The sequence below is a fragment of the Xenopus laevis genome, chromosome 5L, assembly GCF_017654675.1.
Source record: "Xenopus laevis strain J_2021 chromosome 5L, Xenopus_laevis_v10.1, whole genome shotgun sequence".
Taxonomy (NCBI): Eukaryota; Metazoa; Chordata; class Amphibia; order Anura; family Pipidae; genus Xenopus; species Xenopus laevis.
This window is the reverse complement of record NC_054379.1, coordinates 5,946,546-6,090,724: the sequence shown is the minus strand read 5'-3', so window position 1 is coordinate 6,090,724 and position 144,179 is coordinate 5,946,546. Positions and strand designations below refer to the sequence as shown.

Below are 144,179 nucleotides of genomic sequence, written 5' to 3'. Positions count from 1 at the left end.
TAAATATATTAACGCCATTTGTAGAAGACAGCCTGACAATGACATACTCTCCAAGGCCTTTGAATGTATAGTCCAGACCATCAAAGGTAGCTAAATGCATAGCCCCATATATTTGCCCTGGAGAGAAAACATAGAGAAATGCAGTGACTGAACCCAGCGTTACAGAGTTTATGGGAACTTAACTCACAGGAGCATATTTACTACAAGAGGAAAAAGGTCGAGTACTTCACTATGGTCTATTTTTATTGGCCCATAATGCAGCGTCTTTCACCAGAATATTGGTGATGTTGCAATTTAGTGCCTGGGATAGAACATACATGTTGTATCTGTCCCACCTCTATAGGTCTCGCCCCATGACAGGTACAAACATAAACCTTGTCGACTTCAATACAAGAAATATCTGATTGATTTTCTTGCTGTATCAGTATTTTCTTAAAGGAGAACTAAAGCCTAACTAAAGAAGTAGGTAGAAATGTTGTACATGATGTTTTGTGCTTCTGTACCAGCCCAAGGCAACCACAGCCCTTTAGCAGTAAAGATCTGTATCTCCAAAGATGCCCCAGTAGCTCCCCATCTTCTTTTCTGCTGATTCACTGATTCACATGCTCTGTGCTGCTGTCACTTACTGAGCTTAGGGAGCCACTCACAATATACAGTACACATAGAATAGAAATGTCACAATATAAGGCTGATTAGTAATTAATACACATAATTACTACATGGCAGCACAGAAACCAGTGCAATTAGCATCAGAATTGAATAATCAGCAAACCTGTAGCATCAGCTTATATTACAGCCAGGGAAGCTCATTTTCTGCTGGATAATTAGTGACGAGCCCTAAGCTTAGCTTCTCAACAGCCAATCAGAGCCCACTGAGCATGTGAGTGTCACAGACACTTTCCAAGATGGTGACCCCCTGTGACAAGTTTGAAGTCCTGGATCATTGCTGCTATTGACAAGCTCAAACTTTAGCCTCGTGCAATAAGTTCACTATATAAAATATGACATTTTGGGCCATATTGCTTTTTAAGGTTCTGTTCTCCTTTAAGGAATTCCCATTGGAAAGAGTTCCCAACCTGTTTCTAATTCCCTTTCCACTGGTGGATAAACACATGGACATGTCCAATGGAAACCAGTTTAAAGGGCATGTAAAGTCTAAAATAGAATAAGGCTAGAAATGCTGTATTTTGTATACTAAATATAAACATAAACTTTACTGCACCACAAGCCTAATCAAACAAATGATTTATGCTTTCAAAGTTGGCTACAGGGGGTCACCATCTTGTAACTTTGTTAAACATCTTTGCAAGACCAAGACTGTGCACATGCTCAGTGTGGTCTGGGCTGCTTAGGGATCATCATAAACAAAGCTGCTTGAGTTCTGCATGGCTGGGAAGTAAGGCGGGGGCTCCCCCTGCTGTTCATAAGTATGATTGTTTCCCTGCAGAGCAGTTAGGGACAGGGCCGGCCTTAGGCCTATTCGACCAATTGGGCCCAATAGGGCCCCGCAACTCTGGGGGCCCCGCACCACAGGGCAGCACAGATATTATTTCCCTCAGCACATGATGCTGCCTGGCCTGCCCCCAACTTTGAGAGTCCAGCCCATCCCCAAATCCATAGGTCCAGCCCACCCCCAACTCTGATAAGCCAGCCTATCCCCCAACTCCATAGGTCTAGCCTGCCCCCAACTCTCATAGGCCCAGCTTTCCTCCAACCTTGATAGGCCCTGCCTGCCCCCAATCCAACCAAGCCTGCTCCCAAGCTGAATCGGCCCAGCCTGCCCCAAACTAATTGGCCCAGTCCACTCTCCTATTTCCTCCCTCTCTCTCTCTTACCCTGTGTGCCCCTATTATGTGCCCCTATTTCATCCCTCTCACTCTCTTACCTTGTCTACCCCTTTCCTTTGTATTTTGTGCCTGTATGCCCTTATTTTCCTAAATACTTGGTGTGTCAGTAGCCAGCAACACTTTGTCTAGGGGCCCGCCAACATGGTCCCAATTGGGCCCCACATTTGATAGGATCAGCTCTGGTTAGGGACTGTCTGACAATTCCTATCCACAGCAGTAAATGAAGGGAGAATTTCACTGCATACAGTCAGGTTTCTTATAAAAATGGTACACATTTTTTAATTGAAGTATATTGGAGATAGGTTTCTTTTTCATTAAAGAAAGTAAAAATGGGATTTTATTTTTTTGCCTTTACATGCCCTTTAAGAGGGTTTACTGTTCATCCACTGAGTTAAAGGACAGGGGCAAGGCAGTAACATTTAGTCCCAGTCCCCTGGGAATTAAACATTTTTTTGTTTAAGAAAAGTGATGAGCAAATCTATCCCATTGTGACATTTATTGATTGTCGAAAGGGCATTTTTTCACTGTGTTCTCATTTTCCTCTCTGAAGATGTTAAATACATACCGAGGCCTGGAGAAGAATAACCAGCGCATGTGTCTGAGGGTCTTTTCTCATTGTATAAATGACACAAAGGAGCACTAATACAGCACCATTGATACGGCAGCAAGTCTTTATCTGCAAGAGAGATAATCAGATATAAATATATATATATAAATAGTACAGGTATGGGACCTGTTATCCAGAATGCACAGGAACTGGGGTATTCCGGATAATGAATCTTTCCATAATTTAGATCTTCATATTTTGAGTCTAATAGAAAATCAGATAAACATTAAATAACCCAATAGGCTGTTTTTGCTTCCAACAAGGATTACTTTAATTAATTGCTTAATTAATTAATTAATTAATTAATTAAAATGGAGTCTATAGGAGACAGCCTTTTCTGTAATTTTGAGCTTTCTGGATAACGGCTTTCCGGGTAACGGATCCCATACCTGTTCAAACTACTAGAAAATCATTTAAACATTAAATAAACCCAATAGGCTGTTTTTTTGCCTCCAATAAGGATTAATTATATCTTAGTTGGGATCAAGTACAAGCGACTGTTTATTATTACAGAGAAAATATTTTTGGATTATTTGATTATAATGGAGTCTATGGGAGACAGCCCTTCCATAGTTTAAAACTTTCTGGATAACGGCTTTCTGAATAAAGTATTCCATTCCTGTAGGACATTAAAATGGATGAAAAGAGCCCCTACATGTCCTACAATGTAGATCTCAGAGGCACAGTGCAACAGAGACTACCCGGGCTGGTGAATTTAAAGGCTAAGCGTAAATCCTGAAGCACGTTCATATAGCACTATGCATTAAAGGGGTGCTGGTTTTGATACCTAACCTCAGGTGTAATCCACAGCACTGCCAGGCATGGTAGAGCCCTGTTCGGTCTGCATTTGTCCCTTCTGAATGACACTCAGAGTAGTAGTGGTTTCAGTAGATGCCCATGTAGCACCCACATGCGTTGTACCCTGAGGAACTCAAAGAGATGCACTGTGCCCCTGAGATCTACATTGTATGAAATATAGGTGCAAATTCACGCCGAAGCGCCTAACGCTAGCGTCAATTCGCCAGCATTGGGCATTTTCGTTAATTTGCCGATTCACTAAGGGACGCTGGCATAAATTCACTAGTGTTACTTCACACCCTTACGCCTGGCGAATTTGCGCAACGGACGTAACTATGCAAATTCACTAATGAGCGCAGTGTACTGAACGCTACCTTTTACGCCAGACTTCCTTCGCCACCTCAGACCAGGCAAAGCGCAATAGAGTAGATAGGGATTGCTTCAAAAAAAGTTGAAAAATTTTCTAAGTCCCATAAAACGTTGGCGTTTTTTCTTTCTTATGGGTGATAGGCTGAAAAAGATCGAAAGATTTTTTGGGGCTCCCCTCCTTCCCCCCTTACATTTCCTAACTCATGGCACCTTAACTATACAGTGGGCACATGTGTAGGGCAAAAGAAACATTTTATTTGATGTTTTGAAGGTTTCCCAAGCTTGTGTAGTGCTGCTACGAATACTTCCATTGTAAATTGAATTTGGCGCCGTATGCAAATTAAGCATCGCTAGCGTAGTAGGCGAATTAACGCTAGCGCAACTTCCCAACCTTACGCTACCCCTGAGCGCAACTTCGAATTTTAGTGAATTTGGGGAGCGCTGGCGAAAATACGCCTGGCGAAGTGCGGCGAAGCGGACGTCGGCGCAACTACGAATCTTAGTGAATGTCCCACATAGGGTTTCAAAGAGTTCCTCAGGGTGCCACACTCCAATTACATTTGGACAAGGTTCAAGGTAAAAGAAACAGGGCCCATTTTTTTGCCGTTCACCCATTTTTTTAATGACACCCTCCCATCTCAGCTATCTGAAGTACAGATTAGATCAAAATTCCAAATCACGGTGCATGAGATGCATTAGACGGGAGTCAACGAAAGGATCGTTAGAGTCTCCCTTTTCCTTTGTTGTTTACCTACCTATATGATCTTTAATTCCATTTACACTGGAGTCATAGACAAAGTAGCGGTCACTGAAGCCATTTATCAGATAACCATCGGCATCATATACACATCGGCGCCCAGCGAGATACTGATTGGCCAGCGTAGACTGAAACGTTGTCCCATTGCACTGCTGGCCCCGTAAGTTCTTGATTAGATCTGCAGTTGAGGAAGGCAGGGTCTCTGAGATAAAAGTTCTGTCTTTGGCAGCCTGAGACTTGAGGCATGGACATGGCGGCAGAGCAACACTCCACGTTAAATGGTCTGGTTCTGAAGAGTACCAGCTCCAGCATTGCCTGTGGTAGTTTGTTCTGTTTATGCTGGTTACATTATCCAAACGGTAAGCCCAAAACCCAATTGCATTTGTATTCCCTTTTACCGCGTGGGGTCTGTATCTTCCTTCTGCTCCATATGTATTGTCCTTCTGAGACTGAGGATCATTGTAGAACACGCCTGCTCCATTGGTAAATCCAATCAAAGCTCTGTGATAAACCCGCTGTCCGGGGCTCCACAGCATCTTCTCATACTTCATCAATGCAAATGAGACATTCCCATCCGTAGTTAGAATGCACTGGAATGTGTTCGTCTGCAGGAAGGGAATGTTTGATAAAATTACAACATACACCGGGACTTTTAGATGCTCATTGTACAACGTCAATACTTTGTTTTTCTTGCACTAGCGACATCAGGACCGTATTTTAAATCTCAATAACGTATTTTTGCCATTTAACTTTCTTTGGCTCTATGAGCAAGTAGACAAGCCCAGGGCTTTCTTGCAATCTGGTGAGGTGGACTCCATGTTGCCAATACATTATAGCTTATAGTTCTTCCGACTTTTTGGGAAATCAGACACTGCAACTAATCCAATTGCTACATAAATTTGTATAAAAATGCAGATAACAGTGAAGGCTGCAGGCGCCCCTAGATCTAATAGTAATGATGAAATTGGTTGAAGCCTGGTTGTTGGCTATAGTAAGTAGGTAAGGCCTTGTGTAGAGAAAGATTGAGTTCATGAACAAACAAATGTAGCCCCCCCACCCCGGCACTCTAGGAAATCCACAGTGTCACATATATAAAAGTAAAAGCAACTTTTATTGGAAAAAATTTAAATATAGACATCTTAAGAGGCCGTGGCATTTCATGCACAGCAAGCATTTATTCATGGGCTCAGAGAAAAGATTGAGACCTATCTGATAAAAGGTAGTGAGAGAGAATAAAATTCAATTCTGTGTATACAGATTCCCAGTGATCCCCCCCCCCCCCTTACTTGGATGGATTTTGTTCTGAAGTAACCTTGGTCACTGGTACACTGGCCTTGAGGCAGAGCCACCTGTATGGCTGTAAGAGCAGTTCTTTGTTTTTCTGTGCTGTGGAGCTACAGTATAACTCTATGCTCTCTCATCAGTAACTCCCTTTGTATAAAGTCTATAAAAACTCAGTCAGATTCCTTTCTTTAGAATCCACAGAGCTTGTGTCAAATAATGTCTTTCACCTCAAGTGACCTCTAGTAACTGAATTTCCCCGACAGTTGCAAGTAGAAACCAGACAAAAAGGAAGAAGGAAAGAAAAAAGGAGCATGATTTCAAACAGAAAATACACCACCAAACATTTGTGTAGCTATATGTTACAATGAGATTTAATGCTAAGTATTTAGTTCCATTTAGTTCCACATTCAGGGACTGGAACAAAGAAGCAGTGAGGCATGCTGGGTATCTTAGAGATGCCAAAATGCAGTATGAAACCTACAGCATATTATATAATAAATGATATATATATAGCCGACACAAAGTTTTCAGTTGAGAACATTCTATTGTTTCAGATGATAAACATCCAACATGATAAATGAATTCTGTATGTGCTGAATGTGTCCATAAATATCAGATGGAGCAAGAGAAAAAAAAATGGCTTCTTTACCTCATTTTCCAAGATTCTCTGAAATGATACAGGTAAGATACTGTCCCATGTTATTTTTAGGATCCATCTTGGTGTGAAGACCATATTAAGGCTTTTGGAGAAGTATTTATTGACATCATCAGAAGTTCTGTTAAATATTATTTGCGAGTAGAAATCCTTCTGATTGGGGGCTGAATACGTCTGAGAAACAGAAAATAATTGCCTACAATATTCGATATTGATATATAGATATACTGAATATATACAAGTTCAGAAATGCCAAGCATTCCAATGCAACAGATGATAAAGGTCCTAGATGTGGACCAAACATTGGCCTGTCTTCTTTTAAACAATGGATAATAATTATTGAGTTTTAATCCAGGGACATTTCCCAGTCTACTTTTTAAGATTAGATAGATAGATGGTAGATAGATAGTTAGTTAGTTAGATAGATAATAGATAGATAGATAGATAGATAATAGATAGATAATAGATAGATAGATAGATAGATAGATAGATAGATAGATAGATAGATGATAGATAGATCGATAGATAGATAGAGATAGTTAGATAGATAGATAGATAGATAGATAGACGATAGATAGATCGATAGATAGATAGATAGATAGATAGATAGAGAGATAGTAGATAGAGAGATAGATAGATAGATAGATAGATAGATAATAGATAGATAGATAGATAGATAGATGATAGATAGATAGATAGATAGATCGATAGATAGATAGATATAGATAGATTGATAGTTAGAGAGATAGTAGATATAGATAGATAGATAGATAGATAGATAGATAGATAGATAGATAGATAGATAGATAGGGAGATAGTAGATAGATAGATAGATAGATAGATAGATAGATAGATAGATAGATAGATAGATAGATAGAGAGATAGATAGATAGATAGATAGATAGATAGATAGATAGATAGAGATAGATAGTTAGAGAGATAGTAGATAGATAGATAGATGATAGATAGATAGATAGATAGATAGATAGATAGAGAGATAGTAGATAGAGAGATAGATAGATAGATAGATAGATAGATAGATAGATAGATAGATAGATAGATAGATATAGATAGATAGATTGATAGTTAGAGAGATAGATAGAGATAGTAGATAGAGATATAGATAGATAGATAGATAGATAGAGAGATAGTAGATATAGATAGATAGATAGATAGATAGATAGATAGATAGATAGATAGATAGATAGATAGATAGATGATAGATAGAGAGATAGTAGATAGAGAGATAGATAGATAGATAGATAGATAGATAGATAGATAGATAGATAGATAGATAGATAGATAGATAGATAGATATAGATAGATAGATTGATAGTTAGAGAGATAGATAGAGATAGTAGATAGAGATATAGATAGATAGATAGATAGATAGAGAGATAGTAGATATAGATAGATAGATAGATAGATAGATAGATAGATGATAGATAGAGAGATAGTAGATAGAGAGATAGATAGATAGATAGATAGATAGATAGATAGAGAGATAGTAGATAGAGATATAGATAGATAGATAGATAGAGAGATAGTAGATAGATAGATAGATAGATAGATAGATAGATAGATAGATAGATAATAGATAGATAGATAGATAGATAGATAGATAGATAGAGAGATAATAGATAGATAGATAGATAGATAGAGAGAGAGAGAGAGAGATAGATAGATAGATAGATAGATAGATAGATAGATAGATAGATAGATAGATAATAGATAGATAGATAATAGATAGATAGATAGATAGATAGATAGATAGATAGATAGATGATAGATAGATGATAGATAGATAGATAGATAGATAGATAGATAATAGATATATATATAGATAGATAATAGATATATAGAAAGGTCGATAGATAGATAGATATTTTTTATAACATAACCAACATCATCCCTTAAGAGTTTGGGGGGTTCAGGGAAAAGTAGGACAAATTAGTGATTGCAAACCTGGTAATAAAGTGCCCCGTTTCCCAGCGTCAGGTCGGCATCATCCCAGAACACCGCCAGCATGGATTCGATTTCATCTCCTTTAAAGCCTTTATCAAAGGGGTTTGGAAAAAAGTATTTCTCATTGACTTTCAACGGCTGGAAATGAACGAGTCCATTATCTGAAAACTGTAGCACAGAGAAAGTGATGATCAACTGGGGGGCTTTTAGCAAATCCCTATAGAAGGAAATGCTGACGTTCTCAATAGGGAAACTGAGAATATAATCAATATCAACTCCTTCCTTTACAACCTATATGTGTAAAAATCAGTAGTCTGAAGATTTTACAGTTAATGGATTTTCATTAAAGAGGAGGAATATTTCTGCTTCTAGATTCAGTACGGAAACTGAAAATTATCAAAAAGAGTATTTTAAAATGCTGCTCATCTAACCTGTGGCCCTTAGTGCTGAATGAGGGCCCCAGTAGATGGTGCACAACCCCCTCTTCTGAGCAATAATTTATATTTTCATAGAGATGCCTGATAGTAAATGAATTAATATCAAGTATTATGGACATTTTTTTAGGTCCCTCAACTGTTGTGTACTTCTTGCCATAGAAAGGCAATTCTGCTTCTTCACTAAGAGAACCATGAGAGAGAGAGAATGAGGGAGAACTGACCTGGTTCCTATCTGGGAGCAGAAGGATAATTATACATCGTTTTTTAGGTCCCTCACCTGTTGGGTTCTTCTTATTTCAATGCCATAGAAAGGCAATTATGCGTCTTCACTAAGAGAACCACCCGATAGGGAGAATGAGGGAGAACTGACCTGGTTTCTTTCTGGGAGTAGAAGGATAATGATCCATATCTTGTTTGTGCCCTGAGTTCTGAGTAGGTAAGGAGGCCCTCTGCCCACTAATCAATGTCTCTCTATTGAAACCATCTTTTAATAGACTCATCAGTATATGGTAGATCCAGTGTAAGGCAACTCAGGAGCTGTTGGACCACATACTTGGTTGTGTTGCAAACTACAAGAGTAGGGTTAAGGCGCTAGAGGCCAAACCCCTATATAGATAAGCCTACAGAGAAGTACAGCATCGGATACCCCAGAAGATATGGTTCAGGATCAGACCATTACCAAATACCTAGTCATATCACAGGCACAGTTTTGATAGAAGCTACTTGTAGTTCAATGAGAAATGCTGTAGGTGACCCAGTACCTGCTGCTAGGGCTCCAAAACATGTTGATGTGGTGCCACAAGTAGCAGCAATTAAATCACTGCATATGCCATGACCCTTATGAGTTGCGAAATAGCTGGTCACCCACGATAGAAAAAAAATGCATGTGACCCGCCCATGCAACTGCGGAGTCTATTTCCTCTGTAGTTCTTCCATTGAGCAAAAAGAAGAGCATAGAGCAGTATTGGGTCCCTCTGATATTCTTATACAAGGTTATAAAGAGAGATTATACAAATAAGCCATGTGCTCAATTAAGTAACATACTGTATTTCTGTATCTACAGATAAGAGATTGTGTAAAAAGAAACTACCAACAGATCAACAGTTTTATCTCGTGTGTCACACAATGGGAAAGAGTTTAGAGGAACAGTGACCATGATAGTGAAGACATCTTAGATTGTTCCTTGAGCCCAGTGCAAGCCAGTTATATGGAACTGAAATACAAACAATGATAGTTTCTTTTTTTATATTGAGTGTAGAAAGAGTACTTACGTATATATTATCATAGGTCTGACCAAGAAAGGGGAACCCTGTGGGAGGCTTGATGTACGGCGAGTTCACATCCTTGGCTACGGCTGGAAGTTTCATGTCACCAACATTTATGCCGTATGGATAAAGCAAGTTTTCTAGATGGAAAAAATGGTTTTCAAACAATTATTTATTGCTTCATCCAGTAAGACTGGAACAAAGAAAATTGACCCACGTCAACGGAGGACTACTATGTGTTCATAAAACAAAAAGACCATTATCACTTTGTACCAATGCCTGTAGTAGTAATAATAATAATAATGATAATAATAATAATAATAATAATAATAATGTTAGGGATGCATCGAATCCTGGATTAGGTTCTGGATTTAGCCAAATCCAAGCCATTTTTATCAGGATTCAGTCAAATCCAAGAGCCTTGGTGAACTGAATCCAAACCCTACATAACTTTAATATATTGACGCGTTTAGTATTTAGTGCTTTTACGCGCAGATGAAGAGTTTGAATTCCGATATTCAGCCAAAACCATAACCCTAGATTAGGTTGAACCCTAAAAAACAGGGTTTGTTGCATCCATAATTAATATACCAGAATTAATTGAGATGAGAAGAGGGGTTGCTGGCACTAATGCCCATTATTATTAAGTGACGCTTACCAATTAACTGTCCATTTATTGGCGCTTGATAAAGTTTAGCACCAGAACCATAACAAACATATCAAGTCCACCTTATCCTCTATTTATCTTTTACTATTTTCTTTTCTTTACATAGAGCTGAAACTGAACCTCATTAAATTTGGTCTGTCATTCCAAGATGTCCTTCCTTGCCCAAACTCTTTCCCCTTACTTTTCCCAAGTTTCTGACTTCTTGAATTTTGTGGTTTCCTACACCGACCTGATGACCCAATAAATAAAACAATTTTTATTAACTAGCTTTGATGGTTTAATAGCAATGACAATGATGATATAACTATAACAATGACAAACATATCTTAAAGGCACTGCCGCAGACTCCAGTTCCTCTATTTCTGGGCAAACAAAAGACAGGACAAGGGAAAAATGTGCCCTTTTATAAGCACGGGTTATATTTCCCTCTTAAATGAGGGCAAAGCTTAGTCATCACATATCAGCATGTTCCACTCAGTGTACAGGTATAGGAATCGTTATCCAGAAAACCCGTTTCCTGGAAAGCTTCGAATTACGGAAAGTATATCTCCCATAGACTCCATTTTATCCAAATAATCCAATTTTTTTAAAATTATTTGGTTTTGATCTATAACAATAAAATAGTACTTGTACTTAAAGGAGAAGGAAAACTCCAAGACAGTTTATTGGCAACAGATTAGCCACAATAGTGCAAGCTAGAATGCTATATTTATTCTGCAGAATGCTTCACCATACCTGAGTAAACAGCTGTAGACACTGTCTCTGTTTGTTTATGATAGAAGCTGCCATATAAACTTGGTGTGACATCACTTCCTGCCTGATTTTCTCCCTCCTTACTTTCAGCTCTGAGCTCAGATTACAGCAGGGATGGCAGGAGGGAGGGGGAGAGGAACAAACTGAGCATGCTCAAGCCCTGCCCTGGAGGTTTAAGCTGAAAACAGGAAGTCTGATACAGAAGCCCATGAGTACACAATAGAAGGAAAGAAATGTGCTGTTTCTTTTGACAGAGGACTCAGAGCAGCATTACTTTGAGGATTTACTGGTGTATTTATATAGACCTTTCTGATAAATCTTACTTAATTTTATCCTTTCCTTCTCCTTTAATCCCAACTAAGATATAATTAATCCTTATTGGAGGTAAAACCAGCCTATTGGGTTTATTTAAGGTTTATATGATTTTCTAGTAGATTTAAGGAATGACGATCTAAATTATGGAAATATCCGTATCTGTAAAACCCCAGGTCCAGAACATTCTGGATAACAGGTCCCATACTTGTATTTGTATGTAAACATCTGCATCCATTCTCTATGGTCATTAAAGGAGAAGGAAAGGAAAAGGATAGCTCTGTGATGCTCATTGGTATAACCCTGGGCTGGTGTAGTTTTCTGCTGATAGGAGCACCGGCCTGGGGTTTCAGGTAAAGGTGGGCTTATACGGAGAGATCCGCTCGTTTGGTATTATCGCCAAACGAGCGGATCTCTCCCCGATATGCCCCAAGGGCCCAACGATCGGATCCTAACGAATGGTAACGGGCGGTCGGATTGCGGGGCCGCATCAACGAACAGATGCGGCCGCGATCCGACGAGATTTTTAGTCCCGTCCAATCGACATCTGCCCAACTTTCGGCCAGATATCGATCGGGAAAGCCCATCGGAGGGCCCCATACACGGGCCAATAAGCTGCCGACTCGGTCTGTCGGCAGCTTTTATCAGCCCGTGTATGGCCACCTAAAGTCAGTACATCATTTGGGGTACCTAACATTTGGCACCCCCAAGTGCACAAGGCCTTTCCTTCTCCTTTAAAGAAACATCACTCAAATGAGTTGTTGCTATGGTGCTTCTATAGCAATAATAAGAACATTGGCAATCACACTAATAAGTTTACATGCAAATGAGAAGCAAAGTTTTATGTGTACACATAGGCCCTTTTTTCCCTGTACTTAGAATAAATAGAATATTTAGAATCTCCCTTTGAATGTGATGTCAGTGAAGAATGCTTTATGACCATGAAACAGCAAGATGATTAATTATAAAGAAACTTAAATAAGTATAAGGACAAACCATTGGCAGTATTGAGGAGACAGCTACTTTTTGGATCACAAATGCACTTGAAAGACCCAGGAAGGTTGAGGCACTTGGTTTTTGGTTGGCAAGAATCAGAGGAGGAACACTCATCAACATCATTACACGCGTATCCGTCCCCCAGAAATCCAGATTTGCACACGCAATAGTAACCTCCCAATGTGTTGATGCACTTGGCTTGAGAATGGCAGTCGTTATTTCCATTCAAACATTCATCAATATCTGTGCAGATGCCTGTATATGATAAATAACCCTCTCTACAGAGGCAGGAATATGAACCAGGAGTGTTCAGACACTGAGCTTGCTGATGACAATATTTCGTTGGGTTTGAGCACTCATCTATGTCATAGCAAGTGTTGCCTTTCTGAATATATCCCAGAGGGCACATACATGAATAGGATCCTGGCACATTTAGGCATGTCCCTGCTGAGCCACAATAGAAGGTTTTGTTCATACATTCATCTATATCAATGCAGTTGTTAGCTTGTAGGTAGTATCCCTTATCACAAGAACAATGGAAAAAGCCGGGTGTGTTGGTGCACACCATGTTCTCTGCGCAGGCCACACCACTAAGACACTCATCAACGTCTTTGCACATGACCCCATTTCCAGAAAATCCAGACTGGCAAGAACACAAATATGACCCTAAAGTATTGAAACAAGATGCTTTTTCATGACAGTCAGTGTGATTGAGAAAACATTCATTGACGTCCGTGCAGTTGTCATCATCTTGGATGAAACCTTCTTTGCACTTGCACATATAGGAGCCAATGGTGTTAATGCAGTTGTGTAAGCTGCTACAGTTGGACAAGTCCATGGCACACTCATCTATGTCTGAGCACAGGCTTCCATTACTTTGAAAGCCCACGTCACACCGACAGATAAATGATCCGATTGTGTTAATGCACTGGGAGCCATTGTGGCACCTGTGTGTAACATTTTCCTGTTCACATTCATTTATGTCGTCGCAAAATGAGCCATTTCCAATGAAACCTTCTGAACAGATACAATCATAAGAGCCTGGACTGTTAATACACACACTATGGTGGTGGCACATGGAAGGGTAGGAACACTCGTCTTCATCAAGGCAAAATGAAGCATTCTTTTCATAGCCTTCCCAGCATTCACAATAAAAAGATCCAACTTCATCAATACAATTGGAATTAGAAGGGCAAACAGAAGGCTCAAAACTACATTCGTTGAGGTCCTCACAAGTGGTCCCATTTCCAGAGAAGCCGCTTTTACATTCACAGAGAAAAGAACCATTTGTATTGATGCAGATGGCTTGCTCATCGCAAATAAAAGGGATGGAGCACTCATTGATATCCAAGCAGGAGCCATTGATCATTGTAAATCCTGAATTGCACGAGCAAGAAAAAGAACCAAACAAGTTTTCACACTGCGAATTCTCACCACAAGCATCATCGACGGAACATTCATCCACATCAGTGCAGTTTAATCCATCCCCGTTGAATCCTTCATTACAGAAGCAACTGTAAGAACCTGGTGTGTTTATACAATCTGAGACGTTGCTGCACATGCTTTTGTTGTCTTGGCATTCATTAATATCCCAGCATTCAACACCATCCCCAGAGAAACCTTGGAAGCACGTGCAGTAGAACTGTCCAGGTGTGTTTGTACAGGTAGCCGACTCATGGCATCCTCCATTATGTTTCTGGCATTCATCAATGTCTATAATTGGTCACCAAAATAAAAAGGATATGATGCCAATAAATCTCATATTCATTATTTATTTAAAAAAACAACTCAGAAAGCAAACGACACTAAAGAAATCCACAGCTAAGAACAATTCCTTCATAGATAGAACATTTAGTCAACATCCATCATTTTCCAAGGCACTTTCAATGAGTTATGTGCACTGAACATAACTGTCAGTCTTATGGGTCAGATTGGGAATCACAGCTGTAAGTAACAAAGAAATATGGACAATCTGGTCTTTACAGAATGCCATTCTTGTCAACTGACAGTTGATAAGTGTTAGAGTGTTCATGTCTGCCCGAGCACAAGCTTTTTAGAGATTCTGTTTTCAAAGTGACAGTTTACTCTAAACCAGTGATCAACATGTTGCTCACCAACCCCTTGGATGTTGACTCCAAACCAGGAATTTTTGAATTCCAGGCTTGAAGGCAAGTTTTGGCTGCATAGAAACCAGCTGTACTGCCAAACAGAGTCTCCTGTAGGCTGCCAATTCTCATAGGGGCTACCAAATGGCCAATCATAGCACTTGTTTTGCACCACCAATGAAAATTTTTCATGGTTGCTTTGCTCCCCAACACTTTGAACATCTGAATGTTGCTCACAGGTTAAAATGTTTGGGAACCCCCGCTATAAGCCAAAGTATAAGTGTAGATCTTCTATAACATTAAATATTGTCATGAAGTAGCTAATACAGGGGTTTATGATATCTCACTAGAAATGTGATCAGATATAGAATCAAAAAATACAGCAGTGCTTCCTATTGACCAGAATGTAAATGATGTAAGTAGTTACATGTGGCTAATTGTAACAATAACCAGCTGCATATGAGCCAATGTATATGATGTGTAGTGTATAGAATAAGAAATTGGCAGTGGATACGAAGGGAAGTACTAGGTCAAGAGATTGTTAAAAGAGATCAAGTTAAGGTTGGTGGGTCTAGTGAAGGGAAGAAAGTAGTGCAGAAGTTTGGACAGGAAAGGAGAGGAGTGTAAGAAACTTACCCTGATGGTCTAGTGGGCATTGGGGTCCACGCCGCGTCCTTGGCGTGGACGCCCGCTGCGCTGCTCCTATCCTGCCCTTGCCGGCACCATCTTTGATTACTAGGGCATGCGCGGCGCGTCTGCGCGCCTCTTAAAGGCGCAGGCGCGCTGGTGTGATTGCGCCAGCGCGCAACCGCGCGAAATTGCGCACGTTTCGGTGCCAATTGGATCCCTATTTAAGGCCCATTGAGACCTGTAGCCAGTGCCCGTTATAGGATCATATCCTGTGGTTTCCTGAGCTTTTGCTACCTGTTTCTGAATTTGTTATCCTGACTGATTATCCGTGTTTGACCCTGCCTGTTCCTGACTACTCTGCATTCTGTATCCTGACCCTTGCCTGCCTACAACAACTCTTCCTGCTTAACCCCTTGCTTGATCACCCGGTTTGACCCCTTGCCTGTCAACGATTCTGATATCCGCCTGCCTCGACCCAGCCTGTCTGACCATCCTTCTGCCTTATCCAGTCTGTCTGATTATCTGGTTTTGACCCCTTGCCTGCCTGACGATTCTATTATCTGCCTGTCCTGATCCGGTCTGTTCCGTTTCCACCTGACGCCTTGTCCTTGACCTTCTGCCCAAAGACTCTTGCTATCCGGTCATGCCCCTTTGCCAGCCAGAACTCCTTGCCTTGTACCCCTCGTTAAGTCCAGGTGGCACCCAATTAAGCTGAGGGCTCCTCCCGAAGCCCAAAGGTGGTCACACTACTGGTGAAGCCGAGCCGAGACCAGGGTCCTTGGCATTTGTTCTGGTATTGGGTGCCGGCCGTGACAAGGAGAACATGGACTGGCCAAGAACATGTATGGAGCCAGGGTTGGGAGCAGAAAAGATATTGTGAAATTGAGGGTAAGGGTGGTTCAGAAAAGAAAAGAATTGGTAAACAATGGCAAGCAGTGCCATAGCAAGTTCTTTTTTTAACAATAAATATGTGAAATATTAATACCAGTAACAAAATAATCTCCTGCACTGGATTCCAAAGCAATCACAACAGACCAGGATTTCATGAAATCCTTTGCTAGAAAACAGGTGAGACATCCATATTGACTGTTCCCCGCAAGAGCAGTTGAAGGATCAGTGGTATCAATGGTGTTTTTCTCCATTCAAATGAACAGGTCAACTTTACATTCTTATACAGGATTGGCATAAGCACTTGGAATATTTCTTTACAAAGGCTTCCTTCACCTTACATGTTATACTGCCACTGGACTAATATTTATTTGACAGTATTTCTCAAGGTTGTTGCGTTTAATTACAATTGTTTTACCAACCAACAACCCAAATAAAATCACTCAGCCAAAATAAAAATATGTAACATTTCTTAATACTCAACAAACTCGATGGACCTTACATACAAAGTTGCTACAATTTTTAGTCATTATGAGCCAGTTCAGATATTTCCAACAACATTTTCTGACTGTCCTACAATGTGTGACCACCTTTAGTCTTCCCATAGCATAATGAATTTTTTTATGCAGAAGGATTTCCAGTTGGGAACTTGACTTATCCCTTCAAGATTTAAGCGTAAAAGTGTGTTACCTTTAAATCAAACAGTTGCACAACATACCTGTACAATTCAGTCCATTGCCATGAAATCCAGTCTGGCATCTGCATTCATAGCTGCCTATGGTATTAAAACATTCAGCCAGTGGGTGGCAATTCTGAACTCCTGTGGCACATTCGTCAACATCTATGGTATGAGGAAAGTCCATATTACAATGTGTAACTTGTATACACAACTCTTATTCATGTTTATGCATTCTTACAATTCTACCCTGTAGTGGGAATACATATGCAAAGGATATCCCCTAACTAGAGGCATAGAGAGTACAACAATTCACCTACTATCTTTGTTTGCTATGTGTTTCCATCCAAAAATAGCTGGAATCCTGCAAGTCGGACATCCAGGAATCAGGCTCGGACTGGGCCAGCAGGATTCCAGGCAAAAAACCCAGTGGGCCTTGGGACACTTGGGCCTCGCTGGCATAGACCCACTCCTTGCCTAAGACTATTGGTGCTCACCCCGGCCTCAGCTGATCAAAGAAGAATGTGGGGGGCCTGGTAGGTGTTTGAGAGACCCTGAGATGGCAACCCAGGTGGGGTTGTCCCTGCAGCTGGAGCTGGAAACAGTAAAGGGGATGTAAAGGCAAAAATAAAATCCAATACAAATCTCTACACAGTCGCCGACTGCTCTACAGGGAAACAAACAAAGCTGCTTGAGTTCTGCATGGCTGGGAAGTAAGGCGGGGGCTCCCCCTGCTGTTCATAAGTATGATTGTTTCCCTGCAGAGCAATTAGGGACCGTCTGACAATTCCTATTCACAGCAGTAAATGAAGGGAGAATTTCACTGCATACAGTCAGGTTTCTCATAAAAAAAAACGGCACATATTTTTTAATTAAAGTATATTGGAGACAGGTTTCTTTTTCATTAAAGAAAGTAAAAATGGGATTTTATTATTTTGCCTTTACATGCCCTTTAATGGTTGATAGACTCAGGAGAACATTTAAAAGAGTCTAGAACATGTAAAAGTAAAAAGGTTCAGGACTGGATGGTATTCATACCAGTGTACTAAAGAGCTCAGCTCTGTGTCTTCTGTAAGAAACACCCTTGCACTATGGGAGGGGAGGCAGAATGGGTATTGGGACCACCTGGCCTAGAGGTGCACAATTTAGGAATCTGGGCCTGAATATAATCACAAGTACAGAAAATGGAAACGCAATATAATTAATTCTACTGTTGACTTGAAAGGGCACAGGAGTAAGTTATAACAAACTTGTGTCTGTAGCTGCAAGAACATGGCAGTTATAATCATTGGTGCAATTATAGTCTGACTAAATGCAAACAGTATATATCATTATTCTTTCTTTGCTCAAGGGCCCTATAAATACCATAAAATCTTTATGATGTTCACAAAAGAGATGCTATACTTCCCTTCCCTTAACCAATTAAGCTGCACGTTTCTGCGTCTTGAGTTCAGATATGCCATTCTTATGAAGAGGGCCCCAAACTGCCTAATTAGCCATTGCCATTTCATTCATTAACAAATCTTACCTGTGCAACGAGAGTCATTGAGGGTGAAGCCATTCTTGCAGATGCAACGATAGGATCCCGGAGTGTTGATGCAAAATGTTGTGTTATCTTTGCATACATCTCTTGTACATTCATCAGTGTCTACACAAGTGACTCCATCCCCCTCGAATCCAAGATCACAAACACATCTGTAGTCCATGGAAGTTTTATGACAAAGGCCTTTGGAATGGCAAGCAGGTCTGCAGGCGGAACTGGGCATCATGCAACTGGCGTTCACTGCTATGGTCCCATTTAAACAAGAGCAAACATAAAAGCCCTCTGAATTAATACAGACTGTGCCATTGATGCATATTTCATTATTAAGCGTGCACTCATCCATGTCTTCACAAAAGGAGCCATTCCCTGAGAATCCCTGAAAGCATTCACATTTGTATCCGCCATCTAAATTCCAGCAGCTCGCCTTAGGGTGGCAGGACAAAGGGTCTTTACATTCGTCAATGTCGGTGCAGTTGAAACCATTTCCAACAAACCCATCTTTGCAGCTGCACTCAAATGATCCGAATGTGTTTTTACAAGTGGCCCGAGCATGGCACGGGTTACTCTGACATTCGTCTATGTCACTACAGCTGCTGATGCCAATGAATCCAAGTTTGCACTGGCATGAATAGGACCCCATTGAATTCTGGCAAAGAGCATTGAGTGGGCAAATGCCATTTATAGTCTTACACTCATCAATGTCTTGGCAAGAGGTATTGTTAAGAGTCTGAAATCCGCTGGCACATTGGCACCGAAAGGATCCAGGGGTATTTAAGCACAAGCCATCATACTGGCAAATGCCATTGTTTTCACTGCACTCATCGATATCTTTACATTGTATTATGCCATCCCCCAAAAACCCACCTTTACAGTTGCAGCTATAGGAGCCCTGAGTATTGTTACAAATAGCATTTCCGTGGCAGCCTCCGTTATTTTGCAGGCACTCATTAATATCTAAGCAGGATATTCCGTTTCCAGAAAAGCCACTCCTGCAGGAACAAGCGAAACTTCCCAGCGAATTCTGGCAATTGGCAAACGGGCTGCAGATTCCATTTTTGCATTCATCAATATCAATGCATTTAGAGTCAGCCGGTGTAAAGCCTGAAGGGCACTCACAGCGGAATGAGCCTTCTGTGTTGATACAAGTGGCCTCTGCTGGGCAGATATTTGCCTGGGCACATTCGTCGATATCAGTGCACACAACTCCATTCCCGGTGAAGCCAGCTTGGCACACACAGTTATAGCTCCCCGGGACATTAAAGCAATTGGCTTTAGCGTGGCACTTATTATTAGTTTCACACTCGTTAATGTCCACGCAGACCAAACCATTGCCGTTAAATCCTTGCCTGCAGACACAGCTGTATGAACCAGGGGAGTTGGTACAGTTGGAAAAGATGTGGCAGACCTTGTTGGCGCATTCGTCAACATCCACACACTTGTTGTCAGTAAACTGGTAGCCCGAGGCACACGTGCACTGATAGGAGCCTGGTAGGTTTTTACACCCATGAAACCCAAATGCTGATGAGCAAAGTCCTGGGGATTCTGTGCACTCATTTATATCCAAGCATAAATAATACCCATTTCCCTTAAATCCAGACTTGCATGAGCAAAAGTAAGACCCAGGCGTATTTATGCATGAGGCATTCCAGTGGCAGACGTTAGAGGCGGTGCATTCATCGTTATCCATGCAAGTGATGCCATTTCCAGTAAATCCAGAGTTACACGTGCAAATCCTATCCCCAGGGGTATTAGTACACGTTGCATCCTTGTGGCAACCTCCGTTGGCCGTCAAGCATTCATTTATATCCGTGCAAGTAAAGCCATCACCCGTATAGCCAGACTTACAGACACAGGTGTAGCTTCCGAATGTGTTCACACAAGAACTATCCTTGTGGCACTTGTTCAAGGAGGCCGTGCATTCATTTATATCAGTACACACCGTTCCATCTCCATCATATCCAGCTTTGCAAACACAGAAGTAGTCTCCTGCGCCGGTGGCCATGCATTCTGCATCTTTGTGGCACACCAAGCCCTGGCTTTGGCAATTGTCAATGGCTGCAATACAAAAGCAGTGGAGGTTTTATTAGAGATAGATACATGTTTAGTCTTCTGTATTATTGTATTAGTGGTTAGCACAGTTAAATAAAACATCTTCATGTTTATAGGTTTAATGTAGCTTGGTCCTCACAAGCAGGAACACGGTACAATATAAGAACATTATAAATATCGAGACATCCCTGCTTATTACTGGAATCGGCTGACTAGGACCATACAGGATGGGTTTGCAGAGTGGAAGAACTTGCCAGAACCTTGGCCTCAACCCAGTTGAACTCCTGTTGGATGATGCACCAATATTGCCCAATATTGGTGCCCAAAATTTTGCTGTATGAAAGCAAATCCCACCAACAGTGTTCCAAGGAAAGCCTTCTGAGAAGAGTAGAGGCTATTATAGCAGCAATGAGAGGAGCAAATTCATGGGACCTGTTATCCAGATAATGGACCTTTCTGTAATTTGGAACCCCAACCAGTAGCTCGTGAGCAACATGTTGCTCCCCAACCCCTTGGATGTTGCTCTCAGTGGCCTCAAAGCAGGAGCTTATTTTTGAATTCCAGACTTGGAGGCAAGTTTCAGTTGCATAAAAACGAGATGTACTGCCAAACAGAGTCTCCTGTAGGCTGTCAGTCCACATAGGGGCTACCAATAGCCAATCACAACCCTTATTTGGAACCACCCAGGAACATTTTTCGTGCTTGTGTTGCTCCCCAACTCTTTTTACATCTGAATGTTGCTCACGGGTGAAAAAGGTTGGGGACCCCTGCCTTAAAGGAACAGTAACATCAAAAAATGAGAGTGGTTTAAAGTAATGAATACAAAATGTACTGATGCTCTGCACTGGTAAAAGTGATCTGTTCCATTCAAGCACAGGATGCACAGTGGATAGCAGTTAAGTACTACTATAGTTCATATAAACAAGCTGCTGTGTAGCAATTGTGGAAATGGAAATATGGCTGTGTGGCACAGGTTAACTAATGTATAACAGATAACACAATTATGTTCTACAAAGCTTATCTGCTATAGCTGTGAGCCTTATCTCCTTTGAATGGCTGCCCCCATGGCTACACAGCAGCTTGTTTATATAAACTATAGTAGTACTTATCTGTTATCTACTGTGTATCCTGTGCTTGAATGGCTGCCCCCATGGCTACACAGCAGCTTGTTTATATAAACTATAGTAGTACTTATCTGTTATCTACTGTGTATCCTGTGCTTGAATGGCTGCCCCCATGGCTACACAGCAGCTTGTTTATATAAACTATAGTAGTACTTATCTGTTATCTACTGTGTATCCTGTGCTTGAATGGCTGCCCCCATGGCTACACAGCAGCTTGTTTATATAAACTATAGTAGTACTTATCTGTTATCTACTGTGTATCCTGTGCTTGAATGGCTGCCCCATGGCTACACTGCAGCTTGTTTATATAAACTATAGTAGTACTTATCTGTTATCTACTGTGTATCCTGTGCTTGAATGGCTGCCCCCATGGATACACAGCAGCTTGTTTATATAAACTATAGTAGTACGTATCTGTTATCTACTGTGTATCCTGTGCTTGAATGGCTGCCCCCATGGCTACACAGCAGCTTGTTTATATAAACTATAGTAGTACTTATCTGTTATCTACTGTGTATCCTGTGCTTGAATGGCTGCCCCATGGCTACACAGCAGCTTGTTTATATAAACTATAGTAGTACTTATCTATTATCTACTGTGTATCCTGTGCTTGAATGGCTGCCCCCATGGCTACACAGCAACTTGTTTATATAAACTATAGTAGTACTTATCTATTATCTACTGTGTATCCTGTGCTTGAATGGCTGCCCCCATGGCTACACAGCAGCTTTTTTATATAAACTACAGTAGTACTTATCTGTTATCTACTGTGTATCCTTTGTTTGAATGGCTGCCCCCATGGCTACACAGCAGCTTGTTTATATAAACTATAGTAGTACTTATCTGTTATCTACTGTGTATCCTGCGCTTGAATGGCTGTCCCCATGGCTACACGGCAGTTTATTTATATAAACAATAGTAGTGATTCTGAAGCAAACACAGCAGTTTTACCACTGCAGTGTTACTGTTCCTTTAAATCTACTAGAAAATCATATAAACATGAAATAAACCCAATAGGCTGGTTTTGCTTCCAATAAGGATTATTTATATCTTAGTTGGGATCAAGTACAAGTTACTGTTTTATTATTACAGAGAAAAGGGATATCACTATAAAGATTTAGATAAAATTGTGTCCATGGGAGACAGCCTTTCTGTAATTCTGAGCTTTCTGGATAACTGGTTTCCGGATAACGGATCCCATACCTACACCCTTGGTTTGGGAATGAGATGTTGGGCAGGCAGGGGTCCAAACACTTTGTGTTCTTCACATTGTTGAGTTAAAGATTTCGTACAAAGAGGTCTATGTGGCCAGTTGTTAGGCTAGGGGGTTCTAAAATATTTCGGAGGGCCTTGTCTGGCCCACAGGGTATCCAACTAGCACCTAACATCTAAAAACAAGGATCTCCTAAATGCATTTACACATAATGTGTGCATTTTAGTCCCAGTAAAAATTTTGTATAATTTCTACAAAGTACAAAACCTTTCTTTTTGTCTCAGACCATGAAACTACACTGAAGTCAAGGAGACCTCATATAGAATGACCGGCTCTGTAAACAAACTTATATTATTAATAAAAATACAAATGCATCTGTCTTTAGCAAATATGTGTAAGATGTGTATATCTACAAAACATGAATATAATGTAAAGCACATACCTGCAGAAACACAGCATAGCGCTAAACATACGCAGAAAGCCGATATTAACCTAAAGAAACACAATATTAATTAGACAGGGACAGTCACATGAAGCTACTTTCATAAACTAATATTTCCAGACATAAAGACAAAGGGAGCTTTTCATTTTGTCCTGATTTTCACAAATTAAACACAGCAAATGGACTAAATATCTAATCTTTAAAGGACAAGTCAAGTTAGTGGGAGTTAGGGAGTGGGCCGATGCTCCAGTCCGACCCTGCAGGGCTGGATAAATGCAATACCAGCTTAAAGGACATGTAAAGTCTAAAATAGAATAAGGCTAGAAATGCTGTATTTTGTATACTAAACATAAATATGAACTTACTGCACCACAAGCCTAATCAAACAAATGATTTACTGTATGCTTTCAAAGTTTGCTACAGGGGGTCATCATCTTGTAACTTTGTTATACATCTTTGCAAGACCAAGACTGTGCACATGCTCAGTGTGGTCTGGGCTGCTTAGGGATCATCATAAACAAAGCTGCTTGAGTTCTGCATGGCTGGAAAGTAAGGCGGGGGCTCCCCCTGCTGTTCATAAATATGATTGTTTCCCTGCAGAGCAGTTAGGGACCATCTGACAATTCCTATCCACAGCAGTAAATGAAGGGAGAATTTCACTGCATACAGTCAGGTTTCTTATAAAAACGGTACACATTTTTTAATTAAAGTATATTGGAGATAGGTTTCTTTTTCATTAAAGAAAGTAAAAATGGGATTTTATTTTTTTGCATTTACATGCCCTTTAATGTATAATACCTCCGTCCTGTTTGTTGTAGGAAATGTTTGGGGAAGCTTAATGTTTCCAAGCCTTCATTATAATCCAGCCATGAGTTAAAGGAAATGTAAACGCTCAGAATAAATACATTTAAAATTGCTTTTCCATTCTGCTATGGAAAGGCCAGTGAAAGGTCATCTGACATTTCTCTGGCCTTTCCTAAGAAGAGCAACATCAGAAGAGTCTCTGGAAAATGTCTATCAGGCAAGTTGGCAGAACTGGCCACCAGGTGGTGCTGTTGTTCCAACTTCATTATATTGGCAGTTTAGAAATTGCTAAATCTAAAGTCTAAAGTCTAAATCCAGGAGTGAGAGTTTCCATTTTCAAGAGCCGATAATATTAAAAATACTTACCACCTCATTGTTCAGCCGCCTTAGATTGCTTTGTTGTAGCAGCAAATATTTGTATTTTACATACAGATACTTGTATGGTGGCTCCGCATATTTTTTACACTTTTCTGAACCTTGATCTAGATCAATGCCTTTTGGAAAGAAAACCTGCAAAAGCAAAAAAACATAGTAGATGAGGCTGAAAAAGGACACTTGGCCATCAAATCCAACCTTTTTGTTCAAGTGAAGCCTTTCTAATTTCTGCTGATCCAGAAGATGTTCCTTCCTGACTCCAAGTTGGCCAACAGAACAGTTCTTGGATCATCTATGAGTTAAGTATTAGATCATCTAAGTAAACCTGTAACTTATCACTTACTAAAATGGCATCCAGTCTTTCTAGTAACCAAGACCTTGTATCAGAATCCCTGTCATAATTTATCTATGTTCATGTTTATTCATTACAACATCTGTTGGCTTTTCAGGAGGAGACGACGAGGAAGTTCTGAGAAATGAAGCAGTTCTGCAATGTCACAATGTGAAGAAGCAGCCTCTTTTCTAACATGGGTAGGTTTTCCCCGGCTCTGTTACCCTAACAACTGACAAGCTGTAATGGAGAGTGTCGGACTGGGACACCAGGGGTCCACCTAAAAACCTTTGGCCAGGGGCCCACCAATTAACCTTAGACCAGGGGCCCACTCTTAGTACTATTTTTCTTCCACTCCTCACTTAACCTCTATTCTCCTAGTCTCTTTTCTTTACATACTATACTCTATTTTTCCATCTATTTAGCCTCTTTGTTCTCCTAGAAATAGGGAACGGCCATGAAATAGGCCAAATGTTTAGCAGCATGATGGCCCACTGGGAGTTTTCGTGGTATCCCAGTGGGTCAGTCCGACACTGGTAATGGATGTCGTCCTGTAAAGCCCACCACAGAGGTCACAAAGCAAACAGGTATTATCCAAGTTCCACCATGCAGGTGGTGGCCCAAACTGGGCTGATCAAACTATTTGACTCTCTGGTACTAAGATCAGATCACAAATGGTGCCCATGCAGGAGAGGACTGCAAGCATAACCTGATGCGCCCCTCACCCAATTACATTTTTCAGACTTTCCCACTGATCACCAAATCCAAACAGATATTGGTCAGAGAATGAATTTTGGCCACACATGGACAGAAAGTTTGTTTTCATGAATTAATACTATAATTATGCAATAATAATCAACTCAAGCTTTGCAGGCATCTCTCGTTCCATTACGTATTTTAGTAGAATTTGAAGTTGCTAATAGCCATACTATTGTCCACCCTCTGAATGAACACCCTCTTTGATAAACAACTAGGGATGCACCAAATCCAGGATTCAGTTAGGGATTTGGCCAGGATTCTGCCTTTTTCAGCAGGATTCGGATTCGGCCGAATCCTTCTGCCCTGCCAAACCGAATCCGAACCCTAATTTGTATATGCAAATTAGGGGTGAGGTGGGAAATTGAGTGACTTTTTGTGACAAAACAAGGAAGTAAAAAATGTTTTCCCCTTTCCACCCCTAATTTGCATATGCAAATTAGAATTCGGATTCAGTTCGGTATTCAAACAAATCTTTCGCAAAGGATTCGGTGCATCCCTATAAACAACATTATTTTGGGGGGCTTTGTTCCAGATTGGTCTTGTTACAGCAACTATCTCCAATAAGGATACGCAATTGTTTTGCCGTATGTCTTCTAGAGTTATTGACACTCACGTCTCTTCTGTCATTTTAAGGGGCCAAATAGTCAACATTTGGGGGACTTACTTCAGAGATGGCAATGTAATTTATGTGAACTCCTGCTTCCCTGGCCAGTTTATACTGAAAGTGGTCACTTGGGCAATGATTACAGCAGTTGTGTGTTTAAAATGCATCTTGCCTATTATATTGAACAAAAATCAATTATTGGGTGTTGGAATTATGTCTGATTTCTACAGATACACTGGCGCCCGCCAAAAAATTGTTAAAGAAGGCATGACTGAGCTTTTCATGACTTATAGTTGCATCTCATCTGTTTGAAAGCTTTCTATAGACTAATGGTATTAAATAGGAGCAGGTTCGGACTGGACCAGTCATACACTGGGAAAAAACCCAATGGGCCCCGGCTTTCATGGGCTACCTTGGTAGAGACCCGATCCCTGCACAAACCTGTCACCGCTGCCCCCAACCTCCCTCTCATGCCCCGTTGCCGAAAAAAAAAAAGTACAAGAATGGGGGTATACTGGATACTGGAGGGGGGTTGCGGCAGGGGGGGGAGGTTGAAGGCCAAGAGACAGCAGCCCCAGTGGGCTCCCCAGTCCAACCCTGAATAGGAGGACCACCCAGATACTGTTTTTGGGTAATGAAAGATAATATAAATCCAAAAAACTTTCTAACATACCTTAACTCAACTGTTCAGTGGTATGAAAGGTATCTGTACTCCTGCCCGCAACTGAAAACAATATTTATTTATCCCTTTGTGCTCTCTGGTTCTGAATACTAGTTCTCCTCCATGTCTGTTTATCAGCTGCCACCTTCTGCAACATGGTTTTAGGAGCCAGAACTTACAACCAGACAGATACTGATTTCAACAGCAATTACATTTACTAAAAAACACTTTCACCACTGCCATCAAAGGGCACCCCATTTTTAATAAAGAGTTTGCAGCCAAGGGAAAAAATAATCACTTACCTCTCGTACCAGCCATTCGTCTAATTGGGGAATCGGGTTTTGCTGTAAAAAAAGGTAAAAACATCCTTGGAAAGAACCGTTGCCTTCTGACCTTCTAGCGTTTCTTCCCTTAAACAACATATCATTTGCTTCAAAAATAACACCCATATTTGTTAAAATTGTCATTTTACCTTTTCCCTAAGGGGGTGGTAACACCCTGTTCCTTTGTCTTTTCAGGTGACAAAATATGTTCTCACTTTGGTAATCCAACCTACTAATCCAAGTTTCTCAGATCTGAGAGGTAACTAGATAATGAGAATGCTTTGTATTCAAAGCAAAGGTGAGTGCTTAACATTTGCAAAATGTATGGCCTTTTGTTATCATTTACATTCAGACAACCGCGGAAATCCCAAGTCCAATAGCCTTATTTTATTGGCATTAAATTTCATTAAATCATTAATAATAAAGTTATTAAGGGATTCTTTACTTTGGTTAACATTGAAGAAGAAGAACTCAATGGCAACTCAGTGGTAGAGTATTTGGTTACAGATCAAGAGGTTCTCTTTTGTACTTGGCAGATTCCAGAAGGTTAGAATTATCTTCGGATTATTTTTTAATTTGATTTTAAGATGCAGCACTTTGTTGTCCCGATGAAAACAAAAATATCAATATTGTGGCTACAGACAGACAGATATAAAAACAAATGGTCTGTAAGGCTACAAATATATTGTTATTGCAACTTGTTATTTATAATCTTTATACTCAGGCCTCTCCTATTCATATTCTTGTGTCTTAGTCAAGTCAATGAATGGTTGCTAGGGGAATTTGGACCATATCAACTAGAATGCTAAAATTGCAAAATGGAGAGCTGCTGAATATGAAGCATGGTAGGAGGGCGATAGGCAATCTCAGTCCCGCAGTCACACAGCAGCAAACATAACCTTTATAAGCGTTTGCCCAGCTGCTGATTGACTCCTGGCCATTAGCAAATACTTTGCTTTTGGGCATAGGCTTTTTCAACCATTACTGAGGAGCCAAATGTTATCACTGAGCTAGGCCTGTCCTGTCTTCCATGTAGCAGAAGGGATTCACCCTCTTGAGCTCATTGCCATGTTTCAGTGCAGGAAAGGACACCAATGTAAAGTATGACTTGGCCTTGTTCTTTTATTTCCCTCCAACAAAAGTCTATTGATTTAATGTAAAGCTGAGAAGGGGGCACCTGGATTTGAACCAGAGACCTCTTGATCTGCAGTCAAATGCTCTACCCCTGAGCTATACCCCCTACATTGAAGCAGAGTTGTTTATCAACACAGGTGAGGTGTAAACTAACAATAGAAAGGTGACTGTAAGGCTTTGTTTACCCATTCTTACAATATTTACTCCAAGCTCTGTGTGAGTTTTTTAGTAGAGTTATTACTCCCTATTTAGTTGGTATTGGCAGCAGTGGGATGCAGGGGCTACAAGTACTGAGTCCTCAGGCCATTGTCTATCTATCAAACAAGCTGACCAATCACGTGCTCCTTATCTCCTCCCCCTTTTAACGTGCTTCTGGCAGGATCCCTTAGAACACGCCCACCCCTCATCTGAACCACAGACAGGCACCCTAGCGGATCTGAGGTGGAGCTCCAATAAAGGGGCCATTTTTAAAGATAAGGATCATTTGTAGCCCAACATAAAACCAGCACATATATGATTCATTGCTGACTAAAAGGTTAAGGAGGTTTTCACTTCTCCTTGAAGGAATTCCCATCGTCAGCTAACAGTGCAGATTCCAGGCTCCGTCTTTTCATACTGCAGAATTTTTCACCGAGACAACAAGGTGCTCTACCATAATGTCGATTTTCTGTCTAAAGCAATGTAGCTGTTTTATCACAATCAGAGGATAGTTTTGATTAACTGGGACAATTAGCACTTTTGGACAGATTAGCAGTTTTAATCTCTGACATCTGAACAGTACGACCCCCCCTGAAGTAAACCTTACACAGGATTTACTTGCAGGAAGGGGGCACCCGGATTTGAACCAGGGACCTCTTGATCTGCAGTCAAATGCATTACCCCTGAGCTATACCCCTCTCAAATCCACCTTCTCTTTTCTACAAAGTTAGGGTTTGTTTAGTTTTGGGTGGGTTTTTTTTTTTTGGACTCCCCCCTCTTTGGCTAACCAACTCATGGCATTTGCAAAAACAAAATATTAAATGAGTCATTTTGCATGAACAGTAAAAATGAGCTGGTGCATTGTTCTTGTTTTAATACAGAAGGAACGTTCTTTAAAAAGTAGTATTTAAAGGAGAAGGAAAGCCCCAGGGCGCAAAACCCCTCCCCCCCTCCCGTGTATTGCCCCCCTCCCTCCTCCCCCCTGGCCTACCCCTCCCGCTGGGCAAATGCCCCTAACTTTTTACTCACCCCTCTGCGCAGGTCCTGTCCACGGAGTTCGCAGTCGCCATCTTCTCCCACGCGCGTCTTCTTCCTGCTCTGATCGGCGTTTTCTGGCGCATGCGCAGTAGGAACAGGTACCGGTACGGCTCTACTGCGCATGCGCCGAATGTCACGAAGTGAAATCGGAAAACTTAGAGCCGTACCGGTACCTGTTCCTACTGCGCATGCGCCAGAAAACGCCGATCAGAGCAGGAAGAAGACGCGCGTGGGAGAAGATGGCGACTGCGAACTCCGTGGACAGGACCTGCGCAGAGGGTGAGTAAAAAGTTAGGGGCATTTGCCCAGCGGGAGGGGTAGGCCAGGGGGGAGGAGGGAGGGGGGGCAATACACGGGAGGGGGGAGGGGTTTTGCGCCCTGGGGCTTTCCTTCTCCTTTAAGGTTGATTTATTGAAAACGTATCCATAAACCCTACTAGTCCCGCCCATCTCTTCCACTTCCTGCTGCTCCATTCCCAGGCTGTGCAGGGAAGCCGGCGGCACTCAGCGCACTGTGTGGTAGGGTAGGAACCAGCAGGTGGATGGACCTGATAGGGAACCGAAGGCTATCGTTGCTTCTGTGTGACTGCGAGGCTGAGGCTGCCTATTCCCCTCCTACTGTACTTCTGGCAGGAAGCGTCAGAATTCACCCACCCCTCATCTGAACCACAGCCGGGGATCATAGCAGATGTAACGGGAGCTCCGATAAAGGGGTGGTTTTCAATAATATCGATCATTTTTATCCCAAAGTAACAACAGCGCCATGTATTATTCATGACTGCCTACAAGGTTTGGGAGGTTTTTGCTTATCCTCTATGTCTCCTGTAAGGAAACTCTATTATTAATTAACAGTGCACATTCTAGGCTCCATCATTTGATAGCGCTGATTTTTTCACAGAGGCAACAAGGTGCTCTACCATGACATATATTTTCTGACCCTTAAGAAAAAACTTCTGTTATAGTTTTTACACTAACTTCTACTGCTTTTGGGCATAGGCTTCTTCAGCCATTACTGGGTAGTCAAACATTATCACTGAGCTAGGCCTGTCCTGACTTCCATGTAGCAGAAGGGATTCACCCTCTTGAGCTCATTGCCATGTTTCAGTGCAGGAAAGGCCACCAATTGAAAGTATGACTTGGCCTTGTTCTTTTATCTCCCCCCAACAGTCTAAGTCTATAAGCTGAGAAAGGGGCACCGCGATTTGAACCAGGGACCTCTTGATCTGCAGTTAAATGCTCTACCACTGAGCTATACCCCCTACATTAAGTGGCACCTATTAATCAACACACCCTAGCGGATCTGAGGTGGAGCTCCAATAAATGGGCCATTTTAAAATATAACTATTAGCCCAACGTAAAACCAGCACCCATTGCTTCCATGTAGTAGAAGGGATTCACCCTCTTGAGCTCATTGCCATGTTTCAGTGCAGGAAAGGAAACCAATGGAAAGTATAAGTTGGGTTTGTTCTTTGATTTCCCCAAACACAAGTCTATTGATTTAACATAAAGCTGAGAAGGGGGCACCTGGATTTGAACCAGGGACCTCTTGATCTGCAGTCAAATGCTCTACCCCTGAGCTATACCCCCTAAACTGATGAGCTGCTGCTAATCTACACAGGTGAGGTGTTGTCTATCTCTCAAGCAAGCTGGCCAGCCACACCTTCAAATGAGAATACAGTCATTACTTGTAGCAGATTTGAACTGGAGACCGTTATCTGCAGAAGACTTGGATATTGGTTGGCTCATCAATCTGCCCAGGCGGAAAATTTTTAACTGGAGCCTTTGAAGGCACTCAAACCTCACCCATTGTTAGTGCTGAATCATCAGATACAGGTAGAATTCTGTTGTTTCTATATCAGTTTATCTGATAATTCAGCTCTACACGTGTGTATTGAAACAAACGATCTTTCCTGGAAAGATCGTAATTGTAACGTCTATGACCACCTCAACAATGGCCGATGTTCAGGTGCCATTTTGTCGCGATCGCGTCGGATCAACGCTGCAACACCATGCGACAAACGCCCAGTGTGGCCTCACCCTAAATGTAACCAGTTGTATCTTCTTGCTGTATCTTCTAGATCTGCCCCTAAATCACATAATCTGGTAAAAATACGAATAAAAAAACAAACAAATACAAAAAGTATTGAAGAATTGATATCTATGCATCGGAAATCCACTTTTGTAGGTTTTGGCTGAATTCCGACCTGAATCCGAACCCTAATTTGCATATGTAAACTAGGGGAAAAGGGGGAAAGGAGAAGTCCACAAGAAACTCGAGGTTAAAGGAACAGTAACACCAACAAATGAAAGTGTATTCAATTCATTAAAATATAATGCACTGTTGGACTGTACTGGTAAAACTGGTTTGTATGCTTCAGTGACTCTAATATAATTTATATAAACAAGTTGCTGTGTAACCACGGGGGCAGCCATTCAAGCACAGGATACACAGCAGATAACAGATAAGTACTACTATAGTTTATATAAACAAGCTGCTGTGTAGCCATGGGGGCAGCCATTCAAGCACAGGATACACAGTAGATAACAGATAAGTACTACTATAGTTTATATAAACAAGCTGCTGTGTAGCCATGGGGGCAGCCATTCAAGCACAGGATACACAGTAGATAACAGATAAGTACTACTATAGTTTATATAAACAAGCTGCTGTGTAGCCTTGGGGGCAGCCATTCAAGCACAGGATACACAGTAGATAACAGATAAGTACTACTATAGTTTATATAAACAAGCTGCTGTGTAGCCATGGGGGCAGCCATTGAAAGCTGAAAAAGGAGAAAAGGCGCAGGATATGCAGCTGATAACAGATAAACCCTGTAGTATACAATGTGATTCTACACAGCTTATCTGTTATTTACTATTTGTCTTGTGCTTGAATGGCTGCCCCCATGGCTACACAGCAGCTTGTTTATATAAACTATAGTAGTACTTATCTGTTATCTACTGTGTATCCTGTGCTTGAATGGCTGCCCCCATGGCTACACAGCAGCTTGTTTATATAAACTATAGTAGTACTTATCTGTTATCTACTGTGTATCCTGTGCTTGAATGGCTGCCCCCATGGCTACACAGCAGCTTGTTTATATAAACTATAATATTCTTTCTGAAGCTCCCCGGTTTTACCAGTGCAGGGCAACACTACATTATTCATTCATTAATTAAAATGTAATTTTTTTGATGTTTCTGTTCTTTTAAGACATTTTTGAATTCCTTGTTTGCACAATGAAAAGTCCCGTGATTTGTTTGGAGTCGGATTCGGTTCGGCCAGGCGCTCGTATACTGAATCCTGTTGAAAAAGTCCCGGCCGAATCCTGGATTTGGTGCCTCGCTACTGAAACCCTCCTGTTTATAAGGAATAAAGGTCAGATGCAGAATGTCTAATATTAGGATTAGCTATTAATGTTTATTTTTTAGTTGAACTTCCTTTTGAAAAGACTAGTAGCAGAAGAGAAATGCTTCCCTTGAAACATTCCTTATCATCAATATACCTGCAGCCTATGGCATGTCTTTATATGTGTGTAATTGTGCTCTTTAATCCTCGGGTGGGACAACTATTGATAGAGTTTCAGCTCCCTGCCCAGGCTCCAGGCACCTTCCCTGTCCACACTCTGCCCTCCCAAACTCCACAGGGGTTCAGGTTCCCTTTAGTCAATGCCCCCAAGTGCATCTTTATCCAGATCCAGTGTAGAAGAATCAGCAAATACAATAGGTATCAGTGTTACACTGCAACTCCACATTCTGCACTGAGATCTGCACTGGATTGGGTTACACTGTGATATTACATTGATATAATGCTGCTTTTATTGGCCTTCTAATGGCTTTCCTTCATGACAGAAACAGACTAACCCTGTATTTTATAAAATAACCTGACAGCATCACCCACAAATGCCTTATGATACAGCTATTATTACCCATAATGTAGTGAATAAAGTACCCCCTCTTGTAAACTATAAGGATATTAGAAGTTACCGAGGAGTTTCATGGAACTCCGAAGTAACCTCTAATATCCTCATATTTTGCAACAGGGGGTACTTTATTTATTATAATACACAAGTGAGTCATGTGACAGAAATGACATCACTACTCACCGTTTATAACTGATGACATCACAAGATACAATTTACAAGATATTCGTGGCTTTTGTGTATCGTATCCATATTGCACCAGCAGGTGGAGACATTTCCCCAGGGAAGTCATAGCGAAGGCAACACTGTAGTATTAATGTATTAATGTATATTATATAGTGCCACAGGCTATTCAGAGTTTTCCCACAGAGAAGCAGATTTGTGCAATGAATATATATCAATCCCTATTATAAAGCATTTATTCCCAAAAAGGGTAAGATTTGCCGTGAAAACATTTTGCTCCTCTTGGAATTATCATAAAATGATTTATTTGATATTTTTCTATATATTTAACCTTCTTAGGAGCAGCGACCTCAGCAAATGTTGGATCTTAAAAAGGGCTGGAAACTAAAACTAAAGGGTAACTTCCCCCTGATGTTAAATTGAAGGCCTTTTTCGTAAAGGATTCAAATCCAGATCTGTTCTCCTAAATGTTATTATCTAGACCATAATGATCATATCATACAGTGGGGAGTATAAAGGCCTGTGGGATGAGGGGCAAAGCAATGCACCAATGGCAGCTGGAGGGCCACATGCAGAAGCCAAGAAGTTGCCTACTGACTCTGCAGAGACTAAAGGTGGCCATACATGGGTAGATCCGATCGTGGGCCCTGGGCCCCAATGATTGGATCCCTATGCCAGGAATACAGGTGATTGGTGCCTCTGTAAACCAATTAAAGGGATACTGTCATGGGTAAAAAAAAAATTTTTCAAAATGAATCAGTTAATAGTGCTGCTCCAGCAGAATTCTGCGCTGAAATCCATTTCTCAAAAGAGCAAACAAATTTTTTTATATTCAATTTTGAAATCTGACATGGGGCTAGACATTTTGGGGCAAATTCACTAAGCGCCGAACGCTAGCGTCAATTCGCTAGTGTTGGGCATTTTCGTTACTTCGCAAATTCACTAACGAACGCTGGCATAAATTCGCTAGTGTTACTTCGCACCCTTACGCCTGGCGAATTTTCGCTACGGACGTAACTATGCAAATTCACTAACGCGCACAGTGTACTGAACGCTACCTTTTACGCTAGACTTCCTTCGCCACCTCAGACCAGGCGAAGCGCAATAGAGTAGATAGGGATTGTTTCAAAAAAAGTTCACATTTTTTCTAAGTCCCAAAAAACGCTGGCGTTTTTTCTATATTATGGGTGATAGGCTGAAAAAGATCGAAAAAATTTTTGGGGCTCCCCTCCTTCCCCCCTACATTTCCTAACTCATGGCAACTGAACTATACAGTGGGCACATGTGTAGGGCAAAAAAAAAAATTTATTTGATGTTTTGAAGGTTTCCCAGGCATTTGTAGTGATTCTACGTATTCCTCCATTGAAATTTGAATTTGGCGCCGTATGCAAATTAACCATCGCTAGCGTAACTTCGCTTCGCTTAGCGAATCAACGCTAGCGCAACTTCGCAACCTTACACTACTCCTGTGCGCAACTTCGGATTTTAGTGAATTTGCGGAATGCTGGTGAAACTATGCGAAGTGTGGCGAAGTGCGGCGAAGTGTGGCGAAGTTACGCCTGGCGCAACTAAAAATCTGTGTGAATTTGCCCCTTTGTCAATTTCCCAGCTGCCCCTAGTCATGTGACTTGTGCCTGCACTTTAGGAGAGAAATGCTTTCTGGCAGGCTGCTGTTTTTCCTTCTCAGTGTAACTGAATGTGTCTCAGTGGGACATGGGTTTTACTACTGAGTGTTGTTCTTAGATCTACCAGGCAGCTGTTATCTTGTGTTAGGGAGCTGCTATCTGGTTACCTTCCCATTGTTCTTTTGTTTGGCTGCTGTGGGGGGGGAGGGAGGTGATATTACTCCAACTTGCAGTACAGCAGTAAAGAGTGATTGAAGTTTATCAGAGCACAAGTCACATGACTTGGGGCAGCTGGGAAATTGACAATATGTCTAGCCCCATGTCAGATTTCAAAATTGAATATAAAAAAATCTGTTTGCTCTTTTGAGAAATGGATTTCAGTGCAGAATTCTGCTGGAGCAGCACTATTAACTGATTCATTTTGAAAAAATTTTTTTTTTCCCATGACAGTATCCCTTTAAGTTCTCAATCCAACAGGATTTTTAAAACTGCCCAATCGACATGTGGCCAATTTTGAGCCAAATATCAGTCTGGAACTGATATACACCATATACTGGCCAGTAAGCTGCTGACTTGATATGTCGGCAGCTTTTTACTTTTGGCCTGTGTATATGTTTAAAGAGACAGTAACACAAAAAATGAGAGGAGTTGGTATGCCTTTAAATATAAACAGAACTATCTATTGTCTTTTAAAATTACACGTTTGCTTTAGTGACTCTGATACTATATTTATATATATAATTAAGTAGGAGAGGCAGCCAGGTCATACAACAGATGACAGTCATTTAGAGTACAAAGGGTACAGAAGGGGTTCATTATAGGGGGGCAGATGCCAGTCATGGTATGAAAACCTTCCATATACAGAAAGGACTGGTGCCGCCATGAAATGATTTATTTGCAGCTGCTGGACACACAGATATTAGAGTCATTTACAAATGCAGCCATAACAACAGTTGCGATAAAATGTAATTCCTACTGATGCTGCACAAACCTGATGCAACTGTCACCGTGAACATGAAGGTAATTCCTGAGTTCCAGCAAAAACAAATATTTAAACCAGTGTCGGACTGGGGTGTCTGGGGCCCCCCGTTTTAGTTATGGCCCTCTTCACCTCAGTCGTGAGCTCCTGTGTACCTTTTGCAGCTGTGACAAGAGGGATGAGGGGAACCCACATTTCCCACCGAGGATCAGGCCTGGGTCGGCAGACCCACTGGGTTTTTTCAAGGTGTTCCACTAGCCCAGTCCAACCCTGATGTTAGCCACAACTTGCGTCCAATTTGCTACCAAGCACCTGCACAGTGGCAATTATTTTGATCCATCGGGTGCCATTGCAGTGTGCAAAAAAATGCCAATTTATATCTGAAATTGCACGTTGCATACTTCACGTGCATCTATACATGAGCCCTATAATCAATGCAGATATGTATATTTCTATAGTTACTGGCCCATTTATTTAGAACTAAGATTTCATGAAATCATGGCCAACGTTTCTACTGCAATTACAGGGCTGCTGTAGCTAAAAGGCACAATCCCGGTTGGCTGAAGATGAAAGTTGATTCTGTCAAGGCTAAGTAAATAGCACGGGGTATGGAAAATGATCTGTAGTTATGGGCGAATTTATTCGCCAGGCACAAATTTGCGGCAAATTTGCGCGATTCGCCGCCAGCAAATAAATTCGCAAGGCGTCAAAAAATGTTTTCGTCAAAAACGAGACGCCATAGCCGTTTCCTGAATTATTCGCCGTTTCGCGAAATTTGCCGGCATCAAAAACGAGACGCCAGCTATCACTATCACGCAAATTCGCCCCCATCACTATATATCAGCAATATTTCTCATATTAAGGGGCAGATTTACTAAGCTCGAGTGAAAAGTTTCGAAGTAAAAGTTGTTCGACTATTCGATAATCGAAGTACTGTCTCTTTAAAAAAACTTCGACTTCATACTTCGCCAAATTAAAGCTACCGAAGTCCAATGTTAGCCTATGGGGACCTTCCCCAGCACTTTTCTAAGTTTTTTTTTGGTCGAATTTCATCGTTCGACCAAACAATTTTTATTCAATCGTTCGATCGAAGCTTTTGCGCTAAAGTGCTTCGAATTCGATATTCGAAGGATTATACTTTGAGGGTCGAATTCGAGGGTTTTTTAACCCCTCGAAATTCGACCCATGATAAATCTGCCCCTAACTGTTAATGGGTGTGATGTATCAACAGATATAAAAGTTCAGTGTAGCACTTTGTGTGACTGTTATCCTCTGATTATCCCACTCCTACAATTTGAGCTTATTAATGCAAATAAAATAATAAATATGAACACTGGCTAAATACATGTCACAGAGATCATCCCTTATTAACACTGATTTATCGTCCGGGTGTAGAATCACAAGACATGAACACAGAGGGGCAAGAGACTAAAATCATGCTTATTTAAAGGGGCTCTCGCCTTCATATTAAAGGGGAACTATCATGACAATCAAATTCTCTAAATAGTTATGCTATACACTCCCCCAGGCCCTGTGCCCCAGTTATTACTATACAAGAGACCTGGATGGAAGAGAATAAGAAAAATTCTGACTCAGTAGAAAATGTAGCACAAGGAACCTGCCAGTAACTTTGTTTCGTCTCACATCCCTATTCCTGGGAGTAGGAAACAATTAGCAGAAACCTGTATAAGTTCAGTGTCCTCTCAGTCTACATGAATCAGTTACAGGTTGTGAATCATTTACCTGATTCCTTTCTCTGCATTTTGGCTCCGTCTCCTGGTCCTTGTGGAAATAACAAACCCTTACCTGGCAGACCTTTTTTTCTCCCATAAGAAGTATTATTATAAAAGCTTAAAGGGATTGTGTTATGATATTTATGATTTTAATGTCGTTTTTATTCCTTAATTACACTGTTTGCAAATAATTCACTGTACAATATAAAATGTCATTCCTGAAGCAGCAAGTGTATTTAGTTGTAATATTGGTGTGTAGGTGCATCTCAGGTCATTTTGCCTGGTCATGTGATTTCAGAAAGAGCCAGCACTTTAGGTTAGAACTGCTTTCTGGCAGGCTGTTGTTTCTCCTACTCAATGGAACTGAATGTGTCTCAGTGGGACCTGGATTTTACTATTGAGTGTTGTTCTTAGATCTACCAGGCAGCTGTTATCTTGTGTTAGGGAGCTGCTATCTGGTTACCTTCCCATTGTTCTGTTGTTTGGCTGCTGGGGGGGAAAAAGGGAGGGGGTGATATCACTCCAACTTGCAGTACAGCAGTAAAGAGTGATTGAAGTTTATCAGAGCACAAGTCACATGACTGGGGGCAGCTGAGAAACTGACAATATGTCTATCCTCATGTCAGATTTCAAAATTAAATATAAAAAAATCTGTTTGCTCTTTTGAGAAATGGATCTTGGTGCAGAATTCTGCCGGAGCAGCACTATTAACTGATGCATTTTGGACAAAAAAAAATGTCTTCCCATGACCATATCCCTTTAAAGGACAAGCAAGTCATCTGGTTGGCTGTCGAATTGCTAGGCACCCCCAGAGAATAAATCCCTTACTTTATCTCCATAGACCCTGACCCCTCCAACAAATCTTTTTTTGGTCCCCTCTCCTACATATGCTGAATGCATGCGCTTATAATGTGCATGTGGGCCCTTCCTAGGTCCCCTGCAGTCGCAGGATCTGACCCCCTATAGGATGCAACCCCAAAATCATGAGCTTCGTGTCCTAATAGAATTCTCCACTGTTTGTACAACCTGCAGACGTAGCCATTGTTATCCCAAAGTGCAGTGTAAATTGTCTCCGCAGCCATTTCCTAAGCCACATTCTTAGGAGCAATTAGAGTGAGATGGAGTAAGATAACCTGAATTCCTTTGGGGATAAGAGAGGCTGCGGCTGCTGCTATAGTTCTGTATGTACAAGTCTACATTTGTTCAGCAGCCAATAGATATTGTGATGATGACACAATGTGCATTCCTGGCACACAGACAGATCTACGCTGTATATATATAGATACAAATATATTTATAATTCCCAGACACATGGAAGGGTGTGCCAGTAGAGATGATGTTAAATACTGCCAGCAATAATACTATCAATTGCAACCCTTTTTTTCTAGTCTTTTATCTGGAAATTGTTTGCCTGTCAGAAACATTTTGGGTAGGGTAGAATGAATTAATGTGATCAGGGGCCCATCTAGCTTTTTTTCAATTATTATTTCTATTTAATATATATATATATATATATATATATATATATATATATATATATATATATATATTTGTGCTGCTTGGAGATGAATAAAGGCAAGGTGCGTAGGTGCTTGCGCCCAGATCCAGCGGCGTCACTCGCATGCACTTAACCTGACCCGGCGTAGAGAGTTTGGGGTGCACATGTGCCTGGATGTAGCTTAGGGGCCCCACTTGTCATTAATCTTCTACTGGGTAGAATGGGAATCTGCCCCAGGCCTCCAGTTCACATACTCATGGGGGTAGATGTAGATAAAAGTGCAAACGTTTTTTTTATGTTATGCAAATGTTATTGGATAAAATCAGAATAAACATCAGGGATAAACAAAGAATTCCCAACATTTACCCCCCCCCCCACACACACACACTTGATCTCCATGTGATCCTGACATGAAAGTGAAGGCTGCAGCTCTGGACTCAAAACGGGCCCTGGCACATTAAAGGGCACTTGTTGGGTAAAAATGTTATCCCCAACCAAAGGTGTAAATGTCAGGAAAAAAAGGAGAAAATCACTGCTGAGAATCCTTCTGGATTCCCTTGTTTGAGATTTCAGAAATCTGCCTAAATACAAGTTGTGGCTTCACCCCCATAAACACAGAAAAGGCATTACAGGGGTTAAGTGCAGTTTCAGCATTTATGTTGAGAGAATGATCAACAGAATGATGTGAAGTTGCTGAGAAATGGGATCAAGTTGAAACTTAGCAGCGACTGTCACTCTCTCAACTCAATAACTAACTGCTGGGATAATGACTAATCCTCAGCTGCCGCCCTACTCACTACAAAACCATGGCCATAAGCATTCAGAACGAAGAGAGAGGCTGTGCTAAATATATCCCTTCTTGTTTACTGTAAACCATTGATCGGTAGAACGAGGGCTGCCATCAACTGTCCTGCAAAGTGGAGGAAGCTGCAAGAGTTAAAATATAGATTATCATCCAGAACTAATGTGTAATGCAAGTGTTACAGTCAGGGCCACCATCAGGGGTGCACAGGGGGTAGTGTTGTACTTTTGCCCGGCTATGCTCCACTTTTCCAATTAGCTGGGCCCCCCTTGACAGTGCCAAAGTCATTCTGAACCATTGAAGTCCCGAATCGCTGAAGTCCCGAATTGCTGAAGTCCTGAAGAACTGAAATCCTGAAGAACCAAAGTCCCAAAGAGCAGAAGTCCTAAAGAGCTGAAGTCCCGAAGAGACGAAGAGCTGAAGTCCAAAGAGCAGAAGTCCCAAAAAGCTGAAGTCCCAAAGAGCTGAAGCCCGAAAGAGCTGAAGTCAAAAGAGCTAAAGTCCCGAACAGCCAAAGACCCAAAGTCCCGAAGTGCTGAAGTTGCCAAGAGCCAAAGACCCAAAGCTGCAAACATAGCCAAAGCCGCAAACAGCCCCGAAGTTGAAGTCCTGAAGCCGCGAAAAGACCCAAAGCCACGAAAGTAGTTGAAGCCCTGCAGCCGTAAAAAGACCCAAAGCCACGAAAGAAGCCGAAGTTAAAGACCAAAGCCACAAATTCAGTTCTACTGAACACCATTGTGTTTTTTTAATTTTATTAAACCCCTGGCCACCAATGTATTATTTTAATACTCTATAGACCCCTGGCCACCAATATTTTTAAAAAAAATATTCTCTGGGGCCCCAATGTTTTTTTTTAAAAACTTTTATGCGGGCCCCTGGCACCAATTTTTTTTATAAGTTATAGGGGGGCCCTGACCACCAATGATTTTTTAAATATTTTTATGGGGAGTCCTGGTGCCAATGTTTTTTTTGGCCCTGACCATCAATGGCTTATTATAACTGTGTGGGGGGAGTTACCGTTTTTAGCGCTGATGTCTGTGTGGCCTTTTTCCTGGGGTGTGGGTGGGGTCGGGGTGGGGCTTGGGGGGATCGGGTGGGCGGGGCCCAGAAAATGTTGTTGTACTTGGCTCGTGATTTCTAATGGCGGCCTTGGTTACAGTTATGCAATGGGCACCAGTATCCAACAGTTCTGTCCAGCTTCATGCCTATATCTGAGCTACGTGGCATGTCAGGCTAACGGCCACTCATTTTAGCTTTAATAGACAGAACAGTAAAGCCCATAAGTTATTGGGCACACAGAATATCCCCTTTCCTCATATAAGTGGGAGCAACTAGTTAAGACATGCTTGATAGGACTCGTGATCATAAATATAGAATGGTGATTGGTCCTCCAAACCTTCAAACACCCATCCACTTGTTTAAAGAAACCCTTTCTTTAATGCACCAAATTATCACCAGTTCTTTTCAAAGACCTTCTCTGTAAATTTTCTCCCATCCCCTTAGATTGTAGGCTCTTGTGAGAAGGGACTCCTACTGGATCATTCCATAACCCTTGCGTATCATTATGTTATTGTTATTTACTGATGATAAAAGAAACAGGTTCTAAGATAAACAGGTTATTGTTATTATTTGACTGATAATTCAACAAATGCAATTGTAGGGTTTAAAGCAGATATGGGTCTGATGGCTCCATGGCATTCAGGTGAACCATAAAACATATCACTGGCTGACAGGGTAATAACAAATTAGGATGTTTGTAGATTCCTTTTATGTTTTCATAGTTATTTCAGTTTAGTTTATTTGATTGATTCCGAAGAGCCACTACAGATACCTTTGTTATTTTCCCTATGGGTTTGTCTACTGGAATATCAACTTCTAATTTTGCTTTGTCTCCTATTATAATCAAATACAAGAAGCCAGAGGAGGTATGAACTCTTCCTAGCAGGGATATCTCCATTGTTTCTCTAATAACCTCTCCAGAGAGCAACTTTCATATCTAATCCAGCTTAGATATTTCCCTGTAGTAAATCAGTTATGTAATATGTGCCAGTAAAGTGTCTCAATCAATGTACAACTGGGGGTTCAGTAAAGCTGTGGCAAAGCATAGTGTTGCTGTGCCCCCCTGGAAAATGAGACCTGAATTTCAGTAGTCCAAGAACCAAAGAGGGAAGTTTGGAAGATATAAGGGATCATTCACAACAATCTGACAGTTTTTTGCACTCTTCCCACTGCATGGGCCATTGTGTAGTCACAGGCATCTTCTATCCATTTCATAACACAGAGATCTGAGGACTGTGCTTAGTATCGAGTGCATTCTGCATTTGGCCACAATTGATTCTAAAGGGACAGGGGGGAGCACATAGGCATTCAACCCTCCCACCCCCTGCCTTGAATGTCATTCTGAGGTGCAAGTTGGAGCAGCAGGACGGTAAGGCAGGTAGTAGGGACAGGGGTAGTTGTACGTCCTGATACTGCGCTCTTCACATGAGGGGCAGTGTAGAATGTAGTGTAGAAGGGGGCACAAGTGGCCAATAGCACACTACAGGTCATGCTCTTGTGCCCCTTACTGCTATTGCACTCTTTTATGGTCAGACTGGACCAGTGAGGCACCTGGAAATAACCCAGTGGGCCCCAGCCCTCATAGGCTCCACCGACCCAGGACCACTTCCCTCCCAGTTGGCCTGGACCATCAGGCCCAACAACCCCCTTACGGCCAGGATCTGTGGGTCCACCCCCACTGCTGGCTGAAATTGACGGGTCCCAAGAAGAAAGAGGAGGTACACGATGGGGCATTGGGGGTTGGAGTTCATGTAGGGCATGTGGATGGTGCGACTTTAAGGTGGCAGCCCAGATGAGTCCTGAACCCCCAGTCCGACATTGGACTCCTCAGTTCTCTTGCACCCCCTGGAGTCATAAATGACTCATATAGTCCTAATACAAGCCACTTGCAATCACTGCCTGTAATTAGCATCTAAAGTTGTGGTTCCCAAGATGGAAGATTGTCCTCCAAGCTGAAGCTGTAGTAGGAGCTGGAGGAGCCAGCCTAAAGGCCAGTTAAAGTGATATTTAGAGAGTATGGCCACTAGGTCATCTAGATACTAACATTTATTTGGTTAATATGTTTGAAATTACAATATGGGCCTGATACAGTTGAGTTTTGAAAATTAGAAAATGAGATCATTTGTGCACATGGATGACATAAGCCCATCCAATTCAAAGGATATGCCATTGCAAACAATGAATATGTCATCAATATATCTCAATTATAGAAATGCTGCCTTGAATTCCCAGCCAGTGTTGGACTCGAGGGTCAGATATCCACTGGGGTTTCTGCCACAGGGACCCCCACTTCCTTGGCTCCCCTGCCTCTGCCGCAACCCTCATAGAAAGGTGCAGGTCTGGGTCAGCAGGGCCAACTGGGTCTTTACCCAGTGTCCCTCTGGCCCAGTCTGATCCTGCTCCGGGTGCTCCCAAATGCTGAAACCGAAACGGCTATAATGAAAGTGTAAACTATGGACTCATTTATGAAGGGCTAGGCCAGAGTACTAATGACCATAAAAACAGACCTTACATCACCATACAGTGCCCTGGGGGTAAATCCTATCAGCTCTTGTCAGGTGATAGCACCCTAAGATGTGTCCAAATGCATTTCCATGTTACTACATCCTAACAAGCTCTGACACAAATTGGCTTCAGGCTGTTCTAATTAAGTGCCATGTTTTAATAAAACATGGCACTTATAGCTCCAAAGTATCCCTGCATGCCATTGCCCCAAAGACCCTAAGGGCCTTTGGGGCGACTTATCTCCTCATTTGTCATTCGTAAACGAAATAAAAGAATGGGTGCGTTACTGTTACAACAAATTACAAGATCACAATATGATTGTGCAGCAGTGCAGAAAACTGAGATTATGAAATCCTTGCACAGAGTATCATTTGTTTTTAACAAGGTTTACAAATGTCAGAATTCATGCAATTAGGCTGCTCGTTGGTTTTATAAACTTAATGAGCACAAGGTGAAAGGAAAGTGAACCAAAAAGATTAATTTCCGTCTCTGCCCCTTGGTCTCGCCATCAGTTTGTCAGCATGTTTCATGATTATACTTAGAAATTATTAGGATCTTTCCTTCACTACTCACCTCCATATAACTGAAATAAATAGAGATTTAGAAAGCTTGTTAAATGGGTTGTTCACCTTCCAGCACTTCTATTTTCTATTTGTGACAGTTTTTTTCTATATTTGAAATGTAAAGTTTCATTTTTCACCTTCTTATGTCTTCTGAAGCAACTCTGGGAGGGTGGTCGCATACCTATGCTCCCTGTGTGTGTCATATTCTACCTGCCATATGCTCCCTGTGTGTGCCATACTCTGCCTGTCCTATGTTCCCTGTTGTGCCATACTGTGCCTGCCCTATGTTTCCTGTTTGTCAAACTCTGCCTGTCCTATGCTCCCTGTGTGTGCCATACTCTGCCTGCCCTATGCTCCCTGTGTGTGACATACTTTACCTGCCTTGTGCTCCCTGTGTGTGCCATACTCTGCCTGTTCTATGTTTCCTGTTTGTGCCATACTTTGTCTGTCCTATGTTTCCTGTGTGTGCCATATTCTGCCTGCCCTATGCTCCCTGTGTGTGCCATACTCTGCCTGTCCTATGTTCCCTGTGTGTGCCATACTCTGCCTGCCATATGCTCCCTGTGTGTGACATACTCTACCTGCCTTGTGCTCCCTGTGTGTGCCATACTCTGCCTGTTCTATGTTTCCTGTGTGTGCCATACTTTGTCTGTCCTATGTTTCCTGTGTGTGCCATACTCTGCCTGTCCTATACTCCCTGTGTGTGTCATACTCTGCCTGTCCTATGCTCCCTGTGTGTGTCATACTATGCCTGCCCTTTGTTCCCTGTGTGTGTGTCATACTATGCCTGCCATATGCTCCCTGTGTGTGCCATACTCTGTCTGTCCTATGTTTCCTGTGTGTGCCATACTTTGCCTGCCATATGCTCCCTGTGTGTGTCATACTCTGCCTGCCCTATGCTCTGTGTGTGTCATACTATTACCTGCCTAATGCTCCCTGTGTGTGCCATACTCTTCCTGCCCTATGCTCCCTGTGTGTGTCATACTCTGCCTGCCCTATGCTCCCTGTGTGTCATACTCTGCCTGCCCTATGCTCCCTGTGTGTATCATACTCTGCCTGTCCTATGTTTCCTGTGTGTGTTATACTCTACCTGCCTTGTGCTCCCTGTGTATGTGCCATACTCTGCCTGCCCTATGTTTACTGTGTGTTCCATACTCTGCCTGTCCTATGTTTACTGTGTGTTCCATACTCTGCCTGCCCTACTCTGCCTGTGTGTCATACTCTGCTTGTGGTAGATGACCCAGCACACCTGCATTGCTCTTATATTAGCTTCATAGCGCTAAATATATCACTGTTACATGGTACAGTTTCATTCAATATTTTTACTTATATAAAGGCCAACATATCTTTTAATGAAATCATTTTAAACACTTTGCTTGCGAATCAAGCTGCCTATATTTGCAAGCTGCAGCACAAGACTTAGTCGGTCATTTGTTTACCTACTGACTCCCAATTCCTCCTGGCACACTGAGAATTCACTATGGTGATATTTAATAACAGCCTTTACTAAAGAGACTTTTCTCTGAGTCACGGGCAGGGCCCAAGGGTTTTAAGCTGCAAAGTATTTATCTAGCACTAAATCAAATATAAAAGATCTAATTAGTATTATACTTGTTTAGACCTTTTTGCTCTGTATAATGATACTCCTATTGCAGAGTTTCTATATATTAAAGGGGTGGTTCATCTTTAATTTAACTTTTAGTATATTATAAAATGGTTTTCAATTGGTCTTCATTATTTATTTTAATACTTAATTTTAATTATTTGTCTTCTTCTTCTGACTTTTTCCAGCTTTCAAATGGGGGTCATTTATTTATTTATTTATTATTATTGCTGCTTTTTATTACTCTTCTTTCTTTTCAGGCCTCTCCTATTCATATTCTAGTCTCTTATTCAAATTGGTGCATGGTTGCTCGGTTGCTTGGGTAATATGGACCCCAGCAACTAGATTTTGCCCCTAATGTGAATGATATTGGACTTTAATCTGATGGTTGGCCCTAGTGGGTATTTGAGCCATAGGAGGGAGGACCACATCAATTATACCATGCATCCCCTGATGCAACAGGAAAATGAAAGCAGCTTGATTGACATCCTGCTAATTTTCGGCAAGATATTGCAGCGCCCGTACTTACCTCCCGCACCTTTCCTTTTACCACTATGAAAGGAATTTGCATCTATATATTGAGATTTTTTATTATTACATAGGATATAGCTGCACATCCTCAAAAAAGTAAATGTTAAAAATCCATGTTTATTTCAGGATATTAAAAAACGTTTAAAAAAAAACATGTTTATTTCACGATATTAAAAAACGTATAAAAAAAACGTACTTACCGTATATACTCGAGTATAAGCCGAGTTTTTCAACCCCCAAAATATGCTGAAAAACTCTACCTCGGCTTATACTCGGGTCAAGCGCAAAACGGTCGCCGGCATCTAAGAATAGTTGCCGGCGTCTAGGAATAGTCGCCGGCGTCTAAGAATAGTCGCCGGCGTCCAAGAATAGTCTCCAAGAATAGTCTCCAAGAATAGTCGCCGGCACCCAAGAATGGTCGTCGGCGTCCAAAAACGAGACGCCGGCACCTCCAATGGGAGCAGAAACCCTCAATTTTTTGATTGAAACTTACCAGAAGCTGCTGCATTTCTCACCCTCTGCTTATACTCGAGTCAATAAGCTTTCCCAGTTTTTGGAGGTAAAATTAGGTACCTCGGCTTATACTCGGGGCGGCTTATACTCGAGTATATACGGTACCTTCCGCACCTTTCGTTTTACGACTATGAAAGGAATTTGCATTTATATATTGAGATTTGTTATTATTACGTAGGATATAGCTGCAAATCCTCAAAAAAGTAAATGTTAAAAATCCATGTTTATTTCAGGATATTATTCGTCACCGGGCGACTAATCTCCCTGATCTGACCGTGTGTCTGTGTCCTAATAAGATGGGGAGCTGCTGTGACCAACTTTAATGACATGGATCATCACTATTATAAGGCTGCTGAACCTTCGGGCTGCTCCAGGGAATACAGTTAAAAATAAAAATGTAGCATTTCTAGCCATATTCTTCTTTAGGCTTTACTTCACCTTTAAGAAGGGTTTTCCCTAATGTGTCTTGAATTGAATTAAAACAAACAAGCACATTTCATTCTGCACAGAGAACCTTACTTACCTTCATATTGCTGCCGTATGCATTAAACTGATATTGGGAAGAACTGTAATTAGGTTTACAAAGGTGAATATTCTAAATACATTTGCTTTGATTTCTTGGAGATACAGTATGTCCCCTTTTAAGGTATTTTTATTGGGGTACAAGCAAATACATTTTATACATCATATATTTGTGTGTTCTCAGGTAAGTGGACAATGCGAGGATAAAGCTTGAGATCATCACCTGCAAGTCCTGCACCACTGTCTCTCCATTGAATGGGGTAATTATAGGGGGAGCAGATCACAGGAGGGTCTGGGGGGGCCGGGGGTGGGGTAATGACAGCAGGGGGGGTTGAAAAGCAGGTCACACGTCAGTGCACATGCTCAACATCCGAATATTGAAATTTATCATGTACTGTCTCTTTAAAACTTTGGCTTCGACCATTCGCCATCATAAACATGACAAATTGTTGTTTTAGCCTATGGGGGACCTCTTAGAACCCATTTGGAGTGATTTAGTGGACTTTGAAAAATCTAAGTTTTTTGGGACAAATACTTTGATTTGAATTCGATCAAAAATCCAAATTTTTAATGGAGAAAAAACTTTAATTTTTTATTATACCCCGAGGATGGAAAAATTCCATACTCGAAAATCCTCCATCTCAGACCTGCCGAGGTTGTATATAAGCCCATGGGAGAGGCCCCTATTCTATTTGGAAGTTTCTGTGGTCTGCACTGGAATTAGTCTGACTATTTCTGGCTTTTCGGGCAAAAATCTGAAAAATTCTGTCTTTTTGGGAAAAATCCCCAGAAAAATCAAGCCATTCAGGAAAAAAATCAAAAAGAATCATACAATTCTGAGTTATTCCCCGATCCGATTAAATTGTGCTTTTTTAATAATAAGGTTAAATTGTGGATTCTAGTTTGCTCTGACTTTTTTTTAAAAAATGATCAGAAAACTTTGGATTTTGATAAATAACCCCCTTTATGTAAATGTGGGTGTTCTGGACACATGGGGTGGTGAGAGAGCATTTTTTTTCTAAGTCCCACTCTCTCTTTGGTTCCCACTACCCTGTTGCCTTGGGGGGTTATGCCACAGACCAGTGCTATAGCCATCCGGCACATACATAATGGGGCGTATTTATCAAATTTAGAATTGCAAAAACGTCAAAATTCAAAAAGACCAACCGAAATTAATTCAAAGGTTTTTTCTGGTCGAATAGGTCTGTTTTCAGTGGAATAGGTCAGTTTTCAATTGAATAGGTCCATTTTCGATTGAATTCAATTCAAAGTTTTTCCAAAAAAAACTTTGATTTTTCAAAGTCCATCAATTGACTCCAAATAGGTTCTAGGAGGTCCCCCATAGGCTAAAACAGAAATTCGGCAGGTTTTAGATGACGAACGGTCGAAGTGGAATTTTTAAAGAGACAGTACATGATAAATTTTGAAATTAGATTTTTTTTCAAATTCAAACAAATTTGGATGATTCCCTAGTACACGAAAATGAGCTTGAAAATCGAATTTTTTGAATTAGAATTTTCACTTTGACCTTTGATAAATCTGCCCCTATAGTGAATTTGTGTGTTTTGCCGCTGGTGAATTAATTCACGAAAAGCGGTTACGATGCTGGCGTCAACGTTTTTTCGACACTGGCGAGGGTTCCGACATGGCGCCGATTAACTCATGCCCATTGACTTTCGCCAGTTTCACAAATTTCGTGGGAAATTTAGGGAATTCGTGTCAAAGGGAAACGGAACAAATTCGCCCATCACTACTGCCCCATAATGACTCATTGGTATTTACACTGGGAGCACAAAGCAGGGGTGCCAAATATTATTATTATTGTTTTATTCGGTTATTTATGTGCCACTGTTATGAGGACCCATCCAAGACACAGAAACTCTGAGCTTTATTTGCAATTATTTTTTATATATGCCCCCCACTAGGAAGACAAAGTAGTCAGTGAATAGTGAGAGTTGTAGTTCAGAAGATACAAGGTGCAGAATTACAGACTAGGATGAAGTGTGAGGCACTTGAGTATGAGATGGAATTCGCTATCCACACACTCATCCAGTGTAATTACTCTTGGATTAGTGAGAGTTTATTCAGCAGTTTCTGAGTATTAGGACCTGCTCTCAGTTCATTTAGGGTAAGGCAAAATCTCAGCGCTTCTATCTTGCTTTATGGCAGGGAATTTAGATACTGAATACTGAGAGGATAAGAACCCCTGTCCCACAAGAATGAAATTGCCTTTAATTCTCTTTATCTCAATTACTCATAAACATTTATTGCACTGCTGTTTAGAACACCTGAGAAAGGCTCAATCCTCACACTGTATGAGATAAGGAAGCTCACAGTGGCCAAACATGGGTCTCTAGGGAGGACCCAACTGAGCTTGGGTCAGATATTGGTTGGGTAGGGCACAAAGTGCTGTTGGCCATTACTAGGTAACAAAACAAGCCCCAACTGGCAGTTGCCATGTGACGGTGCTTTATACTGGGCTTTTGTGCTGTTTGGCCCTTGAAATGCTAGTACAGCTATGGGACCTGTTATACAGAATGCTTATGACCTTGGGTTTTCTGGATAATGGAACTTTCTTTAATTTGGATCTTCATACCTTAAAGGGGAAGGAAACCTAATCGGCATTTCGCCGGTACAGATCTACTGTGCATGCGCCATAAGTCACACGCATGCGCAGTAGATCGTACCGGCGAAATGATCCTACTGCGCATGCGCCAAAACGCCGGTCACAGCAGGAAGAAGATCGCGTGGAAGAAGATGTCGTCTGTGAACTCCCTGGACTGGACCTGCGCAGAAGGGTAAGTAACAAGTTAGGGGCATTTGCCCAGCGGGACGGGTAGGCCAGGGGGGAGGAGGGAGGGTGGGCAACAAACGGGAGGGGGGGTGGGGGGTTTGCGCCGACTAGGTTTCCTTCCCCTTTAAGTCTACTAGAAAATCATATAAACATGAAATAAACCCAATAGGCTGGTTTTGCCTCCAATAAGGATTAATTATATCTTAGTTGGGATCAAGTACAAGCGACTGTTCTAAGCAACTTTTCAATTGGTCTTCATGTTTGCTTTTTTATAGTTTTTAAATTATTTGCCTACTTCTTCTGACTCTTTCCAGGTTTCAAATGAGGGTCACTGACCCCATCTAAAAAACAAATACTCTGTAAGGCTACAAATGTATTGTTATTGCTACTTTTTATTCCTCATCTTTCTATTCAGGCATCTCCTATTCATATTCCAGTCTCTTATACAAATCAGTGCATGGTTGCTAGGGGAATTTGGACCCTAGCAACCAGATTGCTGCAAACTGGAGAGCTGCAGAATAAAAAGCTACATAACTCAAAAACCACAAATAATAAAAAAGGAGCCGAAGTCGCATAAAAAGATCTGAAGTGCCAAAGACCCGAAGCCGCGAATGGAGCCGAAGTTGAAGTCATGAAGCTGCAAATAGACCAAAGCCACGAAAGGAGCCTAAGGTAAGTCCCACTGAACACCATTAAACCCCTGGACACCAATGTATTGTTTTAATACCACATAGACCCCTGGCCACCAATGTATTATGTTAACACTCTGTAGGCCCCTGGCCACCAATATTTTTTAAAAATATTCTATGGGGCCACTGACCACCAATGTTTCTTTTTAATTTGCAAAGGAGACCCTGACTACCAATTTTTTTTAAAAAAAAAACTTTTATGTGGGACCCTGCACACCAATTTTTTTTCTTAACTTATAAGGGGGTCCTGAGCAACAATGGCTTATTATAAATAGTGTGTGGGGGGGTTTACCTTTTTTTATCGCCGATGTGTGTGGGGGGGTTTACCTTTTTTATCGCCGATGTCTGTGTGGCCTGGGCGGGATCTGGGGTGGGGCAGGGACCAGGGGGCCCTGAAAATATTGTACGGGCCCGTGATTTCTGAGCGCGGCCCTGGGTGTGTGTATATATTTATAATTCAAAAAAGCCATGAATATCTTGTAAATTATATCCCTACAAACAGTGAAGTCTGATGTCATCAGTTATAAATGGTGAATTCTGATGTCATCAGTTATAAACGGTGAGTTCTGATGTCATTTCTGTCACATGACTCACTGAAACTTGTGTATTATAATAAATAAAGTACCCCCAGTTGTAAAATATGAGGATATTAGAAGTTACCTCGGAGTTCCATGACCTGTATAAAAAACAATTTGCCTTCATTCTCGTACTTTTATATGGTCATGAAACTCCTCTGTAACTTATAATATCCTTATATTTTACATTTTCACTATATAAATATATATAAACACTGCCAGACAGAGACACATCGTTGGACACAAGCAATTTCTAGCTCGAAAGTGGGGGAGTGAAATGCAAGAAAATACCTTTGCATTGACAAAAATGATAATGTCACTGATACTGCCAGTGAGCCCTGGGGTCGTGGGATCTGTGACCAATTAGGAGGGGTCGTTACCTACATGTGAGCCAAAGGTATTTCCAGTGTTTTGCTCCGCGCATTCCCCCCAGCTGGAATTCACATGGGAGGCAAAAAAGCTTTATTACCCTAAAGGCAACTTCCACCCAAAACTGTTTCTGCCGAGTCAAACAAGGTGTAATTCTGAGCAATCAATAGACATTAAAGGAAAAGGAAACCCATTTTCACTACAGGGGCCAATATGTTCAGCAACTCGCCCAGTCAATTGTTTTCCCCCGGGTGTGGGATCTTTTATAGGGAAAATGCACCTCCAGGGTCGTTTCTATAGCAGCGCCTCCATCTCAAGTTAGCTTTCATAAGTGTCTTTTGATGCAGATCCTCCGAAATTCTATTAATTACGACTAATATGAGATTTTTGCTCTTCATTAGTGACGGGTCAATTTTATGAAACAGCAAAAAATTTGCGAGAAAAATTAGTGAAAAATTCACGAAACTTGAAAATTGATGGCAATTTTGGACATGTGTCAGAAAAGTCACTCGCGGCAATATTTACGCAGGCATTAAAGTCAATGGGTGACCAAATAATGTTGACGCGCGACGATTTTGACATGATCGACTTTTCGGTTGCATGTCTAAAATTTTTTGTCGTCTGCAAATTTTCGCGGGAGTTTTGCTAGGTGGCGAAACGTGGAAGTTCGCAGCAAATTTATTCGCCCATCAATAATCTTCATAAGTCTTGTATATTTTGAGTTCGGAAACTTGAATCATGGTTAAAAACTCCAGTTTCAATTTTGGTAAATCCACCCCAAATTTGACTGGCATCTGTGCTTTATCTAAATTTATCATGTACTGTCTCTTTAAAAATTCGACTTCGACCATTCGCCATTGAAAAACCTGCTGAATTGCTGTTTTAGCCTATGGGGGACCTCCTAGAACCTATTTTGAGTAAATTTGAAAAATCGAAGTTTTTTTTGGGAAAAACTTCGAATCAAATTCGATTGAATAGGATCTTATTTCGATTTGTACAATTCGAATTCGAACTGAAGCGGCCTATTCAATTTTTTTGATAAATTTTTTTATTTGAATTTCGAAGTAAACTCCCATTACTTCAGAATTCAAGCCTTGATAAATATACTGTCTCTTTAAAAATTCAAATTCGACCATTCGCCATCTTAAACCTGCTGAATTGCTGTTTTAGCCTATGGGGGACCTCCTAGAACTTATTTGGAGTCAATTGGTGGACTTTAAAAAATCAAAGTTTTTTTTTGGAAAAACTTTGAATCGAATTCGATCGAATGCGCTGTTACTTCGATTGGTACGATTTGAATCGTACCTATTCGATCATAAACAGACCTATTCAGCTAAAAAAAAACAAAAAAAACGAATTTTTTGCTAATTTTTGACTGGTCTTTTTTCATTTGAATTTCGAAGTTAAAGGAGTTCAAAATAAACCTCCCTCTAAAGGGTCGAATTTGAAAAATTTTGAAATTCGAATTCAAAAAGACCAACCGAAATTGAATCAAAGTTTTTTCTTGGCCGAATAGGTCCATTTTCGATCGAATTCGAATCGATGTTTTTCCAAAAAAAATTCAAAGTCCACCAATTGACTCCGAATGGGTTCTAGGAGGTCCCCCATAGGCTAAAACAGCAATTCGGCAGGTTCTAGATGGTGAATGATCGAAGTAGAATTATTAAAGAGACAAAATTCTTTTTTTCAAATTCGAATTGAATTTGGACTATTCCGTAGTTGAAATACACACGCAGTGACGTAGAGCTGTGACTGTGAGCAGGTGACAGAGAGAGAGACAAATGTTGGGGTGAGTAATGGTTTCAGCAGTCAGTCAGTGGGTGGGAGAGGCAGTACATGGGAGCCATACAGGTGAGACAAGAGCTATACAGGAGCCATACAGGTGAGACTGCAGCTAAGTGCCCTCCCCCTCTGACTCACCCACAGTTTCACAGCGTCATCACTGACGTCATTTTACTAGAGCGACATATAAGGCTCCCTCGGCTGCTCTACCTGAGGTTCCTCCTGGATTGGATTATTGTCCTCATTACTCGTCTTTATCGGAGGAGCCGGGGTCGGCGGTACTGCTGTGGTTTCGGAGAAGGGACAGGTATAGGGACAGATATAAGGACAGGTGTAGGGTTTCCAGGTGAAACTAGAGCCGGAGTTTCGTCCTTGTTTGGGATTGAAGGAGGGGCCGTCCGACCGGTCTGACCTGCTGGGGAAGAGGATAAAGAATCGGCCGAGGAAGCGATTATTATTATTATTAAGTCGGACAGTCGCAAGACTTTGGGTTCCGTCTGTTGGAGGATGAAGTTCGTGTCGGTGCTGAGATTGGGGGCAGCGCTAATGTGTCTCGTCCTGGTGACACGAGCCCAGAATCCAGGTGAGTCCCCTCGACATTTGGGAGAAATTGTGGCAATGGGATGTCCCTAGTTTCTGTCTGAGCCCAAAGAACCTTCAGCTTCTGCACTGGGAGAATCTCCATCTGTTGCTCTTTGTCTCCAGTTGAGTTTGTTACTTCTTGTACTACTACCTGTATCTCTACTACTACCTGTATCTCTACTACTACTACTACTACTACTACTACTACTACTACTACTACTACTTGTATCTCTACTACTTGTATCTCTGAGTCTCTTTCCTCCAGTTACTTTTCTGAGTCGCTTTTTGTATCTTGAGTCGCTTTGTATCTCTGAGTCTCTTTGTATCTCTGGTGTAAGGTGGAATATCAAGTCCCCGGGGACAGGGCGACTTTACACATTTACTTTACGGTTATTGCGCAAGTTATTTCTCCTTCCCTGGGGGTCTGGGAGCAGTAAGTGGGGCTGGGGTTTCTAGATTAAATATTTTAGGAAAGAACCTTTAATTGGAGTTGTAGGAGCCACAGGTAATGGCCAAGGAAGCAACTTAGAGCTGACAGTTCTTTATTTATTTAACTACAACTCCCAGCAGCCTTCATGGAATCTAAAGCTCATGTACCTGGGCGGCAGGTAAAGGTGCGGTTCTTTGTGTTAAAATGGCGCCGGGCGGATCCTAGGGGTGGGTTTTTAGCCTCTAGTGTGAGAGTCTGGAACAGGGAGTTGCCTTTCCACTTCCCCATTCTCAGGGGACAACAACTCCTATTGGCTGTAATTCTCTGACTCCTCTGCCTCACACTACTAATAGGCTGCTCTGTATAATATATAGTGAATAAAGTACCCCCTCTTGTAAAATATAAGGATATTATAAGTTACCGAGGAGTTTCATGACCATATAAAAACACGAGGCCGAAGGCCGAGTGTTTTTATACAGGTCATGGAACTCCGAGGTAACTTCTAATATCCTCATATTTTACAACTGGGGGTACTTTATTTATTATAATACACAAATTTTAGTGAGTCATGTGACAGACATGACATCACTACTCACCGTTTATAACTGATGACATCACTACTCACCGTTTATAAGGATATAATTTACAGGATATTCATGGCTTTTGTGTATTATAATATAATATACCTGCAGCTGCTGTTAAATAAACTACACTTTATCTCCTATACTGCAAGTCACACGGTGTAACACAACTCCCCCAACTGGCAACGTTAAAACCTCATTTAACTCCTATAGGTTTTCATTATTTTTGGAATATACGCAGGGCTTATTGGCTGCATTATTATTAATAATAATAATAATAATAATAATATTGTTGCTAGTATTGTTTATTAATATTATTAGAAGAGAGCCATGCATTGATTTGAATAGGAGAGGCCTGAATAGAAAGAGGAGGAATAAAAAGTAACAATACATTTGTAGCCTTACAGAGCGTTTGTTTTTTAGATGGGGTCAGTGACCCCCATTTGAAAGCTGGAAAGAGTCAGAAGGAAAAGGCAAATAACTATAAAGCTATTAAAAATAATTAATGGAAACCAATTGAAGAGTTTCTTAGAATTGGTCATTCTATAACATAATACAAGTTACCTTAAAGGTGAACCACCCCTTTAAAAACATAATTAAGTAGGGACTGCGCCTCGGTGGGAGCCAGTTGGGACACCAAGGGGCAGATTTATCAATATGTGAGTTTGGATTTTTAATAAAGAGAAACTCACCCATGTTCTATTCATTCCTATGGGATTTTAAGAAGCATTTTAATCAATGGTTGAAAGTTAAAACAGTGGGGGTCATTTATCAACACTGGGCAAATTTGCCCATGGGCAGTAACCCATGGCAACCAATCAGATTGCTGCATTCATTGTTTTACTTGCAGCTGGTTTCAAAAAGCTAATCACTGATTGGTTGCTATAGGTAACTGCCCATGGGCAAATTTGCCCAGTGTTGATAAATGAGCCCCACTATTTTATAAATACAGTTCCAAAAATCCTAAGGGCGAGTTTATTTATTTAATAAAATCGAAACTCCCGTTTTGATAAATCTGCCCCTTGTTGTCCAACTGGCTCCCACCGAGGCTCAGTCCCCACTTTTTTTTGGTAGGGACGTCCTCTCTGTTCTTATGTTATGTTTGAGTGGTGTAAATGTTGTAAAGGAGGTGTATAAGTTGTACTAATGGAATGATTCCTCTTCTAACCAGGATGCAAATGTAAAACACACTACCTGGGGAAATGTGATAACAGCGGCGCATCTTCTGATTGCCAGTGTGCCCTCTCCATTGGGCCAGCAACTCAGGCTGTGGACTGCACCAAATGTAAGTGTTTCTTTAAGAGCTTCTGTCGCATTGTTGGCTTTGCTGCACCTTTTCCCCTTGCAAGTACTAAATATATCCAATTCCATAAATAGGTAAAGATCAATATTAGCAGCAAACAAGCTGTCGTATATATTCTGCACAGTTCTCTATGTGAAAGTGTTAAAAGCAAATGCCCCAAAAATAGTTTTTGATTTTGTTTGCATAACATATATATATATATATGGACTTTATTTTATTTTTTTATAAATGACTTGCTTTAGCTTTTAAATTTCCTTTTTTTTTTTTTCTCCTCTCCAGTAATTCCAAAATGTTGGCTGATGAAGAGAGAGAGCCTTGGGACTAAGGCAGGTCGCAGAGTTAAACCAGTCCAGGCGCTTATTGATAACGATGGACTGTACGATCCAGAGTGTGAGACTAATGGGGTGTTTAAGGCCCGGCAGTGCAACAATACAGACACCTGCTGGTGCGTCAATACCGCTGGGGTCAGAAGGACTGACAAAGGGGACAAAAACTGGAAGTGCCCAGAGCTGGTCAGAACAAAGTGAGTATTTCTGGCCTGTGAAACATCTGCGAATAGTTGGAGACGGATCATAGGCAAAGTAAATGGGTACTTACTTGCTCAACAACCCAAAACTACTTCTTTTAAACTATGATTCAAACATATTAACCTTGGAGGTACAGGTATGGGACCTGTTATCCAGAATGCTCAAGACCTAGGGGCAGATTTACATAGGGTCGAATATCGAGGGTTAATTAACCCTCGATATTCGACTGCCGAATGTAAATCCTTCGACTTTGAATATCTAAGTCGAAGGATTTGCCGCAATTCGTTCGATCTATCAAAAAATTAACAAATTAAATTACATCCTCCGAATCGTAGGATTTTAATCCATCGATCGAACGATTTTTCTACGACCAAAAAATTGCTAGGAAGCCTATGGGGACCTTCCCCATAGGCTAACATTGCACCTCGGTAGGGAGTAGTTTTTTTTAAACACAGTACTTCGATTATCAAATGGTGGAATATTCGAACGATTTTTAGTTCGAGTCGCAGTCGCCAAAAAAATCATTCAAAATTCTATTTTTTTTTTTTTTTCTTCTATTCCTTCACTCGAGCTAAGTAAATGGGCCCCCTAGTGTTTTCTGGATAAAGGGACTTTCTCTAACTTAGATCTTCTTACGTTTACTAGAACACAGAGTAAAATGGAGTCTATGATAGACCGCCTTCCTGTAATTTGGGAGCTTTCTATATAACTGGTTTCTGGATAACTGATCCCAAACCTGCATATGGGTGTGGCAAAGAGGTGCTGGTCTCTACATTTCGTTTGGAGCTGCATAAGGGGGAAACCGAATACATAGAGCAGACAATATATACATATACATTTACATTAAAGCAATGCAACATAGAGGCTTCTTTAGAGGAACTTTCTTTATAAGTCATAGTTGGGAGAACCTGTAATTTTCTACTGCATGCCAATCTGATTAGGGTTTTTTGTGATCACAGTATCCCTTTAATTCTCATGGGCTCTATGTGAGGCCCAATACACGTTCGTAGTGAGCAGGAAGGTCAAACAAGACCTTCTATAGGCGATTATTACTACCTCTCAGTGACCAAGATGTCATGGGAGAAATGTTTTTATGGAACACCTAGAATGTTGCAATGAATATTTGGGCAATACTAGGGGGCAGATTCATTAAGGGTCGAATTTCGAAGTTAAAAATACTTCGAAATTCGACCCTCGAATTGAAATCCTTCGACTTCGAATATCGAAGTCGAAGGATTTAGCGCTAATCCTGCGATCGATGGATTTTTCGTTCGATCGAACGATTAAATCCTTCGAATCGAACGATTAAATCCTTCGAATCGAACGATTTTAATCCAACGATCGAAGGAAAATTCTTCGATCAAAAAAAGGTTAGCAAACCTATGGGGACCTTCCCCATAGGCTAACATTGACTTCGGTAGGTTTTATCTGCCGAAGTAGGGGGTTGAAGTTTTTTTTAAAGGGAAAGTACTTCGACTATCGAATGGTCGAATAGTCGAACGATTTTTACTTCGATTCGTTCGAATTCGAACGAATTTAACCAATTCGATGGTCGAAGTACCCAAAAAATACTTCGAAATTCGAAGTATTTTTCATTCGAATCCTTCACTCGAGCTTAGTGAATCGGCCCCTAGGTGTCAACAAGAATACAACCATGTGAATATACCTATTGGTAGTCATTTAGTCTATCTAGTTTCCCCAGTTATTGAATAAGATCACGTGAGGAGCAATTAAATAAGCCCACCAATGTTTCCGTGAGCTTACTATTGATAGAACAAGGAGTGTCCTCTCCAAGCAAGACCAGACAAGTCTCAGCAGAGCGAGTACTACCTTGTAATGTTCAGTTGTGACTTGAGAATGTAGTCGTTTTGCCAATGAATACAATTTTTTTTCCATCCTCTTTCAGCTGGGTGATTGTCGAAATGAAACGCAATAACTCTGACTCCGTCAATGATGACGTCTTGATACAGTAAGTTATTTTACTGGTCGTGTCTCTTGATTTTCGGTATGAAGCTACAGAACATTTCATTCATTTTGTCCTTTCATTCTCCCAACAGAGCACTTAAAACCACAATATTGAACCGATATGGATTGCCTGAAAAGTATGTTTCTGTTGAGGTAAGGGTTTTTGGTTTATGTGAAACCCCAACTGGCTATAACATTTACCCTTTGAAATTGGTTACGTGGGTTGCAGAGGGAAATCTTTATCCAACAAACCTTGGAAGATGGCTTATGTTATATTCATATTGCAATGTAATCTTATGGGCCCCTACACTAGACTGATCTTGAAACCCTTTGGTTGCTTAAAGGGGTGGTTTAGCTCTGAGTTAACGTTTAGTACGGTGATCCCCAACCAGAAGCTCATGAGTAACATGTTGATCTCCAACCCCTTGGATGTTGCTCTCAGTGGCCTCAAAGCAGGAGCTTATTTTTGAATTCCAGGCTTGGAGGCAAGTTTTGGTTGTATAAAACCAGATGTACTGCCAGACAGAGCCTCAATGTAGGTTGACTTATTTGGCACCCCAAGAACATTTTTCATGCTTGTGTTGCTCCCCAACTCCTTTTATTTCTGGTTATAAGGTTGTGGATTCCTGCTTTAGTATGTCAATAGACTGGCCAATTCTTAGCAAACCTTCAATGTAAAAAAAATGTGACTTCTGACTCTTTCTAACGGGCTCACTTACACCATCTAAGAAAACAAATGCTCTGTAAGGCTAATTCCTTTTTTTTATTGCACATTTGTATTGCTCATATTACTATTCAGACATTCTCCTAATTATATTCCAGTCTCTTGTTCAAATCTGGGCATGGCTGCTAGGGAAATTTGGACCCTAGCAACCATACCTGACTAGGTGCATGGATGAATTTACAAGATTACTATTATCATATAAGCAGTCTAGTCATATATTTTCTTTTATATATAATTTTTGAAAGATTTGCCTTCTTCTGACTCTTTCAAATTGGGGTCACTGACCCCATCTAAAAACAAATGCCCTGAAGGCTAACAATGTATTATTATTGCTACTTTTTATTACCCCTTTCTATTCAGGCCTCTCCTATTCATATTCCAGTCTCCTATTCAAATCAATGCATGGTTGCTAGGGGAATTTGCACCCTAGCAACCATATTGCTGAAATTGCAATCTGAAGAGCTGAGGAATAAAAAGCTAAATAAAAAAAAACACAAATAATAAAAAATTAAAACCAATTGCAAATTGTCTCAGAATATCACTCTCTACATCATACTAAGTTAACTCAAAGGTGAACAACCTCTTTAAAACCCACGTTTAGTCTTTACATATATGGATCTAAAGTGCTGTTGTACCGCTTGTATTAGTCCCTAAAAAATTGGTTTACTCTCTGCATTTACTTTCCTCAAATATAGTGATCACATAGTTATGTGGTTGTGCCAGAGGACTCTACACTGACTAAGACAAATGTAATGTTTATATAGGCCTAAAATGGAAAAGGCTGGTAGAAACTATCCTTGACTTGGGGCCTACACTGGCCGATCCTCCGACTGTCTGACCTATATGTACAACTGATGCTTAAATATATCCTTATAGTGGTCTTATTTCTTCTGCAGCTTGAGGGGTCTTCTTTCATCTACATCGACTTAAAGCAAAACGGCACCCAGAAACTTCCGGGAGAGGTTGACATTATAGACGTTGGATATTACATGGAAAAAGATGTAAGTATTAGGAAACGCTTACATATAGCAGCTTTGTATTCATCACAAACGTATCATTATGATGATGGTAAACTAAAATAAAGGTATAAATAACTGTAATATTGCTTTTTAATTTCTTGTACAGATTAAAGGAGATCCCCTGTTTCATCCAGATGAGAAATTTGAAATTCTTGTAAATGGAAAGAACTTTGGCGTGAAGGAACCTGTTATCTACTACGTTGATGAGAAGCCACATGAGATCACCATGAAACATCTCACCCCTGGGGTCATTGCAGTCATTGTCGTTGTGGTGTTGGCTGTTGTCGCTCTAATCGCTGTGTTGGTGAGTGCTCCATCTTTATGGGAATAAATGCCTTGATACAGGTTCAGGAAAGTGCTATAACAGGGGTGCTCAGCCCAAGTAGACCAGGATAGGTGTTGGGTGCTAATATTGGAAGAGACCTACCATTTATACAGTTGCATAAATCCAGTATCTCACTGAAAAATAGATGTTTGTTTAGTTCATATACATACAGAATAGCTTGCATAGCTTTTTGCATGATTTACCTTCCACTTCTGACTTTTTTCCAGCATTTCAATGGGGGGTCGCTGACCCCTGCAGCAAAAAAATGCAGACGCAGTCTGTAGTTATGTTTGGTTCTAATTTGAGTTGATCTAGTTACTTACTGCTTATATATTTTATGGTCTATGCTCTAAGTCTAGTTGGCATATTTTCATACATGATGAAGGTGGAGGCTCATTCCTGTTGCTCCCTTTGCAAAGTCTGTATGTTATCAGCTTACTTTATTCCCTTGGCTACATCTCGGTTTCTTTTGTAACAAGTGCAAGGGTTTAGGTATAAATATATATAGGGGTAAGGAACTGTTTGTAGGGCTTCACAAACCAATTCTATTTGTGAGATAAGTACTTCAATCAGCCATTTTTGCATGGAAGGTAAAAACTCTTGAGCCTTTTGCTGACTTGTTTTCTCCTTTTTTATTTGCAGATTTTTACAAGACGAAAGAAGGGAAAGTACCAGAAGGCTGAGGTACGAGATTGAATAGTCCCAAATATCCTTGTTTTCTTAGTAAAACAAGGATATGTCTGGTTCTCAAAATCCCTTGCAGCATGTGTTCTCGACTGTAAGCTCAACTGCTTCTTCACTATTCACAAGTTGGGTTGACTTGATCTTTTGCCTGAGCCTTGATTCTAATGTGGAGCTGGTCTAACTGTATAAGAAGGCCAAGAAATGTTGCCATCTCCAGCTTTTTTTTGTGTAGTAAAATCTTGGTATCATTGGGCTGTATGGCAGTAGAATATACACAACTGGCGTTTCTAACTGGCATTTCTCCCTTGGCAGATGAAGGAGCTGAATGAAATGCAGAAAGAAGTGAGCACATAAAGCTTTATGGAAGAACCTGACTAAAGAAGTGGAATGCGCTAGACACAACAGGCAGCAGTCGATTGAATCCAAAATACTTGTGAAAAAGGGGTTCTCTTTCTAGCGTGGGAATAAGCCTTTTTTAACATTTTTGTGAAGATATTTATAGTGGACGTTCCATCAGCATTTTTTTCCCTTGTAGATTACCTCTAATGATGTATTGGAATTGGTACTGGTTTTTCTTAAAGACCTGTTTGAGAGATGGGCTGTCTAGCACTCCATCAGAAGGTCATTATGGGTACAGGCCATGTTTGTTTTTACACTGTCTGGGACTGTCTCTGCCTTAAAACTTTGTACAAAAAAAAAAGTATCTGTAATCTGTCTGTAGAACATAAGGCGTTTTTAAATGATATTTTGTACATATTCTTGAAATGTGCCTGAATTATGTATTTTTTTTTTTTGGTATTTTGTTACTGTTGGATTTAATAAACGTTTTAAAGAGATGCGCCTCAAGATCCTTATTAGGGAATGGTTGGAAAGGGGGTCATTTTCCCCTTGGGTCGATGCTTCATCAGTATATCTGTAGAAATGAGTCAAATCAACTGGACTTGCTGTGTTTTTTTATTTATTTTATTTTTTTTCCTTGAAAATGTTTCACCAGTCATCCAACTGGCTTTCTCAATTAGTTATTCTCCATCAAAGTTATTCTGAATTGAGAGCCCAAAAAAAAAAACACAGGAAATCCCGTTGATTTGACTTATTTCTACAGATATGACCTGGATGAACGAGAATCTTCACAAAAAAACCTACTTCATCAGTGTTAGATGGTGAACTTCTATTGCAAAGGCAACTGTGATTATTGCTGTAATAGTAGGACCTTGTGTTCTCTCTCTATACTGTAATCATAATCTATGAATGGATCAAGTGGGGGCAAACAATTGAGGCAACTGATGGCTGCCTGGTCATGGTAAGTGGAAATGATTTAGGTCAAATCTATAAAAAAAAAAAATTGAGGGTTGGGGCCCACCGGATTTTTTCCCGGTTTCCCGCCGGGCCAGTCCGACACTGAATTGCATGTGTCTGCTCAAGGTACCCTGGTGGGTATGAGGATGGATTATGCTATATTTAGGCAATGCATATCTGGCCAAAGATGACCCTTGGTGTTTACATGTCGCACTGATCCAAGGGGTCCTATACTTAAACCGTAGCAGTAGGAAGCCCGTAGCCCACAATCTGGTGAACTGTCTTCAGTCCACAACCGTCCACTATGGCTGACTTTATTTTTTTTTCTCTCCCCCCCTCTTTACTCCCTAGTAAAGCTAAAGCCAAAAGAGATCAGCAACATAATTAGAGTACGGGCACACGCTAAGATTTGGGTTGACTTGGTCGCCCAGCGATAAATCATCTCCTCTTTGGGGCAACTAATATCCCCGAACGGCGTCCCGCAGGCTAGAATCTAAATAGCCGGCGGGATGGCGCTCTGAGCGCTTCGTTTTCCGAGGTTTCCGTGTGAGGCAACTTTGCCGATTTACATTCAAGCCGGTGGGAGGCAGTTCGGGGCAATAAGTCGTCCCGAAGAAGAGGAGATTTGTCGTTGGGCGACTAATCTCACCGAATCTGAGCGTGTCTCTTACTTGAAGACGGTGGTCAGACTTTTTTGGCTCCAGAACCCTTTTGTCAAAGGCCAACTTGACTCATAACCAAGTTCTAACTAATTGAAAGAATATCAAGGGTAGCAAATAAACGTTTATGCCAAATCGCACCCTAATTATTCTTTAAGCTGGGCTTCCAAGCAGGCCTGGACGGACGATCCATGGGTTCTTGCAAATGCCCGAGGGGCTGCTATAAGGTGCCATTGACACACTACTTATTGGGCTGGTGGGGGTCTGTTTTGGGCCCCTTTATACTTGAAATTGCCAGGGCCTATTTTGAATCTCAGTCCAGGCCTGCTTCCAATAGTTTCCAGAATTTTATTCCAGTGGCATAACAAAAGTGAGCCGCACCCCCCCACCAAAAAAAAATGTTATAGAGGAAACCTACCCAGTGGTCCAGGCCCCCTGTAATTGTGGGGTCCCCTTCCTAGTTACACCACGGTTGCAGTCACTGTTCTGGACTCCCATGAGGGACAGACCAATGGATTGAGAACAACTGCTGTAGGATTTTGGCAGCTCAGATAGTGTTTAAGTCGGTACCAATTTTTATTTACATAAGCCCAAAAAGAAGGGGGTATTTTTCCACTTTAAAATCAAATGCACTTTCATTAAAAAAAAAGTTCTAAATGAAGCATTTTATTTATATGCATTTATTTTATACACTTATTAAATATCCCTACCTCCATATGAACAACACACAGTCCATTTACATTCATGCTGCAGGCTGCACTTAACATGCAATGTAGTTCTTTAAATCTAATTATAATTCCCAGGGCAATTACAAGTCACAATGTGCCACACCTGTCAGAAATGTTGTTTTATAGGTGCAGTTGTGTCACAGACACCAGGGTGTAAGTAGGTCAGAGAGTGAATGAGGAGTCAGGGAACTGATGTCTGACCAAAGGACAATAGCAATTATTCTGCATAGTGAGTCACTTTAAAGGAGAACTAAACCCTAAAAATCAATATGGCTAAACCATCTTGGAAAGTGTCTGTGACACTCACATGCTCAGTGGGCTCTGATTGGCTGTTGAGAAGCTAAGCTTAGGGCTCGTCACTAATTATCCAGCAGAAAATGAGCTTCCCTGGCTGTAATATAAGCTGATGCTACAGGTTTGCTGATTATTCAATTCTGATGCTAATTGCACTGGTTTCTGTGCTGCCATGTAGTAATTATGTGTATTAATTACTAATCAGCCTTATATTGTGACATTTCTATTCTATGTGTACTGTATATTGTGAGTGGCTCCCTAAGCTCAGTAAGTGACAGCAGCACAGAGCATGTGCAGTGAATCAGCAGAAAAGAAGATGGGGAGCTACTGGGGCATCTTTGGAGACACAGATCTTTACTGCTAAAGGGCTGTGGTTGCCTTGGGCTGGTACAGAAGCACAAAACATCATGTACAACATTTCTACCGACTTCTTTAGTTAGGCTTTAGTTCCCCTTCAACCAGGGCTGGACTGAGAGTCAAAATAGGCCCTGGTATTTCAGGTACAAAGAGGCCCAAACAGACCCCACCAGCCCACTAAATACTGACTTTCTATGGCACTTTATAGCAGCCCCTCTGGCATTTGCCAGAACCCACAGATTGCCAGTCCGGGCCTGCCTTCAACAAAAGAAAACTGACATTTAAAACAAAGGGTTGTCTCCAGAAATTAGAGAGAATTGATGGCTATATCTACAGGATTCTCTATATGGTTAACTTTCAATATGTGATAGCATGGCCAATGCTAAGCAACTTTTCGATTGGTCTTCATTATTTTGTTTTTATCTTTTAATTTTTTTTATCCGGGCCTGGATTTGAGATGAGGCTGGGCCTACTGGGCCACACAGAAAATTAATTTTAGGGCCCTCAACATATTCAGAGATTGTCCTGTTTAACAATATATGTTGAAATTGCTTATTATTTAGGTCCTCATGGGGATCCGTATACCCAGGGCCGCCATCAGGGGGGGACAGGGGGGACAAGCGTACCGGGCCCGGGCATGAAGGGGGGCCCGGCAGCGCTGCATTTTTTTGAAGATCCGGGCCCCCCTTACGAGCGCCCGAGCCGTACGTCATTCCTCTTCAGTGCCGAATGCGGAAGTGCCGAAAAGCCGAAGCCGATGCGCCGAAAAGACCCGAAGTCACGGAAAAAGCCGAAGTCACGAAGCGCCGAAAAGACCCGAAGTCACGAAAACAGCCGAAGCCGAAGTCCTGAAGCAGCGCAAAGACCCGAAGTCACGAAAACAGCCGAAGCCGAAGTCCTGAAGCGGTGAAAAGACCCGAAGTCACGAAAAGGAGGCGAAGTTGAAGTACTGAAGCCATGAGTTCAATCCTACTGAACACCAATTTGTGTTTTTTTTTTTTTTAAACCCCTGGCCACCAATGTATTATTTTAATATTCTATAGGCCCCTGCCACCAATCTTTTTTTTAAAACTTTTGTTTTTGGGGCCCCAATTTTTTTTTTAACTCGTAAGGGGCCCCTTGCCACCATTGTTTTTTTTGGTTTTTTTTTTAAAAAAAAAAATTAATTTTCTTTTGGTGGCCCCAAATTTTTTTAACTTGTAAGGGGGCCCCTGCCACCAGTTTTTTTTTTTTTTCAAAAAAAAATTATTTTTTTTTTAAATTTTTTTTGGGGCCCCAATTTGTTTTTAACTTGTAAGGGGGCCCCTGCCACCATTTTTTTTTTTTTCAAAAAAATTTTTTTTTCTCCAAATTTTTTTTTTGGGGCCCCAATTTGTTTTTAACTTATAAGGGGGCCCCTGCCGCCAATGTTTTTTTTTTTTTTCAAAAAAAAATTTATTTTTTTTCAAATTTTTTTTTGGTGCCCCAATTTGTTTTTAACTTAGAAGGGGGCCCCTGCCACCAATGTTTGTTTATTTTTTAGTTTTTTTTACATTTTTTTTTGCCCCAAGTTTTTTTTAACAGGGGGCCCCTGCCACCAATGTTTTTAAAAAAAAAAAATTTTAATTTTTTTTTTTTTGGGGCCCCAATTTTTTTTATAAGGGGGCCCTGACCATCAATAGCTTTTTACAACTTGTGTGGGGGGGGGGGTTACTTTTTTAGCGCTGATGTCTGTGTGGTCTTTTAACTGCGATGTGGGCGGGATATGGGGCGGAGCTTGGTCGTCAGTGTGGGCGGGGCCCAGGGGGCCCCAAAAATTTTGTTGTACGGGGCCCCGTGATTTCTAATGGCGGCCCTGCGTATACCTCCTGGGCACCCCTGCAGCCGCAGGGTCTGCTTCCTCCATAGTAATGCTGTTGGGCCTAGTAGTGCTGAAGAAGAAAACCCAGGACTGTTTTGATCTCCAGTTTGCAATTTCAGCCATCTGGTTGCTAGGCTCCAAATTCCCCTAGCAACCATGCACTGATTTGAATAAGAGACTGGAATATGAACCGGAGAGGTCTGAATAGAAAGATGAGTAATAAAAAGTAACAATAACAATACATTTGTTTTTTAGATGGGGTCAGTGACCCCCCATTTGAAAGCAAGAAATCAGGAGAAAAAAAGGCAAATAATTAAAAAACTATAAAAAAAAGAGAAAATAAAGACCAGTTGAAAAGATGTTTATAATTAGCCATTCTATGATATACTAAAAGTTAACTTAAAGGTGTAGCATCTCTTTAAAGCAAAAGCAACAAATACAGATTTCTCCAAGTCTCCAGCTACCCAGTCCCACGTGATACCACAGCGACTGTAAGTCTGGTCATGTGACCCAGTGCCCGGTTCCTTCATGGTTCCCTGGCAGCTTCACCCATAAGCAAACAACAGATTCTGCCATTAGTACGTCAGCACGTTGGCCCGTCGCTGTTCGGCTCCTCCTACTCGTGTCATCCGCCTCCTGTGTGTGTTTGTGGTGGCGGGAGATTGCAGCATGGCTGTGCAGCCCAAAGAGAAGTTGTCTATGGACAGCGGGGCCGAGAATGGCTTCCTTCACTTCTACCAGTCCATGCCCGAGAAGCCCGACACCACCGTGCGAGTGTTTGATAGGAACGACTACTACACGGTGCACGGGGGAGACGCGCTGTTTGCGGCCAAGGAAGTTTTCAAGACCAATGGGGTGATCAAGTACTTGGGATCAGGTGCCTCTGCCTCATTATTGTCTGATAATATTCCTGATTATATCCCCTAATTATATCCCCTAATTATATCCCTAATTATATCCCTAAATTATATCTCTCATAATATCCCCTAATTATATCCCCTAATTATATCCCTAAATTATATCTCTCATAATATTCCCTAATTATATCCCCAAATTATATCCCTAAATTATATCTCTCATAATATTCCCTAATTATATCCCTCATTATATCCCCTCATTATATCCCTCATAATATTCCTGATTACATCCCTCTTAATATTCCTGATTATATCCCTCATAATATCCCTCATAATATTCCTCATTATATTCCTTATTATATCCCCTATTATATCCCCTATTATATCCCCTAATTATATCCCCTAATTATATCCCCTAATTATATCCCCTAATTATATCCCCTAATTATATCCCCTAATTAAATCCCCTAATTAAATCCCCTAATTAAATCCCCTAATTAAATCCCCTAATTAAATCCCCTAATTAAATCCCCTAATTATATCCCCTAATTATATCCCTCATAATATTCCTAATTATATCCCTCATAATATTCCTAATTATATCCCTCATAATATTCCTAATTATATCCCTCATAATATCCCCTCTGTTTCCTAAAGGGGTGGGGCCGGCCTGTGACAGGAATAGTGTGTGTCCAATCCCTGCTGAACTACAACTCCCAGAATGCTCCTGTCCAGAGCCCAAAGCTGCTGCTGCCTAGTTATAAAGCTCGAGTCTTTCTCAGCAACTTTGAGATATAAGGGGTTGTTCACCTTTAAATTAACTGTTAGTATGATGTAGAGAGGGATATTCTGAGAATTGTTTTTCATTTTTTATTATTTGTGGTTTTTGAGTTATTTATCTTTTTATTCAGCAGCTCTCCAGTTGGTAATTTCAGCCATCTGGTTGCTAGGGTCCAAATTCCCCTAGCAACCATGTATTGATTTGAATAAGAGACTGGAATATGAATAGGAGAGGCCTGAATAGAAAGATGAGGAATAAAAAGTAACAATAACAATACATGTGTAGCCTTACATTTGCCTTAGTATTTGTTGTTTAAATGGGGTCAGTGACCCCCATTTGAAAGCTGGAAAGAGTCAGAAGAATAAGGCAATAATAATTATAAAACTATAGAAAATAAATAATGAAGACCAATTGACAAGTTGCTTAGAATTCGCCATTCTATAACATACTGAAAGTCAGACCTTTTGGCTTTGTATCGTGATATTCCTATTGCTGATTTTGGTTCATCTTTAAATTAACTTTAAGTGTATTATAGAATGTCCAATTATAAGCAACTTTTCAATTAGTCTTCATTATTTATTTTTTTATAGTTTATTAATTATTTGCCTTCTAACTTTTTCAAAAATAGGGGTCACTGACCCCATCTAAAAAGCAATTGTAACTTTTTATTACTCCTCTTTCTATTCCGACCCTTTCCTATTTGTATTCCAGTCTCCAATCAATGCCTGGTTGCTAGGGAAACTTGGACTCTAGCAACCAGACGGCTGAGATTGCAAACTGGAGAGCCGCTGACAGGATACATTCCTCACTGAGAATTCACTATGGTGATATCTAATAACAGCCTTTACTAAAGAGACACAGGCAAGGCCCAAGGGATTTTGAGCTGTAAAATGTTTATCTTGCACTAAATCAAATATAAAAGATCTAATTATTATTCTTGTTCAGACCTTTTGGCTCTGTATCATGATACTCCTGTTGCAGAGTTTCTATATAATAAAAGGGTGGTGCATCTTTAATTTAACTCTTAGTATATTATAGAATGTCTAATTATAAGCAACTTTTCAGTTAGTCTTCATTGTTTTGTTTTGTCTTTTTATAGTTTCTTAATTATTTTCCTTCTTGTTCTGACTTTTTCCAGCTTTAAAAATGGGGGTCACTGACCCCATCTAAAAAGCAAATGCTCTGTAAGGCTACAAACATATTGTTATTGTTACTTTTTATTCCTTGTCTTTCTATTCAGGCCTCTCCTGTTCATATTCCAGTCTCTTATTTAAATCAGTGTATGGTTGCTAGGTTAATTCGGACCCTAGCAACCAGATGGCTGAATTTGCAAACTGGAGAGCTGCTGAATAAAAAGCTAAATAACTCCAAAGCCTATTCATATTCCAGTCTCTTATTCAAATCAATGAATGGTTGCTAGGGGAATTTGCATCCTAGCAACCAGACTGCTGAAACTGCAAACTGGAGAGCTGCTGAATAAAAAAAGAACTAACTCAAAAACCACAAATAGAAAATTAAAACCAATTACAAATTCTCAGTATATCACTCTCTACATCATACAAACTGTTAATTTAAAGGTGAACAACCCCTTTAATACATCGGGTTTGTCATACAAATCAAGCTGACAAGTAAACATGAAATTTTAACATGGAAATAGCAGAAGTTTCAGCAAATTTCAGAACTAAAAATGAGATAAAATACAAATAGGGAGCTGTTATTTTTTTTTTTGGTGCAAAATAAATTGCAGTATTTATAGGCTTTTTTTAACAATCTAATATATAATAATTAACAGACACCCTAATGTTTTGTTCAGACCCAGTTATATTATAATATGAGCAGCAGCTGCATTGCCTCGCTCATGCGTGACTGCAGGTGCCACAGGCTTCGGGTTTTGCATGTTAATGAAATCCTGTTTGTCGCATATAGAAAGGGACTAAAGAACAATAATCTTTACTGTACAAAATGCTAATTGTTCTTCTTCTCCATCAGGAAACAAGAAACTGGAGAGTGTGGTGCTGAGCAAAATGAACTTTGAGTCTGTAGTGAAGGATCTGCTGCTGGTTCGTCAGTATCGTGTAGAAGTTTATAAAAATAAATCTGGAGGCAAATACTCTAAGGAAAATGATTGGCAGTTGGCTTTTAAGGTAAAACTCCCATCACTCTACCCACTGCTGTCATGTTTGGAATCTGAAAAGGATCATGGAGAAGGTAGACAGCACCTGATATATACCCAATAAAGAACATGCATGAGACCTTTATTGGAGAAAATAGGCTGCAGCGACTTCCAATTAGCTTATTTACACCAAAAAATTTGTGTTTTAAAGTAATGGAAATATCATGGAATGTTGCTCTGCACTTGTAAACCTGATCTGTTTGCTTCAGAAACACTACTATAGTTTATATAAACAAGCTGCTGTGTAGCCATGGGGGCAGCCATTCAAGCACAGGATACACAGTAGATAACAGATAAGTACTACTATAGTTTATATAAACAAGCTGCTGTGTAGCCATGGGGGCAGCCATTCAAGCACAGGATACACAGTAGATAACAGATAAGTACTACTATAGTTTATATAAACAAGCTGCTGTGTAGCCATGGGGGCAGCCATTCAAGCACAGGATACACAGTGCATAACAGATAAGTACTACTATAGTTTATATAAACAAGCTGCTGTGTAGCCATGAGGGCAGCCATTCAAGCACAGGATACACAGTAGATAACAGATAAGTACTACTATAGTTTATATAAACAAGCTGCTGTGTAGCCATGAGGGCAGCCATTCAAGCACAGGATACACAGTAGATAACAGATAAGTACTACTATAGTTTATATAAACAAGCTGCTGTGTAGCCATGAGGGCAGCCATTCAAGCACAGGATACACAGTAGATAACAGATAAGTACTACTATAGTTTATATAAACAAGCTGCTGGGTAGCCATGGGGGCAGCCATTCAAGCACAGGATACACAGTAGATAACAGATAAGTACTACTATAGTTTATATAAACAAGCTGCTGTGTAGCCATGGGGGTAGCCATTCAAGCACAGGATACACAGTAGATAGCAGATAAGTACTACTATAGTTTATGTAAACAAGCTGCTGTGTAGCCATGGGGGCAGCCATTCAAGCACAGGCTACACAGTAGATAACAGATAAGTACTACTATAGTTTATATAAGCAAGCTGCTGTGTAGCCACGGGGGCAGCCATTTAAGCCCAGGATACACAGTAGATAACAGATAAGTACTACTATAGTTTATATAAACAAGCTGCTGTGTAGCCATGGGGGCAGCCATTCAAGCACAGGACACAGTAGATAACAGATAAGTACTACTATAGTTTATATAAAGAGCTGCTGTGTAGTAATGGGGGCAGCCATTCAAGCACAGGATACACAGTAGATAGCAGATAAGTACTACTATAGTTTATATAAAGGCAGAGTTAATGGGCTGAAATGTTGAATAAACCACTGTTTTTCTTTATGTGGCTCAAGTCCTGTGTTGTGCAGTTTAACTGTGCAATTGAGATATATATATATATATATATATATATTTATAATAAATATGAACAATGTCTCAATGTTTTTCACATTGGAATGCTCAGTATACCTTACAGTGAGAAACTCTCCCCCCCAGATATAAGTACTCTGAGCTGTAATTTACTGCTGCATTTAGTTACTTGTGCTGATTTGGCACTTGTGTGGTTGCTCCCAGGCATTTAGTGTTTCTTATACAGGTGCATGATTTTACATGACACTGAGCTTTCTGGGTAAAACTACTCAACCCCCATTTGAAAAATACACTGAGCTGGCCTGAAGGCAAATATCATACTTTTCAGTTGAAAATATATTTTGTACAATATTCTTAGTATAGAATGTGTAAGGCTGTAATTCCTAACTGCTTGTTCTCTTTCACAGGCCTCGCCAGGTAATCTCACACAGTTTGAGGAGATTCTATTCGGCAACAATGACATGTCTACGGCCGTTGGAGTGGTCGGTATCAAACTGGTCAGCTCTGAAGGCCAGAGGTTGGTCGGGGTCGGTTACGTGGACTCTACACTGAGGAAGCTGGGAGTATGTGAATTTCCAGATAATGATCAGTTCTCTAATCTGGAAGCTTTGCTGGTTCAGATTGGGCCAAAGGAATGTGTAATGCCTGGAGGAGAAACTGCTGGAGACATGGGAAAACTGAGGCAGGTAAGAGATTGTGCCTGTTGAAAAGTATTTCAAATACTCTAGTTCTAAGCACTGATCAGCAAATAAGTATGAAAAGAGAAGGCAGGTCAAACAAGGTCTTTCTAAATGCCCCACATCACACTTCTGCCTCTATTTCCACTGTTCATTTCTATATTTTTGTATTAAACCTGTTATCCAGAATGCTCGGGACCTGGGGGTTTCCGGAAAACAGATTGTTCTGTAATTTGGATCTTCATACCTTAAGTCTACTAGAAAATCATATAAACATGAAATAAACCCAATAGACTGGTTTTGCCTCCAATAAGGATTAATTATATCTTAGTTGGGATCAAGTACAAGCGACTGTTTTATTATTACACAGAAAAAGGAAATCCGTTTTACAAATTTGAATTATTTGGATAAAATGGAGTCTATGGGAGACGGCCTTTGCGTAATTTGGAACTTTATAGATAATGGGTTTCTGGATAAAGGATCCCATACCTGTATAGGCCAGGACACATCTAAATCTAAGAAAAGAAATGAATACGTCTGAATTGCTGGTGTGTTTGTATAGTAGAGTATTGGAAAATAGTTGCTGAAGTTATACAAGAAATTCATTCTGTGCCATTATGTTATTACATCATTTCTGCAAAGCCCTTTATTCAGCTTCTTTTATTCCTTGTAGGCAGTTTGGTGCAATTTGTTTTCAATATAAACATACAGTGTGCACGTTATACATTACTACAAACTGTCACTAATACACATCAGATTATTACGCACGGCAATGAGCATCGAGCAGCTGAGATTGTTGTGGTGCTTTGTGGGAAAAAGTAAATTAGTGCAAAGGTTTGTGGGACAGTAAAACACATTATGAGTCGTTTAAAAAAACACCTGGCTGCCATAGCGATTTTTGCACCACATTGGAATTTTTTTTAAAAAAGCTGCATAAAAAAATTCTACAAGTTATATAGCTAGGGTTGCCACCTTTACTGGCATGGCCACTAAAAATGATGGTTGATCCCAATGTTAAAGATAAATATATAGGAAGGTCAGTGATCCCAATGTTATTAATAGGGAAAAAAGATAAATATATAGGAAGGTCAGTGATCCCAATGTTATTAATAGGGAATAAAGATAAATATATAGGAAGGTCAGTGATCCCAATGTTATTAATAGGGAATAAAGATAAATATATAGGAAGGTCAGTGATCCCAATGTTATTAATAGGGAATAAAGATAAATATATAGGAAGGTCAGTGATCCCAATGTTATTAATAGGGAATAAAGATAAATATATAGGAAGGTCAGTGATCCCAATGTTATTAATAAGGAATAAAGATAAATATATAGGAAGGTCAGTGATCCCAATGTTATTAATAGGGAATAAAGATAAATATATAGGAAGGCCAGTGATCCCAATGTTATTAATAGGGAATAAAGATAAATATATAGGAAGGTCAGTGATCCCAATGTTATTAATAGGGAATAAAGATAAATATATAGGAAGGTCAGTGATCCCAATGTTATTAATAGGGAAAAAAGATAAATATATAGGAAGGTCAGTGATCCCAATGTTATTAATAGGGAATAAAGATAAATATATAGGAAGGTCAGTGATCCCAATGTTATTAATAGGGAAAAAAGATAAATATATAGGAAGGTCAGTGATCCCAATGTTATTAATAGGGAAAAAAGATAAATATATAGGAAGGCCGGTATTTTTTTTTCCAGAAAAGGTGGCAACCCTAGATATAGCCCTAATATTCCCTGTGAGGTTCCTTGGCGATGCTTTGGAAAGCAGAGATTTGCCACAGTAACCTATACAGTTGTTAATACTTAATATTCCAAGGATGTAAGTAGCATTTTTTTTCTTCAGAGTCACAGCATTTCTATATTCCATTATATATTATCTTTCCACAGATTGTCAAGAGAGGTGGGATTCTGATAACAGACAGAAAAAGGGCAGAATTCAGCACAAAAGACAGTGTACAAGATCTTAATCGCCTGCTTAAAGCAAAGAAAGGAGAGCAGGTGACCAGCGCTGCATTACCAGAGATGGAGAAACAGGTATGCGCTACAGATTTCTCATTAAAGCCCTCCGGGGGCAGTATTGCTCTCTGTTACATACACAAGTATCCGACCTGTTATCCAGAATGCTCGGGACCTGTGGTTTTCGTATAACGGATCTTCCCATAATTTGTATCTTTATACCTTAAGTCTACTAGAAAATCATGTAAACATTAAATAAACCCAATAGGCTGGTTTTGCCTCCAATAAGGATTAATTATATCTTAGTTGGGATCAAGTACAAGCGACTGTTTTATTATTACACAGAAAAAGGAAATCGGTTTTAAAAGTTTGGATTATTTGGATAAAATGGAGCCTTTTGGAGACAGCCATTCTGTAATTTGGAGCTTTCTGGATAACAGATCCCACACCTATTTCCCTAGTCACTCACCAAGACTGTTTCTTTATTAGTCATTATAATTATTATTATTCATTGTAGGTTGCAATGTCAGCCTTGGCGGCCGTTATGAAATATCTGGAGCTGTTATCTGACGAGTCTAACTTTGGGCAGTTTGTGATGACCAACTTTGACCTGAGCCAGTACATGAAGCTAGACAACGCGGCCGTGGGGGCTCTCAATCTGTTCCCTGTAAGTGTCACATCCATCATTCATCATTCAATTATTTCGTATAATTTCAGGTCTGTGTGTGGGAGTATTGATTCTCTTTTAATGCAAATCAAGTCCTTTTTGAAAAGGGGCAATTACTGGCAGTAAAGTTATTTCCAGTACAATGCTCTCTGGGGGGCGGTGGGTGTCTCATGTTTCTGTTAGTACAGACATTATTAAAGGAAAGAATTTGGGTAAGGCTCCCTTCATGCTGGGGCAAGGCTCTCTGTTCTTGTTACTGCACGTCGTCGTTGTGTTCAGCCTATCAAAGAGATTTATCAGCACCAATAAAAACATGTTGTGGTTCAGCTAGAAAACGTAAGATATTTACTTTACAGGACTACACCTATTATATATGGAAAATTATACACCAACAAAAATATATATATATAAATACACACACACACACACACACACACACACACACACACACACACCCCCCCCCCCCCATCTGTGCTTGTTGGTATTAGGCAGGGGTCCCCAACCTTTTTTACACGTGAGCCACATTCAGATGAAGCTTGAAGAAAGTCATGGGGGTGCCATATAAGGGCTGTGATTGGCTAATTGTTAGCCCTAATATATACTGGCAGCTTACAGGAGGTTTTTATACAACCAAAACTTGGGAGCAACATCCAAGAGGTTGGTGAGAAACAAGTTACTCATGAGCCATCACTTGGGGATCAATGGTATGAGGTTAACACTGGGACTCGTGTTATATTTATTACCTCATATTATTAAATATGTTGTTAATACAAAATTAATTCTAAATTATTATACATGTCTCTTTCTGATGTCAGAGAGTGGCAAATATAACCTGCTCATTGCTGCTCTACATTCAAAAGCAGTTTAAAAAAAAAATAAAGAATTAGCCAGCAGCCCTCTTGCTTTAGCGACTCTAATTAAGATCAGTAGTACTACTATAGCTCTACAGAAACAATTGTCCTGTCTTTTGTTTAGGGATGCACCAAATCCACTATTTTGGATTCTGCCGAATCCTTTGTGAAAGTTTCCGATCCGAATCCTAATTTGCATATGCAAGGAAGGGGAAAACATTTTTTACTTCCTTGTTTTTTGACAAAAAGTCACGCAATTTCCCTCCCTGCCCCTAATTTGCATCAAGGGCATCAGCAACTCATCAACCCATCCCATAGGTAGTGTGGATATTGCCGTCTGATGTAAGTAAGTTATTTTCAGGTACAAGTATGGGATCCGTTATCCAGAAAGCTCATAATTACGGAAAGGCCGTCTCCCATAGACTTCATTTTATCCAAATAATCCAAATTTTTAAAAACAATTTCCTTTTTCTGTGTAATAATAAAACAGTAGCTTGTACTTGATCCCAACTAAGATATAATTAATCCTTATTGGAAGCAAAACCAGCCTATTGGGTTTATGTAATGTTTACATGATGGTTTATTTAATGATTTTCTAGTAGACTTAAGGTATGAAGATCCAAGGTACGGAAAGACCCGTTATCTGGAAAACTCCAGGTCCCAAGCATTCTGGATAACCGGTCCCATACATGTAGCAGTGTGTGGGTCCAGGGTGGTAAAATCTGCCATGGCCAGCATCTGGGCAACATGGTAAGAAATAGAGAAATTTCTGCATATCACCACCTTAACACGGCATTTCAGATTTCTCTGTTAGGGTCAGGGCACATACTCAGATTCGGGGAGATTAGTCGCTTGGCAACAAATGTCCTCCTCTTCGGGGAGACTAATCTTCCCAAACTGCCTCCCTCTGGCTAGAATGTAAATCGCTGGCGGGAATGGCACTCGGAGCGCTTCGTTAAAACTTCAGGCAACTTCGGAAAATGAAGCGCTCCGAGTGCCATCCCGCCGGCAATTTACATTCTAGCCAGAGGGAGGCAGTTTGGGAAGATTAGTCGCCCCTAAAGAAGAGCAGACTTGTCGCCGTGCTGTTATTTTCCAAGCAGTTAATTCAAGTTTTAATTCCGACTATTTTGTGACACAATCTGCGTACTAGTCTGGCAAGATGCCGTCAGTGCTTAAAGCAATATATAACCTACTCGTCTTCTGTTTAAGGGATCTGCGGAAGATACCAGCGGCACTCAGTCATTGGCAGGACTTTTAAATAAGTGCAAAACTCCTCAAGGGCAAAGACTTGTCAATCAGTGGATTAAGCAGCCTCTCATGGACAAGAACAGAGTCGAGGAAAGGTATTTTTCACTATACTACATTCAAATAATAAATACAAGTCATGGGGTGCTATGGTTTGTGGCCTAATAAAGAAGTGTGATTGTTTATTATTTTATTTAAAGGTAAGTTTTATTGTTTTAAACATATAAAACACACAAAACATAACATCTGGTATGCATTACATGAAGTCAGACATAAAATACCTATAGAGTGGTGTAACACTAAAAGTCATGCAGTGGGGTTAATTGGGCACACCTAGTAGTAATTTGTGTGTACTAATCGTTAGGCCACCATTTGCTATAGGCTGGGTCGGAAAGTAGCTTACTTGTCTTATGTAAGGGTACACCTAGGCTCCCCTACTTCAGGAATCGAATCGTTATCAAACCATGTCCCTTAGACCTTGTCAAATTTGGCGTGTCAGCCTCTAATTTCATATGTGAGTTTGAAAAGTGGGGCAGTATTGTTAACCAATTGCTTCCATGCTCTGAGGGAGGGTGGAGAATTACCCATCCAGTGCATTGCCACGGTTTTCTTTGCGTAGAATAATAGGATGCATGACCTAAACCTGGCGTGTTTGGCAGGGATTATACAGTAGCCTCCATGACCCCAAGGAGGCAGATAATTGGTGTTATTACTCGTGGGAAATCTTAGTTAAGGTAAGTTATTACTTGGGACCAGAAGGTAAAAATTTGTGGACATTCCCACATCAAATGGAAAAAGTTGGCTGCTGGTTCCTTACACCTAGGGCAAGAGTCATTAGGGATTCACCCCATTTGTCGGATGGGAGTTACATAGAGATGGTGTATTGCCTTATATTGTATTAGCCAATCTTTAAAAGATGAGACAGGAATAAGCATTGTCTGTTGCCTCGTCCCAGTCGTCTTGTTTACTAGACCACCATTCCTGTGCTGCTTGGAAGGGGTTGGGACCTGTCAGAAGCAGGTTTGGGTACAGTCTGAATACCATCTTAGAGGGATTGTGGTCATGGAGGGGGTTCTTCTATTATAATTGAGGTGAGTTGTGGGGTGAGAGTGGTAAATTGAGAGCGGAAGACATGTCTAAGTTGCAAATATTTAAAAAATGGAATATGATCTGATTTGGTATTTTTGCTGGAGTATGCCATACGTGGAAAAGGTGATGGGTTATTATTAAATTGTATTTTTAGAACTCCAACATATTGTGCAGCGCTGTAATTTGCCTCTGTGCCTTATGGTGTGAATCGACCAATATGTCTGGGGACACTTTACAGCCAGTTTTATTGAACTAGTGGTTCCCAAACTGTCGGTTTGTACCAAAAAGAGAGGAACTGCCAAGAAGAGTTAAGGTCGCAGTCTATAAAAAGGCCTTTGAGAAAGCCTTCACAGGCGAAACGCACGTCAGCCATTTGCTCCACTGCGAGTTATTTTTGATTGAATTGGTGGGGGTGACGGTACTTTAGAGGCTGGTGGAATGGTGGTAAAAACGTTTTCTATCTAACAGAGGTAACGTCGGACAGACCCTAGGTAATGTGATCACTCCAATACAGACTTACCTTGCAGGTAACCGTTTCCAGTTATTGGTGTTGCATCTATACAAGTGACAGGGAATTGGCCAATCTACTTTAGGTGCAATCCCTATAATCGTGACGCCAGATCGTGATACATCAAATTTTTTTAAGTGTTTTTAAATTTATTAATTTCCTCTTGTTTTTAAAGGACCAATTAAATGTAATGTTTTAATGGGTAATTTATTTTGACATACGGTACTAGTGGAATGTGAACTGCTTAATGTATAATCAGCACTTTATGCACCCTTGCACTTTAATATTTTATAATCATCAATTGACTCCCATGGGACACAATTATGACAATGAGTTTTGGTTTTCACATAATGAATTGATTTACGGATTGAAGTGATCATGTATTAATCACATTTATCATGAATTTTCTATTTTTTTCACCATTTTCCAACTATATATACAATCTATTCCACAACCATTATAATATAGACTGTGCGACCTTTTTAACTCTTCTTGGCAGTTCCTTTCTTTTTGGTACAAACTGTTTATTTTAAGAGTTCTCAGCACGTCTATAGTTAATTAATGGACTTACTAATAGTGGTGGCAGGTGGTTAGAAGGTGCGGAAAAACAAACAAATCACAATAAATATGGTTCCCAAACTGTCGCCTAGGGGTTCCAGAGTAATTTTGTGAGGCACAGAATGACGGTAATTTTATATGAAGTTTGGAGTAAATGTTTATTTTGTTTCATACTTACTCCTGTCAGCCTACCTTGAACTTTATGGTAAGATCAAGGTTTAACACTTTTTTTTTGTCTGCCCCAGATATTCATGGAACTATGATTAACATTTCAAAGTTTATTAAATTGTTATGAATTGGATGACTGACCAAATATTAGACTCCGACCAAAAAAGGGAAGTCTCAGAACGACTGTTTTTGCCTTTGCTTTAATACCATCAATTGCAGTGTCCAAATAAAAATTCTTCTGCTCTGAATTTGGGGCAGTTTCTTAGGCTAGGGCCACACGGGGCCGAAATCAACCCACTGAAATACTCAGGCTGAATTTCCTTGCCAAAAACCACCGTGTGTGTTTGTGCCTGAGCCAACTCGGTGGTTCTGGATGTGAAAAGAAGGAGGCTACTGTCCTCGAGAGGCTGAAACTGCCTCAGATTCCGAGCAGAAGAATTTTTATTTGGACACTGTAATTGATGGTATTGAAGGAAGTTTCAGCAGGCTGATTTTGGGCCCACGTGTGGCCCTACCCACTGAAGTTCTAAACCTCCTTCTACCCCAGATTATTTTAGTCCCTCATTTCAGTCCCTCGTTCAAATCAATACACAGTTGCTAGGGTAATTTGGGCCCTAGCAACCATATAGCTCAAATTGCAAACTTGAGAGCTGCTGAATAAAAAGCTAAATAATAAAAAATGAAAACCAATTGCAAATTTTCTCAGAATATCTTTCTCTACATCACACTAACAGTTAATTTAAAAGTGAACAACCCCATTAGAATTAGTTTTTCATAATTCAGGATCACAAAGGTACAGGCTTATTTTACAAAACATTATCCTTATCGCAATGCAGCAATCAATAATTTGGAAAAGTGGTGCGTGAGCAATTACTTAAACAGTATTTTAATGAACCAAGCTCATAATGTCTTCATTATGATTGGTTCCTGATTTATTTCAGTGCATGTCGTGCCCCTAGAGGACTGATGTGTTGCCTAAACCCGTCTATCCTTGCATTTCTAACAACAAAATATAAAGGGCAAAGTCTAGGGACGTTACAACTTTATTGCTGTAAATCTTATTTAATTTCTAACAGGGGTTGGACCTTGGTTTGCTTTCATATCCAAATATGTCTTCGTCTGTGAGTGTATTCATTGTTTTTTAATCCTCATATAATAACTGCCATTGGTTGCCAAGGTTAATAATATCACCCTCACCAGTCTGTGAAGTCCATAGCCATCCACTGCTGGTTAAGAGGTCCCAGAGGGGGGATCTTATAAACCTTTGATTCTGAAGGTTTATAGACTAATTAACATTCACTTCCAGTGTCACCACTACACACCAGTGTAAAACACTGTCACACCCCAGTGCAATTCTGAAACAGGACTTCTTCCCATTGCCCCAGTAAGTGTGACGGTCTCCTAACTGCCAGTTTTACTGTCATGTACTCAAGCCATACAATACACAACATATTTCATATTTTTTCACCGTTGTGTAATGGGATTGGTTGCTCTGATGGGAAATCATTGGCTGTTTCAATTTCACTTACAAAAGGGGTTGTTCACCTTTAAATGAACTCTTAATATGATGTAGAGACCGTTTGCATTTGGTTTTCATTATTTGTGGTTTTTGAGTTATTTAGGTTTGTATTCAGCTGTTCTCCAGTTTGCAATTTCAGTAATCTGGTTGCTAGGGTCTAAATTCCCTAGCAACCATATATTGATGCGAATAAGAGACTGTAATATGAATAGGAGAGGCCTGAATAGAAAGATAAGTAATAGAAAGTAGCAATAACAATACATTTGTAGCCTTGAGGTGACCAGATCTGCTTATTAAATAGGTTGATGGATGATATGCTGATCATCTGATAGGCTGATCTGATTATGGACCCTAGGGCCCAAAGATTGGATCACAGCATAAGGAATAGAGGCACTTGGTGTGAGGACCTCATCAACGAACTGACATGATCCTTCATCCGACAGGATTTTTAAACCTGTCCTTTGACACATGGCCAATTTTCAACCAGATATCGGTCAGGGGAGCCCGTTGGAGGGCCCCATACACTGGCCAAGAAGCCGTCTGTCGGTAGAGTTTATTGGTCTGTGTATGGCCACCTTTACAGAGGTTTTTTTTTCTTTTAGATGCGGTAAGTGACCCCCCACTTTAAAGCTGGAAAGTGTCAGGAGAAGAAGGCAAATAATTCAAAAGCTATAAAAAATGAATTAGCCATTCTATATTCTATAAAAGGAGAACCAAACCCTTTCAAACCAGAGGCTACTAAACAGAACAAGGTTTAGACCAATGACACACAGTCAGATTCGGCGTCTCCCGGCGACTAATCTCCCTGTACTGCCTTCCCGCCAGCTATAATCGAAATCGACGGCGGGATGGCACTCAAAGCCTTCTGTTTTCCGAAGTTGCCTCACAACTTTAGAAAACGAAGAGCTCTGAGTGCCACCCCGCCGGCGATTTTCATTCTAGCTGGCGGAAAGGCAGTTCGGGGAGATAAGTCGCTCGAAGAAGAGATTTGTCGCTGGGTGACTAAATCTCCCCGAATCTGACCGTGTGTCTCTGCTCTAAGGGTGCAGGACGAAACTTACTTTTCCTATCTGTACTAATTAGTCTTTTCCTTCTCATGTATTTAAGGGAACAATAGGGTGGGAATAGGGACATCAGTTAGTTTGTGTCTATGGCCAAGAGACTCGTTGCTGATGATGTAATAATGTCAATAAATGCTGCAAATGTGGGTTTTTTTCCCCAGAAAAGATCTTGTATTAAACTGCATGAAGGAGGGGTGGGGATAACAGTACTAGAGGGAGCAGAGAACTCTTATTTGTTCAGTGGCATTTTTTAAATAAATATAGTTCCTGAGGCGCAGGGTGTGGCGTATATAGATATAGATATAGATATAGATATTTCCATGCACATGAGGTTAAACAAGCAATATGCAGACTGCACGATGTAACTGAACTACAGCTCCCAGCATCCTCTGCCCAAGGAGAAGACGCAAGTTGCCTTAACCCTGACTTGCACAAATACAGATTGAGTCAAACATTGAAAAGGTTAGGGACCACTGTGTTAAAGGGAAAGTCATCCATAAAATATAGCTTTTTTTTTTTTTTCATTGGAAATTATTTGTTTTCCTGTTTTGATTTAAACTGCAATATTTTTGCAGCCTTTGCCAGTGTATTTATTCAACAGAGTGGAAGATAAAGTCGTGTTTATGTACCGATCAAATACTTTCATATGATTTTTGATACGTGGATGGCATGATCCTGACTTACAGTATACCCATGAACTATGGGAAGGCCGTCTCCCATTATCCAGATAATCCACTTTTTTTTTTTCTTCCTTTTTCTGTGTAATAATAAAACAGTCGCTTGTATTTGATCTCAACTAAGATATAATTAATCTTTATTGGAGGCAAAACCAGCTTATTGGCTTTATTTTTATTTAATGTTTATATGATTTTCTAGTAGAATTAAGGTATGAAGATCCAAATTAGGGAAAGATACGTTATCTGGAAAACCCCAGCTCCTGAGCATTCAGGTTCTATGCCTGTATTGACTCAGCTAACAGTTTCAGTCTTGATTAAGACTTCATTGTTCTCATCCAGAAGAAGTATTACTGTAGCTCCAACTCTTTGTGACAAGGAATGTTATGGGCATAATATAATATAAAATATAAAAAATATAAAATGCTGTTTGTTATAGAAACCTTGGTTTTGAGGCAGCCAACATTCCAAACAACAGACCCACCCTGTGGTCATCAATAGGTGCTATTCTACTTTTACAGGATCTGTTATCCAGAAACCCATTATCCAGAAAGCTCTGAATTACGGGAAAGCCATCTCCAATAGACTCCATTTTATCCAAATAATGCAAATTTTTAAAAGCAATTTCCTTTTTCTGTGTAATAATAAAACAGTCGCTTGTACTTGATCCCAACTAAGATATAATTAATCCTTATTGGAGACAAAACCAGCCTATTGGGTTTATTTAATGTTTATATGATTTTCTAGTAGACTTAAGGCATGAAGATCCAAATTATGGAAAGATCTGTTATCGGGAATATCCCACGTCCAGAGCATTCTGATTAATGGGTGCCATACCTGTATTTAGTTTTACATACAATTTGTATGCAGTGCACTGACACTCCGGAATGGCTCCTTTATAATTGCCTGTATTGTACAATGTGTGTACTCCATGTAAAAGTCAATGGAAATAGTTTAAATTAAAATTTGCAGAGCATTTATTTAGGCTGCTGCTTTTTTATTGCATTTTTACACTGGGCTTTATAAATACACAGATTTTACACTGACATGCCTTTGAATGCTCGGTGTATTTGAGCAATGTTTTTCTTTCGTCCCCTTAAAGGGGTGGTTCACCTTTAAGTTAACGTTTAGTATGTTATAGAATGGCTAATCCCCCCCCCCCAAAAGACAAATGTTCTGTAAGGCTACACATGTATTATTGTTACTTTTTATTACTCCTCTTTCTATTCAGGCCTCTCCTATTCATATTCCAGTCTCTTATTCAAATCAATGCATGGTTGCTAGGGGAATTTGGACCCTAGCAACCAGATGGCTGAAATTACAAACTGAAGAGCTGCTGAATAAAAAGCTAAATAAGTCAAAAACCACAAAGAATAAAAAATGAAAACCAATTGCAAATTGTCTCAGAATATCCCTCTCTACATCCTACTAACAGTTAATTTAAAGGTGAACAGGCCCTTTAAGCTTCTAACCAAATAACACACCTTTCTTTGCTGTAACTACAGGTATAGGACATGTTATCCAGAATGCACAGGACCTGGGGGTTTTCTGGTTAACGTATCTTTCTGTAATTTGGATCTTCATACTTTAAAGGCGTGGTTCACCTCGAATTTAACGTTAAGTGTGTTATAGAACTGCCAATTCTAAGCAACTTTTCAATTGGTCTTCATGATTTCTTTTTTTTTTTATATATAGTTTCTGAATTATTTGTCTTCTGACTCTTTCCAGCTTTCAAATGGGGGGGTCACTGACCCCATCTATGAAACAAATGCTCTGTAAGGCTACAAATGTATTGTTATTGTTACTTTTTATTCCTCATCTTTCTATTCAGTAAATTTTTAGTCCAGTGTAAACCGTAAGTATCATGGCTTGGGTTTGTGGGTGAGCGTGAGCTCTGCAGGTAAGCAGCTTTGTTTGTGTGTGTGCATTGCTGTGCCGGGTTTATTCAGGATTCCCTGCAGCAAGTTTCAAAGTGTCGTTACTGGAGACCAGTTTCAACAGGTTTCTGGTTTCACAATTTTCCATTTAAAGACGTGGGTGCGGCAGTTTCACTGCACTTCGACTGCTCCACAATAAACGCTTGTCCTATCAAAGTGTTACAAACGTTATATATTCTATTATAAAGAGCCAACAAACTCCTCTCCTGTTCCCCCGTACGGCACTTGTATATATGAGCTTAGCTTTCATTCATATATATATATATATATATATCTCTATCACTATCACTGCTATAGAGAGGGAGGATAGTAAATGATTTACCTATTGACACTCATTTCTTTTACTGCTTTGAAACTCTCTGAGCCAAACTGGATTCAAATGTCATTTGGAAAGTGAATGGGTCTATTTCATATAGGGAAGTGTTTTAATATGTGTCAGTCTGATAGGGATGTATCCGTTTATCAAGATGTTTGAATAAAGGAAAATTATTTTACTTAAAATGTGAGAATTTTGAGAAGGACTCCGGAGTGGGCCGCCATGATGTGTACAGTCTGACAGGGATGCACCTAATCAAAGATTCAGCCTTTTTCAGCAGAATTCGGCCAAATCCTTGTGCCTAACCGAACCAAATCCTAATTTGTATATGTAAATAAGGGGTGGGAAGGGAAATCACATGACTTCATCACAAAACAAAAGTAAAAAAAATAATTCTTTTCAGATTTTTCCTTTCCTGCCCCTAATTTGCGTATGCGGAAGAATCTTTCACAAAGGAGTCAGGGATTCGGCCAAATCCCAAACAGTGTTTAATACAGGTATGGAAACCCATTATCCAGAAATCTCTGAATTATGGAAAGGCCGTCTCCCATAACTCCATTTTAGTCATCAAAATCAAAAAAAACTTTAAACTGATTTCCCTTTTCTGTGTAATAATAAAACACACTTGTACTTGATCCCAACTAAGATATAATTAATCTTTATTGGAGGCAAAACCAGCCTATTATTGGGTTTATTTAATGTTGGTTGTCATTTTTTATTATTTGTGGTTTTTGTTATTTAGCTTTTTATTCAGTGGCTCTCCAGTTTTTAATTTCAACAGTCTGGTTGCCAAGGTCCAAATTCCCCTAGCAACAATGCACTGATTTGAATAAGAGACTAGAATATGAATAGGAGAGGCCTGAATAGAAAGATGAGGAATAAAAAGTAACAACAATACATTTGTAGCCTTACAGAACATTTTGGTTTTTTTATATGGGGTCAGTGACCCCAATTTGAAAGCTGTAAAACCAGAAACTACAAAAAATGAAATAATGAAGATCAATAGAAACGTTGCTTAGAATAGGCCATTCTATAACATACTAAAAGTTAACTTAAAGGGATACTGTCATGGGAAAAAACATGAATTCTTTTGCTCTTTTGAGAAATTCAATTCTCAAAAGAGCAAACAGATTATTTTATATTCAATTTTGAAATCTGACATGGGGCTAGACATTTTGTCAATTTCCCAGCTGCCCCTGGTCATGTGACTTGTGCCTGCACTTTAGGAGAGAAATGCTTTCTGGCAGGCTGCTGTTTTTCCTTCTCAATGTAACTGAATGTGTCTCAGTGAGACATGGGTTTTTACTATTGAGTGTTGGTCTTAGATCTACCAGGCAGCTGTTATCTTGTGTTAGGGATCTGGTTACCTTCCCATTGTTCTTTTGTTTGGCTGCTGGGGGGGAAAGGGGAGGGGATGATATCACTCCAACTTGCAGTACAGCAGTAAAGAGTGATCGAAGTTTATCAGAGCACAAGTCACATGACTTGGGGCAGCTGGGAAATTGACAAAATGTCTAGCCCCATGTCAGAGTTCAAAATTGAATATAAAAAACTTTGTTTGCTCTTTTGAGAAATGGATTTCAGTGCAGAATTCTGCTGGAGCAGCACTATTAACTGATTCATTTTGAAAAAAAAATGTTTTTCCCATGACAGTATCCCTTTAAGTATGAACTAGGGATGCACCGAATCCACTATTTTGGATTCGGCCGAACCCCCGAATCCTTTGTGAAAGAATCGGCTGAATACCGAACCGCAAATTTGTTTTGTGACAAATTTGTGACCATTTCCCTCCCCACCCCTAATTTGCATATGCAAATTAGGATTCGGTTTGGCTTGGCAGAATCCTGGCCTAATCCCGAACCGAATCCTGGATTCGGTGCATCCCTACTATGAACCATCCCATTAAAAAGAAAAAAAAGAAATAATGGAAGATATAATAGGGAAACATAACAATGGCTGCAAGAATGAGAAAGATTAAAGGACAAGCAAAGCTAATGAATAGGGATAGCTTGTGAAATTGTGATTTGAATGTGTAGCCGCTCACTGCACTGGATCAGTCTCTTCCCTGGTCAATGCGAGTCTCATCCCTCTATTGGGGCTCACGTCATGTGCAACAGAACCAAGATGGCGGCCGTGATATTGCTTGAAATCACCCAACGCTTGTGCTGTCATACTACTTCTTTATGGGAATATCAATATGGCTGCTCACTAGAGGACATTGTGGGTTCCTTGTGGGAATAATTAGGTGACTTTCATTCTCCTTTAAAGGCAAAGTAACATGAGGGATAATGAGGTTACAAATGATATAAGAGGGGACGGAGGAAATCCAAAGTAGAGGAAGGACGAACAAAGTGAAAGAAATAGGAAAGAGAGAACATACTGTAAATGTATAAAACGAGAGAGAAAATTTGTCGCTTTTGCTCGTTTTTTTCTTAATTCTATGACCACAGTATTTTATGGCCTCTAATACTATTTTACTGTGGTGTCTGCCTCAGTTTTTTTTTTTTATCCTCCCAAAACTGCCATTTTCCCTGTATACTTGCAAGACATGAATCCGTTGCCTGACAGTTTGAGCACATGATTATTTTTTACCATAAATAAAGCAGGACAATCTCATGACAGCCAGACGGTGCTTATTAGAAGTTTAATTAGAGGTGTTTATTGTCTGATATTAATTAGGAACTGTTTGTGCCTGGTATCACGTTAACCCTTCGCATTCTTACTCTTTTAGCAGATCTAATGATATTTCTCAATAACCAGATGGAAACACTTGTGCTGAGCATACTTTTTGCCTATTGTTTTAGAAAAAAATCTGCTTTTTTTTTTAGTTTTTTTTTATACTTCGAAGGGTTTCTAATTTAAGAAAAAAACTTGATTCAACGTGTTTGAGGTTAACAACCCGAAAACTTGAATTGATTGCGTTTTTGATGAAAAAAAAGTCTAATTCTAATTGATTGAGTTTTCGGGCAAAAAAGGGTTGGGGTATAATACATCTCCAAAAATTTGAGTATTTAAAAAAAAATGTGTGTGTCTATCTATCTATCGCCTCTCTATCTATCGCCTCTCTATCTATCGCCTCTCTCTCTCTCTCTCTCTCCCTATAATTTTTTTTTTTTTCAACCTGAAAAATTTATTTTGGACCAAAAAAATACCCTTGAAAACTTGAATTTAATAAACCTGCCCCATAAACTACATTTTTGATCACTCGTCTATTAGATTACTCTTACACAGATAATCCCCTTGTATTATGGACTCCTGCTACCAAAACAGTCGCAACAGAGGGTGAAGGGAAGGTTTTTACACTGCTGATAGTCACAAATCTTTAAAGGGGTTGTTCACCTTTACGTTAACTTTTAGTATGTTATAGAATGGCCAATTCTAAGCAACTTTTTAAATGGTCTTCATAATTTTTTTTTTTATAGTTTAACTATTTGCCTTCTTCTGTCTCTCTGTAAGGCTACAAATGTATTGTTGTTATTACTTGTTATTACTCCTCTTTCTATTCAGCCCATCTCCTATACATAGAATGTGCAGTGCAAAGCTTTTACATGTAAGTGAACAGCGCCACCTAGTGGCATAATGTTATAGAATTTATTTGCAGGGTTAATACAGTGGGTCACAGTCATGGCGACTTTGCCAAATGAGCCGATCTGATGGTGTAGGGCCACCTTAAAGGGGTTGATCACCTTTGAGTTAACTGCTAGTATGATGTAGAGCACGGATCCCCAAACTTTTGTACCCGTAAACAACATTCAGAAGTAAAAGGAGTTGGGAGCAGCACAAGCATGAACAATTTTCCCAAACTTGCCTCCAAGCTCTGAATTCAAAAATAAGCCCCTGCTTTGAGACCACTGGGAGCAACATCCAAGGGGTTGGAGAGCAACATGTTACTCATGAGCGACTGGTTGGGGATCACTGATGTAGAGAGGGATATTCTGAGACAATTTGCAATTGGTTTTAATTTTTTTTAAATTTGTGTTTTTTGAGTTATTTAGTTTTTTATTCAGCAGCTCTCCAGTTTGTAATTTTGCTTATCTGATTCCCCTAGCAACCATGCATTGACTTGAATAAGATACTGGAATATAAATAGGAGAGGCCTGAATAGAAAGATGAGTAATAAAAAGTAACAATAACAATACATTTGTAGCCTTGCAGTGTATTTGTTTTGTTTTTTACTTGGGGTCAGTGACCATTTGCAGGATACACAGTAGACAACATATAAGTACTACTATAGTTTATATAAACAAGCTGCTGTGTAGCCATGAAGGCAGCCATTCAAGCACAGGATACACAGTAGATAACAGATAAGTACTACTATAGTTTATATAAACAAGCTGCTGTGTAGCCATGGGGGCAGCCATTCAAGCACAGGATACACAGTAGATAACAGATAAGTACTACTATAGTTTATATAAACAAGCTGCTGTGTAGCCATGGGGCAGCCATTCAAGCACAAGATACACAGTAGATAACAGATAAGTACTACTATAGTTTATATAAACAAGCTGCTGTGTAGCCATGGGGGCAGCCATTCAAGCACAGGATACACAGTAAGATAACAGATAAGTACTACTATAGTTTATATAAACAAGCTGCTGTGTAGCCATGGGGACAGCCATTCAAGCACAGGATACACAGTAGATAACAGATAAGTACTACTATAGTTTATATAAACAAGCTGCTGTGTAGCCATGGGGGCAGCCATTCAAGCACAGGATACACAGTAGATAACAGATAAGTACTACTATAGTTTATATAAACAAGCTGCTGTGTAGCCATGGGGGCAGCCATTCAAGCACAGGATACACAGTATATAACAGATAAGTACTACTATAGTTTATATAAACAAGCTGCTGTGTAGCCATGGGGGCAGCCATTCAAGCACAGGATACACAGTAGATAACAGATAAGTACTACTATAGTTTATATAAACAAGCTGCTGTGTAGCCATGGGGACAGCCATTCAAGCACAGGATACACAGTAGATAACAGATAAGTACTACTATAGTTTATATAAACAAGCTGCTGTGTAGCCATGGGGGCAGCCATTCAAGCACAGGATACACAGAGAGATGATTTGTAACATTACCAGGTGGGCTCCTTTCATTGGCCTGTGTATGGCTCACCTTAAAGGGATTCTGACATGATTTTTATGGTTTACTTTTTATTTCTAAATGACACTCTTTACACTGTAAATAATTCACTCTACCATTTCAAATGTTATTCTGGAACCGATAAATGTATATTTTAGCTGTAATATTGGTGTGGAGGAGGCATCTCAGTACATTGTGCCTGATCCTGAGCTTTGAGAAGGAGCTAACACTTCAGAATGGAACTGCTTTGAGACAACTATTATTTCTCCCCCTCTCATTGCACTTCAATACGACCCAAGTAGTCCTCCTTAGACCCTAGTGGTAGATATGAGAATAGCACCCAAGCAGGAAAAAGGGGGTCACTGACCCCACCTAAAAACAAAAGCTCTGTAAGGCTACAAATGTATTGTTATTGCTACTTTTTATTCCTCCTCTTTCTGTTCAGGCCTCTCCTATTCATATTCCAGTCTCTTATTCAAAGCAGTACATGGTTGCTAGGGGAATTAGGAACCTAGTAACCAGATGGTTGAAATTGCAAACTGGAGAGCTGCTGAATAAAAAGCTAAATAACTCAAAAACCACAAGTAATACAAAATTAAAACCAATTACAAATTGTCATCACTCTCTACATCAGACTAAAGGTTAATTTAAAGGGGAACAACCCCTATAAGTGCCTTCAGTGTATGACCAGGCCTTAAGTACCGTGAAAGCATTTAACCAGGGCAAACAATTAGGCAAAACTTTACTGTTAACTGTTGAAGTGCCTGAATAACCTCAGGTTGGACATGGTTGATGCTGTTCTGCAGAACTGAACCTGCTGTATTTCCACATTCAGCCATTAGGTGTCGCCCTTTCTGCATCCCCGGTGCCTCTGCCTGTACTTTGTCTTTTTATTTTTTCAGGAAAATAAAACAAATGGGTAATGTAAGGTAATATTATTTTGTTTGGAAAGTGCTGCAGGAATTCATCATCACCCCGAACAGCTACACAGCATGGCCTCCCTATGTAACAGCAACTTGGCCAAACCTGCCCGGGCAAAGCTGTACAAATCAATAAAGGCCTATTAAACCTGATATAAAATCTGATGTGATCTCATGTCTGCTTTTCAGCCATGCTTCAGATTAATTGCACAACTGTGTATCGAAATTTGAAGCCACAGCGTGTCCCTCTCCTTTACAGCTTACACTCGCTTCTTGCATGAGCTACAGAAAAAATAAAGGGGAACTTAATCACCCCACTATAAATTCTCCTTATAGGGCTGCCATACTGATGATGTGCATGCATAGAGGCCTTTCATTTCATTGCATGGGGCTGCTGTCTTTTCTACACAATATCTTATAGACAAACATGCTATAACTGTATTTTCACTTTAAAACGCTTGACTTTTATAAGTTGCCACAATAATGAAACCACGACCAATCATATGTTATAAACAAGGAGCCTTATCCTTAGTCTCAACTCAGAGCCCAATTGCCCTGCTTTAAATTCTGCCTACTATACCACAACAACTTTTTTTTTTTATTGACCAGTCATTTGCAGTAGCGCTTTATTCAGCAGCTCTCCAGTTTGCAATTTCAGCCATCTGTTGCTAGCGGCCAAATTCCCCTAGCAACCATTCACTGATTTGAATAAGACTGGAATATGAATAAGAGAGGCCTGAATAGAAAGAGGAGGAATAAAAAGTAGCAATAACAATACATTTGTAGCCTTACAGAGCATTTGTTTTTTAGATGGGGTCAGTGACCCCCATTTGAAAGCTGGAAAGAGTCAAAAGAAATAATTCGAAAACGATCAAAAAACAAAACTACATGGCAAACAATACAGTCCATCACAATTATATGATATGATTAAAGTCTTGTGGGTTTATGTAATAAATAAAACTACGTTTGCCCAGGGGCAGTAACCCATAGTAACCAATCATCTGGTTGTATTTATTGGTCACATGTTTAAAATAGGCATGCACCGAATTCACTATTTTGGATTCGGCCGAAACTTTGACCAATTACCGAACCAAATCTGAATTCTAATTTGCATTTGCAAATTAGGGGTGGGAAGGGGAAAACATTAATTTTGTTTTGTGACAAAAAGTCACACGATTTCCCTCCCTGCCCCTAATTTTCATATTCAAATTCAGATTTGGTTCGGCCGGGCAGAAGGAATCGCCCGAAATCCAAATCCTGCTGAAAAAGGCTGAATCCTGGCCGAATTCCGAACCGAATCCTGGATTTGTTGCATCCCTAGTTTAAAAGTAAACAACTTGTTATTGGTTATTGCTACAGGGCAAACTCCATTCTTTAGCTCAGAGAAAGTGGAGACAAAGAACTGAGCACAGAGGCATCAGGAGACCCTTCCTGCATCAGTTACTTAAGCTTGAGAGCCATCCTCCTATAAAGGGATCATTGCAAGGCTAGATTTTGTTATTTCTTTCAGATTGTCTCCTGTTCATCTTTCTTCTCTGTCATTTAAGGAGCTGCCGTGTTGCTAGGGTCGATAGCAGTTTTGAATAAGGCAAATTAAATTATTTAACCCAGCTATAGAAATAATTAGCGTTATGTACTAAAAGACAATCGACTTTCCCAGGTACAGTATCCCATAGCAACCAGCACATAGCCTTAAAAGGGGATATAAAGGCAAAATATAAAATCCCATTTTACTTTCTTTAATGAAAAACCCATCTCCAATATACTTTAATTAAAAAATGGGTACTGTTTTTATAATAAACCTGACTGTACACAGTGAAATTCCCCCTTCATTTACTTGCTCTGACTGCTGCAGAAAGGAAATTTCAGACGGTCCCTAACTGCTCTGCAGGGAAACAATCATACTTTCAAACAGCAGGGGGAGCTCCCCCACCTTACTTCCTAGAACTCAAGCAGCTTTGTTTGTTTCCCTGTAGAGCAGCCTGCGACTGTGTAGATATTTGTATCTGCAGACCCAGTGCAGTCTGGATGTTCTGATTATTAATCAGTCTTGCTGTATCGGCTTTTATGGCAGAAACTATTTGACTTGTGCTGTTTTGATAATTTATGACGATCCCTAAGCAGCCCAGACCACACTGAGCATGTGCACAGTCTTGGTCTTGCAAAGATGTTTAACAAAGTTAAAAAATGGTGACCCCCTGTGGCCAACTTTGAAAGCATAAATCATTTGTTTGATTAGGCTTGTGGTGCAGTAAGTTCATGTTCATGTTTAGTATACAAAATACAGCATTTCTAGCATTATTCTATTTTACACTTTACTTCCCCTTTAATGGTCACCTGTTTAAAAGCAACCATCTGTATTGGTTGCTATGGGTTATTGCACCTCGGTATGATAAGGGGGCAGTTTATTAACAACTGTGGGGTTTTTTTCATGATTTAAACTTTATAACATTAAAAATCTTAAGTGTAAGGAATGGATTTAAAACATATTTTCAATAGGGTAAAAACCATGAAACAACACCATCTAAAAGCTGTTGAAGTCATTTAGGAGTCAGTGGGAGATGTTCTTGGCACTCAGAAGTAAAAATCCCACTGCGACTCCTCCAGTTACATTGAATAGGAGAAACAATAGCTTATCTGAAAGCAGTTCCATTGTGTAGTGATGACTTTCTGAAAGCTCAGGATCAGGCACAATGAGCCGAGATGGTGCCTACACACCAATATTACAACTAAAATAATACATTTACTGGTTCAAGAATGACATGGTAGAGCGAATTGCATACAATGTTCACAGTGTAAATTAATAGTAAAACTACACCATAAAAATCATGGCTGAGTCCTTTTAAATGATTTTATTTAGTTAACTAAAGGTATGCAGATCCAAATTAGACAAAGATCCCTTATCAGGAACAGTCCAGCTCTCAGAGCATTTTGGATACCAGGTCCTGTACCTCCCTAATGCCTGCAAGATGATGTAGAGAGAAGGCAAATAACGTATGCGCTTCTTCTAGGTGATGTGCAACTTGCTTCCAATATAATAGAAATCCTTTCAGGCTGCAGCAGTCCTGATCCAGCGTCTCCGCAATGCAGTCGGTTTAGCAGCCCTTTGTCTCCAGTGAAAATAAATTGCTGCTGCTTAAAGATGTTTTATTCCTAGAAATCTCTTTCCCTTGCAGCTAGAAACAACCTCGTGTGCGTGTTGTGCATGGGCCAAAATACTGAGCTAAATGTGCAGAGGCCCAAGTAAATAATGTGGAGCCACAAATAACCCCAGAAAATACTATTTTGTGTGATTGTAAAATTATTTGTAAATGCCTTTTGTACTGAAATCATCATCTCTGTCCTTTGCTATCCTCTGCACTGCTCATCCCGACTGCCTGTGCCATCGAAATACTGTATGAAGTCGGTTCCCCTCCAGCCAGGACTTTCCCAATGATCTGTGTCCTGTAAAGAATGAGAATCACAAAGCCGTGCAAAGCATTGTGGGAAGTGGAGTCACAGCTGGCGAGGTTCTGACTACTGATAGTGGGAATAGTTGTCGGTGTGAGCAGTGCAGGGAACATCAGTCATGGAAAAAATGTGTATTGGAAAATTGCTGAGAATTATTTTTTGCTTTCAGTATGTATATGTTTATATTTGGGCGTACTTGCCCTTTAATTGGATTTATCCAATATGCAGCCCTCCATCTGTTATTACTATAACTCCCAGCATCCCCTCGATGACAAGTTGCTGGCAGTTGCCGTTGAACAACAGATAAATACTATGGAATGTGTGTGGTTTTTTTGTCTTTTTATTTTTGTTACACAATCTTATCTACTGTGTTTCCTCCAGGTTGAATTTAGTAGAAGCTTTTGTGATGGACGTGGAATTAAGGCAGTGCCTCCAGGAGGATCTGCTCCGTCGTTTTCCGGACCTTAATCGCTTGGCGAAGAAATTCCAGAGACAGACTGCCAACCTGCAGGATTGTTATAGACTATACCAGGCCGTCAATCACCTTCCGACTGTTGTACAAGCAATAGAAAAATATGAAGGTGAGAAGTAGCTGTGATAAGCCTTGTACCTTCCCCACTGCAGGAGCAAATGCTAATGTTGCTTATCATGTCATGTCTTATTGTGTCTGATTGAATATGTATGGGAATGCACAGCCTCCTTAGGCTCTACTCACCACTTCAAGGTGAGTGAAACCAAAGCAAGAAGATATCACTGTTACTATAGACACCATCTCTCCCTACTATACCTGCTATCTCACAGTCACACTCCCTTCCCAGAGACTATTATCCACTGTTACTATAGACACCATCTCTCCCTACTATACCTGCTATCCCACAGTCACACTCCCTTCCCAGAGACTATTATCCACTGTTACTATAGACACCATCTCTCCCTACTATACCTGCTATCCCACAGTCACACTCCCTTCCCAGAGACTATTATCTACTGTTATTATAGATACTATCTCTCCCTACTATACCTGCTATCCCACAGTCACACTCCCTTCCCAGAGACTATTATCCACTGTTACTATAGGCACCATCTCTCCCTACTATACCTGCTATCCCACAGTCACACTCCCTTCCCAGAGACTATTATCCACTGTTACTATAGGCACCGTCTCTCCCTACTATACCTGCTATCCCACAGTCACACTCCCTTCCCAGAGACTATTATCCACTGTTACTATAGGCACCATCTCTCCCTACTATACCTACTATCCCACAGTCACACTCCCTTCCCAGAGACTATTATCCACTGTTACTATAGGCACCATCTCTCCCTACTATACCTGCTATCCCACAGTCACACTCCCTTCCCAGAGACTATTATCCCACTGTTACTATAGGCACCATCTCTCCCTACTATACCTACTATCCCACAGTCACACTCCCTTCCCAGAGACTATTATCCACTGTTACTATAGGCACCATCTCTCCCTACTATACCTGCTATCCCACAGTCACACTCCCTTCCCAGAGACTATTATCCACTGTTACTATAGGCACCATCTCTCCCTACTATACCTGCTATCCCACAGTCACACTCCCTTCCCAGAGACTATTATCCACTGTTACTATAGGCACCATCTCTCCCTACTATACCTGCTATCCCACAGTCACACTCCCTTCCCAGAGACTATTATCCACTGTTACTATAGGCACCGTCTCTCCCTACTATACCTGCTATCCCACAGTCACACTCCCTTCCCAGAGACTATTATCCACTGTTACTATAGGCACAATCTCTCCCTACTATACCTGCTATCCCACAGTCACACTCCCTTCCCAGAGACTATTATCCACTGTTACAATAGGCACCATCTCTCCCTACTATACCTGCTATCCCACAGTCACACTCCCTTCCCAGAGACTATTATCCACTGTTACTATAGGCACCATCTCTCCCTACTATACCTGCTATCCCACAGTCACACTCCCTTCCCAGAGACTATTGTCCACTGTTACTATAGGCACCATCTCTCCCTACTATACCTGCTATCCCACAGTCACACTCCCTTCCCAGAGACTATTGTCCACTGTTACTATAGGCACCATCTCTCCCTACTATACCTGCTATCCCACAGTCACACTCCCTTCCCAGAGACTATTATCCACTGTTACTATAGACACCATCTCTCCCTACTATACCTGCTATCCCACAGTCACACTCCCTTCCCAGAGACTATTATCCACTGTTACTATAGGCACCGTCTCTCCCTACTATACCTGCTATCCCACAGTCCACACTCCCTTCCCAGAGACTATTATCCACTGTTACTATAGGCCACATCTCTCCCTACTATACCTGCTATCCCACAGTCACACTCCCTTCCCAGAGACTATTGTCCACTGTTACTATAGGCACCATCTCTCCCTACTATACCTGCTATCCCACAGTCACACTCCTTCCCAGAGACTATTATCCACTGTTACTATAGGCACCATCTCTCCCTACTATACCTGCTATCCCACAGTCACACTCCCTTCCCAGAGACTATTATCCACTGTTACTATAGGCACCATCTCTCCCTACTATACCTGCTATCCCCACAGTCACACTCCCTTCCCAGAGACTATTATCCACTGTTTACTATAGGCACCATCTCTCCCTACTATACCTGCTATTCCACAGTCACACTCCCTTCCCAGAGACTATTGTCCACTGTTACTATAGGCACCATCTCTCCCTACTATACCTGCTATCCCACAGTCACACTCCCTTCCCAGAGACTATTATCCACTGTTACTATAGGCACCATCTCTCCCTACTATTACCTGCTATCCCACAGTCACACTCCCTTCCCAGAGACTATTATCCACTGTTACTATAGGCACCATCTCTCCCTACTATACCTGCTATCCCACAGTCACACTCCCTTCCCAGAGACTATTATCCACTGTTACTATAAGGCCCATCTCTCCCTACTATACCTGCTATCCCACAGTCACACTCCCTTCCCAGAGACTATTATCCACTGTTACTATAGGCACCATCTCTCCCTACTATACCTGCTATCCCACAGTCACACTCCCTTCCCAGAGACTATTATCCACTGTTACTATAGGCACCATCTCTCCCTACTATACCTGCTATCCCACAGTCACACTCCCTTCCCAGAGACTATTATCCACTGTACTATAGGCACCATCTCTCCCTACTATACCTGCTATCCCACAGTCACACTCCCTTCCCAGAGACTATTATCCACTGGTACTATAGGCACCATCTCTCCCTACTATACCTGCTATCCCACAGTCACACTCCCTTCCCAGAGACTATTATCCACTGTTACTATAGACACCATCTCTCCCTACTATACCTGCTATCCCACAGTCACACTCCCTTCCCAGAGACTATTATCCCACTGTTACTATAGACACATCTCTCCCTACTATACCTGCTATCCCACAGTCACACTCCCTTCCCAGAGACTATTATCCACTGTTACTATAGACACCATCTCTCCCTACTATACCTGCTATCCCACAGTCACACTCCCTTCCCAGAGACTATTATCTCAATGTTACTATAGGCACCATCTCTCCTTACTATACTGCTATACCACATCCACTAGTAGAATAAATCTGCCTGTTCTGCAAATGGTATTTTTATTTTTGGCAGCAGGTGAGCATTTTAATTAATTTATTTTTCAGCTAGGTTTATGGCAACAAGTGCGTTCTATTCTCTTAGAACTGCCAGAAAAGCTCATTGCTAGGAAACTGGAGTGCACTCGTTCTCATTGTCACATAAACTCCATTTGCTTGTCATTCGGGAGCATGTGTAAGTGCCCTTCAGAAGGCAGACGCTGCACACAAATACACTTTTTGGCGGAATGTTTTGTGCCCAGTACTCCGCTGACATTCAAGTGAACAAACCCTTCACCTGATTAAACCCCTTTGTGTCATTTTTTTAATCCTTTGCACAAAGAACCTAAGATAATGAAATTATTACTTATGAAAACTTTATTATTTTCATTTAATTTTTAATACCTTCTGGTTTCATGTACAGTGTAGTACTACATGGCATGCCCCGTGTTTTAAATCAAGTATATTTATTGCCATGAGACATTCTGCAGAACTGACCACTGCTTCCCAATAAGATCCCTTCTGTGTAGAGGTATGAGATCTATTATCCTGAATTCTTGGGGCTTAGGCAATTTAAAACAGGGAAGGTTTCCATAATGTGGAGCAAGGCTACTAAAAAAAATACAAAGGGCCAATAGAATTATTTTGCAGTTGACATTGGTTTATGCAGCTTAGTTATGATTATAAATAAGATGCTGTTTTATTGTTACGATGCAGAGCTCAGGCTGCGTTGAAACACAGGCCGAGAATCCGTTCTTCTGCTGCTGCTGCACCCGAATTCATTGCCTTGGCTTGGGTCGCAGACAGACGTGGTGGATTTTGGTGGTGAAATTTGACATTTTGCATTTCATACCAAAATACTTGGGTGGAGGCACATGGAGCAGCAGAGCGCATTCAGTTTCTTCACAAGCCCAGCTCTGCATCGAGCCTTAGATTGTCCATAATCGACTCCATTTATAATGGCCAACATCCAGACAAATCAGAACAACAGGAGATGAAAAGAAGCTGCAGTAGTTCCACATAACATATTAAGTTAGGTTGAAAAAAGACACACGTCCATCAATTCAACCTTTTAAGTTTTTTTAAATTGCCTAACTGCCAGTTGATCCAGAGGAAGCCAAAAAAAACCCATCTGAAGCCTCTCCAATTTGCCTCAGAGAGTAGAGTCCTGCGTGATTCCATTTTTTGGGACCCGACCTGTACCCGCAACCTGCAATCCGCAACCTGGACCTGCAACCCACATTCCTACCTCCTTGGAACTGCTACCCGACCCTACATGCGAGTACCTTATCCGCAACCCGGTCCCACGACTCGCTGACCATCAAGAATCAGGAAGTGCTGTCATTGTAAAGCGGAAGTGACATCATCGGAAGTAGACGTGATCAGAAAAAAGGCGTAAATATCACTATTGAGAAGACCCGCGGCTCGACCCGCAGAACCGCCTACCCGCACCCGGGACTTCTACACGCAACCCGCAGGGTGGACCCAATACCGAGCCCTGAGGGACCCCACTAAGAACCTTACTCCAAGTAGAGAATGTCCCATTAACAACCACCCTCTGTACCCGATCCTGTAGCCAGTTTCCTATCCATGTGCAAACGACTTCATTAAGCCCAACAGACCTTAGTTTAGAAAGCAGTCGTTTGTGGGGCACAGTATCAAACACTTTTTCAAAATCCAAATAGATCACAAATACTGCCCCCCACTGTCCAGCAGGGCCGGAACTAGGGGTAGGCAGAGTAGACACGTGCCTAGGGCGCAAAGCTGGGAGGGCGCCAGGCACGTACCTCCTCTGTCGCCTACCCCAAGTCCGTTTCCCTTCTCTGCCCGACTCTATGCATTTTTCGCGCTTTCTGCACGCGCTCACACTACACAGGCGCCGGGCCTTCCTAGGGCATCTGCCCATCGTGACCCGGCACTGCTGTCCAGCATCTTACTTACCTCATCATAAAAAGCAATCAAATAAGTCTGACATGACCTATCCTTCATAAAGCCATGCTGATTGCTGCTCATAATGCCATTCACCAGGACAACATTTTGAATGTGATCCCTTAACAAGCCTTCAAATAATCTGCCCACCACAGATGTCAGACTTACTGGCCTATAATTACCAGGCTGAAATCGTCCCTTTTTAAATATTGGAATAACATCAGCTTTTCTCCAATCCTTAGGTACCATGCAAGATGAAAGCAAATCTGAGAAAAATAGAAATAAGGGCTGGTCTAAAACTGAACTAAGCTCTCTTAGAACCAGTAGGTGCACAGTGGATGATCCATGCACATGTGGGACATTTTCAAACCTGCCGAATTCATAAACTGAGCGACATGTTTCAGTGTGGAATATCCAGCCAGAATACAAATACTGGACAAGATTTGCACAGTTTTATTGCTATCAGAATTCACAGGGCCCCATACGACCACATTTTCTGGGTCCCGCCCGCCACCATAGGCTCGGCCCCAGACCCCAAAAAAAAATGGTGGTCAGGGGGCCCCATAGATTTTTTTTTTTTTATAATTTGGTGGTCAGGGGGCCATAAAGGATTAAAATAAAACATGGTGGCCAAGGGTTTAATTTAAAAAAAAATAAACATGTTCAGTGGAGCTTCTATGGTTTTCTTTGACTGCTTTTGGCTCCTTTTGTGGCTTCGGGTCTTTTCACAGCTTCAGATCTGTTCGGCTTGGATGACATTAAGGGGGCCTGGATATTCCAGTCTCTTATTCACATCAATGTATGGTTGCTAGGGTAATTTGGACCCTAGCAACCAGATTACTGATTACTGAGCTGCTGAATAAAAAGCTAAATAACTCAAAAACCACAAATAATAATAAATGAAAACAAATTGCAAATTATCTCAGAATTTCACTCTCTACATCTACATCATACTAACAGATAATTTAAAGGTGAACAACCCCTTAGTAACATATGCTTGGTAAATTGATTCCATAAGGAGGAGATCCATTGCTATGTGGGACCACAGATGAGCAGTTTAGCAAACTAGACCCGCTCACTTGCACTTTATCTTCTGAATCATTGTGGCGACTTTAATTTGGGGTAAAAACCAGTCGAGGCTATGGAAGAAGATGACAGAACTGCAGCTGGAATAATTAGTTTTGAGATTGTAGGAATCCACGAATTCCCCTCTGCGCCGGAGCTGCTGATGGCAGCAAACATCCAAGAACTGGAAATTACAGAAAAACAACTTTGCTGAATCTTTTTTTTTTTTTCTTGGCATGACTTTAGCTTGTATAATATATGTTGTGCACAGATTGCTGCTCTTTTCTGCCCAGCAGTATCATATGGTGCCTTGGCAAATCCCACGTTCCAACTAAAATAAACGAGTTGCTCTTGTTAAAGGGGAACTGTCGCGGAAATGAACATTTTATATAAGCTTCGTCATACTGAAATGAGACACTTTCTAAATACAATCAATTAAATATTCTGCATCGTTTTTTTAAATAATCAAGTTTATGTTCACTATTCCTCTCTCAGCATCTGATTCTCTTCATTCTGTCTTCATGCAGCAGTTGGGTGTCAGATATTCACTGACAGTTAGATCCAATATATCTTATAGGGGGGCTCCTTTTGCCTAGAAGATGTATTAGAGCTCACTCAAACACTACCCGATATGAAATAGACCCCCTTCACTTTCCAAAATGATTTCAAAACAAATTGCTTCCAATAAGGGTTAATTATACAGTATCTTAGTTGGGATCAAGTTAGGGATGCTCCGAATCCACTATTTTGGATTCGGCCGAATCCTTTGCGAAAGATTTGGCCGCATATGTAAATTAAGGTTGGAAATGGGAAAACATTTTTACTTCTTTCCGCCCCTAATTGGCATATGCAAATTCAGATTCGGTTCGGCTGGGCAGAAGGATTTGGCTGAATCTTGCTGAAAAAGGCCAAATCCCGAACCGAATCCTGGATTTGGTGCATCCATAGATCAAGTACAAGCTACCGTTTTATTATTACACAAAAAAAGGAAATCATTTTCAAAATTTTAATTATTTAAAAATGGGAGACGACCTTCCTATAACCTGGCTCTTTCTTGATAACAGGTTTCTGGGTAACGGATCCCATATCCATTCTTTTAAGTCTGCTAAATAATGATCTGAACTTTAAATAAAGCCAATAGGCTGGTTTTGCCTCCAATAAGGATTAATTATATCTTAGTTGGGATCAAGTACAAGCGACTGTTTTATTATTACACAGAAAAAGGAAATCATTTTGAAAGTTTTGGATTATTTGGATAAAATGGAGTCTATAGCAGATTGCCTTCTGTAATGCAAAACTTTCTGGATAACAGGTTTCGGGATAGCGGATCCCATACCTGTAGAGAGAGAAAAGGAAATCATTTTTAAAAAATGTGGATTAAATGGGAGACGGCGTTTTTTCGGGATTCTGAGCTCTCTGGATAGCAGTTTCCAGATAACAGATCCCATACGTGTATTAGAGGAAGCTGTTCTTTAATGAAGTTTCTGTTTGTATCTGGCAGGGACACATCAGATGCTGCTGTTGGCAGTGTTTGCGACGCCTCTTTCTGATCTGTCGTCGGACTTCTCCAAATTTCAAGAAATGATTGAAACCACATTGGATATGGATCAGGTGTGTATTCCTTTAGGATTCTATTTAAAGTCTGCATTAATAGTCTGTAACCAATAGGGACCTAGGAACATATTGGGCAATAACCCATGGCAACCAATCGGATTGCTGCATTCATTGTTCTACTTGCAGCTGGTTTTGAAAAGCTAATCATTGATTGGTTGCTATAGGTAACTGCCCAGTGTTGATAAATGAGCCCCATTGTGTTGATTCTTGTAGCAGCATTAGACCAGTAGCAATGAACTGCTCTTTGATTACTGACATTTACTGGACTGGCCCAGACTTTTGCCTGGGTTTTATTACAAAACCCAAATATTTTTCAAGAAGGGGTGGGAAATTGGAGGCCTTTTTTATGTGTTTGTTATTTCCACTTGATTTTAATTCATACGTTCCAACACAAAATGTGGGATCCCTTATCCTGAAATCATTATCCAGAAAATTCCCAATTACAGGAAGGCCGCCTCCCACTGAGTCCTTTTTAAAGGGCTGGTCCACCTCTGAGGTCAATTTTAATATGTTCTAGAATGTCCAATTCCTAGCAATGTTGCAATATCTCTTCATTATTTGTAGTTTTTTTAAGTTATTTTCTTTGCTCTTTTGCCTCTTTTTCATCATTCAAATGGGGGTCACTGACCCCTTCTAAAAACAAATTCTCTGTACGGCTACAAATGTATTGTTGTTGTTACTTTTTGTTACTCCTCTTTCTATTCAGGCCTCTCCTATTCATATTCCAGTCTCTTATTCACATCAGTGCATGGTTACTAGGGGAATTTGGATCCTAGCAACCAGACGGCTGAAATAACAAACTGGAGAGCTGCTGAATAAAAAGCTAAATAACTCAAAAACCACAAAAAATAAAAAACGAAAACCAATTGCAAATTGTCTCAGAATATCCCTCTCTACATCATACTAACACTTATACCTGTATTTTAAGCAAATAAAGGTATGGGACCTGTTATCCAGAATGCTCAGGACCTGGGGTTTTCTGGATAACAGATCTTACTGTAATTAGGCTATTCATACCTTAAGTCTGCTAGAAAATCATGTAAACATTAAATAAACTAGGGATGCACCAAATCCACTATTTTGGGTTCAGCCGAATCCTTCGTGAAAGATTTGGCCAAATACAGAATCCAAATTAGATCTGCGAAGGGGAAAACATTTTTTACTTCCTTGTTTTGTGACAAAAAGTCATGCTATTTCCCTTCCCGCCCCTAATTAGCATATGCAAATTGGGTTTCGGCCAAATCGGAATCCTGCTGAAAAAGGCTAAATTCCGAACCGAATCCTGGATTCGATGCATCCCTAAAATAACCCCAATAGGCTTGTTTTGCTTCCAATAAGGATTAATTATATCTTAGTTGGGATTAACTACAAGCGACTGTTTTATTATGACACAGAAAAATGTGGATTTGGATAAAATGGAGTCTATTGAAGATGGCCATTCCTTAATTTGGAGCTTTCTGGATAAAAGGTTTCCCTGATAAAAGATCCCATACCTGTCTAATATCTCTCATTTTCAAAAATGTCTTTTTTTCCCTGATTAACTGAATGAATCCATATTGGTGGCAAAAAAATCCTATTGGGTTTATTTCACGTTTAAAAGATTTTATTAGCAGACACGGTGGTGTAAATTATGGAGTGATCCCTTATCTGGAAAACCCCAGCATTCCGGATAATAGATCCTATACTTTTATTTTATGCAACAGAAAGGGCAAGTTGTGTGTTTCAAGCTTAAAATGAGAAATCTCTCTTTATGTCTTTATGTTAAGCTGCTGTGTGACATGGATTCAGTTGCAGCTTATTGCACTTCCAGTTCTTTTAATAATTAAAGGGCAAGTTTATGGTACGACGTCTCTAAGCTTTAATATAATAGAATGAGCCCTGGCTATAAAACATGTGGCTGGTGCTTGTGCCTTTGCAGAATGTCTCCAGTAAATCGGCCACAAGACTTTTCTATTTAAGGATTCAATGGTGCGTATGACTCTTAAGGATCTGTCACTTTAAAGAAATGGGAATAAAAATACATAACTCTGTATTATAACGGTGTCCCCTGCCATAAAGCCTGTTACCATGACTATGCGGAACTCTGAGATTTGACACATCGCAATGGCTGTATGTTTCCATGGCTACACGTCTTTATTGCAATTGCCGTATCCTATAAATTTTTTTAAATTTTATTTTGCTGGGGGCATTTCCAGCTCATTGTAAGGATTGGGTAGAATTAAGTTATTGGTACGATTGGTTATGTCCATAGAGATGTCTGACTTTTTTGAGAACTACCCCAGGGTATCTGTTCCATTGCCCAATGAGAAATACCCCAGGGTATCTGTTCCTTTGCCCTGTAACAAGATGGGAAATACCCCAGGGTATCTGTTCCTTTGCCCAATGAGAAATACCCCAGGGTATCTGTTCCTTTGCCCTGGAACAAGATGGGAAATACCCCAGGGTATCTGTTCCTTTGCCCTGGAACAAGATGGGAAATACCCCAGGGTATCTGTTCCTTTGCCCAATGAGAAATACCCCAGGGTACCGGTTCCTTTGCCCAATGAGAAATACCCCAGGGTATCTGTTCCTTTGCCCTGGAACAATGATGTCAGTATCTTTTAAATCCTTATTGGAAGCAAAACCAGCCTGTTGGGTTTATTTAATGTTTACATGATTTTCTAGTAGATTTAAGGTATGAAGGTCGAATTACGGAAACATCTGTTATCTGGAAAACCCCAGGTCCCGAGCATTCTGGATAACAGGTCCTATGCTTGTACATTTATAAGTGTAGTTAAAGGGAAAGGGGTACAACAGGTTGGGAGGGTGGAGGGAGGTTAAGGCTGAGGGACATTTCAGCAGGAGCCTTGACATTGGTTCATCATGGAAGGAGAATGAATAAGAAATTAAAGGAGTACTGCATCAATTACTGTCTTGGGTTTTAGATGAATCCCAGTTCGTTCATGAAGGTTTTAGGCAAATCCGAAACCAAACCCAAATGATATGCAAATTAGGATAAGGAAGGGCTTGAAAGAACCACGTGCTCAAAAAAAGAACGCCACAAATTCCTTGTTGGCACGATGAAAAGTCACGTGATTTTTAAGGATTTGCTTGGACAGGCACTTGGGTTTGAATCCAGCTGAAAAAGGCTGAATCCCGAAGCAAATCCTGAATTTGGTGCATCCCCAGTTAAAAAGCGATTTGAGAGCATGTACGTTTGAATGCTGTGTGTGTGGTTTTGCAAGTGTCCAATCAGGAGGGCAATATAGATGGGCCTGTCTTGGGGTGCCAAATAAGGGCAGTGATTGGCCATTTAGTAGCCCCTATGTGAAATGACAGCCTACATTGAGGCTCTGTTTGGCAGTACACCTGGTTTTTATACAACCAAAACTTGTCTCCAAGCCTGGAATTCAAAAATAAGCTCCTGCTTTGAGGCCACTGGGAGCAACATCCAAGGGGTTGGAGAGGAACATCTTACTCACAAGCTACTGGTTGGGGATCACTGGTTTAGACCATATGGATTATGTAATAGTCGCAAAATTTGCTCCAAATCTGCTCAGGGGTGGACTGGGATGGTGGGACACTTGGAAAAACCCGGTGGGCTGCAATGACCCAGACCTGTTCTTCCCCCCGGGCGCTGCACAATTTCCCCCATCCTGGCCCCGATTGTGGCCACAACAGGATAAAATAAGGTGCACCAGGGGGTTGCGGGTGGGGGGCCCTGAAGTGGCAGCCACAGTCCAAAAGCCATTAGCACTTAGCCATTAACTAGTTTACAGTAAAAACATTCATCTGATAAGCAAACTTTACTGGAGCTGTATATGGAGATGTTCTAAGTATGAAGTCCTGCTGCAATTCCTTGAGACTCAGAGAGGAGGTTTCTGCAGTAGAATTCTTCCCCAGAGGAATCCGATGCCTTTCCCTCGGCTCTTCTCACTGCTGAGAAACTATTTCAGCCTTCTGTGGATTAAACACTGTAATCATCCTGTATTTCTGTTATTTAGAAACCTTATATATAAACCATTCACCCACTTAAATGTTACTTCAGTAAATCAATCCACTGGGTAGTAGAATGAGCTGCTCCTTATGTCACAAGGCCACAGCTCTGGGAAGGGCGGGGTTTGTTTATACAGAGGGCTGCTGATTTTTTTGATCGTGCTATTATGATCTAGGAAGTAGAATGGGACTTAACTTTCAATTTCTGCATTTGACCTGTTTAGTGCAAGAAATAACAAAAACCGCACGTATTTCTTAGTAAATAATAACCTGGGTGCCAGCCTAAATGTAAATCATAAAGTCAATCCAAAAATGATGGCACTCTCAGGAAAACATTTCAAACAGTCCAATAAGGTGAAACCATACGGTTTATTGTGATCCTACGTTTCGGTTCCTTCTTGGAACCTCCGTCAGGGAAGGTTCCAAGAAGGAACCGAAACGTAGGATCACAATAAACCGTATGGTTTCACCTTATTGGACTGTTTGAAATTTTTTCCTGAGAGTGCCGTCATTTCTGGATTGACTATATATACCTATAAAGTACCTCCTCTTGTAAATTATAAGGATATTATAAGTTACTGAGGAGTTTCGGCCTCGTGTTTTATACAGGTCATGAAACTCCGAGATAACTTCTAATATTCTCATATTTTGCTTACTTTATTTATTAAAATACACAAGTTTGAGTGAGTCACGTGACAAGAATGACATCACTACTCACTGTTTATAACTGATGACATCACTACTCACCTTTTATAAGGATATAATTTACAAGATATTCATGGCTTTTGTGTATTATACTTTATCCTTTTGGAGCAGTATACCTGCCACATTAATTTAAATATGTTAGCATTTTTATGCACCAGCCCAAAAGAGAATCATTACTAATAGGCACAGGATTCAACACAAGCTTCAGTGCTTCTCCTGTGTACAGTTTGTGACACTTCTTTGTGTTTTCTACAGATACAGAACTGATCTTCTTGCCAACTTGTTATTAATAAAGGAGAACTAAACCCTAAAAATGAATATGGCTAAAAATGTCCTATTTTATATAGTGAATTTATTGCTCGAGGCTAAAGTTTGAGCTTGTCAATAGCAGCAATGATCCAGGACTTCAAACTTGTCACAGGGGGTCACCATCTTGGAAAGTGTCTGTGACACTCACATGCTCAGTGGGCTCTGATTGGCTGTTGAGAAGCTAAGCTTAGGGCTCGTCACTAATTATCCAGCAGAAAATGAGCTTCCCTGGCTGTAATATAAGCTGATGCTACAGGTTTGCTGATTATTCAATTCTGATGCTAATTGCACTGGTTTCTGTGCTGCCATGTAGTAATTATGTGTATTAAATACTAATCAGCCTTATATTGTGACATTTCTATTCTATGTGTACTGTATATTGTGAGTGGGTCCCTAAGCTCAGTAAGTGACAGCAGCACAGAGCATGTGAATCAGTGAATCAGCAGAAAAGAAGATGGGGAGCTACTGGGGCATCTTTGGAGACACAGATCTTTACTGCTAAAGGGCTGTGGTTGCCTTGGGCTGGTACAGAAGCACAAAACATCATGTACAACATTTCTACCTACTTCTTTAGTTAGGCTTTAGTTCTCCTTTAAGGGGTAATTATTAGGGATGCACAAAATCCAGGGATTCTGTTTATGATTCGGCCAGGTTCGCCTTTTTCAGCAGGATTCGGATTCGACCGAATCCTTCTGCCCGGCCAAACCGATTCCGAATCCTAATTTGCATATTAAAATTAGGGCCGGGGAGGGAAATCGCATGACTTTTTGTCACAAAACAAGAAAGTAAAAAACGTTTTCCCCTTCCCACCCCTAATTTGCATATGCAGATTAGGATTCGGTACGGTATTCTGCCAAATCTTTCGCAAAAGGATTGGGGGGTTCAGCTGAATCCAAAATAGTGGATTCGGTGCATCCCTACTTTTCGTCGCACAAACAAGGAAGTCAAAACATTTTTACTCTCTTTCCACTTAATTTCCCTAATTGACATATGCAAATTAGAGTTCGGTTCCATATTAGGCCGAATCTTTCACAAGGGATTCAGGTATTCGGCTGAATTCTAAAATAGTAATTATTAACATGGCCAATTAGCCACAGACGACTTATTGTGTGACTGCAACTTATTTCCATGTTACTTATGGGCAAGCTGTATGTGTTTTCTCTTTGCAGGTGGAAAATCACGAGTTTCTTGTTAAGGCCTCATTTGATCCAAACCTGACGGAGCTGAGAGAGAAGATGGATGAGCTGGAGAAGAATATGCAGGGGGCCCTCGGTGGTGCTGCCCGGGAGCTGGGTGAGTGTGAGGAGCTGAATAATCGGCACTTTTGTCTGCCAGTTCCATATTGATTTCTGAAAAAATCTCTTGGGGTTTACACTTATTTCAGACAGAGATCAGCTCCCTAGTAAAGCTTGCTCATCCCCAAGTCTATTCCTGTAGTGTTTATGCCTGTGTGCCTGTACATTTTGATTTTACATTTGTATATGTTATTACTAATTAGTCGCTCAAGTAACTGTACTGTTAATAGGGTATATAGAATTCACAGCATACATCAGTTCAGCAACATCTCTGTAATGTATAATATAATAACCGCATTATTGGTTCTGTATTACTTCATTCTGTTGTGATGGAAATTGATTCTTGCTTAGATAGTCCAGCCAATCATGACTTGACTGTCAATAGTCGCTTGTTACTGTTAGTTCTGAATATAACAGGTCTATGAAAGGGCTTGTTCACCTTTGAATTAACTGTTAGTATGATGTAGAGAGGGATATTCTGAGACAATTTGCAATTGGTTTTCATTTTTTATTATTTGTGGTTTTTGAGTTATTTAGCTTTTCAGCTTGCAATTGCAGCCATCTGGTTGCTAGGGTCTAAACTACCCTGGCAACCATGCATTGATATGAATAAGAGACTGGAAAATGAATAGGAGAAACCTGAATAGAAAGATGAGTACCAAAAAGTAGCAATAACAATAAATTTGTAGCCTTACTAGGGATGCACCAAATCCACTATTTTGGATTCGCCCGAACCCCTGAATCCTATGTGAAAGATTCGTCCAAATACCGAACCGAATCCAAACCCTAATTTGTATATGCAAATAAGGGTTGGGAGGGCACGCGCCTAAAAAAAATTTTGAATTCCTTGTTTTTTGACAAAAAGTCACGTGATTTTAAGGATTCGGATTCCGTTTAGCCAGGCATGAGGATTTGGCTGAATCCTGCTGAAAAAGGCCGAATCCTGTCCGAATACCGTAACGAACACTGGTTTCCGTGCACATCCCTAAGCCTTACAGTATTTGTTTTTTTAGATGGGGTCAGTGACCCCCATTTGAGAGCTGGAAAGAGTCGGCAGAAGGCAAATAATTCAAAAACTATAAAAAAATTGAACAATTGAAAGTTCCTTAAAACTGGCAATTCTATAATTTAAACTTAAATTGAACCTCCCTTTAACCTTTGCTGCATAACATTTTGAACTAGCCCTTTAGATGAGCAGGAAAGTCGTTTATTTTATATCATGGGCAACTGGGGAGCCCTGAAATGACTTCCCCTGTGTTTACATACAAGCCATTCCTCCAATGAGAGTGCTGATAATAAACATCATTTTGTGATTGGCTGCTCGTTGCACTTCCAGTTCTTCCTAACACTAAGGGACCCATAGGGATTCTTGACATTTTAAATGTTGCTTGGGGGGGGGGACTCAAAGTCCTTTCCAGCCGCAGCATTCGGAGCCTGAGTAAGTAAACAAATAAAGTAAACGACTAAAACTGCTGGGATCGTTCAGTTTTGGTGTGAATGCTTTTCTTTTCTACCCAGGGCTGGACGCTGGCAAAAGCATCAAACTGGAATCAAACTCGCAGATTGGCCACTACTTCCGCGTTACGTGCAAGGAGGAGAAGGCCTTGAGGAACAATAAGAAGTTCACTACAATCGACATACAGAAAAATGGGGTCAGATTTACCAACAGGTACGTCATTTACGGGTTGGCAGAAACATTTTATAATGGCCCTGTTAGTATTTTCAATGGAAGCTTCTAGATCTTGGGCTTGTTTTGACTGGGGAGCTGCCAACCCTGAATCCAAAATGTCATTTCCCCAGATTAAAGATCACAAGAAAAAACTCCTACTTTAAAGGGGAACTATTGCGAAAATAAAAATAATACAAGCTTCAGCATACTGAAACAGGAAACTTTGTAAATACAATCAATTAAATATTCTGCATTGTTTCTGAAATAATCAAGTTTATCGTCACTATCCCTCTCTCAGCATCTGTTTCTCTTCATTCTCTCTTCATGCAGCAGTTGGGTGTCAGATATTCATTGACAGTTAGATCCAATATATCTTATAGGGGGGCTCCTTTTGCCTAGAAGATGTATTAGAACTCACTCTATTAAACTCATCAGACATCATGTCTCTCTACATGCAGATTTTGTTTGTACTGGAATCGGTTATTTGAAGGAGCTCTAATTCATTTGCTTGGAAAGCAGCCCTCCAACCCTCCCCTTGTGGGTCGTCCAACCCTCCCCTTGGAGGCCATCTTTGCTCATGACAGGTTACAGATATAATACAGCTTTGGTGTATCCATCATTGTCATCCAGCATATTTTGGTCAGCAAAGAGAAGTCATTAAAAACTCGCTATAATTTACCTTCAGGCTGGGCTTTCTCTGCAAACCAACACTGATTTACTCCAGTATCCCCCACTAAAGAGTAGGCATCAGAGAAAGGTGGTCATTTAATATGTTTATTGACTAAATAAACACTAAAGGTCGATAAAGTGAGCGTTATTTATAGCATGGCTTAAAAATGTTATCACTTCTTGTATTTCTAGAATTAATGATCGATTCACTAAAAGTTTACTTGTGGTATTTTTACATTCATTTTAGCGGAATTGTGTGCGGTATTTTATAGCATGCGTTATTTTGTGCAATATTTTAGGGCATTTGATATTGTCACACTTAGTGCAATTAGCACCTAAGACATTCGGGATGCCACTGGCAGAGTCTAGAAGTCTCTTTTTAGAGTATTCTAGTCGTTCCTTTCCCTGGGAAACGTAATATGACACAGAATGTCGTGTATTCTGGACCTGCCCAAGGTATCATGAAAATATGTTGGTGGCTGTAGGTAAGTCTCCAGTTCCTCATAAAGGTCTTTCACTGCTGCACTACAGCTCCTCACTACATCTGCCTCTATCAATCCATCTGATGTTGTTTAGTAACGCCTCCTCCTAGGAGCTGTTAAATTTCACAGCAATTATCACACTATTTTATCGCTAGTGAATAATGCGTTAGGATTAATTCTATTAATCAGAGAAGGATGAGCGAACAAAATCAGATACGTGTAGACCTGCTGTTTCAACACACACCATCCATCATGTGATATCCTTTGGGACTAGCTCCCGAAACATGTCGTGAGTGAGAATCCACCAATAAAGGGTGTTTGCAGACTAAAGTACTGCCTGTTCCTGGTCTGTTTCTAATTTCTATAAATCAGAAGATTAATTCTATTCTATAAGTATCGCGATTCGAGTAGAATATCACTGTGCAGAAATGTCGAATTAAAGCTAGCGATATGTCAGTAGCGCATGCGAAAATACTTTGATTAAACCGTTCCTTAAATAACGCACAGAACAGTGCGTTATGGAATAACGACCTTTAGTGAATCGGCCCCTTCATGTCACATATGAGAAATGTTTTGGCCTACCTGGCCCTGTCCAGCCACATTGTGTGGGGTTCTGACTGTGCTGCCCAGAACACAATATTCCAGAATTTTGGATCCGTGATTTACAAATCTGCAACTGTGTGTGTGTATATATATATAATACACAAAAGCCATGAATATACTGTAAATTATATCCTTATAAACGGTGAGTTCTGATGTCATCAGTTATAAACGGTGAGTTCTGATGTCATTTCTGTCACATGACTCACTGAAACGTGTGTATTATAATAAATAAAGTACCCCCAGTTGCAAAATATGTTCCATGACCTGTATAAAAACACTCGGCCTTTGGCCTCGTGTTTTTATATGGTCATGAAACTCCTCGGTAATTTATAATATCCTTATATTTTACAAGAGGGGGTACTTTATTCACTATATATATAGATATAGATTAGATATAGATTAGATATAGATATATATATATATATGTATATGTATGTATGTATATGTATGTATATCTATATATATATATATATATATATATATTTATATGTGTAGAACAGGACAGCTCCCACCTTCAATTAAAGCTACCTTGTAGCTGCCCCTGTGCCCGGAGTAGAATGCAGATACAAAGAGAACAAAAAACCAGCACCAGGGGTCTTTGCAGTGAAGAAAACTTGTATTGTTACATTGGTATGTATAACCGACGTTTCGGTCCCTCTTATTTACCTTGATAAAGGTCCCAAGAGGGACCGAAACGTCGGTTATACATACCAATGTAACAATACAAGTTTTCTTCACTGCAAAGACCCCTGGTGCTGGTTTTTTGTTCTATCTATATTTATATTTATATATATCTATCCATTTTTCAGAGAATATGAATGATAGTTAAATTGGGTTGAAAAAAGACAAAGTCCATCAAGTTCAACCCCTCCAAATGAAAACCCAGCCCCATACACACACCCCTCCCTACTTTTAATTAAATTCCATATACCCATACCTATACTAACTATAGAGCTTAGTATCGGCTAACACAAAAACTTTTCTTTCACTCATGGTTATTGGTGGGTTGAAGCCATTTATTGTCAAACAACTGTTTACTCTTTTTAAATCATAATCACTACACAAACTACCCAACTGACCCTGATCAAAAGTTTCCATACCCTGGTGATTTGGCCTGATAACATGCACACAACTTGACACAAAAGGGTTAGAATGGCTATTAAAGTTAACAATCTTCATCTGTGATCTGTTTGCTTGAAATTAGTGAGTTTATATAAAAGGTCAATGACTTTCTGGACTCCTGACAGACCCTTGCATCTTTCGTCCAGTGCTGCGCCGAAGTTTTTTGGATTCTAAGTCATGGGGAAAGCAAAAGAATTGTCAAAGGATCAGCGGGAAAAGGAAGTTGAACTCTATAAAACAGGAAAGGGATATAAGAAAATATCAAAGGAATTGAGAATGCCAATCAGCAGTGTTCAAATTAGGGGTTCTGTTAAAACCCAACCACGGTCAGGTAGACCAACTAAAATTTCAGCCACAACTGCCAGAAAAATTGTTCAGGATGCAAGGAAAAACCCACAAATAACTTGAAATACAAAAAATACTGGAGGAAACTTTGCTCTCATCAGCCCGGAAGCTGCGCATGGAATGTACTCGGTCTCCTGACCTCAATATCATTGAGCCACTCTGGGGAGACCTCAAACGTGCAGTTCATGCAGGACAACCCAAGAATTTACAGGAACTGGGCAGCTTTACCGTCTGAGAAGATAAGAGCCTCATCACCAACTACCACAAAAGACGTCATTGATGTTAAAGGGGGCAATACACGGTATTAAGAACTGGGGGATGTAAACTTTTGATCAGGGTCAGTTGGGTAGTTTGTGTAGTGATTATGATTTAAAAAGAGTAAACACAGTAGTTTGACAATAAATGGCTTCAGCCAACCATGAGTGAAAGAAAAGTTTTTTGTGTTATCCTTCATATTCTCTGAAAAATGGTTAAGAAATCAAATTGTGCCAGGGTATGTAAACTTATGAGCACAACTGTATATGAGTATTATCTACAATGAGTTTCCTCATTGTCACTCATCACATGTCAAATACATCTGTTGAGCCAGACAATCGGTGCCCTGTTGGGTCGTCTTTGTTAACTTGGGAGTGACAGCAGGTTAATAGATAAGTGTATTTCTTTATGGAACATGTCTACTTACAAATAAAGCAAAGCCAATACACATCCGCTGCATAAATGGCTGATTTAATGTATCTTTCAGGAGGTAATTTAATCCCAAATGAGCCTGAATAGTGGCTGGAGTTATTATTCACAAGAGGCGCTGGGCCACCTGTTCTGTAGATACGTGTTTTGTTCTGCTGCCAGGTGCCGTATGAGGAGCCATCACAACGTTATCTCAGGACGTGTTTGTACAATATGTCCAATGAAAGAAATATGAGTTGCAGTTGTGCTAACCAACTCCATCAATGGCTAGATTATTACAATTAAACAAATGTCATATTTCACTGGGAAAATCTAATTATGCTCCTTCCTTCCACCTGTTGTTCAGATCTTTAGGGTAAGAATGAAATAAAGTGGGTTGAAACCAACATTGAGAAGGATAGAATACAACGGATGCTTTTCAGAGCAGGTGTCTCTTTAAAGGGGAACTATCGTGAAAATGTAATATAAGCTTCCTCATACTGAAGTAAGAAACTTCAATCTATACAATACAATCTATAATTCTGCATTATTTCTGAAATAATCAAGTTTAAATTCACTATCCCTCTTTCAGAATCTGTTTCTCTTCATTCTCTCTTCATGCAGCAGTTGGGTGTCAGATATTCACTGACAGTTAGATCCAATATATCTTATAGGGGGGCTCCTTTTGCCTAGAAGATGTATTAGAGATCACTCTATTAAACTCACCAGACATCATGTCTCTCTACATGCAGGATTTGTGCAAAAGGCAGTTATTTTGTTAGATTTTGTTTGTACTGGAATCAGTTATTTGAGTGAGCTCTAATACATCTGCTAAAAAGGAGCCCCCTATAAGATATATTGGATCTAACTGTCAGTGAATATCTGACACCCAACTGCTGCATGAAGAGAGAATGAAGAGAAACAGATGCCGAGAGAGGGATAGTGAAGATAAAATTGATTATTTCAGAAACGATACAGAATTTTTTATTGTATGTATTTAGAAAGTGTCTTATTTCAGTATGAAATATTACAATTTTATTTTCAAGTTCCCCTTTAAGGCTATCCATTCAATACACCCAGCAGTAAATATATTTTATTGGGACTTTTTTGTGGCTACTCACCCTATTCTAGTCATGTCTGTCATTAGTGGGGAGTCCTTGCAACTGACAGCTGCTTGTTTGAGATGGGAAAATGGAGCAGTAATGGGAACTTGGCACAGGAAGACTTAGTTCAGATAATCACGGATATACAAGCAGCCATTATACAGATATGGGATCTGTTATACAGAACCCCTGGGGTTTTCCAGGTAATGGATCTTTCTGTAAATTGGATCTCCATAGCTTGTCTACCAGAAAATCATATAAACATGAAATAAACCCAATAGGCTGGTTTTGCCTCCAATAAGGAGTAATTATATCTTAGTTGGGATCAAGTACAAGTGACTGTTTAATTATTACACAGAAAAAGGGAATCATTTTTAAAAATTCAGATTATTTGATTATAATAGAGTCTAAGGAAGATGGGTTTTCTGTAATTTGAAGCTTTCTGGATAACGGATACGATACCTGTACTGTAGCTCCTTAGGCACCACAGAGATCTACTCCTTTTCATTGTCCAGACAAATAAGTGATGGTATCCTCACTGCTTGTAGGGCACCATTATTTTTACTGTGCCAGCGCTCAAGAATGCAGCATTTTAGGTTTGATTTCTGTCATTGTTAGTGGCTAATGTAGGAAGTCAGTGGGGCTCATTTACTAACACTGGGCAGTAACCCATTGGATATAATCAGAGGTGTCATAAATGGCACCCCCCCGTTACTAATGGAGTAGATTATTCCATTGGCCAGTAAATTGCTCCTCAGTTACTAATCGATAGATTATTCCATTGGCCAGCAGTACTTTGCTCCCCAGTTACTAATGGAGTAGATTATTCCATTGGCCAGTACATTGCTCCCCAGTTACTAATGGAGTAGATTATTCCATTGGCCAGTACATAGCTCCCCAGTTACTAATGGAGTAGATTATTACATTGGCCAGTACATTGCTCCCCAGTTACTAATGGAGTAGATTATTCCATTGGCCAGTACATTGCTCCTCAGTTACTAATGGACTAGATTATTCCATTGGCCAGTACATTGCTCCCCAGTTACTAATGGATAGATTATTCCATTGGCCAGTACATTTCTCCCCAGTTACTAATGGAGTAGATTATTCCATTGGCCAGTACATTGCTCCCCAGTTACTAATGGAGTAGATTATTCCATTGGCCAGTACATTTCTCCCCAGTTACTAATGGAGTAGATTATTCCATTGGCCAGTACATTGCTCCCAGTTACTAATGGAGTAGATTATTCAATTGCACATGCTACTATTGCCATTTATTACAGGGCTGCATAATTCATAAGAATGTGAGCAAAATGTGCAGCATCTACAGCCTGACTGTGTGAGAATGTTAAGTAACATTAGGAATTTGCCAGTTAATTTGGAATCAATGGTCTGAGCAAAGTTCCTATTGCCAAAGAGTTTATTTAATCACAAAGGATCCCCATTATCATCTTCCAGCCGAACAGTGTTTGCTGCTCTCACGTTTATTATTAGGATGCTTCCAGCAGCCCCCAGCCTGTTGTTTAATCTGTGCTTTTATTGGATTATGGGTATGGGACCTGTTATCCAGAATGCGCGGGACCTGAGGTTTTCCTGATAAGGGATCTTTCTGTAATTTGGATCTTCATACCTTAGGTCTACTAGAAAATCATATAAACATGAAATAAAGCCAATAGGCTGGTTTTGCTTCCAATAAGGATTAATTATATCTTAGTTGGGATCAAGTACAAGCAACTATTATCCGGAAACGTTATCCAGAAAGATCCGAATACTTCATTTTATGCAAATAATCCAAATGTTTAAAAACGATTTCCTTTTTCTGTGTAATAATAAAACAGTAACTTGTACTTGATCCCAACTAAGATATAATTAATCCTTATTGGAAGCAAAACCAGCCTATTGGATTTATTTCATGTTTATATGATTTTCTGTTAGACTTAGGGCAGAGACAGACGCAAAGATTCTGGGAGATTTAGTTGCCTGTCGACGAATCGCCTCTTCTTCGGGCGACTCCTCGAAAAGCCTTGCCACTGGCTACAATCTAAATCGATGGCACTCGGAGCACTTCATTTTCCAAAGTTGCCTCACGAGGAAACTTCGGACGACTTAGCAAAACTAAGATAGAATCTAAACTTCCGGAGGGAAGGCATTGCCCGAATCTCCACGTGTGTCTCTGCCCTTAAGGTATGAAGATCCAAATTACAGAAAGATCCCTTATCCAGAAAACCTCACTGCTCACAAAAGGATCAGATAATGGGATTTTGCTTTGCAGACCTTTTTCTTTCAGTCCCAAATGAGTATTTGTAGATGTTCATTGTCTCTATTATTCTTCCTAATACAGTATTTTACATGCCACATATCTAAGAATATCCAGAATATATAAAAATGATATTGTACCAAAAATCTGTAGGGCTTTTAAGAACTCTGGGGGCTTTAATAAACCCAAAGAGGGTCACAGTTGGCCTGTAGTTTTCTAGAAATCCATGTGGCCTTCTCACTCAGCATGAGAAGATTTGGGTTCCAGTTCTAGGGACTCCAGGAACAACAGCCTGGATCATAACTTATTTTTTGCATTTAGAGTTTCCTTTCAGGCTAGAAATTGAACCTACGTTTTTTTTTTTTTCAGTAAACTGAGCTCACTAAGTGAAGAGTACATGAGAAACCGAGAGGAATATGAGGAGGCCCAGAATGCTATTGTTAAAGAAATTATAACTATTTCTGCTGGTAAGTAATCTTCTTATATAACATGTAGGGATGCACCGAATCTAGGATTCGGCCTTTTTAAGCAGGATTCGGATTTGCCCGAATCCATCTGCATGACCGAACCGAATCCTAATTTGCATATGTAAATTAGGGGCGGGGAGGGAAATCACGTGACTTTTTTTCACAAAACAAGGAAGTAAAAAATGTTTTCCACTTCCCACCCCTAATTTGCATATGCAAATTAGGATTCGGTTCGGTATTCGGCCAAGTCTTTCGGAGAGGATTCGGGTTGTCGGCCGAATCCAAAAAAGTGGATTCGGTGCATCCCTAATAACATGTAACATTGTGTTGGCTTAGCCCATTGTATTGACGTGAGCCAATGAGTCTTTTTATCTGCATAGTAATGTTAAAGGGGAACTATCGCGGAAACGAAAATTTTATATAAGCTTCCTCATACTCAAATAAGAAATGTTCTAAATACAATCCATTAAAAATTCTGCATTGTTTCTGAAATAATCAAGTTTATCTTCACTATTCCTCTCTCAGCATCTGTTTCTCTTCATTCTCTCTTCATGCAGCAGTTGGACGTATTAGAGCTCACTCAAATAACTGATTCCAGTGCAAACAAAAATCCTGCATGTAGAGAGACATGATGTCTGGTGAGTTTAATAGAGTGATCTCTAATACATCATCTAGGCAAAAGGAGCCCCCCATAAGATATATTGGATCCAACTGTTTATAAATATCGTAGGGATGCACCGAATCCACTATTTTGGATTCGGCCGGAATCCTTCGTGAAAGATTCAGCCGAATGGCGAGCCAAATACGAATCCTAATTTGCATATGCATATGCAAATTAGGGGTGTGAGGGGGAAAACATTTTTTACTTCCTTGTTTTGTGACAAAAAGTAATGCTATTTCCCTCCCTGCCCCTAATTTGCATATGCAAATTCAGATTCAGTTTTGCTTAGCAGAAGGATTTGGCTGAATCCTGCTGAAAAAGGCTGAATTCCCAACCAAATCCTGGATTCGGTGCATCCCTAAATATGTGACACCCAACTCCTGCATAAAGAGAGAATGAAGAGAAAACAGAGGCTGAGAGATGAATAGCGACGATAAACTTGATTATTTCAGAAATGGTACAGAATTTTTAATCGATTGTATTTATAAAGTCTCTTGTTTCTGTATGATGAACCTAATATTAAATTTTCATTTTCCCGATAGTTCCCCTTTAATAGAAATGGCAGCAGCCATTTTGGATGATGGCATAATTAAAGATACAGTATCAGAAAATAAAATATTATTTACATAGGAAAACAGTGTGCAGAAGATATGGCTTCAAAAAAAGTAATTTTTTCATAATAGTTTAAAAAAATATTCTCTTTTTTTTATGGATGAAAGACCTGTGCCCCCCCCCAAATCAAATATCTGATGAGTTTTATGGAAATGCATCACTTTATCAGCGACATGACCTTGGGTACAAAGAAAAAAATTACATATAAAAAAAACAGGAAACAAAGTAAATTAATATCAATTATTCATAGGCTACCAAATATTTGTGCCTTTTGTCCAAATTTGCACCTGTCAGTAACCCATAGCAACCAAGCAGTGATGTTACACCAGCTGCAGGGAGAATAATGGAATGAATAATGTAGTTTTGTTTATGAACCGGTGCAAATTTGCTTAACTTTACTAAATGAGCTCAACTGACAGCAATTAGCAAAAACCCCTAACAGTAAGATGACTGCACAAACACACACACATATATAAATGCAGATTCTGAAGAATCAGAAATATGGTTGTTTTCCTTCAGACTGAAAACAAAATTTAACTCAAAACTTGCAATTTAAAGCATTGTATCACTACATGTTTAAAGGAGAACTAAAGCCTAACTAAAGAAGTAGGTAGAAATGTTGTACATGATGTTTTGTGCTTCTGTACCAGCCCAAGGCAACCACAGCCCTTTAGCAGTAAAGATCTGTGTCTCCAAAGATGCCCCAGTAGCTCCCCATCTTCTTTTCTGCTGATTCACTGATTCACATGCTCTGTGCTGCTGTCACTTACTGAGCTTAGGGAGCCACTCACAATATACAGTACACATAGAATAGAAATGTCACAATATAAGGCTGATTAGTAATTAATACACATAATTACTACATGGCAGCACAGAAACCAGTGCAATTAGCATCAGAATTGAATAATCAGCAAACCTGTAGCATCAGCTTATATTACAGCCAAGGAAGCTCATTTTCTGCTGGATAATTAGTGACGAGCCCTAAGCTTAGCTTCTCAACAGCCAATCAGAGCCCACTGAGCATGTGAGTGTCACAGACACTTTCCAAGATGGTGACCCCCTGTGACAAGTTTGAAGTCCTGGATCATTGCTGCTATTGACAAGCTCAAACTTTAGCCTCGTGCAATAAGTTCACTATATAAAATAGGGCATTTTTAGCCACATTCATATTTAGGGTTTAGTTCTCCTTTAATGAAGAAGGAACGCTCATGGGCACATTTATCAAAGGTTTAATTTTCGAATTAATGAGAGTTTTTAAAAACTACCCGAAACACCCATAAATTCGACATTTATTTAAACTTGGATGAATGTAATCGACCCCAAAACTCAAATCAAATTTTAAAAACTCAATTTCTCTGAAAAAAACTTGAATGTCAGGAAGGCTGCAAACAACTCAAAATTGATCCCTGGACGTCTATCATTGACTTAAACAGCAATTCAGCAGGTTTTAGGTGGCAAGTAGTGATGGGCGAATTTGCGCCGTTTCGCTTCGCCGAAAAATTAGCGAAACGGCGCCGGCGAATTTTTGCCGCAGATTTTCGCGGGCGTTTCACGAATTTATTCGCTGACGGCGAAACGCGCAAAATCGCCCATCACTAGTGGCAAATAGTCAAATTCGAGTTCTTAAAGGGCTGGAGTATGATAAATCTCGAAAATGGAATTCAACGTTTTTGTATTTTTTTAAAAAAACTCTAATTTTAATAACTCCTAGTTGAATTTGAAAGCTTTGACATTAGAATTTGTAATTTGACCCTTGATAAACCTGCCCCTTTTTGCGCCGACTAGGTTTCCTTCTCCTTTAAAACTACCTGACGCATTTGGTGCAAACACCACAGTCGGCTTAAATTTGGGATTTAGAAGACCCTGTTACAAAACCTAAATCAGACGAATGTCTCTGCCCTTGACTTGGACAAAACATGGGTTGGACCCTATGGATTATTGAACTTGTATTCTCTCAGCTTGTTCAATTGTTGGTCCAATCCCTTGTGCTGCTTCTGTTCTGTGTTTGGGTGATGAGTAGAAAATCCTCTTCTCTCCTGTCGATCTCTTGCTGCTTTGTTTAAGAAGGAGACGACTTCAATTCCTATAATCTGTCACTTCAGGTTATTTATTTAGGACAATAGCAATAATTTTTTATATCTTTCTGGGATAGGGAAATGGATATATTTTAGTTATCTTTTTGTTTTTGTCAACATATTTGGGGGTTTCTGTGCCGTAAACTCAGTCAACTTCGATTATTTTATGTTAAAAATAAGTTTTCAGGAAGATTTAGAGGAAGAAACAGGGCTTTCCAAAGATGCGGAGAAGTTAAAGGGATCCTGTCATCGGAAAACATGTTTTTTTCAAAATGAATCAGTTAATAGTGCTACTCCAGCAGAATTCTGCACTGAAATCCATTTCTCAAAAGAGCAAACAGATTTTTTTATATTCAATTTTGAAATCTGACATGGGGCTAGACATATTGTCAATTTCCCAGCTGCCCCATGTCATGTGACTTGTGCCTGCACTTTAGGAGAGAAATGCTTTCTGGCAGGCTGCTGTTTTTCCTTCTCAATGTAACTGAATGTGTCTCAGTGGGACATGGGTTTTTACTATTGAGTGTTGTTCTTAGATCTACCAGGCAGCTGTTATCTTGTGTTAGGGAGCTGCTATCTGGTTACCTTCCCATTGTTCTTTTGTTTGGCTGCTGGGGGTGAAAAGGGAGGGGGTGATATCACTCCAACTTGCAGTACAGCAGTAAAGAGTGACTGAAGTTTATCAGAGCACAAGTCACATGACCAGGGGCAGCTGGGAAATTGACAAAATGTCTAGCCCCATGTCAGATTTCAAAATTGAATATAAAAAAATCTTGTTTGCTCTTTTGAGAAATGGATTTCAGTGCAGAATTCTGCTGGAGCAGCACTATTAACTGATTCATTTTGAAAAAAATATTTTTTCCCATGACAGTATCCCTTTAAGAACTGAACGAATTAGAACAGGGGTCCCTAACCGCCGGGCCGCGGACAGTCTTGAACTGGGCCGTCGAGCCTAGGGGACAATTAATGCGGTGCATCGAATTGGACGTCGGCGCTCCAGATTAGTACGCTGACCCCCTCCCCCAGTCCTCTACACTGGTCCCCGGGCCAATAAATGATGGGCACCGCTGAATTAGAAGACAACTGAAGAGAGATGAAGGTCAGAACCCTCCAAAGGATTTTTCATCTTTTTTTCATTTTTTAGTCTTAGAAATGACTTCACTTTCTGTTTGACATGATGTAGTTCAGATGATTATTGCTTTCGCTTCAGATTCAATTTCCAGAAAAATGTCATTGCTTCCATCTCAATATCAGTACTGATTAAAAGCTTCTAAAGGCTGGAACTCGGGAAAGAATAAATAGCTCAAATTCATCTCCCAAGGTCGTCTTTTTTCTTCTTTCCTTAGTAAAGGTGACCATACACGGATAGATCCGCTCGTTTGGCGATGTCGCCAAACGAGCGGATCTCCCTCCGATATGCCCACCTTGAGGTGGGCAATATCGGGCTGATCCGATCGTGGGCCCTAGGGCCCAACGACCGGATCCTTCACGTTCGCAAACGGGCGGTCGGATCGCGGGACCGGATCAACGAAGAGATGCGGCCGCGATCCGACGGGATTTTTAACCCCATCCGATCGAGATCTGGCCGACTTTCGGCCAGATCTCGATCGGGGAAGCCCGTCGGGGGCCCCCATACACGGGCCAATAAGCTGCCGACTCGGTCTGTCGGCAGCTTTTATCGGCCCGTGTATGGCCACCTTAACCGTCGGTTCCCCAGATAATGCCACTTCTGAATCGTTTTTACTAGGATCTCCTATGTTCCAAAGCAGCGCAGCACTTTTATGGGAAATCCTATAAGCAGGTCCGGATTCTGATCTTCTGTTCTTCGAAAGAATCAGAATTTAAAAGTCGCAAGCCAAATAGATGTTGATTATTTTCAACATTCAGATTTATAATCTAATTAAAAAGGTCAAATCTGTATCACATTCCATGTGCAGTGTAGAATTTTTTTTATTTGTTTTTTCAGGATATGTGGATCCAATTCAGACGCTGAACGACATCATTGCGCAGTTGGACGCTGTTGTGAGCTTTGCCCACGTGTCTAACAGCGCGCCAGTACCGTATGTCCGGCCCGTTATTCTGGAGAAGGGACAGGGAAGAATTGTGCTGCACTCGGCCAGACACCCGTGTATCGAGATGCAAGATGATGTGGCGTTTATACCTAATGATATTACATTTGAAAAGGAGAAGCAGATGTTTCATATTATCACTGGTAACACTGCAGTTTTCCATCGGGCTATGGCATAATAAATGTTTATTTACCTATCATTTAATAGACAACCAGTTTCTAATCTTCATCTCGAGGCTACATTAGACTTGGATTATATAATATTCATGATCAGAAGCCTAGAATCATAACTTATTATGAAGGTCGATTTTAAATTGTCTTTGTTATAAAGTGTGTGTTTTCTAGAAGAGACTTGTTTTTTTAATTTTTTTGGACAAACATATTTTTCTTTGTGATATAGTCTTTGAACTTAAAAACAATGCAAAAAATTAAAAGGTTTTCCCCCCTTTTCTGTTTTATTCAGGCCCTAATATGGGTGGGAAATCGACGTATATCCGCCAGACTGGTGTCATAGTCCTCATGGCGCAGATCGGTTGCTTTGTACCCTGTGATTCTGCACAAGTCAGCATAGTGGACTGTATTCTTGCTCGAGTTGGTGCTGGAGACAGTCAGTTGAAAGGAGTTTCAACATTTATGGCTGAGATGCTAGAAACTGCCTCGATACTCAGGTAATTTATTAAAACAATATACAGGTATGGACAGCGCCGGACTGGATCTACCGGGCCGCTAAGTCTTCTCTCCCCTCCCCCCGCACACACCTATCTTTATCTGTCACATTAAAGGAGAAGGAAAGCTACAGGAGCAGTTTATTGCCAGTAGGTTAGCCACAATAGTGCAAGCTATAACACTATATTTATTCTGCAGAATGCTTTACCATACTTGAGTAAACAGGTCTTGAAGTGTTCTGTGTTTGTTTAGGATAGCAACTGTCATATTGGCTTGTTGTGACATCACTTCCTGCCTGAGTCTCTCCCTGCTCACTCATAGCTCTGGGCTCAGATTACAGCAGGGAGGGAGCGAGGAGCAAACTGAGCATGCTCAAGCCCTAGCCCTGGAGGTTTAAGCTGAAAACAGTTAGTCTGATACAGAAGCCCATGAGTACACAAAAGAAGGAAAAAAATGTGGTGTTTCTTTTAACAGAGGACTCAAAGCAGCATTACTTTGAGGATTTACTGGTGTATTTATATAGACCTTTCTAATAAAGCTTACTTACTTTTAGCCTTTCCTTCTCCTTTAAGGATGAGACCGGGTTCAGGGAGTCGAGGAGAAGGAGCCCAGGGAGCAGGTCTGAGTCGACGAGGCCCGATGGGTTTTTTTCCCGTCTCCCGCCGGCCCACTCTGACCATGGATATGGGATCCGTTATCCGGGAACCTTTTATCCAGAAAAAAACATTTAGGCCGCTCCATACTCACCCCCTGCATGTTCTTCTTAATGTAGCTCCACTTTTGTATTCTGGGTGCTCTGCCCTCAGCGTTCCCACTGAAATAACATTTGCTCGAAGGATAGAAAGGCGGCACTCCGGTTAAATAAGAAAGGTGGTTTGTTCCAACAGGTCACTAAGCAACATCAACTGACGCGTTTCTGGAGTTACTCCCTTAATCATAGACTATGATTAAGGGAGTTACTCCGAAATGTGTCAGGTGATGTTGATCAGTGATCTGTTGGAACAAACCACCTTTCTTATTTAACCGGAGTGCCGCCTTTCTATCCTTCGAGCAAATGTTATCCAGAAAGCTCCAGTTACCGGGAAGTCTATCTCCCATAGACTCCATTTTAATCAAATAATTAAAAATATTTAAAATTATCTTTTTCTTTTTGTAATAATAAAACAGTAACTTGTACTTGATCCCAACTAAGATATAATTAATCCTTATTGGAAACAAAACCAGCCTATTGGGTTTATTTAATGTTTACATGATTTTCTAGTAGACGTAAGGTATGAAGATCCAAATTATGGAAAGATCTGTTATCTGCAAAACCCCAGGTCCCGAGCATTCTGGATAACAGGTCTCATCGATTTATAGAAAAAGTAGGAATTTGTGAGATGGAGTTCCAGGTTTGGCAACTGAAGGGATAGAAGTACGAGGACACAAGTTAGGTTAAATGACAGGTACTTGAGATGACTAGATCCATCCTCAGCACTGATACTTTACAGAATTCCAGAAACAGTATGTTTTAACCTATTTAGAAAGCCTTAGAGAAAATCCAGTCTTACTCCTACTCCAATTCACATAAAGACAAAAAAAAAAGAGTAGCAACCGTATAAAAAAGGGAGCAAACCTAGAAGGAACTGGTCAAGTTGGGTTGGTTTTATTCCAGGAGAGAGTTCCGAATATTGCAGCGTCTTCTCTTAATGTGTTTTATTCTATGTACATGCAGAGAAAGTAGAAATGTTCTTGCCTTTACTATTAGTGGGTAGTTAGAGCAAGCTTTTATTTGGTGTTGATACAGTATAAGTCATCAGCAGAATATATATGTGTATGGTTAGTTATTATTTATTAGCTTTATTCTCTATTTGATCAGTTTACAGTTGGACACTTCAAAGCTGGGCACTTCAGTTTATATAATGTTTATTGGATGGACACATGGAGTAGAGTTTAGGAGGAAATATTCAGATGGCTCCCATTAGCATGTACTGACCTTAAAAGGCAAAATTCTACAAAATATTTTATTTAGAACATCCATATTTTGAGAGAGATTGAACCCTCAAAAAAATTTATTATTTGTGGTGGCCGGTTTAAAAAAATAATTGGTTTGGTGATGGTGAATTGCCTTTTAAGATACATCCTCCTCTGCTTAATGACTTTGCAGTTTGTGCTCAAGCCCCCCATTACTTGTCCAGTCATACCTGGATCAAATTAATGTTTGAGCTACTTCATACCATTACAAGTCACTCCATTATAATAAAAACACATTTGTCATCATAGACCCACAACCGTGCCTTTTGAGGAAAGTGAGAGAATGTCTACTGAGCTAGGACACTGCCAGTCATTGTTTAAGAGATTTAATGCCTTTAAGAATTTGGTCAACCAGTTTGAGTCAATGGCAGCTGACCCATGGCTAAAACTGGAGGCTCGTAGTTCCTAGGGATGGGAAAATACTAATATAGTGAGTTCTTATGATATCCATTACATAAATACAAAGGGATAGAAGAAAAAAAATGAAGATATAGTTGACCTTTAATGTATCAAACACAAGTAATACCCTGTACCAGGCATTTTTTGAATTAATTTCTGTATATGAAACCTACTTCACGATGTCAGAACCACGTTTTTCCTAGTTCGTCCTTGAATTTAATATTGAACGGCTACTATTATATCTGTGAACACCAGGGTTAGAACATTTTATTCCATCGGATGTTGCATGGAATAAGACGGGGCCTCTGGAGAACTGTTACAGGTTAAACAAATTAATGAGCAGTCAGAAGAAGAAAATGCCAGATAAAGGTAGGACTGTCACCGTAGGCTCTCCGTGGAAGAAACCAAATGTTATATTTAAATAACGAAAGATCTTCAGGTCTGTTCCCTACCTGACATGCCAAAAGATTCATTTAATGAGCTTTAAAGGAGAATGAAAGGAATTCTATGATATTCGCTTGATGCTCGGGGTTGTGCGCATGCTCGGTAAAGCAAAAACTACGGCTTTAAGATTCCGATTTGGTTCGACTGCACATGCTCAATGCCCAGGGCAGCAGCAATGATCACAAGGACTGGAAGCAAGATGGTGGCACAGAACTCTCTACAATACTAGTATTTACTTTAGAAAATAGAGATTGGTTTTGAGACAGGTATAGGATCAATAGTTGAGCATTAAACATAGTCTCAAAATGTATTTTATTGTTGTGGTTTAGAAGTGTGACCACCTCTTGTTGTTACTATGCACAGGTCTGCTACAGAGAACTCTCTGATTATCATTGATGAATTGGGTCGAGGAACCTCCACGTATGATGGTTTTGGCCTGGCATGGGCAATATCCGAATACATTTCCACTAAAATCAAGGCTTTTTGTATGTTTGCTACCCACTTTCATGAACTAACAGCCCTGGCTGACCAGGTCCCAACCGTCAACAATTTGCATGTTACCGCTCTCACCACAGAAGATACCCTAACCATGCTCTACCGAATAAAGAAAGGTGAGTAGTAGACAAGTGGTTCTGAAAGTAAATTACATTGGGAATTTCTTTACCGCGCCTCTTATTTTAATCTGTTTAATTACAATGAAGAATATTTTTACGTTTTATTATTCAGAAGCCTCTTGATCAGATCTTTACAATTATTTGTACAAAAGGAGAAACATTGTTATTATATGATTGTTCATATACAGGGTAGTTAACCTGTAAGGTAACTTTTAGGGGCCGATTCACTAAGGGTCGAATATCGAGGGTTAATTAACCCTCGATATTCGACTAGGTATTAAAATCCTTAGACATCGAAGTCGAAGGATTTAGCGCAGATAGTTGGATCGAAGGATAATTCCTTCGATCGAACGATTCGAAGGATTTTAATCCAACGATCGAAGGAATATCCTTCGATCAAAAAAAGTTAGTCAAGTCTATGGGGACCTTCCCCATAGGCTAACATTGACTTCGGTAGCTTTTAGATGGCGAACTAGGGGGTCAAAGTTTTTTTTAAAGAGACAGTACTTCGACTATCGAATGATCGAATAGTCGAACGATTTTTAGTTCGAATCCTTCGATTCGTAGTCGAAGTAGCCCAAAAAAAAATTCGAAGTTTTTTACCTTCGAATCCTTCACTCGAAGTTAGTGAATCGGCCCCTTAATATATTATGAAATGTCTTACTCTGAGCCAAATTTCAGTTGGCCTTTTTTTCTAAATAGTATTTGCCTTTTTCTTCTGCGTCTTTACAGCTTTCAAATGTGGGTCACTGACCCCAGCAACCAAAAACACTTGTTCTTTAATGTGACAATTTTGAAAGGATGTCAATCCTACATAATAAGTTAGGGTAAAATAGACACGTCCATCAAGTTCAAACTGTTAAGTCTATATATAACCTGCCTCACTGCTAGTTCATGGGTGCCCAAAAAATAGATCGGGATCTACCATCAGACCTTTAGCTGGGGATCAGTAGAGCTCACGACACTGTCAACAAACAGCTTGACTAAATCACCCTCCTGTTTCATGCTTTTCATTCAGATATTTATAACAGTAATAGTTGTATGTTAAATATAACTATGTACATGAAAGTAGACCTCGCATTAGCAAAGTATGGCCACTCCTGTGCCAGTTGATCCAGAGGAAGGCGAAAAACCCTTATGCAATTTGCCTCAGAGGGGGAAAACATTTCTCCTTGACTCCAAGATGGCAGTTGGACCAGTCCCTGGATCAACTTGTACTTTTGCTTAAAAAGCCATCCAATCACTTCTTGAAGCTATCTAATGTATCAGCCAGCACAACCGGTTCATGGAGAGAAGTCACATCTTCACAGCTCTCACTATAAAAAAATTCCCGATATTTAGACGTAACCTCCTTCTAAACGGAATGGGGGCCCACGCGTCGGCTAGAAGGACCTACTGGTAAATAAAGCATTAGAGATTATTATACGATCCCCTTATATATTTATACATAGTTATCATATCACCCCTTAAGCGCCTCTTCTCCAGCGTGAACATCTCCAATTTGGCCAGTCTTTCCTCATAGCTAAGATTTTCCATACCTTTTACCAGTTGCGTTGGACCCTCTCTAATTCAATAATGGTCCCATTTAAATTTTTATTTGATAATTTCTTGTTCATAAATCGATGGGGTAGGGCTGGCAATCCTGTAGTTCTGCTTAGCATCTTATGGCACTTCAAGAGCAATTGGCTCTGACCATTGGTCCAAAAGCTGAAATTCTGATGCCAATAAAGAAGGTGACCAGATTTAGTTTAACACCAACTGGATGATTGACGTGGCCATACAACAACACATTTCTCTTATAAGTCATTGTTTAACTGGAGATTATACCTAATGAAAACTCGTTGAAGTACTTTAAAGGAACAGTAACACCAAAAAATGAAAGTGTTTTAAAGTAATGAAAATATCATGTACTGTTGCCCTGCACTGGTAAAACTGATCTGCTTGCTTCAGAAACACTACTATAGTTCATATAAACAAGCTGCTGTGGAGCAATGGCGGCAATTGAAAAACGGCTATATGGCACAGGATAACGAATGGATAACAGATAACACCATTAGACAGACAGAGCTTATCTGCTATCTGCTGTGTAACCTGAGCCTTTTCTCCTTTGAATGGCTGCCCCCATTGCTACACAGCAGCTTATTTATATAAACAATAGTAGTGTTTCTTAAGCAAACACAGCAGTTTTACCAGTGTAGGGCAACACTGCATTATATTTTCATTACTTTAAAACACTTATTTTTTGACGTTACTGGTCCTTTAAAGGAGAAGGAAAGGCCTAATCACTTCAGGGGTCCCCACCAGCAATTATAATCGCTTACCTAAGTACTGTTGGCTGAAAATTACACTGGGCCCTACATAATAATGTAGGAGTACCACATTGCTATCTTCTCTCCGCTAGGGGTTAGAGGAAAAAACTTGGAAGCACAAAGCAGGTGTTGTGCTCTACTTCAAGCTGGACCATAGACAGGATTAGGGATGCACCGAATCCACTATTTGGGATTCGGCCGAATCCTTGGTGAAAGATTTGGCCGAATACCAAATCCTAATTTGCATATGCAAAAAAATTCTTATTTTGTGATGAAAAATCACGTGATTAACCTATCCGACCATAATTTACCTTTTCGGGTTCGGCCAGGCACAAGGATTCGGCCGAATCCCGAACCGAATCCTGGATTCGGTGCATCACTAGACAGGATCAATGAAGTGCAAGAAGTTAGCAACATGGTTAGGCTGCAACTTCTTTTTCAAGGCTTTTCTAATCTGCTAAGTCAACTATTTGATTGATTTGAATCAAAATTGATGTGGACATTCTCACGAAAACAGTTGCCAGAACTTGAACGACCTTTGAATGTGATAAAATAATGTAGGATACCTATCGACGGTTGCTAATTCTCCCCCACAGTGTCAAGTTTATACAGGTTTACCTAAAAATGGGAGGTAAGGAGGACTTCAATTTGGCTGACTGAGTGTTGCTATAAATGTAGCCATAAAATATAACTTATGTTTTTAAAACTGTGTAGCCATTGTTAAGAAAAAAATCTATTTACTATATATGTTGTTTTGTTTTAAATGCAATGAAGTGTCTCTGCAAATACCATATTAACATAGAAATACCCTGACTTTGCGATATTTTTACATTACAATTGCATTACAAAATCTAGAGATGCATAGAAATCAATATTTATGAAATACCTGGAAGAAGCATCGTGCCAGAATTCTTGCTTATTATAACAATCAGCCACTATATTCCGTCTTAAAGTTTATGTTTTCGGTGTTTCTCTTATTGCAATGGGACAGGACATGTTCTGTCGGGTCCCTCATTTTATTTAACAGACTTTTATATATGTGATATGCGTCCGGATAGATGTTGATGATAACGCAGCAAAGCGATGAATAAAAAGTGCACAGATACAAACTGCAGGGTCACAGGAAAATCATAATCATTTCTAAGTAATAAAAAAATGACCTGTTAATAAACATTTATTTTGTCCGTTTATAACCCTGTATTACACTCCTCCTAGGAACTGTTCCTTTAAAGGGATACTGTCATGGGAAAAAAAAATTTTTTCAAAATGAATCAGTTAATAGTGCTGCTCCAGCAGAATTCTGCACTGAAATCCATTTCTCAAAAGAGCAAACAGGTTTTTTTATATTCAATTTTGAAATCTGACATGGGGCTAGACATATTGTCAATTTCCCAGCTGCCCCAAGTCATGTGACTTGTGCTCTGATAAACTTCAGTCACTCTTTACTGCTGTACTGCAAGTTGGACTGATATCACCCCTCCCTTTCCTCCCCAGCAGCCAAACAAAAGAACAATGGGAAGGTAACCAGATAGCAGCTCCCTAACACAAGATAACAGCTGCCTGGTAGATCTAAGAACAACACTCAATAGTAAAATCCAGGTCCCACTGAGACACATTCAGTTACATTGAGAAGGAAAAACAGCAGCCTGCCAGAAAGCATTTCTCTCCTAAAGTGCAGGCACAAGTCACATGACTGGGGGCAGCTGGGAAATTGACAAAATGTCTAGCCCCATGTCAGATTTCAAAATTGAATATAAAAAAGATCTGTTTGCTCTTTTGAGAAATGGATTTCAGTGCAGAATTCTGCTGGAGCAGCACTATTAACTGATTCATTTTGAAAAAAACATGTTTTCCGATGACAGGATCCCTTTAATTCTTTCAAAATACAAAAGGACATCTGTAGAAAACCTTTGCCCATTTACCAATTCCAGAATTGTGGAAAGTGTTAGACCAGGTTAACAATGACCTAAGGTTTTTGGGAGCTTTCAGAAGGATTCTCCCTTTCTTAAAGTTGATGTTACTGGGATGAAACCTTGTTACAGAGTGTCACATCCATCAGAAGTTTTCCTAATGTTTATGGCTTTCGTGGGTGATTTCCTTTGTAAATCAATAAGGGGAAACATTATGTTATCTTGAATCATAACTCAAGAAGGCAGTGTGTAATGGAAAAAGGTAAACAAAGGGAGGATTCTTTATATATTGATTTGGGTTGGCAGCTAAGCTTTGCTTGCCCTTGCTATATACTTTAGGAGGCTTATATCACTTATTCATTTCTATGAAAGGTAACATAATGAAATCTCACGAGGTTGCTGCGCAACCTGTGGTACATTTGTAACAGAATTTAGTTTATTGCCATAGCTTTGCCGTTGTCTCATCAGTAAATTATCTTAACCTCAATGTAAAAGGCATAGTCCCAAAGCCTTGTAGAGAATATTACGGCTTTATTTGAGTTTATGACATCCATTTTATGTAATTCAATGTGAGAATAACAAAGTTAAACCTTCCCGGGGGTCTTCTTTACTGGACAGATGGAAAATATATGCACGTCTAGGGAATCATTGCATTTTTAATGTCCATACAATACAATATGCTGGTAAATATTATGTGCCAAATGGCCATTACCCAAAAGGTTAGGGTTGCCTGCATTTTAAAATAGTTTTTGGTAAGCAATCCCAAACCAGTAGCTCATGAACAATATGTTCCTCACCAACCTCTTGGATGTTGCTCCCAGTGGCCTCAAAGCAGGAGCTTATTTTTGAATTCCAGGCTTGGAGGCAAGTTTTGGTTGCACAAAAAACATTTATTGAGATTCTGAAACTTTAGCATGGTGCAATAAGTTCAGTGTATAAAATACCGCATATACTCGAGTAAAAGCCGAGTTTTTCAGCCCCCAAAATATGCTGAAAAACTCTACCTCGGCTTATACTCGGGTCAAACGCAAAAACGGTCGCCGGCGCCTTAGAATAGTAGCCGGCGCCTTAGAATAGTAGCCGGCGCCTAAGAATATTCGCCGGCGCCTTAGAATAGTAGCCGGCGCCTAAGAATATTCGCCGGCGCCTAAGAATAGTCATTCAAAAACGAGATTGAAACTTACCAGAAGCTGCTGCATTTCTCACCCTAGGCTTATACTCGAGTCAATAAGCTTTCCCAGTTTTTGGAGGTAAAATTAGGTACCTCGGCTTATACTCGGGACGGCTTATACTCGAGTATATACAGTAAGGCATTTTTATATGGCCAAAACTGCTTTTAGCACCAAGCAACATTAAAAAACTCCATGATCCTCTTTCCATTTATCCTGCAGTGCGAATGAGGTTGCAGCATATTGTGGGGTATGAAGCTTTGCATATATTCTGGATTTTTTTTTTTTTTTTAACATTGAACTGTAAAGGGAGAGCAAAGACGGCTACTATAGGGATTTTAGACATAGTTTATAACATGTGAGCCAATCTGAATCTGGTAGGTTCAACTGAAACTTATGTTCTCAGAACCCCACCAATGAGTTGTTGTTCCACACATCACCCAGTGCTTGGATTCTCTTCTGACTCCATCTGTGAAAGTTTGTCACTATAAGGTGTTCAGGAAATGTGTTGTTGTTCCAGAGAGGGGTGAAATAAAGGGGCATAGCGCTAGAAGTTTGTCAAGCTCTTTGCTATGGAACACATTTCTTGAATGTAGACGAATAGTGGGGATGGAGTTGAGTGCGGCTGAGTGTCCCGGGTCCATCTAAGCATGTGGTCCCATATTTAAGAGATGTGAGAGGTATATTGGTCCTCTATCATGGGACTTGTGTGTATAGACTTCCAAGTTCTTTAGGTAAGTTTAAGGTATTAAGGCTTAGTCTTGTTCATCTGTCTGACCATATAATAGAGAGTTTTCATTTTATTATAAAAGAGGGAAGGAATTTTTGTTGAGGCCTGTAGCAGCATATCATTTAACATTTTTGTCTTTTAAGTGTCCGTTACTATTTCAAGCCTGAGGATGTTTACCATGCTCTAGATATGTTTTAGAAAGTCTATGAAATATCACTAAAATGTACTTCATTCTACTACAGTACTAGTAAATAGTCTTTTAGAAGCCAATTTGTAAATACATAAGTTGTACTTTAACCCCAATACATTCACTAAGAAATAATGCCGCAACAACCGCATTGATTATTCAGATAATAGCATATTAAAGGAAAACTATACCCCCCAAACAAAGTAGGTCATATGTAAAACCCTGCTTCATGTAAATAAAACATTTTTTCAATAATATACTTTTTTTAGTATATGTGCCATTGGGTAATCATAAATAGAAAATTACCATTTAAAAAAAAAAATAAGGGCCGCCCCCTGGGATCGTATGATTCATGGTGCACACAAACAAACCAAACAAACTATACATGTTAGGTCACATGAGCCAATTAACAGACAGAGTTGTGTCTTTTGCTTCCACATTTCTTCCTGTTACAGTTAGAGCTGCAGTATTTCTGGTCAGGTGATCTCTTCCTGTTACAGTTAGAGCTGCAGTATTTCTGGTCAGGTGATCTCTTCATGTTGCAGTATTTCTGGTCAGGTAATCTCTTCCTGTTACAGTTAGAGCTGCAATATTTCTGGTCAGTTGATCTCTTCCTGTTACAGTTAGAGCTGCAGTATTTCTGGTCAGCTGATCTCTTCCTGTTACAGTTAGAGCTGCAGTATTTCTGGTCAGGTGATCTCTTCCTGTTACAGTTAGAGCTGCAATATTTCTGGTCAGGTGATCTCTTCCTGTTACAGTTAGAGCTGCAGTATTTCTGGTCAGGTGATCTCTTCCTGTTACAGTTAGAGCTGCAGTATTTCTGGTCAGGTGATCTCTTCCTGTTACCATTAGAGCTGCAGTATTTCTGGTCAGGTGATCTCTTCCTGTTACAGTTAGAGCTGCAGTATTTCTGGTCAGGTGATCTCTTCCTGTTACAGTTAAAGCTGCAGTATTTCTGGTCAGGTAATCTCTTCCTGTTACAGTTAGAGCTGCAGTATTTCTGGTCAGGTAATCTCTTCCTGTTACAGTTAGAGCTGCAGTATTTCTGGTCAGGTGATCTCTTCATGTTGCAGTATTTCTGGTCAGGTGATCTCTTCCTGTTACAGTTAGAGCTGCAGTATTTCTGGCCAGGGGATCTCTGAGGCAGCACGCAGACCATCACAACATGATGGCTCAAGGCAAGAGATGTAAAAGGGCAATATTTACTTAAATATATATTCCAGTTTGGTGAGATTCTTTAATATGCCGCTTAATTTGCTTAAATATTCATTTTGGGGGTATAGTTTTCCTTTAATGGTTTCGACGACAATATTTTGATTTGTTTAGGCACACTTGTTATATTAGAAGGGGGTCCCCACACAAATATGGTGATTTTTGTTTTTTAAGGGGTTTGTGATCAGAGCTTTGGAATCCACGTGGCAGAACTTGCCAACTTTCCTAAACATGTTATTGAAACGGCAAAGGAAAAGGCGCTGGAATTAGAGGAATTTCAGTATGTTGGGAACCCCGATGACTGTGATGATGAACCCGCCAGGAAAAGACGCTGCGAAGAGAAAGAGGTTTGTACATAATGCGCTGCCAATGCCAATGCCGATTCCTGATGGTAAAGCTTTCTATGTTTTTTCTCTGATTTAAACATTATTATTACTTTTTTGCCTGTCTATACTATAAAGTCTCTTACATTGATGATGTGCATGCCGTGCTGTTCTCTTTTAAGGCACAATCATGTTTGGGACCAACACTGTAGTGCGTTGTTAGGCCCATATACAACATATGCAGTTGGTCATTAGGGGCCATAAGATTACAGAAGACCAGCACTTGCCAGTGGATATTTTATAAAATTTGTCCTGCTGTTAAAAAGAACAAAAGCTTAAGAGAGAAGTAGGTTAGCATTCTACATGTTATGTTTTGGAGTTCTTTCTGTGCCTCGGTTTATGCTCCTAATTAAGTGACATAGATTCAGGCCTTAGGGACCAACTTAAAATATACTGTATATATAAAATCTTACAGCTACGATACAAAACTGATTAGTAATTAAGATTCTAATTAAAGGGAAGCTTAGAAACGAGTGCAGTTTACATCAGAATTTAATACTCAGCTCTGCAGCAGCAGCTTCTGATTGGTTGATCCTCATTCTCTGCTTGATGATGGGACGACCCCTAAGCTTAACTTCTCAACAGCTGCCGAGAGCCCGCTGAGCATGTGAGTGTCACTGACACTCCTAAAAAAAATCCAAAATGGCGGAGCTCTTACTCTTATAGAGATGATGAACCTTTAGGCTTGATACGGTAAGTTCAATGTATAAAATACCCATGTTCAGTTTTAGGATTTCGTTCTCCTTTAATTGGGTACTGAATGTGTTTATGAAAGCTTGTATGGAAAATATCTATGGCCACAAACACATCTTACAGTATAGGATCGGTTATTCGGAAATCCATCGTCCAGAAATTTCCAAATCTCCCATAGCCTCCTTTAATTAAATAAATTAAAATTTTTAATATTGTTTTCTGTGTAATAATAAAACAGTCGCTTGTACTTGATCCCAACGAAGATATAATTAATTGGAAGCAAAATCAGCCTATTGGGTTTATTTAATGTTTAAATGATTTTAAAGTAGACTTAAGGTATTGAGATCCAAATTATGGAAAAATCCCTTATCCAGAAAACCTTCGGTCCAGAGCATTGTGGATAACCAGTCCCATACCTGTAGAAGCAAAAGGACACTTCAACTGTATCATGGGAAATTTAACGATTCAGACATATAGGGGCAAATGTATCAAGGGTCGAATTTCGAGGGGTTAAATCCCTCGAAATGCGACTGGGGAATAGAATCGAATAGGCAATACGCGTTGGCGAATATTCGCCAGGCGAATAGGCGCTCGATCGAATATTCGCTCGAAGGATTTTCATTCGATCGAATGCCTTTTTATTCGATCAAAAACTTGGAAAACAAGCCGGTGGGACTTTCCCATAGGCTTTTAAAGCAATTCGGTAGGTTTTAGGTGGCGAAGTAGGCAGTCGGATTATTTTTAAAAGAGACAGTACTTCGACTATCGAATGGCGAATAGTTGCAGCGTTTTTGCGCTCGATCTATTCGAATCATTCTACTCAGGCGAATTTACGCCAATTCGATAGTCGAGGATCACAAAAAACTACTCGAAATTCGAGCTTTTTTTTTCCCCTCTATTCATTCACCCGAGCTTGGTGAATGGGCCCCTTAGTGCTTTATTTGCCAACATAGATGACACATGACACCGGGGAAGTTACCGCAACCAATCAGCAACTGATCTTGACCAGTCCGATGTCAAAAATTGAAACAAAGGGAATGGTTGCAATTTATAACCCATGTTTCTAAAATAACCTCATTAGGTATTTCTTTTTATGCAGACAAGGCTTCTGGTTGTGTTACTTCCATCTTAATTGGACTTTGCGGTGAAACGCGTGGTTCTTAAACAATAACACTACATTTCTTGTTCTGTTGCAGGAAGGTGAAAAGATAATCCAGGATTTCCTCTCCAGAGTAAAAGCTTTACCCCTGACAGAAATGTCAGAGGAAGAAATAAAGATCAAGCTGAAGCAGTTCAGAGCCGACGTCCTCGCGAAAAATAACCGTTTTGTCAGTGAAGTTATTTCCAGAACCAAAACGGGATTGTGAAGTCTGTAGATCTATAATTCTAAGATGGTTTTTTCCAGCTGTTTCTATTACTGTATTTGTATTGTTGCCTTTGGCTACTGAAGGCTATTTACAGCTAGACTGTATGATGGAATAAAATGTTTTTCTATCTTTAGTTTTCCATTTTTTTAATCCTCAAATGTTTAGGCGTTAGACGAAGATCGTCTTTAAGATATTCTCTTTCCTTCTCCCCGTGTTCATGAGACATTCCTAGAATTTAAATTCAATTACTCTCTGTGAATCCTAAGCGCCTCTTTGACTGACAGTTTTCAAACCGGTCTAAAGGGTAGAACAGACATTTTTTTATCTGTAGGTTCAACAAATATTTTCGACACCCTGTAGGTCTGGGTGGCACGCCTGCTAGTGGGGCAGCTGAATCGAATTAAAAATATAGATCTAACGTCACCCTAAGTCAGATTTATTGGTCGCAACAAGCGTAATGACTTCTGAATCCCCAACTTGGTATCCTTTTCTTACTCTTCATTACCTACCCGTAGCTTTCGATTTCCTTTAGAAAACAAGATTAATCGGAACATTAAAAAGGAGTCATCATTTGAAAATATTGTAGTATACTTTTCTACAGCATAAAGTATACAGTATTTCTGAGACATGTTGCATTATGTGGCAGATTTATTTAAGGTCGATTTGAAAATTTGAATTTTCAAAAAAAAATTATGGTCAAAACTGTCAAATTTGACTAGGGAGTTATCCAGACTCAATTTAAGGTTTTTTTTTTTAAATATTAGATTCTCAAGTTTATCATACTCTGGCCCTTTAAGAATTCGAATTTGACTATTCGCCACCTAAAACTTGCCAATGTACTGTTTAATTCAATCAGAGACGTCCAGGGATCAATTTGGAGTTGTTTGCAGCCTTCCTGACATTCGCGTTTTTTCGGAGAAAAAACTTTGATCGAGTTTGATTAGAGTTTTCAGTCGTTTCAATTTGTCAGAGTATTGAAAATGTGATGTTATTAATAGATCTGGACTAGTCGGATTTATGAGAGCTTGAAAAAACTTGCATGAATTCGCAATTCGACCCTTGATAAATGTGCCTCTATATGTTGTGTATTGGTTGTGTTCTACAGTCCCACCACAAGGAAAGCAAATATATCTAATAACTGACTTATGTAGCATGAAAAATTCAGCAAGTTGACTTGTAGGTTCCGTTACAAAACAGTTTTTTTTTTTTTTAAGGTGTATTTCCAAACTATCTGGACACTGGCCTATCAAACAACTCTTTCCAAATATTGTGTCAGGATTAGGGTCAGACTGGCTCACCTGTGTAGTGATGGGCCCCCCGGCCCTGTTGAGCCCATCGGCCCAAGCAAATCTGCAGGTTGGTGGTACAGTAGTAGAGTTGCCACCTGGCCGGTAAGAAATTATGGTTGATCCCAATGTTAATAGGGAAAAAACATAAATACAGTATATAGGAAGGTCAGTGATCCCAATGTTATTAATAGGGAATAAAGATAAATATATAGGAAGGCCAGTGATCCCAATGTTATTAATAGGGAATAAAGATAAATATATAGGAAGGTCAGTGATCCCAATGTTATTAATAGGGAATAAAGATAAATATATAGGAAGGTCGGTGATCCCAATGTTATTAATAGGGAATAAAGATAAATATATAGGAAGGTCGGTGATCCCAATGTTATTAATAGGGAATAAAGATAAATATATAGGAAGGTCAGTGATCCCAATGTTATTAATAGGGAATAAAGATAAATATATAGGAAGGTCAGTGATCCCAATGTTATTAATAGGGAATAAAGATAAATATATAGGAAGGTCAGTGATCCCAATGTTATTAATAGGGAATAAAGATAAATATATAGGAAGGTCGGTGATCCCAATGTTATTAATAGGGAATAAAGATAAATATATAGGAAGGTCAGTGATCCCAATGTTATTAATAGGGAATAAAGATAAATATATAGGAAGGTCAGTGATCTCAATGTTATTAATAGGGAATAAAGATAAATATATAGGAAGGTCAGTGATCCCAATGTTATTAATAGGGAATAAAGATAAATATATAGGAAGGTCAGTGATCCCAATGTTATTAATAGGGAATAAAGATAAATATATAGGAAGGTCGGTGATCCCAATGTTATTAATAGGGAATAAAGAATAAATATATAGGAAGGTCAGTGATCCCAATGTTATTATAGGGAATAAAGATAAATATATAGGAAGGTCCAGTGATCCCATGTATTAATAGGGAATAAAGATAATATATGGAAGGTCAGGTGATCCAATGTTATTAATAGGGAATAAAGATAAATATATAGGAAGGTCAGTGATCCCAATGTTATTAATAGGGAATAAAGATAAATATATAGGAAGGTCAGTGATCCCAATGTTATTAATAGGGAATAAAGATAAATATATAGGAAAGGTCAGTGATCCCAATGTTATTAATAGGGAATAAAGATAAATATATAGGAAGGCCGGTGATCCCAATGTTATTATAGGGAATAAAGATAAATATATAGGAAGGTCAGTGATCCCAATGTTATTAATAGGGAAGAATAAAAGGCAGTATCCAATATTATAGGGAAAAAATAGGGGTCAGTGATCCCAATGTTATTAATAGGGAATAAAGATAAATATATAGGAAGGTCGGTGATCCCAATGTTATTAATAGGGGAATAAAGATAAATATATAGGAAGGTCGGTGATCCCAATGTTATTAATAGGGAATAAACATAAATATATAGGAAGGTCAGTGATCCCAATGTTCTTAATAGGGAATAAACATAAATATATAGGAAGGTCAGTGATCCCAATGTTATTAATAGGGAATAAAGATAAATATATAGGAAGGTCAGTGATCCCAATGTTATTAATAGGGAATAAAGATAAATATATAGGAAGGTCAGTGATCCCAATGTTATTAATAAGGGAATAAAGATAAATATTATAGGAAGGTCGGTGATCCCAATGTTATTAATAGGGAATAAAGATAAATATATAGGAAGGTCAGTGATCCCAATGTTATTAATAGGGAATAAAGATAAATATATTGGAAGGCCGGTATTTTTTTTTCAGAAAAGGTGGCAACCCTATACAGTAATGAAGCACTAGGGAGTCGCAACCCATTGTGTAATAATTATATGCACTATTGTCAGTGGTGGGGACAGTTCTGCTATAAATCTAACTGCATCTGTCTTGACTCCAGTAAATAGTGACTTACGTGTAGTATAACTGTAATGCGTTTGAAGAAAGCTTTTCCTTAATCCTGCAAGAAAGAGAATCTATAAAGTTGGATTGTCACTCCCATGTAAAATGATCTGCAACTTCTTGAGGAACATTTGCACGAAGATGAAGATAAGGGGCTAATCTATCATAAGGTCAATTACACGTATACTTTTTATTTCCTTTAACTCGATTTTGTTCTGTTGATCAGATCTCCGTTAATGTTGTTTTTTTTAATGATACGCGCTGCATTTATACATTTCATGCGCATTCCTGATATATTAAAATAGAAAACTGCATTTTAGCTGACAAAAGGGCTTGTAGATTATGCATAGCAAATAGAAATGCAAAACTTCAATTTCAAGAGACTTATGGAGAGTCTGTCTATAAAGAGCCCTTTAACCAGCCCTTCTGATTCTACTGGGAGGGAGGAATGGGTGTAAATACAAAGCAAAGTGCTTTTGGTATTGACTAAGAATAGTGAACTATGGGGGAGGGGGGTCCATGAAATAAACCACAGCACATTTCTCAGAACATTTCCCTATTTGCTAGTTAATTATCATTTTAAAATGTGCGGAATTAAAATATACTTGTTTATGTACTGCTTTATGTGCTCTATCTTTACGTTTTTTTCCTGAAACTATAGGTAATAAGGATGATTTACTGTTTATACTATACATGTTAGTATTGGTTAGAGGTCAGTTCTGTCATACTATTTCTTCTCCCTTTTTCAGAACTTAGGACAGGGCTTCTGAGAAGATACAATTGTGGTTAATAGGGTTCATAAGATTGAACGGAATGTGAATAAGGTTTGATCCGAGTATAAACAGTATTAATAATAACAAATCTAGGCTTAGGTTTACTCTGCTTTCTAAAGGCTGCACCCCAATAGAATATTAAGGGGGTTATTTACTAAAACTCAAAGTAATCTCGGGTTTTTATGAAAACAAAGTTTGACCAAACTCCCGTCCACGAATTGAACTCATTTATCAATAATTTTTCGTGAAAAAATTACTGACAAAACGTCGAGACAAAATGGAGCATCAATTCATATCGTACGATTGACGCTGTAAAAACTTGACTTTTTCAGATTATCAGACGAAAAACCCCAACTTTTTCCGATTATCCAGCGCAGATCACGATGTCAAGAAACAACTTCAGTGACATTTGCCATTGACTTCTACATGATCTCGACAGGTTTGAGATGGAGGATTTTCGGATTCGGAGTTTCAGCAGATTTTGGGGGGAATGTAATAAAATTTGCAAAAAGCAAAAATTTGCAAATAAAAATTAGCCTGTCGCAATGTAATATTTAGTTAGCCTGTTATTGCATTGCAAATCGTAATTGCACATTGCAAACCTTTAACCCCTGCTCTGGAGTTTCGTTAAATATTGTGTCTCAAAAAAAAAATGGTTTGCGATTGCGTTCATCCAGGTCATGGTATATCTGTAGTAATAAGTCAAATCAATTGGACTTGCTGGTTTTTTTTTTTTGCTCTGCTCTTGAAGACATTTCGCTAGTCATCCGACTGGCTTTCTCAATTAAGACATTAGGTGCCAAAGAGGTTGCATTGTCCTCTCCAAAAATACCAGTAGAGAAAACACCAGGTGTCCCTTCATATCTGATTCATTGTCTTTCATGGTGTGGCAATATCAATATTTAATCTTCATTGAAACAGTGTGTAAAGATAATGGTGATGTAATAGAACAAAACAGCAAGAAAAAAAATGACAAAAAAATTAACAGATATGGCACTTTTCTTGCCACATCTTTCTCATAAGAGAACTAAACCCCTAAGTTCAAAAGCCCCCCTCACTTGCCCTCCATCGCCCCCCCCCCCCACTCAACAGCCCCCCTTCTCGCACAGTCTATTATGTAAAAAAAGTGCCCCATTTGAAAACCTGAGCTAAAATGGCAGCAGAGTTCCCAGGAAGCGTCTTCTGTCCATTCGGATGCTCTTCAGGTCTCTTCGGCGACAAGGACCATGAAGCGAATTTCTGATGGATAAATATGCCACTAAGGGGCATATATATTATGCGGCGAAGCCCGTGATGTGTAGTGTATTATTCTGCTGTTTCACACCATGTCATAAATATGTCCCCCCAAGAGTATCCTAATGGGCAGAAGATGGCACCTGGGTACTCAGCTGATCATCTGCTTTTTTATCTCAGGTTTTCAAACAGGGGTACTTTTTTTATGTAATAGACTGTGTGGGAAGGGAGAGATCAGGGGGCCCATGGACAGCAGTTGAGGGGACTGTTATTCCTAAGGGGGTTTAGTTCTCCTTTAGAACGGCCTACAAGTCTCTGACATTGACTGGAAGATTTTTTTTTAGCTGTGCAGTGTTCAAGGGGCTTCTTGCGTGCACAGCCCAATTCAAATTCTCCCACAGCATCTCGATGGGATTTGACTTGGCCTTTTACCAAACCCTCAGTTCTTTTTGATAATTCCTAGGTGGAATCACCCTGAATGTTCAGGGTCATTATCATGTTGTAATGTCAACTTTCGTTTGAT

At 40.0% G+C, this 144,179-nt stretch overlaps 3 protein-coding genes and 3 non-coding genes across 6 annotated transcripts in view; 2 read left to right on the top strand and 4 right to left on the bottom strand.

The window, feature by feature from the left end:
* The window catches only part of LOC108716300 (fibrillin-1-like), a 29,085-nt gene extending 1,720 nt beyond the window's left edge, over positions 1-27,365 (bottom strand). The window contains exons 1-11 of the mRNA XM_018262423.2: positions 27,219-27,365; positions 24,553-24,696; positions 23,414-23,432; positions 18,540-20,609; positions 17,054-17,176; positions 9,991-10,124; positions 8,283-8,450; positions 6,312-6,491; positions 4,377-4,983; positions 2,413-2,523; positions 1-117 (exon numbers count right to left, since the gene is read on the bottom strand). The exon at positions 1-117 is cut by the window's left edge and continues 98 nt beyond it. Of these exons, the coding sequence (XP_018117912.2) occupies positions 1-117; positions 2,413-2,523; positions 4,377-4,983; positions 6,312-6,491; positions 8,283-8,450; positions 9,991-10,124; positions 17,054-17,176; positions 18,540-20,609; positions 23,414-23,432; positions 24,553-24,696; positions 27,219-27,365 (3,820 nt within the window). The remainder of the gene's footprint in view (positions 118-2,412; positions 2,524-4,376; positions 4,984-6,311; positions 6,492-8,282; positions 8,451-9,990; positions 10,125-17,053; positions 17,177-18,539; positions 20,610-23,413; positions 23,433-24,552; positions 24,697-27,218) is intronic.
* Positions 27,366-28,407: 1,042 nt separating this feature from the next.
* trnac-gca lies at positions 28,408-28,479 on the bottom strand. Its single transcript has one exon. It is a non-coding gene; the product is annotated as a tRNA-Cys (tRNA).
* A 718-nt stretch (positions 28,480-29,197) lies between these two features.
* trnac-gca lies at positions 29,198-29,269 on the bottom strand. The gene has a single exon. It is a non-coding gene; the product is annotated as a tRNA-Cys (tRNA).
* A 1,854-nt stretch (positions 29,270-31,123) lies between these two features.
* trnac-gca lies at positions 31,124-31,195 on the bottom strand. The gene has a single exon. It is a non-coding gene; the product is annotated as a tRNA-Cys (tRNA).
* Positions 31,196-54,103: 22,908 nt separating this feature from the next.
* Positions 54,104-62,832, top strand: epcam.L (epithelial cell adhesion molecule L homeolog). The gene is given in 9 exon segments (NM_001086104.1): positions 54,104-54,439; positions 56,621-56,734; positions 57,032-57,275; positions 59,186-59,248; positions 59,337-59,397; positions 60,865-60,969; positions 61,094-61,291; positions 61,955-61,996; positions 62,309-62,832. Coding segments are annotated over 9 exon segments (945 nt in total). The 5' UTR covers positions 54,104-54,363; the 3' UTR covers positions 62,351-62,832.
* A 4,922-nt stretch (positions 62,833-67,754) lies between these two features.
* msh2.L (mutS homolog 2 L homeolog) lies at positions 67,755-138,573 on the top strand. The gene is made up of 16 exons (XM_018262532.2): positions 67,755-68,047; positions 70,798-70,952; positions 72,726-73,004; positions 74,904-75,050; positions 75,490-75,639; positions 77,703-77,836; positions 95,413-95,612; positions 103,156-103,265; positions 109,427-109,550; positions 111,071-111,221; positions 118,835-118,932; positions 124,247-124,492; positions 124,812-125,016; positions 128,234-128,481; positions 136,176-136,348; positions 138,274-138,573. The coding sequence occupies exons 1-16, from the start codon at positions 67,840-67,842 to the stop codon at positions 138,442-138,444; spliced, it is 2,799 nt and encodes a 932-aa protein (XP_018118021.1). The 5' UTR covers positions 67,755-67,839; the 3' UTR covers positions 138,445-138,573.
* Positions 138,574-144,179: the final 5,606 nt, after the last annotated feature.

Bases quoted from the DNA above. Each gene is read 5' to 3' on its own strand.
- msh2.L (XM_018262532.2), top strand. From the start codon at position 67,840: ATGGCTGTGCAGCCCAAAGAGAAGTTGTCTATGGACAGCGGGGCCGAG. The intron at 95,613-103,155 runs GTGAGAAGTAGC...TGTATCTGGCAG, and splicing joins AGCAATAGAAAAATATGAAG to GGACACATCAGATGCTGCTG. The intron at 125,017-128,233 runs GTAATTTATTAA...TACTATGCACAG, and splicing joins GAAACTGCCTCGATACTCAG to GTCTGCTACAGAGAACTCTC.